General features: G+C 42.9%; 36 protein-coding genes across 36 annotated transcripts; 21 read left to right on the plus strand and 15 right to left on the minus strand.

The window, feature by feature from the left end:
* Nucleotides 1-1,932: 1,932 nt before the first annotated feature.
* EAF02_002969 (uncharacterized protein) lies at nucleotides 1,933-4,117 on the minus strand (the record flags this gene model as incomplete). The annotated part of the gene is made up of 2 exons (XM_038899017.1): nucleotides 1,933-3,446; nucleotides 4,078-4,117. 2 exons carry the CDS (start codon nucleotides 4,115-4,117, stop codon nucleotides 1,933-1,935), a joined length of 1,554 nt encoding a protein of 517 aa, XP_038761305.1.
* Nucleotides 4,118-7,028: 2,911 nt separating this feature from the next.
* Nucleotides 7,029-8,046, plus strand: EAF02_002970 (uncharacterized protein; the record flags this gene model as incomplete). The annotated part of the gene is made up of 4 exons (XM_038899018.1): nucleotides 7,029-7,179; nucleotides 7,255-7,374; nucleotides 7,429-7,710; nucleotides 7,760-8,046. The coding sequence occupies 4 exons, from the start codon at nucleotides 7,029-7,031 to the stop codon at nucleotides 8,044-8,046; spliced, it is 840 nt and encodes a 279-aa protein (XP_038761306.1).
* A 2,425-nt stretch (nucleotides 8,047-10,471) lies between these two features.
* EAF02_002971 (uncharacterized protein) lies at nucleotides 10,472-10,810 on the minus strand (the record flags this gene model as incomplete). The annotated part of the gene is made up of 1 exon (XM_038899019.1): nucleotides 10,472-10,810. One exon carries the CDS (start codon nucleotides 10,808-10,810, stop codon nucleotides 10,472-10,474), a length of 339 nt encoding a protein of 112 aa, XP_038761307.1.
* A 2,237-nt stretch (nucleotides 10,811-13,047) lies between these two features.
* On the minus strand, nucleotides 13,048-13,923 carry EAF02_002972 (uncharacterized protein; the record flags this gene model as incomplete). The annotated part of the gene is made up of 1 exon (XM_038899020.1): nucleotides 13,048-13,923. One exon carries the CDS (start codon nucleotides 13,921-13,923, stop codon nucleotides 13,048-13,050), a length of 876 nt encoding a protein of 291 aa, XP_038761308.1.
* Nucleotides 13,924-15,396: 1,473 nt separating this feature from the next.
* Nucleotides 15,397-17,318, plus strand: EAF02_002973 (uncharacterized protein; the record flags this gene model as incomplete). Its single annotated transcript, XM_038899021.1, has 1 exon — nucleotides 15,397-17,318. The coding sequence occupies one exon, from the start codon at nucleotides 15,397-15,399 to the stop codon at nucleotides 17,167-17,169; it is 1,773 nt and encodes a 590-aa protein (XP_038761309.1). The 3' UTR covers nucleotides 17,170-17,318.
* Nucleotides 17,319-17,701: 383 nt separating this feature from the next.
* EAF02_002974 (uncharacterized protein) lies at nucleotides 17,702-21,402 on the minus strand (the record flags this gene model as incomplete). The annotated part of the gene is made up of 2 exons (XM_038899022.1): nucleotides 17,702-18,107; nucleotides 18,161-21,402. 2 exons carry the CDS (start codon nucleotides 21,400-21,402, stop codon nucleotides 17,702-17,704), a joined length of 3,648 nt encoding a protein of 1,215 aa, XP_038761310.1.
* A 625-nt stretch (nucleotides 21,403-22,027) lies between these two features.
* On the plus strand, nucleotides 22,028-24,257 carry EAF02_002975 (uncharacterized protein). The gene is made up of 3 exons (XM_038899023.1): nucleotides 22,028-22,661; nucleotides 22,716-23,221; nucleotides 23,300-24,257. The coding sequence occupies exons 2-3, from the start codon at nucleotides 23,147-23,149 to the stop codon at nucleotides 23,918-23,920; spliced, it is 696 nt and encodes a 231-aa protein (XP_038761311.1). The 5' UTR covers nucleotides 22,028-22,661; nucleotides 22,716-23,146; the 3' UTR covers nucleotides 23,921-24,257.
* Nucleotides 24,258-26,524: 2,267 nt separating this feature from the next.
* Nucleotides 26,525-28,204, minus strand: EAF02_002976 (uncharacterized protein; the record flags this gene model as incomplete). Its single annotated transcript, XM_038899024.1, has 1 exon — nucleotides 26,525-28,204. One exon carries the CDS (start codon nucleotides 28,202-28,204, stop codon nucleotides 26,525-26,527), a length of 1,680 nt encoding a protein of 559 aa, XP_038761312.1.
* A 2,384-nt stretch (nucleotides 28,205-30,588) lies between these two features.
* On the plus strand, nucleotides 30,589-31,444 carry EAF02_002977 (uncharacterized protein; the record flags this gene model as incomplete). Its single annotated transcript, XM_038899025.1, has 2 exons — nucleotides 30,589-30,716; nucleotides 30,790-31,444. The coding sequence occupies 2 exons, from the start codon at nucleotides 30,589-30,591 to the stop codon at nucleotides 31,442-31,444; spliced, it is 783 nt and encodes a 260-aa protein (XP_038761313.1).
* A 4,372-nt stretch (nucleotides 31,445-35,816) lies between these two features.
* On the plus strand, nucleotides 35,817-36,575 carry EAF02_002978 (uncharacterized protein; the record flags this gene model as incomplete). The annotated part of the gene is made up of 1 exon (XM_038899026.1): nucleotides 35,817-36,575. One exon carries the CDS (start codon nucleotides 35,817-35,819, stop codon nucleotides 36,573-36,575), a length of 759 nt encoding a protein of 252 aa, XP_038761314.1.
* A 13-nt stretch (nucleotides 36,576-36,588) lies between these two features.
* Nucleotides 36,589-39,161, plus strand: EAF02_002979 (uncharacterized protein; the record flags this gene model as incomplete). Its single annotated transcript, XM_038899027.1, has 3 exons — nucleotides 36,589-36,930; nucleotides 36,979-38,685; nucleotides 38,742-39,161. 3 exons carry the CDS (start codon nucleotides 36,589-36,591, stop codon nucleotides 39,159-39,161), a joined length of 2,469 nt encoding a protein of 822 aa, XP_038761315.1.
* Nucleotides 39,162-40,632: 1,471 nt separating this feature from the next.
* EAF02_002980 (uncharacterized protein) lies at nucleotides 40,633-42,630 on the plus strand (the record flags this gene model as incomplete). Its single annotated transcript, XM_038899028.1, has 4 exons — nucleotides 40,633-40,697; nucleotides 40,823-41,127; nucleotides 41,185-42,425; nucleotides 42,478-42,630. The coding sequence occupies 4 exons, from the start codon at nucleotides 40,633-40,635 to the stop codon at nucleotides 42,628-42,630; spliced, it is 1,764 nt and encodes a 587-aa protein (XP_038761316.1).
* A 1,377-nt stretch (nucleotides 42,631-44,007) lies between these two features.
* EAF02_002981 (uncharacterized protein) lies at nucleotides 44,008-45,450 on the minus strand (the record flags this gene model as incomplete). The annotated part of the gene is made up of 2 exons (XM_038899029.1): nucleotides 44,008-45,178; nucleotides 45,230-45,450. 2 exons carry the CDS (start codon nucleotides 45,448-45,450, stop codon nucleotides 44,008-44,010), a joined length of 1,392 nt encoding a protein of 463 aa, XP_038761317.1.
* A 3,452-nt stretch (nucleotides 45,451-48,902) lies between these two features.
* EAF02_002982 (uncharacterized protein) lies at nucleotides 48,903-50,045 on the plus strand (the record flags this gene model as incomplete). The annotated part of the gene is made up of 6 exons (XM_038899030.1): nucleotides 48,903-48,940; nucleotides 49,013-49,038; nucleotides 49,364-49,509; nucleotides 49,559-49,696; nucleotides 49,760-49,790; nucleotides 49,882-50,045. The coding sequence occupies 6 exons, from the start codon at nucleotides 48,903-48,905 to the stop codon at nucleotides 50,043-50,045; spliced, it is 543 nt and encodes a 180-aa protein (XP_038761318.1).
* A 1,839-nt stretch (nucleotides 50,046-51,884) lies between these two features.
* On the minus strand, nucleotides 51,885-53,282 carry EAF02_002983 (uncharacterized protein; the record flags this gene model as incomplete). Its single annotated transcript, XM_038899031.1, has 1 exon — nucleotides 51,885-53,282. The coding sequence occupies one exon, from the start codon at nucleotides 53,280-53,282 to the stop codon at nucleotides 51,885-51,887; it is 1,398 nt and encodes a 465-aa protein (XP_038761319.1).
* Nucleotides 53,283-56,065: 2,783 nt separating this feature from the next.
* Nucleotides 56,066-57,221, plus strand: EAF02_002984 (uncharacterized protein; the record flags this gene model as incomplete). Its single annotated transcript, XM_038899032.1, has 2 exons — nucleotides 56,066-56,581; nucleotides 56,706-57,221. The coding sequence occupies 2 exons, from the start codon at nucleotides 56,066-56,068 to the stop codon at nucleotides 57,219-57,221; spliced, it is 1,032 nt and encodes a 343-aa protein (XP_038761320.1).
* A 2,323-nt stretch (nucleotides 57,222-59,544) lies between these two features.
* On the plus strand, nucleotides 59,545-61,188 carry EAF02_002985 (uncharacterized protein; the record flags this gene model as incomplete). Its single annotated transcript, XM_038899033.1, has 2 exons — nucleotides 59,545-60,010; nucleotides 60,086-61,188. The coding sequence occupies 2 exons, from the start codon at nucleotides 59,545-59,547 to the stop codon at nucleotides 61,186-61,188; spliced, it is 1,569 nt and encodes a 522-aa protein (XP_038761321.1).
* Nucleotides 61,189-61,575: 387 nt separating this feature from the next.
* EAF02_002986 (uncharacterized protein) lies at nucleotides 61,576-62,697 on the minus strand (the record flags this gene model as incomplete). The annotated part of the gene is made up of 1 exon (XM_038899034.1): nucleotides 61,576-62,697. The coding sequence occupies one exon, from the start codon at nucleotides 62,695-62,697 to the stop codon at nucleotides 61,576-61,578; it is 1,122 nt and encodes a 373-aa protein (XP_038761322.1).
* Nucleotides 62,698-63,239: 542 nt separating this feature from the next.
* On the plus strand, nucleotides 63,240-68,160 carry EAF02_002987 (uncharacterized protein; the record flags this gene model as incomplete). Its single annotated transcript, XM_038899035.1, has 3 exons — nucleotides 63,240-63,569; nucleotides 63,616-64,054; nucleotides 64,109-68,160. 3 exons carry the CDS (start codon nucleotides 63,240-63,242, stop codon nucleotides 68,158-68,160), a joined length of 4,821 nt encoding a protein of 1,606 aa, XP_038761323.1.
* A 906-nt stretch (nucleotides 68,161-69,066) lies between these two features.
* On the plus strand, nucleotides 69,067-69,748 carry EAF02_002988 (uncharacterized protein; the record flags this gene model as incomplete). The annotated part of the gene is made up of 3 exons (XM_038899036.1): nucleotides 69,067-69,180; nucleotides 69,236-69,364; nucleotides 69,416-69,748. 3 exons carry the CDS (start codon nucleotides 69,067-69,069, stop codon nucleotides 69,746-69,748), a joined length of 576 nt encoding a protein of 191 aa, XP_038761324.1.
* A 208-nt stretch (nucleotides 69,749-69,956) lies between these two features.
* On the minus strand, nucleotides 69,957-70,717 carry EAF02_002989 (uncharacterized protein; the record flags this gene model as incomplete). Its single annotated transcript, XM_038899037.1, has 2 exons — nucleotides 69,957-70,558; nucleotides 70,630-70,717. 2 exons carry the CDS (start codon nucleotides 70,715-70,717, stop codon nucleotides 69,957-69,959), a joined length of 690 nt encoding a protein of 229 aa, XP_038761325.1.
* Nucleotides 70,718-71,056: 339 nt separating this feature from the next.
* EAF02_002990 (uncharacterized protein) lies at nucleotides 71,057-74,307 on the plus strand (the record flags this gene model as incomplete). The annotated part of the gene is made up of 6 exons (XM_038899038.1): nucleotides 71,057-71,147; nucleotides 71,304-71,449; nucleotides 71,503-71,529; nucleotides 71,581-71,616; nucleotides 71,672-74,080; nucleotides 74,131-74,307. 6 exons carry the CDS (start codon nucleotides 71,057-71,059, stop codon nucleotides 74,305-74,307), a joined length of 2,886 nt encoding a protein of 961 aa, XP_038761326.1.
* Nucleotides 74,308-74,944: 637 nt separating this feature from the next.
* On the plus strand, nucleotides 74,945-76,494 carry EAF02_002991 (uncharacterized protein; the record flags this gene model as incomplete). The annotated part of the gene is made up of 2 exons (XM_038899039.1): nucleotides 74,945-76,049; nucleotides 76,163-76,494. 2 exons carry the CDS (start codon nucleotides 74,945-74,947, stop codon nucleotides 76,492-76,494), a joined length of 1,437 nt encoding a protein of 478 aa, XP_038761327.1.
* Nucleotides 76,379-78,251, minus strand: EAF02_002992 (uncharacterized protein). Its single transcript, XM_038899040.1, has 2 exons — nucleotides 77,029-78,251; nucleotides 76,379-76,967 (listed from the first exon to the last, which is right to left on the minus strand). Exon 1 carries the CDS (start codon nucleotides 77,584-77,586, stop codon nucleotides 77,029-77,031), a length of 558 nt encoding a protein of 185 aa, XP_038761328.1. The 5' UTR covers nucleotides 77,587-78,251; the 3' UTR covers nucleotides 76,379-76,967.
* A 1,285-nt stretch (nucleotides 78,252-79,536) lies between these two features.
* Nucleotides 79,537-82,976, plus strand: EAF02_002993 (uncharacterized protein). Its single transcript, XM_038899041.1, has 5 exons — nucleotides 79,537-80,699; nucleotides 80,763-80,976; nucleotides 81,026-81,453; nucleotides 81,590-81,796; nucleotides 81,852-82,976. Exons 1-5 carry the CDS (start codon nucleotides 79,680-79,682, stop codon nucleotides 82,503-82,505), a joined length of 2,523 nt encoding a protein of 840 aa, XP_038761329.1. The 5' UTR covers nucleotides 79,537-79,679; the 3' UTR covers nucleotides 82,506-82,976.
* Nucleotides 82,977-86,810: 3,834 nt separating this feature from the next.
* Nucleotides 86,811-87,828, plus strand: EAF02_002994 (uncharacterized protein). Its single transcript, XM_038899042.1, has 2 exons — nucleotides 86,811-87,325; nucleotides 87,383-87,828. Exons 1-2 carry the CDS (start codon nucleotides 86,863-86,865, stop codon nucleotides 87,469-87,471), a joined length of 552 nt encoding a protein of 183 aa, XP_038761330.1. The 5' UTR covers nucleotides 86,811-86,862; the 3' UTR covers nucleotides 87,472-87,828.
* Nucleotides 87,829-89,915: 2,087 nt separating this feature from the next.
* EAF02_002995 (uncharacterized protein) lies at nucleotides 89,916-92,032 on the plus strand (the record flags this gene model as incomplete). Its single annotated transcript, XM_038899043.1, has 2 exons — nucleotides 89,916-91,959; nucleotides 92,016-92,032. 2 exons carry the CDS (start codon nucleotides 89,916-89,918, stop codon nucleotides 92,030-92,032), a joined length of 2,061 nt encoding a protein of 686 aa, XP_038761331.1.
* A 1,391-nt stretch (nucleotides 92,033-93,423) lies between these two features.
* EAF02_002996 (uncharacterized protein) lies at nucleotides 93,424-95,055 on the minus strand (the record flags this gene model as incomplete). Its single annotated transcript, XM_038899044.1, has 3 exons — nucleotides 93,424-94,421; nucleotides 94,475-94,930; nucleotides 95,001-95,055. 3 exons carry the CDS (start codon nucleotides 95,053-95,055, stop codon nucleotides 93,424-93,426), a joined length of 1,509 nt encoding a protein of 502 aa, XP_038761332.1.
* Nucleotides 95,056-95,560: 505 nt separating this feature from the next.
* EAF02_002997 (uncharacterized protein) lies at nucleotides 95,561-96,154 on the plus strand (the record flags this gene model as incomplete). Its single annotated transcript, XM_038899045.1, has 1 exon — nucleotides 95,561-96,154. The coding sequence occupies one exon, from the start codon at nucleotides 95,561-95,563 to the stop codon at nucleotides 96,152-96,154; it is 594 nt and encodes a 197-aa protein (XP_038761333.1).
* A 232-nt stretch (nucleotides 96,155-96,386) lies between these two features.
* On the minus strand, nucleotides 96,387-98,306 carry EAF02_002998 (uncharacterized protein; the record flags this gene model as incomplete). Its single annotated transcript, XM_038899046.1, has 6 exons — nucleotides 96,387-96,473; nucleotides 96,528-97,165; nucleotides 97,213-97,803; nucleotides 97,854-98,062; nucleotides 98,132-98,198; nucleotides 98,282-98,306. 6 exons carry the CDS (start codon nucleotides 98,304-98,306, stop codon nucleotides 96,387-96,389), a joined length of 1,617 nt encoding a protein of 538 aa, XP_038761334.1.
* A 3,776-nt stretch (nucleotides 98,307-102,082) lies between these two features.
* EAF02_002999 (uncharacterized protein) lies at nucleotides 102,083-102,978 on the plus strand (the record flags this gene model as incomplete). The annotated part of the gene is made up of 3 exons (XM_038899047.1): nucleotides 102,083-102,263; nucleotides 102,355-102,555; nucleotides 102,605-102,978. 3 exons carry the CDS (start codon nucleotides 102,083-102,085, stop codon nucleotides 102,976-102,978), a joined length of 756 nt encoding a protein of 251 aa, XP_038761335.1.
* Nucleotides 102,979-105,645: 2,667 nt separating this feature from the next.
* EAF02_003000 (uncharacterized protein) lies at nucleotides 105,646-107,093 on the minus strand (the record flags this gene model as incomplete). Its single annotated transcript, XM_038899048.1, has 3 exons — nucleotides 105,646-106,901; nucleotides 106,960-107,029; nucleotides 107,091-107,093. The coding sequence occupies 3 exons, from the start codon at nucleotides 107,091-107,093 to the stop codon at nucleotides 105,646-105,648; spliced, it is 1,329 nt and encodes a 442-aa protein (XP_038761336.1).
* A 262-nt stretch (nucleotides 107,094-107,355) lies between these two features.
* Nucleotides 107,356-108,774, plus strand: EAF02_003001 (uncharacterized protein; the record flags this gene model as incomplete). Its single annotated transcript, XM_038899049.1, has 3 exons — nucleotides 107,356-107,537; nucleotides 107,598-107,680; nucleotides 107,768-108,774. 3 exons carry the CDS (start codon nucleotides 107,356-107,358, stop codon nucleotides 108,772-108,774), a joined length of 1,272 nt encoding a protein of 423 aa, XP_038761337.1.
* A 919-nt stretch (nucleotides 108,775-109,693) lies between these two features.
* Nucleotides 109,694-113,355, minus strand: EAF02_003002 (uncharacterized protein; the record flags this gene model as incomplete). The annotated part of the gene is made up of 3 exons (XM_038899050.1): nucleotides 109,694-111,995; nucleotides 112,075-113,214; nucleotides 113,276-113,355. 3 exons carry the CDS (start codon nucleotides 113,353-113,355, stop codon nucleotides 109,694-109,696), a joined length of 3,522 nt encoding a protein of 1,173 aa, XP_038761338.1.
* Nucleotides 113,356-113,504: 149 nt separating this feature from the next.
* Nucleotides 113,505-113,867, minus strand: EAF02_003003 (uncharacterized protein; the record flags this gene model as incomplete). Its single annotated transcript, XM_038899051.1, has 1 exon — nucleotides 113,505-113,867. One exon carries the CDS (start codon nucleotides 113,865-113,867, stop codon nucleotides 113,505-113,507), a length of 363 nt encoding a protein of 120 aa, XP_038761339.1.
* Nucleotides 113,868-115,791: 1,924 nt separating this feature from the next.
* On the plus strand, nucleotides 115,792-116,721 carry EAF02_003004 (uncharacterized protein; the record flags this gene model as incomplete). Its single annotated transcript, XM_038899052.1, has 1 exon — nucleotides 115,792-116,721. One exon carries the CDS (start codon nucleotides 115,792-115,794, stop codon nucleotides 116,719-116,721), a length of 930 nt encoding a protein of 309 aa, XP_038761340.1.
* Between the last annotated feature and the right edge of the window lie 2,730 nt (nucleotides 116,722-119,451).

Raw genomic sequence — 119,451 nt, forward strand, 5'->3', positions numbered from 1 at the left:
ACCCTCTCGTACCTCAGGTTTTGTCACGACATTTACAATCACATCCTATCCATTTCATTCGAATATTATAATGTAGGCAGACATCGACAAGCTACGGAAACTTGATTTTTGATGTCATAATGTGCCATGCACCATGTACCGTATCAAGAGACTATCTGCGGCCCGTCCTGTTGATAAGCACTTCAATTGCTCCGCTATATTAACCGTAAGCAAGGCTCATTTGAAATGTTAATGGAAGATACATCTGATGTCGAATAGTCATAGGATATCATCGGCCAAGGCTTTACCAAAGGGATAAATGAAATCTCCCAAGACCGTGGGTACCTATTGATCAGAAAATCTGAATCGGTGATTAATTTCTAACCGTATATGCCGAGGTGTTCGCTTCGATTCGCTTCAATGGTTTCCCCGTATTGCTCCCTGTTGATTCTTCCTTCCAGGCTTCTCATGAACCTTTGGGTCACATTGCATTATATCAATATTTGATATTGCAATTTTCTGCTTACTTGGATTGCGTACGCCTATTGACGCGCTTTCACCACGAGATCAATTGTGAACCTCCGAGGCCTCGCAATTGATGCGTCAATTGGACATGCGCCTTCAGCTGTTTCCTTACCCCTCTTCATTAGTTTCACGCTTTCTACATGAGGATGCGTACAGTCCAAAACAGCATCTGCTTCACCGAAACTTCAGATCTACTAGCAAGCGCAGTCATGAGCTTACCCTATAAATGTTGTGATACACAGATACAGCTTTATATTTATATGCGTCACAAGTGTGAATGGCACAACGCCATGGTAGCAGCAAGGAATAAAATCATCGTGATGAGATAAATAATCTCTCAGTCACACAATTGATGGATTACCTAAAGCTGAACACATCGACTTACCAATCAATCGCTGATATCGCATGGTTTCTGCGTAGTATCGAAACTCTACTTTCAGCCGCGCTCGAGTCTTTTCTGTTTATTCCCTTCAGTGACGTAGATATCCTTCTTTCACCAGGACCGCTTTTGGAAGACTATGAAACCATGAAAGCTCATACGTTGTTCTCATCTCATCTTTTCACTTTCACCGAAAAATGTAATTATGTGCAAACACAGCAAACACAAACCGCTTAATTATAATTCGAAACAAACTCGCTTCTCTAACAACAAACATAGTCCAGATGGCTTAGTGGTAGCGCACTAGGTTCTTCACATCCCCTCAAACGGGACCTCTGCTTAATGTCCGAAGACTCGTTTGCTTGATAACTCAGTTCGTCTGGTTTGGTTCCGGTCTCCGAACGCGCTACCTAGGAGAGATTGAATTTTTGCCATTTTATTCTCTATTTTTACCTGACGATATTTTTTGGACGTGATAATGCCAGTGAGAGAGGAAGAAAACGTCATGACAAAGAGATTAATCCGCCCAAAGTTCAACTGATTGGGTTTCTGGGCACATGGTGAATAGTCTCACTGGTAATGATCTCATTTTTTTTTTCAAGCAAATCGATATTTTTGCAATTTAAGCTAAGGATTGAAACTTCCATCAAAGTGAAAATTATTATGCGCCTCAATTCCACTAGTCTCTATCTTCTACCCCAACAACAATAGCTAAATATTCTCGAACTTCTTTCCTGACAGTTCCTAGGATAGTCAAATAGTAGAGTTGTTTCAACGACAAATGTTTTGATGATAGTAACGCATAATTCATGATAGAGCTTTGTGGTTAAGAAGTGTGTCGTTCAATACCTCAAATTTAGGCTCAGAGTTAAAATTGGTCCTTTTGTGAATTTCTAAGAGCAATGAATATAAATTTAAAACTCAATGTTGCAAATCACACGGTTTCAGGGTCATCAAGGTTAGAGCCCCAAAAATTTTGCAGTGCAATCAGCTCCAACAAGAGGCCCTGCGAATGAACTCTACTATGCTTTTGAATCACACTCAAGATATCAAACAATTGCTCCCCCGCCTCTCAACCACGCCCTAACCCATGCTCTGACCCCCTTATCCCCAACCCCTTTCATATCCACCCCTCTTCCTTTCAGGTCACCTCTCCTCACATCTTCCCAAATCCCACACGTTTCATCGTACCTCTTTCCACTCCACAGTTCCCACATACAAATCCCCAACGCATACAGATCATCTTCTTTGGTCGCTTTTCTATCCCTTCCTTTAATCCACTCATTTGCCCTGTTTGGAGAGACTATCCTGCCGTTGAGAACTGGTGTCCATTGTTCTTCTTTTCCATGATCGATTGAAGCTTGAGAAGAAGAAATCGAAATGAATAGAGAATCGTGGAAATTACTAAGTTTAACACTGACTTGATCGTTCGAATTTCCAGAAGCACAGAGCAGAAAATTTGAAAGATGAATATCGCCATGTACAATGCCTTTTTCATGTAACTCCGACACAACCTGACGCATTGATTCGGAAATCTTCTTCCGCTGGGTGGGCAAATACAAACGGGGAGTTAGAGGAATTTCTTGGGCAATTATGAGGCCGAGTGTGCCATTTTGGTAACAGTTGGTGTTTTCGGGAATGGAAACAGTGCCTTGAATAGTCACACCACATGAGCCAGCGGCAAGATGCATTTGTAGTTCATGAGGCGTAACACCTGATTTGTATAGGAGAGAGTGAGAATGGAAAAAGTGAAAGTTGTTCGTTAGAGTGGACGCAAAGGGAGTCGGGTTTATGAAGGGAGTAATGGTTTCGAGGGGATGGTTCGGAGGTGTCCAGTGCGATTCGGCTTGAGATGTTGCGTCCGAGACACTGGAATATTGAGATTGAGGTGGGTATTCTGTGGTCGTGAGTTTTGGCGAAGACTTATATGAAGTTGAATGTGAAGGGAGTTTGGGCTTGTACTCTATAAATGAGGAGGCTTCGTAATCGTAACTTTGAGGTTGCCATTGCGTGCTGATAATGTCACTTCGTGATGCTATGTTCGGAGCTCCTCGTTGATGTGGCGAAGAATCTGTGCTGTTCAGTATTTGAGATTGCCAAGATGCTGTGTTGTTATGTTGTTCCGCATTCTCCGCAGTCCTTTGATAAGCTGATGCATTGTAGCGATTATTCCACTCTCTTGACATCGATATCGGGTACATAGCGCTCAAGTTATTCCCAGTAGATATCGGGGTTCCGTTGCTTTGTACTGTGTTTATCCACGCTAAAAAGCCATAGTTTCCGTCCTTAGCGACTGTTGTTGAGGTAGGCGGCGGTGGAAACGATGTTAAGAGACTTGGAAGTCCCATGTTTGGATTAAGATCTCTCGAAAATGGTGGATGAGAATTGTAAGACGATGGAGCAGAGAGTTCTTGATATTCTTCACTCCTAGCCATCCCTTGCGGGGCCCAACCAGGCGGCGAAGAGCCTACAAATGAGTTGGAGGAATTCGCTAATTCTGAACAACCCAAATCTCCCCACATTTGAAGGTCTTCGTCCGAAATGAGGAGGTCTTCAAAATCGACTGTGTCATTATTGTGGTAATAAGGCTTGCTGTTGCTTGGCAAAGAAAAGGGGGTGATCCATATTTTGCTGTATTCACTCGCGTCAAGAAAGACTAGGGATCTGCTATAGGGAATCGGGCTTATGCTTTATGGTCTAGCTGGGCTTTAATGCATATATGAAGTCTTAGGGTTGGAGTTGCGACCAGAAATTTGACCTGAAAAGAAGAGTTTTTCTCTCTCTTTCTTTCCCTATTTCTCTTTTAGGTAGTAGTGGCGAGGTTCTTGTAGGCGTCTCGGAATCAAGATTACCATTACGCAAAGACCTATGATGGTCGTCGTGCGATATTTAGTTGTCATGCGAAAAAAGATCAGCGGAATGGTAGGAGTGAGATGATGACCAGAAAAAAGTGCTTATAGAAACTTTAATCGTGAATTACAATAGATTTTCTAGAATTGTGAGTGAGATTTCAGTTCAGACTTCGCCAGCTCGAGACCGATCAATGCACAATATGGCTCCACATAACATGGGAAGTCCGCAATTGTATTCACCTACGCCCTAATAATCCGAATTTCTTCTTTAGCTTCGAATTATCGCCCTAAAAACCTCATGGTATCGATTTGTACCCATCGCACGGCAAGATTTGAGCATACCTTGGGCATCAATCTTGACTCTGACAGGCATGCTCTTCATTGTGTTTGTTCTCCGTGGATGATGACCGAATTGGTATACGTAAAGAAACTTGGGCATGAATGTCAATGGAGCAAATCATAAATCATGAGAGGGCTAGTTTAAGAGTACATACAAATAGGATATCCGGGATCATGTTCCTGAAATACCGGGCCTCAGGAGGTCGTGAAAGTGAAAAGTTTTCAATGCTCGCGAAACAGCCACTTGGCTAGAATACTACAATTCTCACTATCACCACTTGATTGGGATTAGAGCTTTACAGTAAGGCAATTCACAAGATTTAATGAAGAATCATGCAGTTTAACTATTCGTAAAGAACTAGAACTGTCCATTTTATCTCCGATCTATATATCAAAATTGACCGTACTCCAAGCTCGTATCCTTTTCCCTCGCCAAAAAAAACTCCCATGTAAAGACCTGACCCATTTTATTTCAGAACGCCCCTCCTAGCCTGGCAATATGAAGGTATTCTACCCCTATTTTAATTCGTCCCATCTTCGCCTCTGTTCAACATGCTCCAGATCTGTCTTTACAACATTCTACTAAAGCTCGTAACTAGTTCAGCAACACAAACCCAAGAATAAAGAAAACAATCCAAGCCCCATTTCGTCTCAACCTACTAGCTGCCTGCTCAGAAGACCACAGAGGCGATTGACTCGTCTCAGTATACATGGCTCCCGAACTTGGAGGAGTGGATTTTTGGAGACAAAAGAGGACCTCGTGTAGGATGTCATCGAAATATGGGAGCGAGAGATCTTGCGTGCGACAGTAACATGCTGTGAAGTGGAAGATCTATTCGTGCATGGCTCCAAGAAGCTTATACCAAAGTAGGGATAAGTATTTGAGAAAGAAACTGACAAAGGAAATGAGATAAAACGAGTGCAATTCATGTGCTTAAACGATCGTAGCTTTGTGGTATTATTCGATGACCTGCAAGCATCGTTGCAGAAATTTTGTAAGTAAGTAAAGTTTAATGAGCGTGTGGAAAGTGTAGTGTGTGTATGAAGTTAGAAATGGTTTCAATGAAACACTATCCTATCACAAGCTGTTAGTGGATCTCATTTTGTGAACCAATACTGGACTACATATATTTTAGAACATACCAATGTCTTGATACCTTTGCTCGGCTTGTTTGAGATTCTCTAGAGCAATAGCATTGTAGACTGTTGTTCTGCCTTACGCTGGTGCAGCTGTGGCTTAATTTTTGAAATCCAAGATTGTATTGATCGTTGGGAATGGATGATAAACTTGAATAGCTTAAGGTATTGAGATACTTTGAACGAATAAAAGATCAATCGTAGCCCACCTTCGCCGAAACAGGCAGGATCTATTCTCGCATGATTCTCGATTGTCACATGTTCATCGTCGTAGATATGAGCTCACACTAGAATACACATTTCTTAGACGTTGGTTTAAGAAAGATGTGACGTTCGAGCTTGATGATGTGAGGAAAAGTTGGCAGATTCCAGCTTTCAAATATACGTAGCAGTAGATAGAGAAGATCTCTGAAGAACCATAGTCGGCCGCGAGAATGGCAATCGGCCTGGCTACGCATAATGAAACTTTCATGCCTTTCGTGTAAAATTCTAGGCCCCCTTCATTCTGAAAGCTCATCTGACTTTCTGCTCAGTCTGCGAAGTTTCAACAACCTTGATCCTTGAGAATGGTCAGAAATAAGGTGCAAAATTGGTCGTTATGGTCCAAATCCTTTCATATCGACATTCTTATTGTTTGAAACACCAACGATCAATTATTTATTAGAGATGTAAAGAAGCTTGCCTGCGATAACCCCATCGCCGACCCAATAACTCAAAACAAGACCGACACTTCAGCCCTATAATGAACTTTCAAGCATTGAGAGTGCACTTGGCCTCTTTGGGTTAGACCACAGTCGAACGCCACTATTGTTGGCAGCCACACTTGTACAGCGCGGGTAGGTAGGTCGGGTCGGATACCTAGGTAACCAACAACCTTGGAAATGTAAACGAGCAAACGTAACCGACACCGGGTTGTCTAAGCAAATGCGAACGCAGTCTCCTGCGAAGAGACAAACATATCAATTTTAATAAGGATTTGAATTGCGTCTCAAATCGGAGCTTTTTCCGTAAACAGGATTCGTCGCAGAAGGTTGAAAAGATCCAACCAGCTTTCAAAATGGATCTTCGAGATTCTGTCCATATCTTGGACCAGAAAACCAGAGATATGCATGGAGCACAGAGTCATTCCTCTCTGTAGACCCTCCGACAAAATGAGGACCTAAAGTAGAGAGGAGAAGTTGTTTGGATGCTTACAAGAGCCTCAATTCGACCTTGAGCATGACCCAAAAATCAAAATTGCTCGGGCGCGTGCGATAATGACTTTGCGCACTGTTAGCAGCTACTCGAGTACTGAGCACAAGATTGATTACGTTATCTATTAATGTCGGTCTGATGAACGACCAAAAACATCACGACCGTTGACTTGAGCGCTTGCCGTTTGTAGGCCGCGGTTATTATGTACTGTCCTGTACAAACATTCTTTTCACTAAAGAACTGGCCTAGTAGGTTACTTGGGTGGTTCGTAGTGTCTCTTTGAATTCATAAAAGTTTCTTGGGTGTACCTAGATCCAGTGATCTATCGGTCAATATGGTCAACAATTGAAGGCACAGCAATTGCACAGCATGGACATTCAAGTCCAACCAGAGATGGAGCAATGGATACTATGGTTTACCAACAGTCGTATATAGTGAGCAAGGTCTTCTAGTCCTCAAGCCATAAGCCAGGTTATCTATCTGCTCAAGTTGAAATCTAGCAGTGCAGAATTTCTTATCTGACAGATTTTCCTTTCGTCATTCATTTTTGTGTTTTTTAAAGAGTCACTCATTTGCACCGTCGCCACTACTTAGTGGAATTATCCTAATTTCACACCTTCAAAATGTCCGGCCGTGGAGCATGGAGACCCATGAGTATGTTTTTCAGAAGTCCTTGTAAAACTAAGATTGACCCTATTTCTCGCAGATCCAAAGAACATTACTGTTCGAGCTGCAGTATGGATTATTGGAGCCATCCCATTTTTACATTCTCGGGTAAGCCCACAGACTTTCCTTGCTTCTTGTCCGATATATCAATTCGTAGACCTGAGCTAATGTGTTGATGTTTAGCCATGTCGATTGCCGGATCTGCGACAACAACTCCAGGAATGCAGAATGTCTTCATCGGGCAAATCGCCAAGGTAGGCACTGATGGATCCAAAATCGGTGGATTAAGATTTGGTTACATGGGTTCGTGAAGATATCTTTCCTGGTTCTGCGAATATTCGTTAACAAGCTATTTAGGTATTTGTGCTTATGTGGGGGTGGAAGGAAGCAACGGAGATACGTTCAAGAACACAAACGGTTTCCAATGCATAGGCAAGCAGTATAGTCAGTCACCCGACGAAATTGCCGCAACACTTCATGTCGATTCAAATATCATACAGTTAGGACAGAAGTTACAGAACGACATATCTATTTTCATGCCTATGGTCGCACTATCTCTATTTCTCCTAGGATTCCTTGTTGACACTGGTGCATGGCTCCTTGCAGGTCTGGGAAAACCTGCTGGTAAAATCGGCCATGGTAGCCATGCCATTTCTGTGGGCATCTGTTGCTACCAGTCTTGGTGCAGCATATACGCTTACTGTCTCCGTTAATGCAATCAATACGGTACTTGGAGATACAGCTGTAGGATGTTCTGCAAACGTACAGATTGAACAAGGGAAAACGCTCGAGGGACTTCAGTGGGCTGCATTTGCCTTTGCTCTTCTCTTTTCATTCGGTATCTATATGGTCACCAGAGACACCATGTATGGATTTAATATTGCTCCTCGTGCCAGATCTCGTGGAAGAAGAATGAACGATGCGTACCCCGATGAGTATTCCGAAGAGGAGCGATCCTTAAGTTACGAGAGATAATCATAGCTGGCAAGTTGATGCTATCAACAATTATGTAGATCAAAATCTGGATATTACTGGTTGTAATATGAAACCACATATTGAAAGGGGGCACAGAAGCGTGATGTGGCGTTTACGAGATGTATAAATATTTCTGTTTGGGTGGGTGTTTTTACTTTATGTTTTTCTATTTCTGCTAGTCAGCTAGAACAATATAATTTAATTTGGTTTATGCTCTTGATTTTTAAAAAGAATTATTCTCCGACTTCGAATGATTCATAGTTCCATACTCTCCGATCATTTTTTCATATACGATTCGAGTTGTACGTTCATAGTTGGAATAACCGTATTTCATATTCAAATTCAATAAACCACTTATGTCTCACCGTGAGTTCAATTGACAGTTTGACGCCTTTGTAGTACTAAAAGAGGGCCACTGGTTGATGATGAGAGCTCGCTAGCGTGGTTTTTTTCTCACACTTGATTTGAATTCAAGGTTGACTTGCTCCTCGCAAATCTCAATATCAAATTTCATAGACATCAAATGTCTTGAGAATATTAGATTCCAGTGAATTTCTTGCATTTAACCTCCTTTTTGATTCGAGAACTCTCTACTAGGTACATACAGAATACTTATCAGCGAAAGGACTCTTGAAATAAGTATACAGAGCGGGCAAATCTGATCTGGTGTCTGATTCTCGCTCCTAAGGCTTGGATTACCGAGTGGGAAGTAATGGCCAACGGTTTGACTGCTCGTACTTGTTTCAACAAGTCTGAAAATCTCCTTCCGTTATGATTCTCAAATGCAATTTCTCACTGGAAAGAGCGAATTTCGTGAAAGTTAAACAATGCAAATGGCTATTCGATCTCGCCCTCTTCGTTTCTTCTGTTTTTCTTCCCTTTCGTCTTCATTCTGGATACAGCGAATTAATAATAATTAAATTTTACAGCCTTTTTTTAATAATAAAAAATCTTTATGTCGACTCCTATCGATATCCCTCTTACATTCTCCTGCCTGCGGGCTGCGTGGCATGCTATATGGCATGATGGAAAAACAATCTTGTTGGTGACGGGGTTCCTGAAGGATTTATCCTCGCCATCGCAACGAATATACACTTCAATCAGTGTAATTTCGGCCTCGTCATCAATCACCATCATCATGCGGATGGCCCAGCAGATCTTCCAACGGAGGAGAAGTGATAATAGCGTTTTGGCATGGCAGTGAGTAATGGCACGCATAGTTATCGGCCACTCTCTGACCTTCTTTCATAGGTGGCCCCGTCGTGGCACTAGCCTGTAAGACCAGCCAATCGACAAGTCCTCGTCGTTGAGTAGCACGGTACTCCGACGCAAATGGGCACTTGATTTCTAATGCCTCCGGTTCTCGGCGGTTGCATTCAACAAGAAATGGGCACTTGATTTCTATGGTCCTGTGTTCCTCTATTTGTCACAGTAATCGAATAGTTCTGTCGACGAGTGCTTGGGCAAGAAATGTATATATGAGTCCTACAGTTTTCAGCAGTTTTCTTTCTTGGTCCTCGTCTATAGTGGACCTTGTTTACAACAGCACTTCTTAGCACTTCTCAGCGGTTCTGCAAACTGCAAAGAATACTTCAATAAGGAGAGGACATTTGGGTTCTATTGTTCTGGGTTTCAGCAATTGTCTGGTGCTTGATTACGACAATCTTCCTCAAAGGCGCTGAAGGCTATAATAGTTTTGAAAGTGATGGAGAGTACTGCGACAGAAAATGGGCACTTGATCAGTATGACTCTAGCTTGCTCGTGCTTTGTATGATACAAGTGCGGAGCTTATTTGCTTTCGAGGGCCCTGCTGGATAGAGCATTTTAGTAAGGTGTTACTTGGAGATTGCTTGGGCTTCCATCGTTGAAGAATGAAGAGCGAATCGCCATAGACCGGTACCATGAACAACCTGTGGAAATAGAATCTCACGGCTCTACTTCTGATTGCTGTGGCTCACTTCGTCTGGGTTACCATTTTGAAATCATCATAAGTCTCATTAGGCTGATGCATGATAAATATTGGCAAAATCTCTTGACCTCGTGTTTCTCATAAGCCACACAGAGTTCGATAGTCTCTTTCTGGTATGGGAACAATCCACAACGACGAACCAAGCTGCGATACGAGCAAGCTGGAATTCGATCATCACATTAATATGGCCGGAAGAGAGAAAGTAACTGACTGATTGGAGATGCTGGCCTGGTGTGCCCCTTGCAAAATTTCGTTGGCAGCAACTGAAATGAATTCTTTCAAGCCTATGTTACAGGGAACGATTCCTGGAAAGTACACAACTACGAAAAATTTAATCTCTCACTTTTTGACACTCTCGTCACAATTGGTAGGAATCTAGGAGTGGAAACCATTTTAAATTGAAGATATTACTACGTGGCCTCCAAAACTTGATCTCAAATGACCTGGTACGAGAGCTTAAACACCTCGCATCCCCTTGATGGCGACCTTGCTATCAAAGCTGAAGAAAATTGTGGACTCGATGTTCTTCTTCGATCCAACAAGTACTTTTAATTCTGGAAGACTCTCGCCATACTTTTTCAATCGGCGGGAAGCTTCATTGATAACTCGGTGGAGGTCCGCTGGCTCCACGGTGCATGTCATTTGCCTTTCTTTTATCAATTTTTCAAATTGCTCGATGATGGACCATTTTCGTTGAATTTGGTAGAAGCTGCTGACGACGACAAATGTGACAGTCAAAAGTAGAATCTTATTGTTGAGGCAGCTGGGACAAACTTTGAAGATCGAGAAGGCCATGGTGATAGTTCGGAACGTGGGTTGATGGAGGTCTGAGTTCTTGAGGATGTTGATTGAGGGGGCGATGAGAGTCCGAATCTCGAAAATGTTGGTTGAGACAGTGATGAATGGATAACAAGTACGAATTTCTGAGTTATTTATATCTGTGGGGGATTTAACTTTCGAACTAAGGAAGACTTGTGCGAAGTTAGTTAAAAATTGGAGTTGTGACGAGTATCACATGACATAGTGATTAGTTCAAGGCTAGCTTGAACTAAGCGATTGTTATTAGGTACCTATATAAGAGATAAAGAGATCCCTTAAGGATCTCTTTCCTCTTTAGCTATCTTATTCTAGTTGTTTGACCTCTATCGATATGCTCTAGTATGTGATCGTAACAAGAGTTAGTGCTACCAGAAAACCTTTCATACTATAAGTGACATATTGTCTTACTATTATAAACTAGATAGAAGTTAGAATAGATAAGTAGATTTAGGCTTAAAATGAATAAAACAGAAAATTTGCTCTCATTCTCATACCTTATCATGTAACTCTTTTGGCTGTAAGTCGGGGCTGTTTCATTATTCTTGCAAGAAACGAATGATTCCCATATACCAATGTCCAGAAGAACAACGCCCAGGCTATAGATATCATGCTGCATAATATAGCTTTTTTCGGGACTCGGGCCTTGGCGAAGCGGATAATGGTAGAGGTTTATGTCCCATGCAGAGTTTCTTGATCGCCGTGTTGAACCATCTACCATGCGAAAGTTTTGAAAATCTACCAGCAAAATTGAGCCAAGAGCCGAGTTGTTGTCTTGGAATTCAAGGATAGTATCAGAGCGGATGTTATTGTGTACGGATTCAAGAGTGTGAATATAGCTGATAGACTTGACTAACTGGTTTACGATTCTGAATCGGTCCGTAAGAGTATGGCTAATCTGTGATGAGAGATAATCGCGAAGACTTTTGGGCTCATTATTGAGCTCTTGAGGGACTCGGAAGATAAACTCAAAAGAAGATGGCTTCCTATTGCCGAGTTTTATGACCCGAATTACACCTTGACACTGAAGTATGCCTAGGCCTGATAGATCTGTACAAGAAAGCTTTCTCGCCAGCTCTCTAACATCTTGCATTTGTAAATTGACATCGCCATCGGGATCGCATGGGACTGAGTCTATCAAAACCCATTTTCCAGATTCACTTCTTTGGGCAACCTTGGCAGATGCAAATAGTATATCGCGTACTGTTGAATAATTCAGACCAGCCTTTGACGTGATCAGGGGCTAAAGAGGAGGGTACAAACACAGAATCATTTTATAACTTGGCTCTTCTCTCTTCATAGTTTACAATATCAATTGAAACTATTCGGTTCCTAGAACTTTTTCGATACCTTCACTCCGTGACATTACATCTCATTGTTTATTTCCCTACTACGGAGAATACAACTTAATATTTCTGAAGATGGTTTCTTGCTCTCCCTGATGTAAGCTATAGCGAATACTTGACCAAAGAAGGGTACATATAGCCAAAAGAGGTATATGGTAATGTATGAGAATGAGAGTAAATTTTCTGTTCTATTTATTCTAAATCTAAATCTATTTATTCTGATTTCTATTTAGTTTATACAATAGTGAGATATATAATGCTACCTATAATGTGGAAGATTTTCTGGTAGTACTAACTTTAAATATTAGTTCACTTCGCATAAGTCTGCCTTAGTATTATGCAAAGCACAAGTAAGCTAGAGTCATACCGAAAATCTGTCCCTCAATTACTGTTTGTGACACTCTATAGATTTTGAGGGATCCCAAGACAAGATTCGGATTCTTCGAACGTGCAACAGGTATTCAGATAATGAAAGTGTGTCTGACTCTCATCGTTTCAGCTCCTAATATGTCAAGAGGCTGTATGTCCAGGAGAAGTCCATGCGTTGAGGTACATTCATGATGTGCATAACATTCCTGTCGTAGAGTTATATTGACGTATGAATATTTGCAATGAGAGTAAAGCCTTTTGAAAGCTAACGACTGTGATTCTTGGCTAGCACAAGGTTCACGCACTATTGGACTACTCCTCACTTGACAAATGTTTGCATCAACTATAGTGAGTCTGAATCAAACATCACGCATCTCCAAGTTTGCTATTCAAGTATATTCGAAAACCATGCATTAATTTATTCTAAAGCACTACCAAATTGTATGTTTGTGACAGAAGCCTGGGCTATCCCAAGATTCGGTGCACTGAGCGCCACAGTTTTTATTTCTTAGAGCTCTCAGACTTAGCATTCTCGGAATAGAATTCTCTGTGAATATCCATTATAGCTCGAATTTCCCAAGGCGTAATGTCTGAGTCTACAAAGACCAAACTGCCAGCCTTTCCCTTGTACTTTACATATCTCTTCATACTGCATCTGCATTCTGCGCACGGCAGACCGCCAAGACTCGGATGATCCTTGCAAGTACTGCATTCTCTTTCGTTATTGTGAGCATTGGCAAGACCAAAACGAACGACGACGTTCACTCCTTGGTTTTCAGTATGCAGTGGCTCGTGTGTTCCATGCTTACAGCATGATTGAACAATACCGTTGGATTCAGCGCGAGCAATGATGCTTCCTAGAAGGGCTTTGTGCAACATTGCCGCTACCGGGTATACATAATGACGTCCGTCCGCGAAACCACCCACGTGAACACGCTGCATTTCTATGGCGAGTCTTTCGATTGCATCGGTATCCTCGTTATTGAGTCTTCGGTGCATGAGTTCCTGGATGTGAAAGAATGGATGATCTCCGGAAATTGCGTGGAGATCTCTCGCCATAGAGCAGCTAGTGAAAAATGAAGCCTGTCGCCTGAGGTAGTCGTTTCTCAGTATAGCCTCTCCATTTTGAGCCCTCTTATCTAACTCCTCGACCAAATATTTTGCACGTGTACCGGGAATCTTGTACGGAGCGCGTTTAGTGGTGGCTCGTCCCCCTTCGAGACACTCCTCACAGAATAGACGTTTGAGTTCAATGGCCTTCACCTCGATAGGGTATTTTTCGATGGTTCCGAGTTCGCAGCGACGATGTACGAAGAGAGTGTGTCTCTCTTTGCGTTCATTTGTGCAACCGTAAATGAGTTGATAGGTGAAGCACATTGTGGTTATTTTCGAGTATGATGTTTTTCTTAAAAGTCTGAATTCGATGGCCGGGAGGGACTTTCCTTGAGGAAGCAATAGGTATCTAAACAATTTTATGGAATTGAACACAACTTTGCAAGGAAATAAGCCAAGGGGGAGTCATCAATCGAGCAGATAGGCGGAAGAAAGGAGTCATGCTGCACGTGGAATCGAGTGTCACACCTGCTTAGAGTCAGAACACGTGAAGATGTAGTGTTGAAATGTGATATGAACCATGGATCATAAGTGTTACACTTCTCTTGCAGTGATAATTCATTAATCTGCCAATTTATCTTGAACAACGACTGATGAGTATTTTTTTCGACATGAACAATCATTGCATACCAACGTATTTTTTTTACCGGTGAACAATAACTCATCAAAGATTTGATGGTATCTCGAAGCAATCTGAACAATAGTGACTTATCAATGTTGGCCCATCAATATCCGAAGCTCTTTCGAAAATTATACCATCGAAATCCTCGCAAAATTCGTGTTACGAACTGTCAATGATCAAGTCAACCAGAGCGATTTTCAAGGGCCAAATATCTTTTGAGACATCAAGAACCAGCATTTATTTTGTAGCTTGTATATACCTATTTTGACCGCCCTCTTTTGGTGCTACAAAGGCGCTCAACTATCACTTGCACTTACCATGAGATACAAGTGGTTTATTGAATTTGGATACCTATGAATTACATACCCAAATCCGGCCATTTATTTAACAGACAGCAACCACCAAAAACTGTAAACATTAAGAATAATTGCCCCAGAATATCTATATACCATACTCGATGATGAATAGTCAATATAAATTGGTCCTAAATGACAAAGCCATCACAGTATTTTCAGACCTTATGAAACACTTAGGAGCAGTCAAAAGCGTTGGCCATTATTTCCCACTCGGTAGTCCAAACCTTACCGAAGCATTGAATTCGCCTAAGAGAGAAATGGAAGAAATGGAGGTGGTGCAAGTGCTTATTTATACATAAGTTCGATTTGCAAACGTTTACAAGATGATTGAGTCGTGGGCCATGGCAGCTTGCTGGCCTCAAGAGTGAAACGATTATGGTTCTTCGAAGCTACCACTGGGAGCAATATGTTATTCTAGACGCATGGGAGCATACAGCTACTTGAACCACTAGACAAAAGGAATGCTGAATGACCTCCACGGTGTCGAGACTTCAATGCGGACAAATCAATAGAGATGTGATATAAATCTCATTTTAATCATCATACACCAGAGCTAGGCAAACAAATCAATTTAACGCAATCGATCGATGTCGTAACACTGTTGAGAATCAACCAACATGCATATGTATGATGATCCATCGATGATGAGGCTGAATAGCAGCCTTGTTTTAATTGGTCAAGGCTCGATCTCGACAACCATGTTTCGTCAATGGGAATAGATAGCATCAACCAACTCCATGACACCATATCATCAACAATATGAGTTCCGAGGCTTCGCGGCCATTAATTCTACCTCAAAATCGGAAACTACGGCACTTACAAGGCATATACGTCCGAAATCTGACTCTTTCTCGTCCGCGGGGGAAAACAATCGACGATGCAGGTCTAAATAAATCACCACAGAAGCTCGAGGCTTTGCGCCGCGAGTCGCAATTGCATCATGCGCAGTCATCGGGGGATTTGCGACCTTCTGCGAGAACCAGAAGATCGAGTTCCAATTGGGTAGGTGCAAGTCCGTCTATAAGACAGAAGAAATTGGAGGATGTAAGGGATAGTCGAATGGCAGATAGCTTCTTCACACTGCATTGCGAGGGACAGGATGATCCGATATATATCAGCGAGGTTGTAGAAAAGGCAATGAATCCTACGTTTCGATCTTTCGATTTATCTTCATTCGGTCCTGCGACGACGCGTCTCGATACTGTTATTGTAAAGATATGGGTTAAACGACAGGATTTCGTTCCACTGATTGAAGAGGAAGTCAATCTTCAGTCGTTGCAATTCTTAGGACGGTTGGAGAATCACCCTTTCCCGCCCAATTCTATTATTTTCCAGCTCGTAGATGGCATATATACCATTGATCTTACTTCCAAGCCACCTCGACCAAGGCCTAGCATTGCGCTTCCTACATCCTCCTATAATGCATTGATGCGCCTCTCAAATCTCGATGAATCCATTCAAGATGCTTTAGCTACCCGCGAACAACTAACTTCTCAAATAAACAACATACTCACTAACAACACTTCTCCGTCAACATATATACCCGTTGCCAAAGAGTCCCTCGCCCTCGCAAAACGCTATGTTACCACATCCCGCAAACTCCTCCACCAATCCCAAACTCGTCAGCACGATCTAAAAACATCTATATCCTCACGGCGCGCCGCCATTTTCTCCGGCTATGCCGTGCAATCTGCCGCCGAGACCGACGTTCAAAATGCCCAGGAACATCTCAACAACTCCCGTACTCTCCTCACAAGCACCAAGTCGCTTATTCGCGACCATCGCCGTCGCCTCTGTGAAGAACTCATCGAAATTTACCCCATCGAACCCACCTCCCACCCTCTTCTTTTCACGATCTGCGGTCTCCCTCTCCCAAACACCACTGATGACGACAATATCTCTTCTGCCGACGAGGATGTCGTAGCCGCCGCTCTAGGCTATGTCGCGCAATTGGTCAATCATCTCCAGTACTATCTAGGAGTTCCACTCCCCTACCCCATCACACCACATGCTTCTCGATCTCTCATCCACGACCCTATATCCCTCGTACAAGACCGGCAAAGAATTTTCCCCCTCTACCCCCAATCTGTCATTCGCTTTCGCTTCGACTGGGGCGTATTTCTCCTGAACAAAAACATCGAAGCACTAGCCGAATCTCAGGGTCTCCGTGTCCTAGACATCAGACAAACAGTTCCGAATCTAAAATACTTATTATACGTCTGTAGCGCAGGCTCCGAAGAATTACCAGAAAGGAAGAGAGGCGGGGTGAAAGGATTACTAATTGGAGGTACTGGAACCATCAGAGGAAGTAGAAGGGGTAGCGAAGATAGCGCGGTGACGACGGGGGTCGGTGATGTGGTGAGAAAGGCATTGGAACATGGAAATGTGGGAATAGGACTTGGATCGGGCATGGAAAATGGTGCTGGGAACGGAAATGCACAGGCGGCGCATAATGGTCAGATTCAAAAGGAGCCATTGGTCATGACAGGACATAGTTTGAGGACGAGTGGGTTGAGAGAAAATGTTCATTAGATGAAGCGAGCTAATGGCTGGGTTGGAAGGGCTTGGGTGCCCTTGAGTATATATCTAATAATGTGTTTGCTGAATATACAAGACTAGCGAAAAAGAGGAAGAGCGAGAGCAACCACGGAATTAAATTAATTAATGCTTCGACCATACGTATACATGCATATCATCTCAACCTTGTCATGGAAAAGTGATAAAAAGTGATGGGAAGGTCAAAAGTATTGTCACAAATCTCGATTCCGATCAGAAGTAGATTATAAAAACCAATGCCACAGCGCTGAAAAATCGCAAATCAAGCTGGTGACAATCAAGTCTCATTTGAATCTAAAATATCTAACAACTCTTCTATATCTGAGTCCATTCAACAAAGTTCAAATGTGAGAAACAAGAAGTGTTCCATAAGCGAAAAAGAAAAACACGTATCATAAGCCTCCGCTAGATAACATTGAAAGAACAGTCCCGTTGCTATGAACATTCCCTAACGCCATTCTTTTCATGCAATCGCACTTCTCTATACCTATACATTAAATACTATCTCCTATTTCTTCGCTCCTGCATTTCTAAGGACAGAAGCCGGAGACATGGCAGCCAGACCAGCTCTCTCTCGCATAGCTGTCATTGCTGCAGTCACTGGTGTTTGTGAACCACTTGCTGGGCCTGGGGTATTGGATCTTGTGGCTGGGGCACTTCTGTTATGTGCCATATGACTCTGTACGAGATGACCAGCTGCCAAAGCACTACACAAAGAAAGTTCACCAGCCAAGACAGCTGCGGCGATCACACGTGCAAGTTTGCGAGCATTGTCACCAGGGTTCGTTGGGTGAGACCCTCTAACGCCAAGAAGATCTAACATGGCACTTTGAGGTTCAAGAATAGTACCACCGCCCAAAGTACCAACTTCGATAGAAGGCATGGAAACACTGATTTGCAAGTTACCGCGAAGACTGTAGAATATGGTTAGTGAACATGTCCCTGAACTTTAATATAAGCAACTTACTTCTTCATGAGTGTGATACAACTACTGCTCTCGACTACTTGTGCGGGGTCTTGACCAGTAGCCAAAAAGATTGCAGCGACGATATTAGCAGCGTGAGCATTGAAACCACCCATGGCACCAGCCATTGCACTTCCAACGAGATTCTTGGCAATGTTCAGTTCGACCAAAGCATCTACATCAGTCTTGAGAACCTTGCGAACGACATCACCGGGGATAATTGCTTCAGCAACAACACTTTTACCACGTCCATCAATCCAGTTAACAGCAGCAGCCTTCTTGTCGGTACAAAAGTTACCCGAGACTGAAATGATTTCCATATCGTCAAAGCCACATTCAGTAGACATAACTTTCAGAGCGTGCTCAACACCCTTTGAAATCATGTTCATTCCCATTGCATCTCCGGTGGTGGTTTTGAAACGAGGGTACAGATTGGTGCCTGCCAAGGCTGTCTTGATAGATTGAAGTCTTGCGAATCTACTGGTAGAGTTGAATGCTTCGGTCATAGTTTGCTGACCAGCTTCGGAATCAAGCCAAACCTTAGCGGCTCCTGCACGTTCAAGAGTTTCGAAAGCAATACATGGGCCACGAGTCATACCATCACCAGTCAGGACGGTAACAGCACCACCACCGGAGTTGATGGCCTTGCAGCCACGACTGGTACTTGCGACAAGAACACCTTCAGTGGTAGCCATGGGCAAGAAAAAACTTTGTCCGTCGATGACAATTGGACCAGCGACACCAAGAGGCAATGGAAGATAACCGATGACGTTTTCGCAGCAGGCGCCCAGAACACGATCGTAGTTGTAGTGCTTGTAGGGCAACAATGAAGTTTCGAGAAGATGTGTGGTTTCTGAGGTTGCAGGGGTTCGTGAGATGATGGCACGTCTGATTTTTACGGCACGAGTGGTATCTTTGAGAGTTTTTTCTAACGAGTAGCCAGGAATCTTGCCCTGCATGGATAACTCTATGAGCTCTGCATCATTCAACTCTGGTGTACGTTTCGCTTCAAGCATTTTTTCAAGCTCTTGCTGACTTCGGCGCAATTGAGATTCAGTGGTACTCTTGTCAGGCATACTTAATCCCTCATCCTCATCGTCAGTAGAAGCCGGCGTCATAGCTGGCGTCATAGTTGGCGTTCTCACGGGGGTCATTGGTACATTATCGGAAGTATTAGGATCGATGTTTGCCAACCTCAATACAGAAGCAGAGTTGTTGAATCTCTCAGCCTGGTCGAGCTCCTTGGCATCAACAGTATGGTGTGGGGGCATTTGAAGTGGTTCCTTGCCAATACTCCATTTAGCGGCATTGAAAAGATATCCATTGAGCACAACGCTCAAGGTGAGAGCGACGACAATCCATTTAGAAAGAACGGGGTCCTCAAAACTCTTCAAAAGATTGTCCACAACTCGACCACCCATTCCATATTCGGCAAATTCAGCATCAAAGTCATCCGCAGCATGTTTACGATGCTTAGGTGCCGGTTCAGCGTAATGAATTGAAGGATACTCGAGCTCATATTTGATTGGCGTAAGTACGGTCACAATTGTTGACTTATCATGGGCTTTTGCCATCTCGGCCATCATATCCAAACCGCTTGATGCAACTTTGAAGGGATCCATTGGCGGCGGTGTCAAGACACTTGAGAAACTAGACCCTGAAAGCATGTTTGCACCTGGAAATTGAATACTGCTGTTACCACCTCGGAATGGGATAGTGCAGAGGTTGAGAACATTGATGATGATAAACCCAGAAACCATCAACCCCTTGAACTTTGGGATGCTGCTACCCTTGACCTCACGGCCAAAGATGTTTGCCTCGCTGGTCTTGGAACCGTCAGCCTGGGGCCAGTCGTCACTTTTGGCAACGTTCTCAGCTACTCGTGGGCTAACTCCGTCGTCCTCCAATGCCTGGCGTAGAGCAACATGACGTTTGATTCGGTTAATTTCAAGCTTAATACTCAAAATTGCAGTATAGAAAGTGAACAAGAGAACACAGTCGAAGAATAGAATCCAGGCAGCCAAGAAACAGAACTGCTGAAGACCTCCCTGGACGCCCGAAGCAGCTCCCGCAATCAATATGCAAATTTCAATGGCATAATCCCTGACAATCTCGAATCCCTTCTCACTCATGGCAACTTGGACTGCATATTGAATGGAAGTAGGAGATACCCCGAGCTTCTTCTCTGCCACTTCAGCATTAGGTCTTTGGGTATTGAGTGACGCTGACAAAACCGCCTTTGTCAAGACAATAGCCTTCTCAAATCCAATGGTCACAACGAGGAAAGGAAGACCTTCCGACAACAACACCATGTTCATGGGAACACCCAATTTTGTAGTGACGATCAACCCAAAGAGGAAAGCAAAAACTGATGAGAAGAGCGTGGTAGCAAAAAGCCAAAAGTTTGAGCCCATACGCCTCATGGAGACAAACAAAGAGACAAAGGTAAGATGCATCGAAATGTAACCGAGTACCATGATGATGATGTCAAGTGTCTCGGCATTCTTGAGAAGGTCAACAAATTCAGTCCAAGCGTTTGATGCCCATTTTCTCAATCCTCCTTTGGTCTCATCTCCTTTTGCAGCTTTCATGATCCACATCTTCTTCTCCTTGATAAGCTCTGCCTCCTGTGCTTGACGAGCGTTAGGATCGGTGGGAATTGTAGCAGCGGAATTGGGCAACTCTTGAGATTTGGCGAGGAATTCAGGGGCTTGATTGTAGGGAACAGCAAAAGCTAAAGTACTGTCCTGTGACAAGGAAGCCCAAGGGATTGAAGTTGTTGGAAGAGGAGTAACTGAAAGATTTTGTGGTAATGGCACCGAATCCGCTAATGGGGCTGCCTGCAAAGAATTGGCGGCAGCAGAGTCTGGGAAGACGAAAGTCAAAAGTGCAAAGTGATCAACGTTAGATGGCACAATTTCCACATCCGAGGTCTGCCATTTCCAGGCGGTCTCGGAACCAATCTGCAATTGACGGTTACCGGCAACAAGAGAGCTCCATGTTGCTTTATCGGCACCACTGGCTTTCACCGAATCAAAGAGACTGCTGTCCAAAAGTCCCATGTACGTTGTACTCGCCAAAACCGCAACTATAACGATAGTATGGATTGGATGTAGACATGCTCGTCGGGAGAGAAGCTGGAGAAGTGGGGTGACCTTTCTATTGAGCCATGACGGGGAGGCATTGGTTTCGGTGGTAGACGAGGTTCCCCTGAACCGCGAGGGTAGGAACGTATTTCCGATCATCGTGAAAGAAGTACAAGCAGGCTGAGTTGTATTCTAAATCAAAGCCATCGACAAGGGAAATATGTAGTTCCGTAGAGGCTGGATGCGAAGAAACCGTTAGTAAATGAGCCAAAAGCGCGTGTCAAGCAAAGGAGCAAAGCTGGGGATACCCGTTCTTATGTGCTAAGCTGACGGGAAAGAAAGCTCGCACAATCGAGAGTTCTGAGGTAAATGTAAATGCATGGCTTGTGAGAGAATGCAACCTACCGGTGTGCTTTTGAAGTTATCTGTCTCTACCACTCCAAGAATGGCGACGAGAGACCTTTTGAAAGGAGAAAAATGAGTGATGTGCTGGTGTTGAGACCAAGCAAAAAAAGAAGAGATATAACCAAAGGTAAGAGTGGCACAATATCTCCTGGAGGTGGGATATCTTGATTTATGTGACGAAGAGAAAGAGATCAAAGGACGCAATGGAAATTGATTGTCATGTAATGTTCAAGTAATCGTTATCACATAAGAATCCACCGCGAGAGTTTAAGCTTTAAGAAGAAGGGACTCCATAATGGACAGGCAGCATGAGATATTTGTTGACTTTTTGCTTGTCAATCAGGGATCAAATTAATCATTAGTTAGGCGGTGACACTATCCGCGAGTTAGTCCGGAAAGGGAGTAGAGTTTGTGTCCAGCATGGGTGGTGATAAAGGAAATTAGAAAAGTCGATCTTTGGAGAAATCTTTTTTCAATTCAATTCCATTCAATTCAATTCCATTCAATTCAACTCCAACCAACTTTGAGGGTTTTTCCGCCCGGGGAAAAGATTCAATTTCTTTCTATCAGATCCTTCATATTGTTCTCCTATCCCATCTTCACATTGTTCTTTTGTTTGGCCATTCACTCTCACGTCTTCTTATATCTATACATCTTTTCCATCCCACACCCACCAATCAATCGACAAGTACCAAAGTATGCCGAGTATGTTGAGAGTGATGGCTGGATCCAGATATAAAACCGCAAGGGCTCGTCACGCTGGACAGCTGTTCCGACTGTTGTCCTCGCTGTCCGAGACGTCTCCTGCAGGAACATGTCTCTTTTCATTGACCAATTCATCGAGCAAACATCAAAAGTTCCCATCCAATCATATCATAATACGAGCTTATTGTCCTGTCCCGACAAATCAGCATCAGTTATCCGTATCGGAAATAAGCTTTTTTTTCTTTACTCTGTCTACGTATACCGCATATACTTCGTACATATATGCACATACCTATATATCACAAAGTGTATTTTCATTCCCTTCCAGCTTCTTTCTTTTCATTGATCAATTCATCAAGCAGATATCAGAAGTTCTTGTTCAATCATATAATAATATTGGCTCATGTCCCATCTCGACAAACCAGCACCAGTTATCCGTCTCGGAACGGAAATAAGCTTTCTCTTTCTCCTGTCTACGTATGCCGCATATCCATACATGCATACATATGCCGCAAAGATGCCGCAAAGTATATTTCCATTCCCTTTCCTTTCTTTTCTCTTCCTTCCATCAAGAACTTCTATCAAGAACTAAATCACATGATCACACTATTTATGGGTATGTATCGGCATCCGTTGGTGGGGTTGATGTCAAACTTCAATCTTTTATCATGGTCGGAGTCCACACGGATACAATCTCAAAACAGACCACAGGTTGGTTCATACTTTGTCGGATAAGAATAAACTTTGGGAATTTAATTTGATCCATCGTATCAATCCAACTTATAACACTATCATGTCAACTCCTGATACGTCCATTTTCAGGCCTGCTCTAATTGTTGTAGATCTTCAAGAGGATTTTTTACCTCCAGTAAGTTACAATTCCTATCCACTCCACTCTTCTTTCATCCATCCATCCATCCATCAATTCATACTAACAAATCTCCAGAATGGTTCTTTAGCTGTGGCCAATGGTAGAGATACAATTCCTATCATCAACAGCCTCCTCAGTCTTCCATTTCACCTTAAGATCGCCACCAAAGATTGGCATCCTTCAAATCATACATCTTTTGCTTCAAACCATGCAGGTAAACAACCATTTGCAGATTTTACCACGATCATCAACCCTTCCAACCCTTCCGAGACTTATCAAACACGTCTCTGGCCACCTCATTGCATTCAGGATACGCTCGGCTCCGAGTTCCCATTTGAATTGGACACAACCAAGTTTACCCAAACTATTCTCAAGGGACAAAATACTTATGTAGAAATGTATTCAGCATTTTACGATCCTTTGAAGAGTCCTCGGTGCAGTGACAGTGGATTGGCAGCCCATTTAAAAAATGAGGGCATAACCCATGTCTACGTAGTAGGTCTAGCTGCCGATTATTGTGTCAAGTGCACTGCCGAGGATTCCGCGGAGGAAGGTTTCAACACTTTCATTCTGGAAGAGGGAACTCGGGCTGTTGACCCTAAATCATGGGAGACTATGAAGCTTGGTTTGAAAGGGGTCAAAGTTGTGAGTGTGACTGGAGAGGCAGTCAATCAAGTAAGAAGCTTAGGCAATTGAGTGAAGGTCTAGCACGGATGTCAAATTACAATTCGGTCTTTTTTCAATGACTGTTGGTTGTGCCGAAGATGTGCTGAAAGCAAAATCATGCAAGTATCTCAGGTGGTGACACCGAGTACAATGTCCGTACTTCAATAACCTTCTTTATGAAGGGGAAGTCGTTGTATTGCAAACATACCATTTCAATTTATTAAAATCATAGAAATATCAACCAGATATCACAACTTTATCTCCAACTTTTCAAATTGCAATCTTGAATCATGTAGTATCATAATCTCCATGTCTCTTTCCACTCCACACAATTTCCCTGATGATGGAGTGAGTAGATAAATACTCAGGTTGTTGGCATAATATCATATTAATCAAGATGGATAATATAACAGTCATATAAATCTATCATAGGTACATTTAGCTCATCCAGTTTATCACAACGTTAAAAATCTCAGGCCCCGATATAAGATTTCCATCATCATCTGCTTACGCCAATTCGTAAATGCATAGGTACCTATGTATATACTATAAATATACCGCGTATATAGATATCTTCAAGCGAAAAGAAAAGAAAAGGAAATGCCTCTCTTTCTTGTCTACTTGCTATGTGGTGGCTAGACTGAGAAACCCGGCAAAAATCAAATGTTCTCTTAATACTTAATATCGAGATCAATGTCAATGTCAATATCAATATTAAGATCAATGTTAAGATCAAGATCAAGATCAATGAGTAGTTAGCTAGATCGTCAAACCCCAGGATGTATAGCAGAATCATAAAGTTTATCAGATGTATATTGTACATTATATTAATATTAATATTAACATTACAGATTACAGCTATGTATTTAATTAATAAATACTAGATATACTATATCAGATATCAAGTGAGTATTAGGATTAGGTACTGATATATATTCATAAAGTTCTTCTACCTGGTACTCATTACCTATGTATACCTATCAATTTGATGTACTGTTTTGAGATGTCTTAGGTGTTTGTATATATATTTGTATGTGTATGTGAATAGAGACTCTCTCTCTCTCTCGTTCTCGTTCTCGTTCTCGTGCTCGTTCTCGTCCTTCTCTCTATTAACATCCATCTCCATAAATCGCCCTCCTCTCAATAAAGGTAAATAGGTAAATACGGCTAGGCTAATAGCTGATAGCTGAACCACTCATCTAGAATTTAGATTCCATGCATATTCATTCATCCATCTCTCCACCCTTTCCCCTCCAAAATTCAATAAGCAACCTTACGCCCAAATACACAGCTGACGAACCACACAAAGTCCAAGGAAATCAAGAAAGCAATAAATTCAGCACATAGGTATTCTTGCATTCATGCATTCACCTACATAGTATTCAACAAGCAACAAACAGCAAACAGCAAACAGCAAACAGCAAACAGCAAAAGCAAAAGCAAAAGCAAAAGCAAAAGCAAAAGCAAAAGCAAAAGCAAAAGCAAAAGCAAAAGCAAAAGCAAAAGCAAAAACATCAATTAATCATACCACTACATACCTACATACACATAAACATAAACATAAATATCTATATCTATATCTACACATGCACATACAACCCACCCCATATATGTAGACAACCACATAATACAAACGACACACATCCCATCCCCCAATACGCCATCCCCAAGTCCAAGATCAGTGGGTAAACTACCGAGTATATCATCGCTTGATCTGATCTTCCCATAACCCAATAGTCCAATCCAATCCATGAAAAACAACCCAATGTGTCTTCTTCTACTCGTAAAAACCTACCTAGTAGTATCTACCTACACCTACTCATCTACTCACTCATCAAGAAATTGTTCCTCACGAAATACCTACATAGTAACCATACAAATACGAGCTATCCAGTATCCAGCAACCAGTACCCAAACACATCCGCATTCACATTAACAACTATGCATCAGAAACGAGAGGAGAGGGAAAAAATACTATATAGATAGATAGGTATTCAAATATTAAAGTAATAAATAATTAATTCCCTCTTCCCTCTTTCCTCTTCTCACCCCCCTAAACCCAAACTGAAAAATATATATACAACAATATTAGGATACACTAAAACGTACGAACATGTGGACTCATTCACATACTCGATACAATACAATACAATACACACAGGCCAAAAAAAAGATACGTAAAGCATGAACACATAAAAACGTTATAGCATAATTCTTCCTATCAAAAAATGCATCATTAGACCCCATCCATCCATCCATCCATTCATTCATCCATCCATCATCAATATCATGCTAATCCACCAGCCCCTAGAATTCCCTTCCTTCCCTTCCTTTCCCATTTCATCCTACTCCTACCATAGCATCACAGAGACAGAGATAAGATATATCAGAAAGTTCCTTTTCCTTTGCACTCCCTTTCCTAGAAAATCTAGATGATCCCTCCCTATCTCCCATTCGATTCGATTCGATTCGATTCAATTCAATTCAATTCAATCCCTATAATAACGTATCATATATGACACACACATCCATCCAATCACCTGGTATCACTATCAAATCCGAAGAATCCCACCCAAAATTCATATTCCATCTCGTCTACTAATTCATAATATTCGTGAGCAATGTATGTTTGGGTTATCGAGCCGGAGTTTCGTGCGTCTCGTTTGTGCTATCATTAGAAGAATCGAGGGGGGTTTCGGCGTCTTGAACGGCGACTGATGGTGAGAGCTTTACTTCCGAATCTATACGACTGGATTTAATAGGTGCTGTATTACTACTCGACTGCTCTTCAAGCTGCCCATTTTTAGCTTCTCGACTACTAGGTCTTTCTATGAGACCCTCGTGGGAGCTAGGTATAGTAGGCGTATTGGCTTGACTGCCACCTCGTTGCCCATGATAATGTATAACTTGAGGTGGAGCTTGACCAGCCTGTGTTCCCAGAAGATGTTGAGGGTATAGGTGTAAATCTTTAGAGGATGTCGAAAAGGTAGATACTACAGGTTGTTGATATCCATTGCTTCCATTACTTGAACTTGGGTTGTGTCCAAATGCTTGATTGTGTTCCGCTTGAGTAGGTGTACCTGAGTCACCTCTCACGGGACTAGCCAGCTCAACCTGTCCTGTTAAACTATTTAAGCCTCCTTGAATATCTCTCAGTAGCCTAACATATTCTTCAGGAACCAAACCGCTTTCCTGTGTCTTGGGATCTTCTGCGACAAGCCAGCCTTGGCCATGTCGATATGAGACCCAGATTACTTGCCCCTCCACCAAAGGTAATTCATTTTCATTCTCTCGTTCAAAGTCAAATAATGCAACGGCTTTACCATGCATCTCTTCGTCCGGCGAGGCGATTGTAAACTGATAATCACGAGAATATCTCGATTCGTCATGTCTAGTCATGCCGGGCGATGATGCAGTACTCGAAGCATCAGACTCCGAGCGGTAATCTTGGCCACTCTCGTCTGTATATGAGCGACTGGGCAAAAGGCCGGCGAAGTGAGAATCTCGTTGACCTGGAACATTATACGGCGCTAGCATTGAGCGTCTTGCCAACTCCGAGGGGTATGTAACATATTCTCCACCAGGTCCATCTGCCTCCTCTCCTTGATTGACATAATATCTTTCGTTATTATCACCACTGCCGCCGGCAAAATATCCTCCGTCATCCTCAAAGTTCTCTTGACTTAGCATGCTTGTTCTGCGCTCTCCATCCCTGGGCGTTCTCCCTCTCCCACGCGAATGTCCTCCATATTCTCCCACTGATGATTTGTGCTTCCTGTGGCGTGAACTAACGACAACCGGACTTTGTAGGTCCTCATCTTCACTCCACGGAGGCCCATCACCAAAGTGTATAGGCGCCAATTGTTCCCCTTTCATAAATCCATCACCACCCCATGGACCAGGTCCCCAAGATCCGCGATTATCCCATGAAGTTGGAGGATCTGACAATCGTTTATGCGATTCGCTAGCTGGTGTCGAGAGGCCCGATGGCGGTTGAGACGGCTCTAGAGGCGGCCCATAGTGCATAGGATGCAAAGAAGGGTATGCGAAATCGCGAACTGTCGTGTATGAAAGACTAGAATGAAAGACTGGAAAGATGTGTGAAGGGGGTCGCGAACGTGACGGCGCAGAATAATTCGAGTATTGTGATAACCTATTCTTTGAGGCATGAGATGTAGGACGTTGCAAATTTGGTCGTTTTGCGGTTGGTGAAGTGTTTAAAGGTGGGAGGGAAGGATGGTTAGGATTCGATGAGGGAGAACTAACTGGTGGTGGGGACGTAGCTGGAGACGTTGGAGAAATTACGGCTGCCATATTGAAGCAAATATGTTTGCGATCAGCTTGAAGGCTGCGCTTTGAGGACAAAATTGTATGCTTTGATTCAGACAAATGGGCCCAATATGAACAATCACTTGCCCAGCAAGCTTGCCGTTATATTTCGCAGTAAGAAGGCTGGCAGAAAGACCGTCACTTGTCGTTCAAGATTCGAGATTCAAGGGAGGATCTAATGGTCCTAGCGCTTAAAGCAAGCCCGAGGTTGACTTCAATTATGTCGAGTATGAGACGGAGAAGAATATCGTCGACGATGTATATTAGGAATGTTAGATAGTCGTTTAAACGAGTTGGTGCTAGCGCGGCAGGCGCGCAGTTGCAAGAAGATAAATACTGAGGGGACGAATGTCAAATTCTCGATAGCGCTTGTCAATAATTGAGGTGGGTTGTGAACTTGTGTGAGCGTATAGGTTGATTGGAGTTCGAATTCAATGTTAAAAAAGATCAGAGGAAGCTCGTGCGTCTTGTCAGACCTTTTCCCTCAACTTTCAAGGTATCCAATTACAAACCAACAGGGCTCCAACGAAACAATGAAGCAAAGAGAAAAGAAAAGAGTCTCTGGAATTGCAGATGCAGGAGATGGCTGACTTTGAAGATTCACAAATCAACAGAGTAAGTAGTCTTTGCGCCGAAGGGATGCTTTGCTTTGAATTAACGCTCTAGAGTTCAAAATGACTAAGGCGAAGTTCCTTTGAAGCTGCGTGAGTTGTCTACGAAGCGCCGAGGGTTCAAGGCTCGAGGTCCTTTTTCAAAATTCTCTTGGGTGGATTTCGACAAGGGACCCCGCACACTTCGAGTATTTGACATGGAAATTAGGCAATGAATGTATGCAAATAGCAGTCTGGGATGTATGGATGGATTGTCAGATGGAGGAAACCGGTAGGACTGTCAACACAGGGAGGGAGGGAGGCCGATATGCGAATCAAAAGAGTTATACGATGTACGGACAGATTTACCCCAGAGTATAAAAGTAAAAGGACGGAAAAATGGGAAAAAGAAAGGAAAGGAAGAGAAGACGCTTGAAGTTTGCACTAGAGTGATAATGGTAAGTCATACAAAGTCGTTTCTACCTCTCTCCAGCTTGAACGGAGTACAATACCTAGAAGAAGCTGGCGAGGTTGATCGATCATAATAGAGCGAAGTAGGTAAGGGCAAAGCAAATATTATAGAAGTTTCAAGACATGTGTGTGTTCACTCATTAATCTTCACGCTTCTTTCATCAGACGCAAACCTCGCTCTTTTCTCGTCTTTCCATTTCGTTGTTGAGGTGAGTGGCTTACAAGTCACTTGGTATGAAAATACATGCGCTCTCTTCGGTTTCGGGTTGGAAAGTCCGCTTCTCGTTGATGCGATTGATCAATTTGAGTTGAGTGGGCTTTTCCGTTGATGACTTTACAGAACAATTTCCATTTCCATTTCCATTTCCATTTCCATCTCTGTTTCTATTTCGGTAACACGCCATTACCATTCCCACCAACACCAAAGGGTAGGTAATGATCGGTTTTTTCCCTCCCAAGTTCCGTTTCAACGTTTCAGACTTGCAGCAGAGCCAATCATGTGCCCAGAATAAAACTCCAAATTGATGTAAACATGCACCTAGGTGCCACCGGCTGCAAGTAGTTGATCAGCATGTGCTTTCCAGTTGGTTCATCTCTTTGGATGCTACGATACCTACCTAGAGACCTAGTATATACCTTGTATGTGCTACTCTCCGTAAGAGCTAAGCAGGATGGCAAGCTATTCAACAGAATTCAATATCATTGGCTGATCTATCTCTCTTTTAACCGAAAATTTTTCTTAGCTTCATTATTAATAAGCTTTCAAGCTCTTCAATATTTTACGCCGTCTCGTACATGTACAACATTACAATCAATCATACAACACCACCATCGTCAACATCACTCTTGATTTGGCTTGAATCAATGTCTCTTGCGATTCTCACTCTACTTGAAACTCTACAGTAGAATCTGAAATGTTTGGTATGTACAATATCTTGAAAGGAACCAATATCTTCTTTGGTCTTCTCTTTTTCTTCCTTCCTTCCTTCCTGCCTCGTCCCGCTGTAGCAACCTGATGATTCCTATTATTGGAGCTGTCTTATTAAAAACTGATGACACAATTTTATTTACGCAACTTAACAATATCTGAATGCTCTGCAAAATAATTCTGTTTATGAACGCACACATTGTAGTGTATTGACACGTAGCTGACTTTGAACATAGCTTCTGCAGTAATATCCACAACTTGAATTCGGTACCATTGAAAGTTTGAACCCCGTGTCGAGACGGAAGGTGGCCGAACTTCTTCTGTCCCCGCAAATATCTAGATTGTAATAACTTTACAACAACTACAATTCCCGAACAATCATGTCTCAAGCTCCAGTATCGTCTGCCAATGGCGGTAGCACACCTCAGTTCGCGTCAAACGGTGAACGAGTAGATTCGGGAGGCTTCAAACTAAAATTCTGCACTGTTTGTGCCAGCAACAATAATAGGTACGCTCAATATATCTCATGTCAATATATCTCATGTGTCTTCTAGTTTGCATCTAACATGATTCTCTAACAGATCCATGGAATCACACCTACGTCTCGCTGCTGCTCACTACCCTGTAATATCATTTGGAACAGGTTCTTTAGTTAGATTACCAGGGCCCTCCATAACACAACCTAATGTCTACCAATTCAACAAGACTTCATATGATAGCATGTATAAAGAACTCGAATCTAAAGATCCGCGTCTCTATCGCGCGAATGGTATCTTGAATATGCTTGGCCGGAATAGATCAGTAAAATGGGGCCCAGAGAGATGGCAAGATTGGCAAGTCGGTGTTCCAAGACTACAACATAATACAGATCAAGGTGCCGAAGGAGTAGAAGGAGGTGTCGTTGACGTTGTTATTACGTGTGAAGAAAGATGCTGGGATGCTGTCGTGGATGACCTCCTCAATCGTGGCTCCCCATTAAATCGTCCCGTGCATGTAATCAATGTTGATATCAAAGATAATCATGAAGAGGCTCTAGTTGGCGGCCGGGGAATTCTTGACCTTGCCGATTCTCTCAATAAAGCTGCTGCCGAGGAAAGGGAACTCAATCCTACCGGCTTTGACAGCGGTAGTGCCCATAGCAGGGCCGGGTTTGATGAAAGAGTGCCGGAAATTATCGGAGAGTGGCAGGAAAGATGGCCAAATCTACCAGCAGTGTGGACATTAGCATGGTTTTGAACACATGCATTACGATTTTCTTATAGTGGCGTTGAGATTACGAGGGTATACCCATTTCTTATGGCGTTCAGGGCGGGGATTTGATATGAATGAGCGTCTTCTTAGAAAGAAAGATGGAGGAATAAAATACTTGATATCACTCGCAATCGCATAATGCATTGTTCAGATTCGTACCTAGCATGACCTACTCACACACTAATGACCGGTGACCCAGAACCCGTTGAAATTAATAAGTAGAATATGGCTGTGCTTGAACGGTTCTTAAAGGGAAATAAAGAGACAGGCCAAGGAAATTGATATGCTGGGATTAGATTGATGAGTATGGGGGCCGATGATTGAAAACGTCAAAAGGGCTAACGAAGTTCTCAAAGTTCTACTCCGGCCATGGATAGTCTAGAACTTGTGAAAGAAGGGATAAATCTAGAAGCAGAAAAGGACTCTATTCTATAAGATTGGAACTCGGATTAATTGAAGTCGAATCACCGGGTTGATTAGGTATGCAAGTACTATGTAGCAACATTTTCGTAGAGATCCTTCTTGACATGAGTCGAAACGCCTTCTCCTCTATCTCTTCCTCTTCACGGGGGAATACTAGGTTTGTACTTGTGACTGAGTATGACAGGTTTGAGGTTTGATGTTTTAAGGGAGGGAACACTGGGATTAATGCAATGTGTGATGTTGTATATACTTTAGGTTTGTACCATGTAGATGGAATTCATAGTGATATACTCGTAAACGAATACTTGAATACTTTCAATTCATTATTATTCCAATTATAGACGATATCTACCAAAAGCTGTACATCATCCACATCTGCACAAATTAAGTACATCCGAACAAGGTACCGCGTGGATTGACCAAGTAGAAGCCGCGTATGGCGGGTTCCCCTTGCTCTTGATCGCTGGAGCTGGCGAAGGAAATGAGGAATGATGAAAATGGAAGAACGGATTTTCCTTTGAAGATGCGAAAGATCTTTGGACTTTGGTTGATTTTCTGATTTTCTGATTTTCCTGGTCTAGGGATTTGGAGGTAAGAATATATGGAGTTTACGAGTTTACCTACGTAGGTACTGGGTAGGTATGCATCATCGCATTTGATGGATTGCGATTACTTTCCTAGGTATTCTTACGAGGTGATAAATATCTATCTATCTCGTATCCTCGTATAATCGCATAATCGTATACTCGAGTACATCTAACGTGGTTTATCACCGAGTGGGCCATATCACCGAGTGGGCCACTTTCACCTCAATTCGCACTCTTCATATTCAACACGCGTTTTATCAACCATTTATTATGGAATCTACGAATAAAGAAGCACGTTTACTTTTAGCCATCGAAGCTCTTCAAAAAGATAAAAAATTAAGCATTCGAAAGGTTGCTAAGCTATATAATATACCTCGCACAACGATCAGCCATAGAATGAACGGTTTAACTCCACGTATAGAGATTCGAGCGAATTGCCATAAAATTACAGAATTGGAAGAGGATGTGATTATTGAATATATACTTGATATGGATTCAAGAGGATTTCCACCCAATATCAAGAATATAGAAGATATGGCGAATTATATTCTTGAATCGAGGGGTTCGAAACGCGTTGGAAAGCTCTGGGCATATCGATTCGTACAATGTCGAATTGAATTAAAGACGCGTTTTAGTCGTGTTTATGATTTCCAAAGAGCTCTCTGCGAAGATCCTAAGCTCATTGAAGATTGGTTTCGAGTGGTTGCGAATATGCGAGCGAAATACGGCATTTTGGATGGCGATTTCTACAATTTCGACGAAACAGGCTTTATGATGGGGATTATATCTGCAGCAATGGTTGTTACTAGTGCCGAAAGATGTGGCAGAAGTAAATCAATACAGCCAGGCAATCGAGAATGGGCTACAGCAATAATATGTGGAAATGGAGAGGGTGAAACTATTCCCCCATTTCTAGTGGTTCAGGGACAAGTTCATCTCTCCAATTGGTATACCGAAACCGATCTTCCTGCGGATTGGGCTATTAAACCTACATCTAATGGATGGACAAACAATGAGACAGGTTTAGAATGGTTGAAACACTTCGATAAGCATACTAAGAATCGAAGAAAGGGCAGATATCGAATGTTGATACTAGACGGGCATGAAAGCCATGGAGCAAGAGCTTTTCAGGCATATTGCAAAGAGAATGATATTATATGCTTGAATCTACCACCGCATTCAAGTCATTTAACTCAACCACTTGATGTAGGCTGTTTTAGGAATCTGAAACGTTCATATGGTGGTCAAATTGATAAGTTTATCAAGGCACATATCAATCATATTTCGAAGGTTGAATTCTTTATAGCTTTTAAAGCTGCATACGAAGAATCAATCACCTCTCAGAATATGAAATCAGGGTTCAGAGGAGCAGGTTTAATACCCTTTGATCCTGATGCTGTGCTTTCGAAATTGGATATTCGAATTCGTACACCTACCCCCCCCTCTTTCGATCTAGATCAATGGATCTCTCAAACCCCTCACAATCCAACTGAAGCTCTTTCTCAATCAACTTTAGTGAAATCTCGAATAACTCGACATCAATCAAGCTCTCCTACACCTATATTCGAGACTGTATTAGCTTTAGCTAAAGGTACAGAGAGATTAGCTCATGAGAACACACTTTTGAGTGCAGAGATTCGTACACTTCGAAAGGCAAATGAGGCATTAAGCAAGCGTCGACGCGCGAAAAAAACCCAATTGCGTCAAGGAGGAGTACTCACTGGACAAGAGGCTCTTGATATATTATCTCAGCAAGAGGTTGATATTCAGATTCAACGCGACGAGCGTCAAAAAGAAAGGAATTCTAATAGGGAAGCACTTTCTATTCGGTATTGTAGTAAATGCGGAAAGACAGGTCATAATACAAGAACCTGTCAAAATAATGTAATAGATCCTAGATTATTAGATTCTTAATAGTTTTAATCAATTGATTCAATCGTTGTTGAATAATATAGGTTTGAAGGTGTGAATTGAGGTGAAAGTGGCCCACTCGGTGATATGGCCCACTCGGTGATAAACCACGTTATATCTAGCTGCTGAGTATTCTGAGTCAGTATGGTCTGAACAATCGAGGTGAGCTGAGCTGAAGTGCAGAGCGGGAAGTTGGGGATATTCCTTTTGCCTAGAAGTTCTGTTTCGCCTTGAATTGTCTTGTATCACCGTTTCCATGACATAATTCGTACATCTACGCCGCTGTTCATGCATCGCAGAGAATCCTTGTAGAAGATGGGAAATACTGTTTTGGCATATATAATGAAATATGGAATTCTACCAACATAGGTATTGGATGTCACATGTCTATATAAGTTACAAATCATTTTTCTATGCCATACTACTTCAAGCTTTCCACATGTTGAACAAATCTGATCAATATCCCCAAACTCAATTTCCCCTAATTTCAAGCCGTTTCCTTATCGATCGACTACACGGGTATAGAATCTTTGTCGGCCTTCTTTTCCATCTCAATACCCGCCCACGACCCAATCTAATAAATCCCCTGGAAGCTGGGCGACGGGCGTTCCTGGAAAACAAAACCAACCACATTCAATTCCGCAAAAGGTAGCTACCACTAGCCTAAACGCGAAAGTGAACCTGGTGAACCCAAGATTCAGGAGAGAAAAGTATCTTTTGAGACTTTGCGACCTATTTTGATTGACTGGCGGGACAACTGGAGAAAAAGAAGAATCCCCAGGATACATTCGAAATTACTCGGAATTTAGCTATCACCTGCATCAAATCAAGACAAGCAGCCATCCATCCTGACATCCTGCCAGCCAGCCAGCCAGCTATCCATCCACCACTTTACTTTCTGCATTGGAATTGGAACGGTACTTACTTTCTTACGCACAAACAAAATTCTCTGTTCTTTTTTCAACAAATTAACCTATGAATTGCGATTTCTAGAATAAAGTGTAGAAACGTCATATCACAGTTTATTTGTTCTCCTCGACCGACCAACCAACCTACCTGCTCAAGGTAAAATTCATTGTCGCTGTACAACAATTCAGTTACACAGTCATTACCACTTCAAGACGAATTCATTCCTCAAAATACGACCATTCTAATTGCCCCGATTTTCCAATCCTTCAGCTTCGCTATCTCGCTTTGACCGAACGACCTTGTCAATTCACTTCGTTTCAAGGAGACTATTGAGTTGTTCCAGCCTGAAATTGTCTGCATCGCATGTGTTGATCACATAACACGATATATCATTCTCTCGCACCTTAACCGTCAGCTATTAAGCTTTCGAGGTGTCTCGCTCCTGTTTTTCAATAATCGAAGGGTTGCGCTGATCTATTCTCCGAGTCCAAAGGGTTGCTCATTCCATTCATAACCACGACTTTACGATGAACAATCGCAATGGACCTTTGTCACCAGTTTCAATAGGAAGCAACAACGAATGGTCAGGAATTGAAAAATATCAAGACGATAACGATTCGCCCTACCAGATGAATCGCGGACAGCTTGCTTCACCGCCGATATCGAGCGGATCAAACGGTACAATGAATGGGGGAGATTTCCCGCCTAGAGGTCCTTCTGGTGGCAGCCCTGGCAATCCATCTCCTCCAAGCTCCATCGGCCGTTCAAGTATTGGCACAGGTTTATACGCAGGAAGCGAAAGTGGGCAGGACAAGAAAGATGAACAATTCGAGGCTTTACTATCAGAGCACTACGTTTCATTGAAACGATATCTGGCAGCGTCATTGAGAGATGAGAAGGGGAATCCTAGACCCAACAGAGCGCGAGATAAGTTGCTACGATTGTCTCCTGTTCAATTCCAGGAACTCAGTACCGATGTCTTTGATGAACTTCTACGAAGGCAGCAGGCAGGGAGAAGGACTCCCAATGGACAGAGAAACGATCAAGGACCTCCGCCGTACTTGTTGCCGAAAAACACGTTCCACCCGAAACGAAATCAGGCCCGCCAGAAGTTGTCTACGCTGCCACCGCCCAGGTTTAGAGATTTAGCTACAGATGTATTTTATGAATTGGAGCGAAGGTTTCCGCAATTCACTGCTGGTGATAGAAGTCGCATGGGTAGTCCTGTATCTACAAGAGGACCCCAAGCAGGAATGGAATGGCACACCTTGGGATATGCCACCTAGAGGTCCAAGCCGTATGCGCCGACCTTCAGACGCCAGCTCTATAGGTCCGTATTCAATCAGAAGCGAAAGGAGAAGTGAGAGAAGCGAATCCCGCAATGGCTCAAGGATGGCGCCGCCAAATGGTCCAAATGGTAGTTTGGGTATCCCACCTTCGCCTGGTATACCACCTAATGATTACGGTCGACCGACACCAAAAACCTTTCAAAGTAACACGATTGTTCCGAACAAAAGTACTATGGTGAAGACGATGAGGAGCGGACCTGAAGATAATGATGATGATGATGATGGGGATGCTTTCGGATTGGAGGGAGCTGCAAGAGACCGAGAGAGTAAGAAAAGCATTGGGGGCTCAGAGGTAAGATCAATGCCTATTTCTCTCTCTAATTATTTTCTAACTTCACAGATCGATCAGAAACTCATTGATGATTACCAATCCCAAATTGCAGAGCTTCAAGAACGACTTGATTCCATGGAAGATGACTTGAAACGAAAGGATGATGAACTTAATATTGTTATGGACCAGCAAAGGGGGAGGGATGCATCGGTAGACGCGGATAGAAAGGAATGGGAAGACCTTAGAATAGATCTCGAAAACAAGCTGGCAAATGCGCAAAATCTTAACGACACTCTACAATCAGAGATTGACCGAGCACGGGACTCACAAGCCAATTCGGAAAGAGAGCTGAAGACTCAGATTGAAGAGCTTCAAATTGCTCTTGTAGACGCTGGTAAAGGCATGGGATCCGGTGATGCAGATCTGGAACGGGAAAACGAAGAGCTCAGAGCTGAGCTCAGAGAGCAACAAGAAATCACCGAGGACGTTCGAAGTGAAGCCCAGGAGTTCCTTCGCGAAATGAGGATGTTGTCCGAACGAAGTACTGCATCTTATGAACGCGAGGAGCAACTTGAGACCATGGTCAACAAGTTAGAGGATGAAGTTAAAGAATGGAGAAATCGATATGCGAAAACAAAGACGCAGCTACGCACCCTAAGAGCATCTTCAATTGGCCTCTCGATACAAGATGCAGCCAAGTATGCCAAAGACACTGGATTTACTGCAGAGAATGGTCTCATCAAGGATGTTCATATTACTAAGTTTCAACTTTCGATTGATGAGCTTTTACAGATTGCACGCTCCAGCGACCCTGAAAAGGTCATTGAATACATGAAGAATGTAGTCATCAACGTGCGACAAATCTCTCAAGATATCGACCAAGCACCACAAAGTAGTGCAGAATTAGCCCAGAAGCAGGTCAAGCTTAAGTCTAGACTCTCGGCGACGGCGAATAATCTGATCACTGCATCCAAGAATTTTGCTGGGGCCAAGGGACTCTCGCCTGTTTCTTTGCTTGATGCAGCCGCTTCCCATCTTACCACGGCGGTAGTTGAGCTTGCCCGGACGGTAAAGATCAGACCTACGCCTGTAGGAGAGCTAGAAGATAATGGTGACGGTACTTTAGTCTCAAACGACGTAGTAGCACCTGCGCCTGTATCAACTCAACCTTCTACCATAGGAGGACTTTTCTCATCTAAGCCTGCAACAGCAACTGAACCTAAGCCCGCAACAACTAAGCCTTCCACCGGAGGCCTCTTTGGATTCTTTGCATCACGTGAAGTCAAGCAAGAGAATGCTCCACCACAGCAAGAAGCCCCTCAACCACCAACAGAGAATGTTCAACCCCTAAAGAATAATAGCAAACAAAGCATGGATTCACCACGTCACAGTCTAGACAATTTTGACAGGCAAAGCGAGGACATACCGAGGGAAAGCTTTGATGACTATGTTCCTGGCCCATTCCTTGGTCTAGGAAATAATCGCGCTAGCACCAATTCGTCTATGTACAGTCCAATCAATTCTCCTCGCGAGTCAATCATAATTCCCACGAGTTCTGTAAAGGATACTTTAAACGCACCTGAACCTAGTCCTAGAGAACCCCCTTTAAGCCCAATGACTAATGGCGCCGAGCCTGTTAATGGAAGCGCGAAGCCACTTCCACTGGCACTACAAGCGCCCCGAGGTCCCCCAAGTGGTCCTCCAAGCCCCCTGCCAGCTTCAATGGGGGCAGGGTTTGGCCTCAGATCGCAAGATAGTGATATTGAAGATCTCAAGGTATGGAACTAAATGATCTCTCAGGGACTTACTTATGCTAATGATACTCTTCGCAGATATATCTTGAAGACCAAACGGCGCTCTTAGTCCAGAACATTCAGTCTCTCGTCTCTTCCATTCGTTCAGAAGGCGGTATAAATGCTATTTCAACCCAGATTGATGCAATTGCCAGTGTTGTTGGTGAAGTTGTTGCTTCTACTGAGGAAGCCATGGTTAACAATCCAGCGCTCCGCTCACAATGTCAACCAGTCTTGACAAAACTTTCTGGGTGCAGAGAGAGAATCATGGCTGCAGGCGAGGAGGGCAGAGAAATTGCAATTGAGGGAAGAGAAGATGACGAAGGTGATGCAGAATGGCGAGCTTGGAATCAAAGCCTACCACCTATCGCGTTCGAAATTGCTCGAGAAACCAAAGAATTGGTCTTGAGAGTTGATGTCCTTGATGGAGAAGGTGGCGGAGATGACGACTTTTCATAATAATTCGTCCAATGATTAATGGGTTCCCCAGCACCTTTTCATTCAAGGACCATCCACATATCGTCGTTTAGTTGGGTTTTATTGCTGTTTGCTTCATTTTGGCATAGCTATGGATGGTTCATTTTGCTTGACGCTCTATTCCCAATCTCTGTTGTTTTGCATTGGAATTTTGCCCCTTTTGCATTCAACATTTTTGTGTTTTTCTACTTTTTTCTTGTTATACGACAAAGCACCATCAGACGAGCGCACCAATTGACGATTTGAATTGATTGAATGGGCACATATTTCTGGAGGTGGTGGCGCACCTCTCACACACGCATGCATTATTGATGGATACCTTTTTATGTTATTTTTGGGGAGGGGTTTCTTTATTTTGGCCTGCCTAAATGCTAGCTGGCATTTCTGCTTTTGACTCAGGGTTTGAATCGCATACAGCATAATACGTATCTACTGAATCATTAATGAGAAGATAATTGCTAGTTTTATTTTGGGGATGGAATGAGAATGAGTTGGGATGGACATTTATCAGTCCAGTCTTAGGGGTCACTGGATCAAGGAGAGGAGGCCATTCATACTTGTGTATATATTTGTGGGATATGAAATGGGGAGATGGGATGGGAGATACAAAGTTCTCATAGACTAGGTACTTGCTCATTTTCGAGAAGTGCCAGTTGGCAAAATGGAATGGAACATTGGGAAGGCATGCGATTAGGGGGGTGGTGATAAAGGAAAGGAGACGGCAATGATAATAAGATTAAAAATGAACGTTGATACCTGCATGTTCGTACTGTGTTAGTTGTGTGATGATTGTTTCTAGAGAAACAGTGGTAAAAGTATATTCTAAAAAAGATCTGAATTCCGGGTGTCAAACATTGGAGGATAATAAGTTAAAGTTCTTAACTTTGGTCAAGACAGACAGGCAGACAGAAGTCTATGTATGTGTGATTGATTTGCATCTATCTAATTTTAACCTTGCATCAAATACCACGCTTGAATTCTAAGTTAGGCTAGGGGTCTGGAGATTGCAATAGTCCCTGTTTTAGAGCTGTAAAATGTAAAGTGTAAAATGTAAAAGTGTAAAAGTAGACATTGAAGTGAAAAGTTAACTTTGTATACTAGGTAGTTTATAGAAATAGTAAAAGGGACTCAGAAAGATCATTTAGACATTAGACATCTAGACCCCTAGGAGTAGTCAAAGAGGTTGGATAGATAGCCTTGATAGCCTCATAGCCTTGCTCGAGCCTTGTTTCCCCCACCATCCCAAAGTAATTACTCATGTGATTTGAACAAGAAGCTCGGACCATTCGAGGCGGGCATCGAAAGCTCTGGAAACAAGTGGAGGGAAAATAAAGAGATGCCTGTCCAACCTCCAACCCAACTTTCTAATTTGAGCATTCGAGTTTTAGTATTACCCTCGACCTCTAATTGTCATATTTTCTGATTTTCTACTTTCATAACTCTCTCACACATCATGGCGGACGCATTAAAAGCTGCTGGCAATAAAGCCATTGCAGAGAAGAATTTCGACGAGGCTGTGTAAGTTTTCCCTTTGTTCGTCTTTCTAAAACTGTATAACTCCTAAGAGCTATCTATGGTATCGTTGCACTGGGTTTTTGTTGAGGAGGAATATGCGTGAAGAGAAGTTACTGATTGCCTCACAGCGAAAAATTCACCGAAGCCATTGCTATCGAACCAGAAAACCACATCCTATACTCTAATAGATCGGCTGCATATGCTTCGAAACGAGACTTTGAAAACTCCTTGAAGGATGCTGAAAAGTGTACGAGTATTAAGCCTGACTGGGCCAAGGGATGGGGCAGAGTTGGTACTGCTAAGCAAAGTTTGGGAGATCTTTTGGGGGCGCATGATGCTTACGAAGAGGCTTTGAAGCTTGATGCAAATTATGCCGTTGCTACCAAGGGTTTGGCACAAGTCAAGAAATCTATTGATGCAGAGGCTAAAGCAGGTGAGTTTTGGAAAGTCTAGAGTTACATGGGACGGTTTGCTAACAAAGGATTTGTAGATGGCGTAAAGGGTGATCCAACAGAAGGACTAGGAAATATGTTCAGTGATCCTCAACTCATCACTAAATTAGCAGCAAACCCCAAGACCGCCAAATTCCTTTCAGACCCAACCTTCATGTCAAAGCTTCAACAAATCAAGTCCAACCCAGGCAATACTCAAGATCTCTTCTCAGATCCACGTATGATTCAAGTCTTGGGTGTCCTGATGGGTGTCGACATGTCTTTCGCCGATTCGGGTGCTTTCGGTGGCGCTCCAGGTGCTGAGGGTGCTTCTGCGCCTAAGGAGGCTGAGGAGGATATCGCAATGCCAGATGTACGTCCAAGCTCGCAAGAACCACAAGCCAAGAAGGCCAAGACCGAGCCAGAACCGGAGCCAGAGGATGAGGAGGCTGCCGAAAAGAAGAAGGCAAAGGCCGAGGCCGATGAGGAAAAGAGACTTGGTACCGAACAGTACAAGAAGAAGAACTTTGATGAGGCCATTGCACATTACAGCAAAGCTTGGGAAATCTACAAGGATATCACGTATCTTAATAACCTTGGTGCTGCATATTTCGAGAAGGGAGAGTATGAAGAGGCCATTAAGGCATGTGAGAAGGCTGTTGAAGAGGGACGAGAAATTTACGCCGATTTCAAGATGATCGCTAAATCATACGCCCGTATCGGAACTTCCTATGAGAAGATGGGAGATCTGCCAAAAGCCATTGAGAACTACAATAAGTCGCTCACCGAGCACCGTACCCCTGACGTCGTCAACAAGCTCCGTGCCGCAGAGAAGAACAAGATTGATAGTGCTAGAAAAGCTTATATCGACCCAGCAAAGGCTGAAGAGGCTCGTGAACTCGGAAACCAAAAGTTCAAGGAGTCAGATTGGCCTGGAGCAGTCGAGGCTTATAGTGAGATGATTAAGCGTGCTCCAGAGGATCCAAGAGGTTACAGTAACCGTGCAGCTTCTTTCATCAAGCTTCTTGAATTCCCTTCTGCGTTGGAAGATTGCGACAAGGCAATCTCCAAGGATCCTAAGTTTGTCAGAGCATACATCCGAAAAGCACAAGCATACTTTGGCATGAGAGATTACTCCAAATCGCTTGATGCTTGTAACGAAGCTAGCGAGGCTGATGTTTCAAAGGCCAATGCTAGAGAAATTGAGCAGCAACAGCAGAAGGCTGTTACTGCCATGTACAGTGCCAGAGAGAATGAGACTGAGGAACAGACAAAGGAGAGACTTTCAAGAGACCCTGAGGTAGGTTAAAAAGTAGTTGCTTTCGAGACTGTGATACTAACAACCATTACAGATCCAAAGAATCATGGGTGATCCAGTCATGCAAAGCATTCTCCAACAAGCTCAAAATGACCCCGCCGCTCTTCAAGAACACATGAAGAATCCACAAATCAGATCTAAGATCCAACAACTCATCGCTGCCGGTGTCATTCGTGTAGGAAGATGATTGGATTGAAGATCTGCTGATTTGATGGGATGGAAGGTAACTTGGAGAAGATGAGTTCTAGGTCTAATAATTAATCGTTCCCGAGGCTCGTCTCTGGAAATGATGATTTGATATGATGTGATATGATACAACACGATCCATGAGATGAAGATGAAGTACGGGGGAGGAGGAAAATACCATGAGAATGCATGCAAAGGGGGATGTATGTTAAAAGATATCGGGCGCGCGTGTCAGTTTCATTTTTATGGAATGCATAGCAGGGTACTTAGGTAGTCAAGCACTTAACTTAATATTCACAATTTACTCAATTTGGATGTCTCTTTTTGTGTATTTGGGAGCACCTCTGTTTACTTGTTTGACTTTTCGATTAATTTCTAATCTGAACCACGCTTCCGTTTCCTGCAATTCAGAGCGTCATACTACATACAATTCAAAGCGGCATTTATTGTAGGTATATTGTAGATATGTTCAAGAACAACGATGTATAAGTGTGAGTATTTCTCTCTTTGATATCAGCTATTGTATGTAATGGATCACCCGCACTACTATGTCCGCCAGCCCTGTATTTGCAACCGTCGACTCCGATCCCAACATGCCCTCAAGCCATGCCTCCCACCCAACCATCCATACATATACATCCCATGCGATCGGATAAAAGTGAAATAATATCTTGGTCTATGTGTCCCGCCTGCCCCCCCCCCCCCCCCCCCCCCCCCCCCTCATTCATTCGTTTATTCATCAGTCACCTCCTTTAACACCCCGGAATCGACCTTTTCAAATTTCCTTTGAAAACCGTTCCCGCCCATCCCGTCCTTCCCATCCATCCGCCATCCCATTCACATGGCCCCGAACCATGTATACCTGCCAGAAACCGGAATCAGGAGCCGAGGCCAATCGAAAATATGTCGATAAAGAAAAATAAAAGTAAAATAAGATAAGATAAACATTCGCTAAAGGAGCACAACATCATAAGAGATTTGTGACGGACTAGAAAATTCTGAAGACTAGCTCAAATACTGACATGTATCGAGTGTCTTGATATCTGAGTGTATGTACAATGCCTGGAATATGACGGATCGAAATTAGGTATTGAGACGACCGAAAAGGGGTGGGTTGAGATCGTTTGCTGGATTGGGGCATGGGCACTTTCGTATTGGTAGATTGATGGGGAATGTCAGTAAATGGGAGGCGACTTGGGAACATTTGTTGAGACATGGTTGCAAAGGATTAGGTATAGCTTGGTAGGTATGTACTCGTGATGAGACGATCACAGATATTCTCACTGTGACGATGCCAATAATATCACCGGATTGTTCTCGACAATTCCCCACACACTCAATAGACGACTCAACTTTCCCAGTTGAAGCTCAGTTATCCTCAAGCAAAACGATGACCTGCTTCTAGCTGAGAAGGTGTTGGCTCGGCATTGGCTGATTGTGCCGAAGCATTTTCTGTGGCTCTATTACTACCAGGCATGCGGATTCCGGTGAAAGCCGCCGGTATTCTTGGCCTCCATCTGCTTGCTGCTGGAGCAGTGGTGACTTCGGGTGCTCCTCCATCGGCTGCTACACTCGTCGGTCCAGCTTGAGCTTGGCGTGCCCGCCTCGTTTGTCGTTCATCACGATTTCGGGTATCCACATTTGACCTAGCGGATGCTCCGAATATTCCTGGCATACCTCGAATTCCAGTCCAAGCTGACTGTGGCTGTTGGGGCATATTTGCCCTCGAGGCGTGTGCTCTACGTGAATGTCGCTCAGGCTCAGGCTCACCTTCAGGTCGGGGTTTTGGTGTAAAGTAGTCCGCCTTGCAAAGTGGGCAGCAAGCACGACGACTGGTCAACCATGGATCCAAGCATGAGGCATGGAAAGCATGACCACAAGTCAAACCACGAACGTCATCATCCTCTTCTAGAGAATCAATGCAGATAGCACATGAATCTCCTGGGTTGTTGAGGAGCTCGGGAGGTACGGCGGTATGAATATGATCATCCTCGTCGTCATCCTCAACGTCTTCGACCGTTGCAATATTCTTATTATCGATTGTGCTGGCTCTCGTTGGAACTTCTTCCAAATGATGTAGTTCTTCCTTACGCTCCTCGGTCATTGCAGGTGTCTTCTCCGCAATTACCGCATCCATACTCTTTCTGTCGCCATACCCACCTCTCATAGTATGTGCTGGCGATGATGGTGCTGCTTCATCTCTGTTCGAAGTGGCCGTGGCTGGCCTGGTGTTGATAGAATGCTTTGTTCCAACAGGCGAAGATGGCTCGACTCCCTCCACTTCTGCCACGCTTGCAGCTCGGCTTGGCGGCGCTGTAACACCCCCACTAGTTGGTAGTCCTTCGCTAGCTCGATTTGCTACCCAGGTTTTGTATTTCGTCAAAGGAAATCGTTCGTTCACTTCGTCCATGGTCATGAGCTTCTTTTCCCGGCGCCTTCGGTGTGGTCGGGTTGGCATGTTATCGAGATTGATTGGGTTCTCACCCATTTCTCGCGCAGCCCGATTCCTAGCATTGTATCGAAAACAGTATTTGACACCAACAATGATCCTTCGCAAAGGTTAGTGATAAGCAGACATTCGAACCCCTTAAGGTACTTACCATAAATTTGTAAATACGACACCAAATCCCAGCGCAACGAAGAACAACAGTGGCGAACTAGTTGGGCTACTGTTGTTATTGGACGATGCTGGTGTAGATGGAGTAGCAGATGCTGAGGTTGATGAGATCGGGGACGAAGTTGCTACTGTTGACGAAGGTGCGATTGTAGTCTGCCTCGCGACGATCTTGACGACCTCTACCATTCCATTAACTAGCGCCATGTTTTAGTTGAGCGATGTGTTGTTGTAATTGTGCAGCGCCGTTCAACCCTCTAACGTTCCCAGAGTTAGGTCGTATGGGTGGGTCAATACAATACAGGATGAGATTATTGGTTGCCACAAGTGGTCGTGAATGAATCAAAGAAATCCTTTTACCGAGATCATTTGAAACTATTGATTAATGAACAATTCATATGAACCAATCTTTCTTTTCCCGTTCCCAATGATCGAAAATGTGGGAAAGAGTAAATATTAAAAGTTGACGTGAGAGGCGAGAGAAAGTAAAGTAAAGTGAAGCGATTCACACGAGTCCTTTCCTTGGTGCGACAATATGCATTAATGAGGGATGGGGGAGATGGGGAGGGGGGGTGGATGAATAGATGTATGGATGGATGAAATCGAGAGGCTGTCTTTGTGGATAAAGTAACCAAAACTGGGTATCGAGGGCGAAGGCTGGAGAAAAAAGATGGGGTCAGCAAGTTTAATGGATAATAAATGGGATCTTGTAACCAAAGAATGACGAGGAATTGAAAAAAGGGCAACGATTTTTTGATATCAGTTGAAAACATACCTTTGAAATGATCTGACTTTGACTTGGGAGAGGGTTGAGAGTTGGAAGTTGGAGTTGGAGTTGAGTTGAGTTGAGTTGAGTTGAGTTGAGTTGAGTTGAGTTGAGTTGAGTTGAGTTGAGTTGAGTTGAGTTGAGTTGAGTTGAGTTGAGTTGAGTTGAGTTGAGTTGAGTTGAGTTGAATTGAGTTGAGTGGGAATTGAGTGGGAATTGAACGAAGTTGGAGTTGGCTTAATAATATAACAAGAGACCAAAGTCTTTTTGATTTTGATTTAAAAAATGGCTCAAGAGGAAGTCAAAGCAAGGCGTTAATGATTTGGAAATCGAGCGGAAAATTGATCCAAATCGATGGTCGGGGACTCCAATCGAGTCAGGATGTAAGGCAAGAGGAATGAGAATGTGATGAAATCAATGGTAGATCAACAATGATCAAAGAGTACTCGAGTGCTTGAGTCTTTGTTTAGATATTTTGACTGGATGTGAATTGGATTGAATGGATTGAGTGGATTGAGTGGATTTGAATGAATTTGAACGGAAACAGATATTGATGTTGATATTAATACCGTTACCATGACCATTATCATCACCGTTACCAATATAAAATCAAAGTGGGAGTAAGATATGAGAGTGATAGGCAGGTGAGTGAATTAAATGATAACCCACGATGTTCATAGTACTTCATACATATTAGATACATGAGATCCATATCATACATATTTACATTTACACACTCACATACCCAGCTAGTTAAAATGTACTTCCCGAATGCGTTCAGACAGGTTTTGGAATTTCTTTTTGCGGAGTACTTGAGTACCTAGGCAAGTGGTGGATCCCAAGAATGACTAGGTGTATATGTAAGTGTGTACTCAAATATCGTATATCATAAATACTCGTGATAGTATTGGATAATGAAGAGATCTCATAGATGATAGATCTAGAAGTGAAGTGTAAAGAATATTATCATTTAGACGAATATACAAAGAAGTGTATAGCACGCAAATAGAGAGGAGAGGAATCAAAATACCTAGATACTCTTGTAAATAAAACTTCTCAATACTAAAAATACAAGAACAGAGAAAAGATACATCCGATATTAACAATTATCTACAAAGCTTCATACGGTAATGCCCAGGTGGTTATGGTTATTATGATGGCGATAATATAAATACACACACAACTTTCCTTCAATTCTACGCCTCCCTTTTCTCTCTCCCATCCCACCAAGCAAGTATTTGAAATACTTTTCACCATCTCACTCCCACACAACAAATAAAAAGAACAGTCGGGTCCTACCTAACCTACACCTTACAAGTTTGGTAACGGTCGACGGCAAACGGCCATCCGTACGAAATGATTGGACTTCATGAAAAGCATCCATGGTGTTGCAACTTGCAATGGGCAAGACAAATCCCGAATGGTAAGCCACATGGAATCTAGATATGGATCGGATACACAATCCGGAATTCTCCTAGTCACTCTAGATGCATCCATCCACACGAATGGGTTTTGGAATTTCGATTCGGGTGTGTGCATGTAAGATTACTCCCTACCTCCTACCTACTACCTACTACATCGTGGATATCTAGCTATGTTCTCACTTCAAACAATTTTCATAAAGGATGGAGAGACCGGAAGCGATCATGAATCTTCCAAAAACGTGTAAATCTGAGACAATTGTGCCTCCTTTAAAGACTCCTCCAAACAAAATGGTGAGAGATGGGATTACAGTGCATTCAGTACATGCATACAACGTCCGTCTCAGTACCATCTGAACTGATATCATTGGATAATATCAACCCGGGGATTTCGGAGCGCGTTGAGTTTGATACTAAACCATCCCTCCTTGATTCATCATGCAAGAAGAGAGAAACCTGGAAGATCGCAGTGTGGTGACATCCCATGATACCTATCAGTACATCACCAGTTTGAAGATGTGCATGCACTCACTCGTATTGATCTTGCCGATATCACATCTCTTTCATTGTGAGGTAGACTGTTTATCTGATTATCAATGAATCTCTTCCCCGTCACCAAGTTCAAAGAGCGGTTCTCTTCTCGTTTTCGTGTATCTGGCTAGTGTATCGTATGGCCACTTTCATACATGCAGCCAACGATTGATCGATTGGCATATGGATGTACATGTCAGATATCCTACCTCGTGAAAGTCAACGGCCAAGCAATGTCACGTAGATATGGGAACAATCAACTTTTGGCCGAGAGTCTTGAGGATTAGATCACGGGTAGGTAATGATTCTTGATGATTCGTGACAGTATCCTCTACCTTACCTCCTCTCTTCTCCTCGCCTCTCCTCTCTCTCCAGGTAAAAGACTCAAATCCGTGCCGTATCTTCCAGCAGTGGATTTATTCATCCATTCATCATGATCTGTGATGAAAAATCAAGCTTTTCTGATTTTCCCCTCGCAAAACCCTTGTAACTTGTACAATTAGTTCTGCACATATATGACGCTAAACTTTACAAAGCGACGATCAATCTTGTCTGCCGAGAGACCTTTTTTCTAAGGAATGACCCGTGTTTTTCAAATACCACACAAAGATTAACACCTGACAAAGTTACAACAAACCATCTAAAGTGACCTTACATCATCCAAATCATTCTCGTCATTTTTGATTCGACAAGGAATTCTTTATCTCCTCACTAATCATACGGCTTCTATTTGCCCACAACACTTCTAGATCGATTGTTAAACCCTGTCAAAGATTCCAATTCGCGATTCCCACCTCCAATACACCGTATTGAATAGGTACGCTTTGGACCTTTGGATACAAATTCGGGAACGATACCTACGCTTGCAGTAGGACAATCGGGGTTAACCAGAAAGATTTCCTCTTTCGGACATATCTCAACACCCACCCCTTCTTTAAAATATGCCACCAACTCAGTTACCCGCGTCGGGGAACCCTCTGTTCGTATACCTAGCTGATTGCAACCTTAACGTCTGGAGAAGAGCACGATGTACTGACAAATATGTGAATAGAGTCTTCTTTGATATTACAATTGGAGGTTAGTCATCTTACGGCATGATCCATCCAGAAACTATACTATTTTTCATGCATATCTTTAAACCCGGAAACGGCGGAGTCTAAATGTTTAGCATTCCGAAGTACCGGGTCCTTCCACATCAAATCGTGTGATCGCTGATCTCTTTGTCTTCGGCTTCTTTTGCCCACGTGCTTCACTCCCCTTTATTTTTGAAGGAGTGTTCCGGTATTTCCAGCTAGTAGCTTGAGGAACCGGTTTTTTGTTTGTCTGTTCATCACGTGTTATCTTCGAACATCTCCAATCCTGAAGATACCTAGGTAGTACATGAATCTCTAACATCAACCAGGTGAGCCACTCGGACGTATTCAATTTGAGCTCTTCGCCGATGTCGTTCCCAAGACGGCCGAGAATTTCCGTCAATTCTGTACCGGGGAAACCAAAAATCATCTTGGTAGACCGCAAGGATACAAAGGCAGTAAATTCCATCGAATCGTATGGCCCCTTCCCTCTTGCGCTGATTCACTTCTAACATGTCGTATAGATCAAGGATTTCATGTGTCAGGGGGGTGATTTCTTGAATGGCGATGGTACGGGCTCTACTTGTATTTATGGACTGAGTAAATTCGATGATGAGAATTTTACCCATAAGCATACGGAACCGGGACTTTTGTCCATGGCGGTATGTTTTTGTCCAATCTTCCTCGTAGTCCGGTGGCTGGATATGAAACTAATTTGGGTGTAGAATGCTGGTCCAAATACCAATGGTTCTCAATGTAAGTCATCTCATCTTTTTACATCCGATTTGCATATTCCTCCCCTTTACTTTGTCACCACACCCAAATCAAACCACTAACATACCTCTAGTCTTCATAACCACAGTCCCAACCCCCTTCCTCGATAATAAACATGTTGTCTTTGGCAAAGTAGTCGATGGAATGGACGTCGTCCGTAAAATGGAAAATACTCGCACGAATCCAAAGGATGCTCCACAATTACCCGTCGTCATTTCTCTATGCGGAGAAATGTAAATGTGGAAACGGAGATGTGGATTTCAGATTAATTGCGAACGCGATGGGAAAATGAGTGTGTGTGAAAGAAAGATAGGCTTCTTCTATGATAGAGCGAGCTGAGATAGTTTTCCAGGAAGGTCAATAGATGTCAAACCTGCACCTATTATATCATGCCAGCACTGAGATATAATACAATATAGAGATATCGAAGAATGAGATGGAAAATTTCATCTTCTTTCTTCATCACTTTACATTTTCTCATCTGTCATACAAAATAAATTCTTCGTCCTGGCGATTATATTTTTCCTCGAAGCTTATAGTTATCGATGTATATACATATATACACATATACACGTATACATACATACATTCTCCCACTCTCCGCTTTCTCCTCTAAAACTTGAATCCATAATACCTCTCAATTGATTCAATCCATCGATTCATTATCTATTCATCACTCCCCCGTATACTCATAACTCTTTACGATGTAAGATCTTACATAAATCATTAATCAGACTCCTCTCCCCCCTCTCCCCTCTCCCCTCTTCTAATACAATACAATACAATACAACATCTATCTCCTCAACCACAAACACACATCATATACACAACATACCTATATAAAACACCATCTACCTCGATTATACATCTATAAGTACTTCCACTTATATCCATCCTCATTTTAATCCTCTTTTTTTTTTATCTCCCGTTTACAAGCACGATTAGAATTCTAGAATTCTAGATTTCGATTATATCTTATATCTTATATCTTACTAGCTATTCTTTCTAAGGAGATGTACCTAGGTATATATCGATATATATTATTAATATAATATAATAGTTTCTTATAGATACTGAATTTTTAGAGTTAGGAATATGAATATGGATATATTCTAGCTATATTGTATCTTCTATATAGTATGTAATAATTCGGAAATGTAGATGTTTATAGTAGAGTAAGTATATATATATATATTGAGATGATCATTCTACTATATAGAATTTATCTATTAATCGTCTATGTTTTGTTTTCTATTCTATTCTTTTCTTCTCTTCAACGATATTTTATAAATGAATCGCTACTTATTATATACATTACATACAACACACATACATACAACACACGTTCAAAAAACAATTATTCAAAAAATTGAAATTCATGATTTATAAGAGATTCTCCATTCATCTATAATCAATCGTATCCAGCTACCTCGTACGATATGATATTTAACCTCCCAAAGACCTCAACACCTAGACACCCTCCCATCTCCACATGTAAGGAAAAAACGAAAAACAAAAACGAGTGTGGTAAAAAGCCATGCAAGTAAGTCCAATGGGGTATCATCCATGTCCATATACTTTTCATATCCGTTCCATGCACCAAACCAAATCGAATGCTTTGTTCAAGTGCTCCAAATCCATATCCATATCCACCACCGAAAGAAAAAAGTCGTCGTTATCATCATCATCATCGTCATCGTCATAAAAAGCAAAGAGTAAAAGAAAAAGTAAAACGTAGATTTAACAAAAGAAAATGAAATGTGGTGTATTGTAAGAATAGCCAGCCGGCCAGCCTCAGAATCATAAAGAATTCTAAAAGAAAAGAAGAAGAGAAGAGAAAAGAAGAGAAAAAGCGCCTGCAAACTCCGTGGTAATGTAAGAAAAACAAAAACGAACTCCAGGGTATCCTATCTATCTATCTATCTATCAATTTTGGCTGTGCTATGCTGTGCATGTAATTGAGTTGCCTCAAAGGGAAAAGGGGGGTATCTATCTAATCTATCTATCTATCTATCTATCTATCCACTCATCTATTCCTCCACTCCGTCCGTTGACTCTTTCCATCCTTGTTTGAACTCAATTCACGTTGCGACCTCGGATCTGGAGGGAGCGCTTCATGAAAGGTTGAATTGCAGGGTAAGGAGCGTAGGAGCCGCTTGCGGAAGCAACACCTGAAGGAGCTGAGGCACTTGCCGATGTGAATCCAGAAGGAGAAGCAGAAGCTACACTTGAAGAGACTGAAGTGCTTGCTGATGCGAATCCAGAAGTAGGAACTGAGGGAGCTCCAACGCCTGCTTGCGCATCAGTGGCGAGACCTGTTGGATTTGCTACGCCGGAGGTCTGAGTGACGTAAATGGTAACGGTGGTGAAGCCTTGATGTGCGGAGACTGAAGTAGCGGTTGCTACTTGTTCGGTGGTAGATGATTGTTGCTGAGTGGTGGATGACTGTTGCTCAGAGATGGAGGCTGCAGTGGTTGGTTGAACGTGAGCTGTTGTTCCAGCTGCAGCGAAGACGGTTGGCTTAGCAAAGAGATCGGTAGTTGCGCGCATAGACCATGGTTTTTGAGCGGCGGTGGGATCGACGACAAAGGGATTGACCATCTGACTCCATTGTGCAGCGTTGCTGAGCTCTTGAGGTGCAATATAAGAGACTTCATCCTTGTTGACAGTACCAGTGATAGCGATGTCGGCACAAGAAGTGTAGATTTCGCTGACAGTTGTCTTACCGGTCTTCTTATCCATGGTAGGCCAATCCCAAACCCAGTAAATGCTGTAGTCCTTGTTTGCTTGTGCTTCTACTGGGATCTGGAAATCAGTCTGGCACCAGAGGTTTGGGCCCATTTGAGTTGTCTGTGAAAATTTATAAGCTTCTGCTCTTGCCATAGCAATAGTAACTTTGTTGGTCGGTTCGTCAACGAAGAGGTTGCCATTGGTATTGCCTGCAAGGAAGCATGCCATGTCATCAAAGTACTGAGTGGCAAGAAGCTTTCCTCGCTTGTCTCCGCCAGTACCATCTTTGTTCCATACTTTGTGAATGGCGTTGAATTTGTCGGTTGCTTTGCTGTCAGCTGTGCCGTAAACGTACACAATACCGCTGCCAAAGCCCTTGCCTTGTTCTGGAGTGTCTGCTTGTGTGGGCTCAGTAACATGTCCATTCTCTTGGTACCTGACAGCAACGAAGTCTCCTGGAGCAGCGCTCAAAATTTGTTGAGACGAGTCTAGAGGCTTTGCTCCTGGTACTTGTTTTGGGTTACAGATCGTGATAGAATCGGGAACAGCGTTCAAGAGTTTCCAGAGATTGTCGTCGGGGTTGTATGCTCCAACGCGGGGAGTGTAAGCACGGGGGTAGCCTTTTGGAGTTGTGAACGTTCCATTGCGTGCAATGACTCTAAGTTCATCTGCCCATGTGTGAGCTGCCGTTAGTTGGAAAAGTAATAAGAGAGCCGCAATGCTGATTGAAATTGTAGACTTCATGTTGAAGTTTTTCGAGTTTCGAGCTGTGTGTGTTTGGATGATTGGATCGGGAGGATTTTTTCTTGCCTGCAAGGATGTGTATTTGATTTAAACTTAGAGGTTCGAGTTCTGCTTCTTCTGATCGAGTTCTTTGTGAATGTTTATTCGGTTCGGAGAGTTGTGAGATTGAAAGAAGTAATGGTTCGATTTATGAAGAAGAAGACATTGAAAGGTGATTGTGTAGAACTTTATAGATGATTCCCGGCCAGCGTGAACATTGTTTAATATGACTGAACAATAGATATACTCGAGTAATAACAATGATTATGATTAAACAAAGACAATTGTATGAATCGAAGGTTCTTTATTGTGACAGAGAACAATGGGGTGACTCCTCAAGCGAACTCGAGTGAATGCACTCGAGGAAAGGAAACGAACAAGAGAACAATGCAAAGCGAGATGGACGTCAAGAAGGAAAGTTGAAAGGTGAAGGTCCTTGGCAAATGCTTTCTCTTTGTACTTCCAGCGACAAAGAAAAATTCAAGGGAATGTATCACAACAGACCGGCTGGTATAATGGAAAGGAATGAACAATGACTGGGGAATACTGGATTAAAACTGTTTCTTGTAAACAAAGAAACGAGTAATGAATGAAAGAAAGAGAAACATCCAAAGCAAACAATTGGTTGGCAAGAAAGCTTGACCATTTTGACAGTACCTAACTAGTAGCAGATACCCTTCCAAGCCCTTTCCAAGTGTCTCCCAAGTGTCTCCCAAGTGTCTCCCAAGTGTCTCCCAAGTGGAGTATCGAGGTAAACTTTGTAAGAAGAGAACGGCTTAGGTCCTATCGTCGGTCCCAAGTACGAATATTCTGATATTGGAAACATTTTCTGATGATTAGTTTGAATAACTTGAGAGCCAGGACGTGTTTTTGCGGGGTTTGTGCAAGGGGCAACTCGGGAGCGAGCATTGCAAGAAACGAAATGTCGCGAAAATGCTTGGTTGATGGTCAAAGTGTTCTTTGGGACCTAGTCGTAAATTAACCATACCCAATTAAAATAGTCCCATCATGTCAAGATGGGAATCTTGACGTTTGCTTTAATCACCAATCAACCGAGATATCTTAATTCACCTGTGGCACATTTTTGGTCTGGGTGTCGGAGGTTGAGCCATTTAAGTCGATTCAAGTGGCTTGAAAAGTGGCATAATCGGGAATACCTAGGTAGCCAGGAAGAATAGAGAGTTCATCGGCTCGTTGTTCGAACGGTATATATTGTGTTCGATTTGCAGGATTATATGAAATAAACGCCGACCTCTTGTTACACCAAATTATCATCATTCTAGACTCCAGTCCAAGGTACCTAGTAGATGGTACTTTGATACTACTAAGGTCATAATGAATCCTCTGATGTTTTCGGAATTTATGCCGTTTGAACTTTGCCGGTCATCTCGTCTGAGGTTTGAGAGAGATGTGATGAGGTGTGTATAGGTTGAGATGGAATTACAAATGTTTAATAAACAAACATCTGAAGTTTGAACCAGTTCGACCTAGATTCTTCTATGGGCGTGTACTTTATACCGTGTTTCAAATATCTTGATGTAGGGTGATTCTGTGGTGGGATGGAAAGGCAATCTGTAACGAAGAATGATCGAGTATCGCGGCCCTTGTTTCAAATCCGAGAGAGAAACAAAATGTGACACGCTCCCGTGATAGATTCGATCTAGATGTTCAGCAAAGAAGTTTGTCTGGAGATTACTGCCAATGATTGAGCAGTTGTTCCTTTGTACAATCACCATTTTTGAGTCATGTGTCGGAGAAGATCCGCCTTTTGCTGTATAATTTCAGGTGAGGGGGGGATATTTGAATGTTCTGAAATATCTACGCAGGTAGGGTAGATACTAGTACCGTCTATTAACATCTGCTAATAAGTGTTGCATTTATAGTGAAATTTTTCTCAATAAACAATACCTCATATATCGATGATATCTGGGAACAACAGAATTTTTTATATATACCTAGTTGCACTTACACAGGTATTGGTTAGACTCCACTCCCTCGATGCTCCCACGTGACTCCCTAGTACATTTAACACTCCGAAAGATAATGCATTTCGCACCAAGATCGGATTATCCTTCAATCAGCCTTTATAATGCACAGACAGGTAGATCAGCACGCTCCACTCTTTTGATATATCTGCTTACGAAAGAACATCTGATTGACTGGCTGTATCATAAACAGACAATGAGTGACTTTTTATCGGTTGCCCATAATATACCTGTTATTATATCATTTATGATATTCGTACCTAGCTGGCAATCATTCGAAACATGTTTGGCGGGTACATGAAACTGATTACTACACCTAGCTAGGTATATGCATTTCACGACACATCTTTTGATAAGGAATCCATCATCAAATCGGTTGACTTGACACTTCTATCTCATATCCTTTGGCCTCCGCTAATATGTAGTAGTGAGAGTGGATAGTTGGGTAGGAACAGGTAGCCTTATCAAATAACAAATGGAATGAATAGATGATGTCACAGAAACAACTCACAGGATGGGCCATCTTAAGGTCAGCGAGTAGATCATCATCTGATAACCTTACTTCACATCTCAATGCTTTTCCTTGGAAACAAATAGCCTTGAAGAGCTGGTCCACCACCACAATAACAACAAGAATAACAGCAACCTTTGATGTGTTATGAGAGCCATTCCTAATCTGAACACATCGGCTTCTCCTTCCTCCACGGGAATTATAGAAAACAACCTCCTGTTGTTTTCGTCGCTGGAGATCATACAGTGATGGCTGACTTGAGCTTAAATTCGACAAGCTTTGTGAGCAGAAGGTTAAATTCTTCTACCTTTGTCATATCAGAGGATGATTCGTATGGAGAACAACCATATATCTACATTAAATTGGGTTTCAACTACGTGATCATAACGGATACGGGATGCAATTCGCCTCGAGACAGGACAATCAAACCTACATCACTACGCCAATTTATCGAAGAATACCCTATTGCATCCTTTAACAACCAGAGTTTGAATCCGAATGGCGAGAAACCATACATCATAATCTGCACGCATTGCCATTATGATCACATTCTTGGCCTTCCAGAGTTTCTGTCGTCAAATCCTACCATAGTAGCCTCGGAGAATGACAAATCTTTCATTCTCGAAGATTTACCGACGAGCTCTCTTTGTAAATGTATGAACGTATCGACACCGAATTACAAAGTCTCACACTGGGCGCGTCAGCTGGAGTACTTTTCGATGCACAACACCCACTTCCGCATCCAATTCATACAAATCCCAGGCGTAAGCTCAATCACCATTTCATATCATCCTCCACTATTTTCAGATTTACTTGAATGTTTCATCTACCGCTTCCTTCTCTTCCGAAAGTCTCCCTTGATGTGCAATCACTAATTCTCGGTGTTAGCATACACCCGACTCACTTGCCTGGTATGATATTGAAGAACATTATTTGTTTGTTGGTGATACTCTCTACACGAGACACAGATATCCTGTCATATCCGAACTTCCAGATGAGGCAGATCAAAACCCTAGTCTACCTTCTACTCAAGGCGCGATAATCTTTCCGGAAGAGGGAGGCAATTGGATTCAATACATGACATCACTTAACCTACTCTCATCTTTCGCAAAGCATCGAAATTCTGAACTCAAAAGGCTACATGAATCGAGCGAGACAGCGGCACCAAGAGTACGACTTGCTTGTGGCCACTTGACGTATGCAGTAGATGCGGAGGAGATGATTCTCGAGGTACAAGCTTTGTTCTGGAGGATTATTTCGGGAAAAATGGCAGTGAAAAGGACTGACGTGAAGAGAGGGGTCATACACGACTATTGGTTGGAGAATGATGAGTCTAAATACGGAGTTATGGCACCTCGTCATCTCGCCGAGGAGGCGAGACTACACTTTCAACCTAAGCAATGAGCAGAAAAGCATCTGAATTATTGATTTTCAGCCTCAATGTCTTGGTATTGCTGTGATTTTTATCTCAGCTATTACAAGGGCACTTCTCTAGCTGCAGAATTCGCTACATCAATTCGCGATCCATGCAAGCCATCAAAGCCTTGGACAGGGGAACCTTGAAATATCATTCTTGACCGCTACAATGCATGCAATTCAAGGAACAATTGACGTCCAAAATGAGCTGCATTTGACATTGACATGTCCGCACCACAGAAACACGTGCTTTATCGCCCTTGGTACTTCTAATACGCAAATCATGAAACGCAACCGAGATAAACGTTGATTGAAACGTTGTATTGCCTTTTTATATCAAGTTTACCTTCCCGTTAGTCTTATGGTACTAGGAGCATTGCATGCATTTGAGCGTTTCCAAAAATCTCCTTCAATTTCATCCCAAACCCCCAAAATCGGCTATCTGCCCAATTCCACAAGATTTGAGCATGATAGACAATAAATACATCAGATGAGACATGCATTCCCATGCTACGAACCCGCATGCCCAAGATCGGAAAGGCGCAGTACCCCTCCACCAAAGTGAAAGGCTTGGAAGGCACGTGAGATACTCGTGCAATGGTCTGGTGGATGTGCTGTCACGGAAAGTTGCAGATTCCAAGGGTACGAAAACCGCTCGGATAGGTGCAGAGGTACTGAGGTTGTGAGAGACGGGATGGTTGTAGAGATGAAGATCGGAGAATTGTATCTCTCATAGCGATGCTGTGAAATTATATTTGGTGCTTCGTGCGCCAAATGAGAGAATGTCTGAATGTCTAGGTAAGGTGAGGGGGGAAAAGGAGCATAAAATTAGCTGGAACATACAGGTTCCGACCAATCAGTTGTACCTGGGCGCCACTTCTCTAGCTGTCAGAAGAAAGAAGAAAGTTCATATCCGACCGTTGCACAAGAAAAACAAACGCCGAACTTCTAACTCATTTGGTCCATCCGGACAGTTCCGATCGGTTATGCTTTCCGCTCGCACACTAGAAGGTGTCAATTAATCTATCATTTGAAGCCATTGGTTAGAACATGTGAATAGGGTTTATTTAGGGAAAGATAAGCATTTAAGTGAGTATCTGATCTGGTCACAAGCATTGATGAAGCTTTCGGTACTTCCTCCATATGGCTCATACCATTAATCTTTTCGTATCGTCTTCTGCGGACATTGCTTCTCATTATTCCTCATTCCCTTTGAACATCAGCTCATTTCCTTCACACCTCTACACATTCACAGTCATCATGGTGAGACAAACCGAAGCCTAGCTTGCTCCCCTCGGTGGCTTTCACAAAGCTTATTGACTTATCAATAAACGTTGCACAAACCAACAAATCATATCCTAACTACATCGGCCCAGAAACCCATTTCAATATTCTCCCCTAGAATAATGACACCGACAAAGCTGTCGTATAACCCGATATGCACACCAAAATGCAGAATCCATGAAGGGGTTTCTACTATTGCTCTCACCGTGATACTGCATATACTTTGCAGTAATCAGTACTTTCATCGTTTTGAGTTGCTGTTGTATGCGTAAGTGACTTGGGATCGCGTCCCTGGAGTACCTTGTATAAAGGTTTTACCAATTGTTTGTATTAAAAGACCTGGTAGTTGGATTGTTGTTTTCTTCTACGTATACTATTCTGGAAATAAGTTCGCTACGTTTTCATTCCGCTACTTAAGGATTCTCTTTTCCGCAAAATCATTTCGGCATCGCCTACTTTCCCGCAGGAGGTCAATTTGTTTGCTACAGAAGATCTGTCATCCTACAAAATCCAGCAATCACTCATACTGAATTCCTACCTGAGAATTCCTGGCAGAAAATCAGCGGCATCAAGTATCCGTTGGTCGGTCTCGGTGGCACCTTCATAATCCACACTCTCCTCTCCATTCGATTATAAAGAGCTGGTAAACTTGACATTCTGTGAATCATACAATCCTTTTTTAAGATCCCAGATGATGATCGATGAAAGGAGAGAGATATTGTGATTTGTTCATCCACTGGCTCTTGGACATTTGAATCGAATAAATGACAAGGGAGTTGACTGGAAGTTGAATGGTAATTCACTTACACTGAATCACCTATACGGAAATTAAGCCCCATACAGACCCAACATCTAAGATCAGCCTCTATTAGCATAGCCCAGGCTATGAGATTGATACCTTGAGGTTTTGGGGCTGTCAAAGTCTTTCCACATCTCCAGACAGAGATAAAAGGAGCAAGACTTCTTTCAACCTCCTCCTCATATCCCACAACCAAACAAAATAACCAATAACAACACCCTCTCAAACATGTCCTTCACAAGAGAAAGGGTCTACGACCCCGAAATCGGCCAAACCCACACCACCACCTCCTCAGACCAAGACTACCCGCTCAACTCCAAAGAAATCGCCATCCACAGCTCATCCCTCCAAGAAGGGAGTACCTGGTACGCCAAAGCTCATCGCTACACCAGTCGTTTCGGCGTCGAATCCCGCGGCATCGAACGCGTTCCCAGCGATGAACGCAGTACTGCAGGTATGAGCCAGATCGGCACATTATGGCTATCGGCCAACTTGGTTGTGTCCTCTTTTGCGCTTGGAGCATTGAGCTACCCGGTTTTTCATCTGGGATTTGTGGATACGGTGTTGATTATTCTGTTTGTGAATTTGCTGGGGGTAGTACCCGTTGCGTTTTTCTCAATGTTTGGACCGAGATTTGGGCTGAGACAGATGGTTTTGAGTAGGTTTTATTTTGGATGGTATGGGGTTAAGATTAGTGAGTTTGCCTCCCTTTTCTCTAAATGTATTGTGTCATCGAGTTTCGGTCGAAAAATCATACTAATTTCTCTAGTTGCAATCTTCAACTGTCTTGCGTGTATTGGCTGGTCCGCCGTGAACGTCATAGTTGGGGCGCAACTCTTCAACGCCGTGAACCCTCGCATGCCAGGCTGGGCGGGAATAATCGTCATCGCAGCAGCTACCTTCATCGTAACCCTTTTTGGCTACAAAATCGTACACACTTATGAACGCTACTCCTGGATCCCCTGTCTCATAATCTTCCTCATTGTGCTTGGAGAATTTGCCCATAGTGGTAACTTCATCAACACTCCCATGAGCGTTGGCAAATCCGAAACAGGAGCCTGTCTCTCCTTCGCGGCGAGTATCTTTGGGTTTGCCACGGGTTGGACAAGCTATGCCGCAGATTACACCGTATATCAACCTGTCGACCGCAGTCGGAAATCTATCTTCCTCTGGACATTCGCCGGGTTGATATTTCCCCTCTTATTCACTGAAATGTTAGGCGCAGCCGTCGCTACAGCTATGGCTGGCAACGGAGGAGACAACGTCTTCATGAGCAACTATACCAATTCAGGAATCGGAGGACTCCTCTCTTCAGTCCTCATTCCCCCACTTGGCAGGTTCGGACAATTCTGCATCGTCATCCTCGCTCTCTCCATCATCGCAAACAACTGTCCAAACATCTATTCCGTGTCTCTCTCCCTGCAAGTGCTTTCCTCAGCCACTGCACGCGTACCGCGTTTCGTGTGGACCTTCATCGGAACGCTCATCTATTGCGCGATTGCCATTCCGGGGTACGGAAATTTCGAAGCGGTGCTGGAGAATTTCATGCTCGTGATCGCTTACTGGCTAGCGATATATGAGGGAATCGCACTCTCGGAACATTTTTTCTTCAAAAGAGGATTTGAAGGATATCGACCCGAGAATTACATGGATGCGAATCGGCTGCCGCCGGGTATAGCTGCCATGGTGGCTTTTCTTTTCGGGGTAATGGGCGCAGTGTTGGGTATGGCGCAGGTGTGGTTCACGGGGCCGATTGGGAAACTGTGTGGTGCGGAGTATGGAGGGGATGTAGGGTTTGAGCTGGCTTTTGCGTTTTCGGCATTCTCGTATTGTGGGTTGAGGTGGTTGGAGATTAGGAGGTTTGGTAAATAGGTGGCGCGGTGGGTCTGGATTGGATGTATATTATATGACCTGGCTTGACATGACATGATGCGATTTGGGATATGGTGGCGGGTGCTTTGTTTATGGAAACTATCATGGCGACGGGTTCATTCTATAAAATTATCAGGACAAAGGTTGGCGGGTGGCGAGATTTATGAAAGTATGTATTCAAACGTAGAAAAGGAAAGCAAAGCAAGCAATAGAAAACGAGTATTTAATGTTAATGCGACTGACCTCTATTGATCTAAACAGCCGAACTTGGGTATCTATCTTTGTGTGCGTAGAAATTATGTGAGCAGCCTCTATCATGCACTGTATTCTCGTGGATCCTATATCATCGCTCCGGTTTCATGGCCTTCCTGGCTCAACCACGCTGCATCACAGATAGCTACCCTTCTGAAATCGACTGCCAAAGTCCGCGGCTTTATTCAGCAATTCCTTCTTCTTTGCATGTCCTAATCGACCCCCCAATGCCATATCCTTTTCTCTATCAAAACCCCTCTTACTGGGGTCATCCTCTTCCTCCTTCTTTCCCTTTCCTCCTACTACGCTCCCTTCTGCATGCGCTTCATATAGAGATTTCCCTCTATTCTTAGCATTATATTCCCTAACCCTCCTATCAGTCTCTTCTGCCGCCCTACTCTCAGCTATTGTACGCGCAGATCCATTACTAGTAGAAGCAGCAGATTCTTGACGGCCCAAAACCGCATCCTCAAGTCGTTGACGCTTTTCTTCAGGAGTTTCAGTCCAGATGGCAGATACGCCCGTCTTCTCGGCCGGTGCTTTGGAACCCTTGCCTCCTGCAAACTTGCGCGCTTTCAGTTTGGTAGGATCGATCTTGGTGGTCCAGTCGGAGGATGTGGGAGGGGCAAGCATCCAGTCTGGACGTTGGGGTTTCGCAGGCTCATTTGATTTAGCGGCCGCCGCCTGGGCTTCACGGGCCTGCTGAGATGCGAGAGCAATGGCGGCGGCGCTTCCTGCTGTGGGAGGGAGGGAAGGGCCATAGTCTGAGTCGCTGTCTGAATCTGAATTTGCTGGGTATGAAGGTCGTTCCGAGAGGGAAGCGGGTGGAGGAGCGGGCCCTAAAATGCGTTTTGGTGGCGGGGATGGCTTTCGTTGAGTGGGAATCGAAGGACCATACGAGTCGTCATCGTCTGAGCTTGCGATTTCGAGCTCATCTGGATTTTTGGAAGGTAGGGAAGGACCTGTGATGCGTGGAGAGGTAGATTTCGGTGGTGCAGAGGGTCCTATAACTCTTCGTGGTGGAGATTGAGGCTTCTTGGCGTTGGAGGGCTGAATTGGTGGGCCATAGTCATCGTCGTCGCTGCTTTCTATATTGACTTCATCTGGATTTGTTGAAGGTGGTAGAGAGGGACCAAGAACTCGTGGTGGAGCTGCTGCTTGTATTTTGCGCGGTGGTGAATTAGGTACTTCGGAATCATCAATCGAGCGCTTTCGTTTTTGAAGATGGGGAGGTAGTTCGGGGCCTACAGAAGGCATGATGGTATTCAGTAAATTATGTTTTTGAGTTATGAAATGTCGAGTATGATCACAGGTGTATGTTGTGGAAAGAGGATGTGAAGATGGTTAACTTCAATATTTATGTAACCACGATCCAATTGGATAGTTATTTCCAAGCCGTGCCACACAATCTGAGAAGGTTGCGTGCCTGAGCGACTATCTTCACGAATCAATCAGCACTTAATTCATCACTTGCAGTTGGGTTGACTTGTTCTGTAAATGCTTGACTTTGTAATAGAGATTAAACGTCGCGAGTGCAGTAAAATAATTGTCGCCGGTTCTAAGCGACTTGTCCTATCACAAGCTTGAAGCTATCACAGAGGTAGTCTCAAACACCACCTTAGAGCTCACCAACCCATTCAACACAATTACGATAACATTTCGCAAAGGATCAAATCACGACGCTTTTGAATGTTTTTTATTATTAAATGTTAGTCTGAGAAACCAGGTCTGCGAGAGTCCACGGACTGCGGCGCAAACAACTTAAGCTGTGGAATGATGCGCCAGAGCAGGTAGTCTCGATGACCCCTCCTTCGGAAAACAGTCCTGGTGCGGAGGAAGATACAGTTGATGAACACGATGTTCTCGGAAATGAATTCGCGGATGCATCACAGGAAGTCGACGCAGAAGATGTAGAGCATTTGACTGGAGGTCGGATTTCTGAGCTGCTACAAGAAGAGAGAGATGAGGGCACCTTGACGCCGCAGAAGTTGGGGAATGGTACAAAGTACAAGCAGCCTCAAGATTTTGAGAATGCATCCGAGGATGGATCTGTGGGAGCACCTCCTCGGAGGATCAGTAGTCCCATAGACTCAGTCTTATCTATTCCAGATGATTCTCCCTCTGTCCAGGTAGGATAAGTCATGAAGGCAATAGAAGATTGCTAATATTTGGTAGGGCTCCATGTTGTCCTCTCCTGCTGGAAGTGGTATATTACCATCAGTCGCATCAAGGCCGGGCCTCGATAGTCCTACTCCATCGTTTCGACCATTCGACCGCCGGTTCTCCTCGCGTCTTTCAATATCATCCCTAAATGTTCCTCGCTCCAGCTCGCCTGGTTTCATGAGACCACATTCGCGGCAGGTTTCAATTAATAGCCAGATGCTACAAGATGCAGGAGATACAGATACACCGTCTCCACCTTGGGAGGTTGTGCGGTGGACAAAATTGAAGAAACTTAGCGGGCAAGCATTTTCTGAAGTTGGCAAGCGTAATTTTGGTACAACAACATGTATAGCAGTTTCTGCATCTATAGTGCTAGGCACATCGAAAGGAATAATTTTAATTTTTGACTACCATCAAAATCTCAAATCTATAATTGGACCGGGTACAAAGGGTAAGCATCCAAGATTCAATATTTGTGTTCTAGCTCTATAACTGACCACCATAGCTGTTGAATCTGGCGCCGTAACATCTATTGCCATATCTGCTGATCACCTTGTGGTTGCTGGTGGTCATGCCAATGGTAGTATTTTCACGTGGGAAACCGCAAGACCAGCTCGCCCATTTCTCCATATTCCATCACTCGAACCCTTCCAATTAGCGAACCGCAGTGCCGATGGCCATGCTCCAAACATTGCGATTCGACATCTAGGATTCTTGGGCACTAGACATACGGCACTTGTGTCAGCAGATGATCGTGGAATGGCCTTTTCGCATCTTGCAACAAGAGGAATGGGTGCTGTTGGACGAACGGTCCGAACCACTAGGATACTCGGCCGATATCCAAATGATATTGGCACTTCCGGGAAGCCTCGAAAACCAAGCACTGTCTTGGCCTTCTCACCTCTCCCGCTTGGAAATGTAGAAAAAGGAACTGATACTCTAGGTTTGACTGCCATGTTGACTCCCTATCTACTCGTAATTGTATCCACAACTCCAATCGCTCAAACTCAACATAAAGCTGCTCGACCAAAAGAGGTCGCTGCCCACAGCGCTATGAGTGGTTGCCTCGCATGGTTTCCTGCAGTGAAACTGAAGGTTCCAGATCCTGATGATGGCAGCCAGAGTTCTAAAGTCAAGCTGGTATATTGTTGGTCCAATATTTTGACTGTGCTGGATGTGGAAGAGACACCAGCTGACAACAAAGATAAACCCCCAAGTCTATCCTTTAAACCTCGTAGTCGCTGGAGGGCGGAAGAAGCTATTGTTGCCGTTCAGTGGCTTAGTCGATCCGTTCTCACAGTATTGACGATTACACAACGCCTAATAATTTTGGAAGACGTAAGTATGCGAATGACTGAAGCATTCGATTTAGTACACAAACATATCTTTCACCAGGATTTATTTTCCGAACAACTGCATACCTTGGTGGAGCAATTGGATGAAGAAGACCCATCTATGCATGGCGTTGTTGCAGATGCATTTTATATGAGCTTCAAAGCTTACAAGAGTCGAATGTTTCTCCTTGGCTTCAATGATGTATCAATCGGAACACTATCGAATTGGGCAGACCGACTAATCGCATTGATGGAAGATGGTGATTATATTGGTGCCATTCAATTGGCGACATCTTATTATACTGGTGATGCAGATAAGTTGACCATTGGGCTACCGGAGGATACTACATTACGACATTCTATGGTACAAGACAAATTAGTCGAGATTATGACTGCTTCTCTCAAATTCGCTTTCGGTCAGCGACAAAGATACCCAGCTGCTACAGATGACCACCTCAAGCAATTGGCTGAAGCTTGCTTCGAAGCATCTCTTAGTATCAACGATATTGATTTCCTCTTCGATGAGGCTTTTGAATGGTACGAGGATGGAGGTTCGGAAGGTATTTTCCTTGAGGTTTTAGAACAGTACATATTGGAGCAACGTCTTACCTCAATACCACCTACTGTGGTTAAATCCATGGTTTCATACTTCGTTAGCAAAGGCTTCGAAAGCCGCTTGGAAGAGATGATATGCCAAATGGAGACGGCAACATTAGATATCGATGAGGTCACTACCCTCTGCAAACAGCACAATCTTTACGATGCCCTTATTTACGTCTGGAACCAAGCATTGCACGATTACATAACTCCTCTCATTGATCTTCTCACATTATTGGTTCCCCTGGTTCAAAATGGCGAATATTTCCACGATGGGAACGTGATGGAAGATCCCATATTTGGTGTTAATGCATTGAAAATGTTTCCATACATGTCATATACGTTTACAGGCCGAGTTTATCCTACCGGGGATCAACTTGAGGATCAAGAAGCTATGAATGCTAAAGCTGAACTTTACTGGTTTCTCTTCTCGGGAAAAACAATTTCTTGGCCAAAAGGAAATACTAAACCATTCTTAACAAAGCCGAACGAAGATATCGAGCCTTCTTTTCCTTACTTAAGAATGGTTCTCAAATTTGACGCACCGAGCTTCCTCAGTGCTTTGAACGAGGCATTCGAGGACTCTTTTCTTAATGATACGCCAGATCGTGCTGTCAATGGTGGCTCAAATCGTGATATGTCGGAGGAGCATGTATTTGGCCTTTCCGTTAACAGACAATATATCGTCACGATACTCCTAGAGGTCATGAATGCCAACGAATTTGCATCAGAAGATACTATTTATTTGGACATGTTCATCGCTCGGAACTTACCGAAGTTTCCTCAGTATTTATTGCTTTCTGGGACATCTCTGCACAAAGTCTTGACAGGCTTGTGTAATTATCCTGGTGAGGATCTTGCAGATGATGCTCAACTCAGTGCAGAATACCTACTTTCAGTATACCATCCGACTGATCTAGTCTCATTAATGCCTTTATTTCAAAAGGCAGGTTTTTACCGAGTTCTGAAAAGCATATACAAATCAGACAAACAATATAGCCAACTCGTTCAGGCATACTTTGATGATCCCGAGGATCGAGAAAAAATATTTGATTGTATCGCTGACTGCCTGAGACCTCGTTCTGGATTAACCAAGCGACAAGTTCGAGAGGTACATGAAGTTATTCAGAAGCATGCAAGTGATCTGGTCGGGCTCGATGCTAAAAAGGCTGCCTTGACAATCCAGAACTATGCTCCTACTCTCCACGAAAATATGTTGGCCTCCCTTCCCGAACTTTCCGAGGTACAGTATATCTATTTGCACAGCATTATGGAAACAGCAACTGGACAAGAAGAGAGCCCCAAACGCTCACCCCCTGGTGAATTCACCGAGCAATATGTTCAGCTTATGTGTAAATATGACGCTCAACATGTGGTGGATTACGTTGAATTGGTGCAATCATCTGATCTCAGACTCGAGAAAGTCTTGCCTTTCATGGAAGAGAGTGGCGTTGTCGATGCTGCTGTGGTTTTGATGGCTCGCGAAGGTCAAATTAGAGCTGGTATGGATCGACTGATAGAACATCTAAGGATATTAGAGGCTACTCTAACGGGTATTCTTTTCGCATCTGCGGACGCAAAGGAATCCATGAATACAAGCGAAGCCGTGGAAAATGCTCTCACTGCGCTTCAAAAATATATCAACGTGGGAATTTGGTTATGTCAAAGCCAAATGTCGACGCAGTCAACCCATGTAAACGGAACTCCTAGTAAAGGAAAGTCTTCCGGAAAATCTGAACTTCTTCCCGAAGAGGTGCTGTGGTTAGATCTTATAGATATTGCGGTACAAATTACCCGCACACTGTCTCCAGGCCTGGAGGACGCAAAAGCATCAACGTCAGATGAAATGGATCGTGAGAAATTCACCACTCAACTCCGTACTCTTGTCCAGCGAACTTTTACAGCTCTTCTAACCTCGACATCAACGCCAACATCCTTCGGCGAAAACTTATCTTTCTTGCGTATTTTACGAGCATTCTTAACGAAGGCATCAATTTCGTCTCCAAACCTTAGTGATCTGCGCGCCGTACTTGCTTCAGTATTCTCAGCATATGCTTACGAGGAGAGTATTCTGAGCTTAGCGAATAGATTACTCGACAAAGATCTCTTCGTTAATGTGCAGTCTGTTTCCAATCTTCGTCAAAGAGGATGGAGACCACGAGGCTCCACTTGTGAGGGCTGTGGTCGAAGAGCATGGGGGCCTGGTGTTTCGGGTGATGTATTTTCTCAGTGGGAAGAAAGAAAAGAGCTGGAAGAACAGGAGCGACAGAAAAGACGATCGTTTTTGAGTGGAGGTGCTCCTGAACGAGGAAAGGGGGTAGCTCCAGCTAGGAGTGATACTTTACCAAAGTTTGACGATGATGGTAGTGGACACAGGAATGGCAAAGGTAAAGGAAAGAGCATGGATGAAGAATCGGCAGCAGGGCCTCTAGATGAATTGAATGGTCAACGGGGTGGCAATGATGATAATGATGACAAGGGCCAGCAGGAGTTAGGACCACTAGTGGTGTTTGCTTGTAGACATATTTATCATCGGGCTTGCTTGGAGGCAATACAAATCGATGATAATGCGACAAGGCATGGGATTCATGATGGAAGGGAATTCAGGTGTCCTATAGACGGGTAGTAATAGGAATATAGTAATGGTATTTGTCGTGGAATATTTTAGTTGATTCGCATATCCTTCCCAGATCTTAGTTTTGCCTGAGGTCCACAATTTCATCGCAACAAAGTTTTCCCATACCAACGCCGTATCATGAATCCGTAGAGTAAAATTTTTCATGAAGCAAACCGTTATTGATGCGAAGCTCTTTGACTGCACTCAACTTAAAAATATTCAAGCATTTTGCTTCGTGTTCTCCACAGCGGTACGGAAACATCCAAATTTTCCGGACCAGCCACACTCTTACATTTCCAGCCACGCTGCGACTAGCACATCGGTACCTGGAGCTAATTTAGATGACTAATCTGGAAGAAACGAATCATGTCCTTGATATTGATAGAGAGGATGATCACTGAGGTATTTTTGTATGGAAATTAGCAGGTGAGACCATAAACCGGAGGATCTTGGCCGTATTCCAAGCCACCAAATATATGTGATGTTGTTAGTATAAGGTTCTCGTTCGGACATCTTCGTGCTTGCGACGTATCCTACTTTTCTTGTCTCACATTTCCTACTTACTCTGAAGTCGTGATTTAAAAGCAACTCACGAGTCGCAATCAACATTCATAAAATAAAAACCCTAGATCTCAAACGAAGTCTTGGTGTTGAATACGCTTCTGTAACACCGCATGAAACTCGAAAGCCGGGTATTGAGATTACCGTGTAAAAGAGACCCAAGCACCGCCTCGTTGGATTTGAGTACTTCTGGAGTACTTCTCTGGAGTAGAAAGTCCTAAGTCTTGGTTTTGGTACTTTGTTTAAATCAATTCCTACAATCAAACGATAGCGAACGGACGGGAGATATTATTAAACGATACCTTTTCATATATTGTGATTTCGAGGACGACATAATTGGGTGTTGATCGAAAAATGGACGGCGACTTGTCAATAATTATGGAGCGGGCGGCCAACGAGACTACAATCGAATGTGATAGATATGGTCGTTGTTTTGAAGGTGATGATGTTCCTTTTTGGCTCACCAAGGTTTGTTTGCTGGTTGAAATAGAAAGTTGGGCTATATACTAATGATGGTCAACAGACAGGACAAATAATCAGATGGTCAGTCTTCTGGGGGCTGTTCCTCATTTTCATGCTATGGATTATTGTCGGATATTGGCATGCGAAGAGAAGAATAGCAAAGGGCTTGAAACCGCTGGCATATCATAGGGTAAGAGGCCTTAAACAGATTGTACGAAAGGACAATGCTAACAATGATTAGTGGATGTTAAACAGACGACAACGAGCACAATATGACCCAGCCTACCAGACCCCCAACGTATACTACAATCAATTTCCAGCGGCAGGGGGACAATATGGCATGCACCCTATGCCACCGCCAATGTATGATCCGAATGCGCCATTGCCACCCACATATCAACCACCTGCTGGAGCGACTAAAGTCGATCCGTCGCAATGGAGATCAGAACCAACAAGACGTCCAGCCGATGATGGTGGAGAGTCTGCTCCCGATTACGAGGCACCTCCTGGACCTCCTCCAACAAATCTCCAAACAAACAATACTGGCGCGAGCAATAATCCATTTCGAGGTTAATCGTAAAGGGATGTTTGATAAATGTTAGTGTTTGGGTATGGTTAATACGGCTGGTGAAGAGATTGAAATTGAAGAGGGATCAGCTTTCATGAGATATCATTATGAATAAATGTACTATCCGGAATAGAACAATAGAAGATGCTGAAATTCAAAAATATATTATTACCCATTACATAGTCTTACACACCACTAAGTGAAGTATTGGACACTATCCAAGGTCCATAGCATCAGGATCATCTTCTATAGCTTCCACACTCATATCTTCTACGTCAGTATCCCCTCCAATCATACTATTTGTATAGGCACGATCTTGTACAACTTCACCCACCGTTCCATCTGCCCCTCTCTCCTCCAGCCTTGCCTTCTCGTCCCACTTCGCTCTAGCCTTCTCCCTCGCCTCCAGAAATGCCTTCCGCACCAAATCTTGTTCCTCGGGCACACTATGGTTCCTCGGAACAGCTGTATCGTATAAGATGAGCTGATTATTCATACCGGCCAACTGCCCATCTTTATTGGCGAGGATGTGAGGTGGAATACGTGTTTCTCGCAAATGTTTGGATATGTCGGGGAGAAATATTAGCCGTCCATCATCGGAGGCGTCACTGTCTGATAGCTCATCGTCAAGATCATAGATGTAGACTTTGTGTTTGGAATCGTCTAGTTGCATTACATCATCTGCATCTTGCTGTCGTGCTCTTTTCGGTTTTATAGGTTTATGATCGCTGGTAGTAAATGTAGAGCTGGTGGTCGGTAGATCTGAGCTTAAGGTGGGTTGTTCAACTGGAACGTAGAGTTTCTGGCCATTGCGCTCTAGAATATTGTTAGCCTGTGAACCTCATGCATTTGAATAGAGATAGAATAAATTATTGTAGGATATTTACCAAGATTAAGCAAGCTCATCCGTTTGGAGAGTCGTTCATTGTCTTGTGTTTCTGCCTTCCTCTTCCTAATACCTGTCGCTTGATCCATCTTAACGACCCATCCCTCCCCTAATCACAAATCTTCCTTTCTGTCACTTAATGTGTGCACGATAAAAGAAATCTCAATCTGTATGACCAGAAGAATAATTGTCAATTGAAAATCTTTCTTCTCTAGGGCAATTTATATTCTTATAGAATTGAGCGAATGAATGCGTTGCGTGGAAGATTGAATCTGAACGTCGCAAGAGTTCCAGGTCCACTGAGTCACTGCTCGAGAATATTCTACGAACCAGAGACGACGCGACTTTCTTTGTTCAACTCGCGCACCACCTTGATAAGTTCTCACAACACAACCTTGTATCGCAAATTTTCTGAGACGTCGAGAATTATGGCGAGCTCGCAAGATACCACTAAATGGACGGCCCCGGTGGTCAGGAAACAATTCTTAAGCTTCTTTGAGAAGAATGCTCATTCTGTTGGTAAGTGGCGGGGTAATTCTTTCTGGTGAAGGGGGGTTCTCTGGGGAATTTCAACCACGATTTTCCTCTGAACGGGACTACACTTCTTCTGCAGCCATGCGCCTGTCTGCGATTGTCTGAAACGTCTATTCAAGCCATTATTCTAACAAAATGCAGTACCATCGTCTTCTGTGGTCCCTCACAATGATCCCACTCTCCTCTTTACGAATGCTGGTATGAACCAGTTCAAGCCGATTTTCCTCGGCACAGTGGGCAAGACCGATGATATGGCACAATTAAAGAGAGCGGTGGATACACAGAAGGTAGATGATTGTGTTGCTGCTGTTATCGTAGGGTTGCGCTAACGCAGTTGTAGTGTATTCGAGCTGGAGGAAAACATAACGTAGGGCTATCTGACTCCGGGCTGGAAAGTATATTATCTGATGGTTTATAGGATCTTGATGATGTCGGAAAAGATAGTTATCATCATGTAAGTTGACACTTTGATATGCTACATTTGAGCAGCTTTAACATGTGAGTCATAGACCTTCTTCGAGATGTTGGGAAATTGGTCGTTTGGCGACTACTTCAAGACAGATGCTATTGGAATGGCGTGGGAGTTACTCACAAAGGTCTACGGGCTAGATCCAGATCGCTTATACGTCACATATTTCGAAGGAGATTCGGAGAATAATGTACCAGCGGACACAGAGGCCAAGAACTTATGGTTGAAGGCTGGAGTCAAGGAGGATCATATCTTGACAGGAAACATGAAAGATAATTTTTGGGAAATGGGAGAGACAGGACCATGTGGACCTTGTAGTGAAATCCATTACGACAGAATAGGGGGAGGACGCAATGCTGCTCACCTTGTTAATCAAGATGACCCTAACGTATTGGAGATCTGGAACATCGTATTTATTCAATTCGATCGCCAGAAGGATAGATCTCTGAAGACGCTACCAGCTAAGCATATTGATACTGGTATGGGTTACGAACGTTTAGTTTCGGTATTGCAAGATAAATCATCGAATTACGACACAGATGTGTTCTCGCCATTATTTGCCAAGATTCAAGAGGTCACAAACGCCAGACCTTATACCGACAAATACGGAAAGGATGATACTGATGGGATCGATACTGCTTATCGTGTTGTTGCTGACCATGTTCGCTTACTTACTTTCGCTATTTCTGATGGGGGTGTTCCCAACAACGAGGGACGTGGTTATGTTGTACGCCGGGTCTTGAGAAGAGGATCTCGTTATGCTCGAAAATACTTCAATGCTGAAATTGGCAGCTTTTTCTCCAAGATCCTGCCAGCTCTTGTTGAACAAATGGGCGAGCAATTCCCCGAAATTGTGAAAAAGCAACAAGATGTGAAGGAAATCTTAGATGAAGAGGAAGAGGCTTTCGCTAGAACACTAGATCGTGGTGAGAAGATGTTCGAGAAATATGCCGCTCAAGCCATCAAGACGAACACCAAGAAGCTTTCTGGTGCAGATGTATGGAGATTATATGACACCTTTGGTTTCCCAGAAGATTTGACCAAGATCATGGCGGAAGAGCGTGGTCTTGAAACAGATGAAGGAGAAATCGAGATTGCGAAAGAGAAGGCGAGGGAGGCCAGTAAATCTGTTAAGGAAGCTGCCCACACTTTCGCCAAATTGGATGTTCATCAAATTGCCGAGCTGGATAACATGGGTATTCCTCGACCCAATGATGATGCTAAGTTCTCGAAGGGCGATTCAACTGGCAAGATCCAACTCATTTACGATGGCAAGAGCTTCCTTAAGAGCACTGCGGATTTACCTAATGATAAACCATTTGGTATTCTATTAGATAAGACAAACTTCTACGCTGAACAGGGTGGGCAAGTTTTCGATACCGGGAAAATCATAATTGATGGTGTTGCGGAATTCAAAGTCCTTGATACTCAAGCATATGGTGGATACATTGTTCACAATGGTTACATGGACTATGGAGACTTCAAGGCTGGTGATGAAGTTATTTGCGAATACGACGAATTAAGGAGACAACCTATCCGCAATAACCATACCGGTACCCACATTCTCAATCATGCATTGAGGGAGCACTTGGGTGAAGATATCAACCAAAAGGGGTCACTTGTCGACCAAGAGAAATTGCGATTTGATTTCTCGCATAAAGCTCAAGTTACACTACCTGAACTCAAGAAGATTGAAGACTCTGCAAACTCTTATATAAAGCAAAATTGCAAGATCTACTCGAAAGACGTTGATCTTGATATCGCAAAGGGCATTGAAGGTGTACGTGCTGTCTTCGGCGAAACATACCCAAACCCCGTTCGAGTGGTCTCTGTTGGTGTCGAAGTTGACGTTCTGCTCGCCGAGCCCAAGAATCCAGAGTGGCGAAAGGTCAGTGTTGAATTCTGCGGTGGAACTCACGTCGACCAAACCGGCATTATCAAGGACCTTGTTATTGTCGAGGAAAGCGGTATTGCTAAAGGAATCCGAAGAATCATCGCTTATACTGGTGATGCCGCACATGAGGTGCAAAGAATTGCCTTGGAATTTGGCAAGCGTATCGCAGCTTTGGATGCTATGCCTCACGGCGTCGAGAAGGAACAAGAGGTCAAGGCAACACAAAATGACTTGAACCATCTCACTATCTCGGTACTTGCTAAAGAGGACCTAAAGAAGAAATTCACCAAGGTTCAGAAAGATGTCCTTGATGAACAAAAGAAGAAGCAAAAGGCCGAATCCAAAACTGCTTTGGATACTGTTACTGCCTATTTTGCTGATTCGAAGAACAAAGACAGCACCGCGTATATCGCACAATTGCCAATTTCTGCAAATTCCAAGGCTATTGCTGATGTCATGAACCATTTCAAGTCTAAGGCAAAGGATAAGACAGTTTATCTTTTTGGAGGTAGTGCTAGTGAAGGTGCTGTTGTGCATGGTGTATATGTTGGTACAGTAAGTGCAAAACGTCTTTTTTACCTCCAAAAGTCACTAACACTGCATAGGATGCTGCTTCCAAGGGTGTGAGTGCGGAGCAATGGGCCGCAGCAGTCTCAGCGGTTGTAGGAGGTCGATCCGGTGGAAAGGAGCCAACTCGTACTGGTCAAGGTACCAACCCTGATAAGATCGAGGATGCGGTTGCTGTCGCCGAGAAATGGTTTGCCGAGAAATTGAAGCTTTGAGAATTATACCCTGGCCCGAGAGGATTATCTTAGAGCAGAAGCTACTTTTTCAACGTTTAGACGTCAGCTTGACTTGCAGTGGCTTGTCTCAAGTAATTGCTGTATTTTGAGCACAAATCTCGATTAATTGATCAATTGCAAGGTGTGGGTAAGTCACTGAGTTCGATTTCAATCCACCAGTTGTTCGTGACACTCCTTAGGCTATGTGATTTCTGTGATTTTTGTGATTTTTGTGATTTCTGTTTCAATATGAGCAGCTGTAATTTGATTTCATGTGATTTGTCATTCAGCTTCGTTTCGTTCTAAGTCATAAGAGCATTTGGCTTGCTTCTTTTCAATACCCATGTCAAGTATCGAGAATTTTCGGGTATTGATCTAGGACATAGCAAGCGTGGTTATATAAAATCCTCAACCTCAAACCCAAAAAGAGAAAGGGCAACTGTCAAGTAGGCGTCCAAATATGCCTTCCAATTTCGTATTTAGAGGAATTGCTCTAAACCAGCTTCCGCCAATTCTATACAGCTAGTCTAGTCAATATAAACACTTCTGTTTTTTCGAGACATCCTCACCCTCATTAATCCATATACATTTGACGACTTGTTTGCTTATCACTTTGTAGTATTTGCAACTCGCAATTATGCACGGTCAAAATAGTAACTCTTACGACGAATATGGCAATACTCAAACCAACTACACAGGCTTTCCACCAAGCTATATACCGCCAAATAATCCACCTTCTCACACTAGTCACTCAGATTCCCCATCACAACAACCATCACAGCCCCAGTTGCTAGAACCCTTTCAGCAACAGCAACCTCTTGAGGAATGGCAGGAAAGTCTTAGTCAGCACAATTCTTTTGAACGTCGACAGCTCCATCAGCCGCAAACATTTATCCAACAACAAGCCCCGTCTCAATACCTAATGCCACAACCATCGTCAAAGCCCCTTCCATATTCATTGCCTCCGATCCAGTCGTCTCAAGTCCAATCGATGCCCCAATCGCAGCCATTTTCTCAATTGCAAGACCCCATTGGTCTCGATGTCATGAATTTCTTCGAGACTCAATCTCAATCCTCAGTACAAAGTCATCCACAGATGCCCATGGATTTCTCCTCGGACTCAATGCAAAACTTTGAGATGTTGGCCATGTATGAAGTCGAAAATCGTCGACAATATATTATGCCAAACTTATTTGGAGCCCAGGCTTCGCTCCAGAATGATGCGTCGGGTCAAGACACATATCGGTTGTCTAGATCACACTTAGGCAGTACCGACACTATAGAAATTGGCAGCATAAGAGGTTTGGTATCTGCTTTCCGAGATCGTCTTCTTTCACGCAGCTACTTCGTTTTTCGTTGGAGCAGAGACCTGGAACGTACTCTCTCAACTCTTATTTCGGAAGCTCTCGATGACGTACATACTGCCATCGGCCAAATGTGGCCCACGTTTTCTGAGTCTAACATCAAACAGGCACATTCGCTGTTGATTAAATTACAAAACCAAGATCCTTCGCTGGCCAAGAGACCGTTTGAGGATCTTCTCAAGAATAGACTCACCCGGCTTCTTCCATATCTGGGCTGCGACTTGCATCTAGTTTGTAGTATTTGCGAAGACCTGATGTTCATATACAACAAAAGAGTATCCGGAATCGCAGATAGTATTGGTATCCAACCTTTATTAAACCACATCTACTCTACCGGAAAGAAAGTGATACTTATGTCTAGAGGCAGAGGCACCAACAGTGATAGGGTTTCCAAAAGCTATTTCTATTTCCAGGTAGAAACAGAGGAGATGAATCAAGGCCACGCCCCTCTAAAAATTCCGATATATATATATATATATATGGTATCTCAGAAGATTGGGGTTCAGGAGATCAAGGGAAAGTTTACAAGAATTTTGGACAAGCTTCTAAGGGCAATGACGATCAAATGTTGAGAACAGTGATGGAAGACTTGTTGTACAAGGCAAATGATATGGTTCTTATAAGAAACAATGGATATGGTACTGAACCTACAACACTGGATGGTATCTTGCTAGTAGATATCCAGACACGTAAGAAAAAACCGTCAGTCTCGTGTTCCACACTTCAGACGCAATACAGAGTCGATTCACATACGACCCTGACAGATATTTTGACACGCGAATTAGTAGAAGACGTCCTTTGGAAATATCATCTTGGAATTTGATTGTATAGTCTTAAGCTTGACAGTCTTAAAGTTGATACATCCATAGGAAGACCTGAAATTAATCGTTAAATAAATCGCTCCCTAATTTGTGTCAACTACCAAAGTGGAGATGAATTCCTCATCAGTGTGTATTTGTTGTGATTGCCATAAAGCGCCACAAACACCCAACAGATATAATTTCAAGGGACAGTCACAAGTAACATCCAAGTGTCTAGATTTTGAGGTTGTGTAGAATGAGTTCTCAAACTGAATTTGTCCGATATATCAGATGAGGTCTGGTTCACCAACAGTCAAGGGACGGCAGAGTACGTAAGTAAGTCTTCGGGCGAAAAGTAAATTTTTGGCCTAACCGGTAAGATTCCTCCCCAACCTTATTTTCGAAGATTCAAACTCGGTGTCGAGTTCAAGTGCGAAGATCCAAACGTGTATTGGATGTCAAGAAACGCCGGAAACATGTATGAAAACCAAATAAACTATTGGTTGTTAGATCCTTTCCAAGACTGTCCTCTTAATATCCCTCTAACCACACATACATTAAAGATCCATTCTCCTTTTCCTTTCCCTGGAACAACTCGTCTTATCCCTTGAGCTGCTCGAATTCGTCCTCGTCCTACATCTTCCCCTCTCCACATCCTCGTCTCCTGAGATGCACTGCTCACAACGACTGTCGCTATAACTTCCAAACCCAGGACCGGATTCCTCACCACCGTGTCTTTTTTGCATTCCTCCACTTCCACAGTGGCATTTTCTATTGTTGCCAATAATGTCCGATCTTTCCGAGCCGGTTGAGCCAGCACGATCCCGAGATTCGGGACGCCAATCTGATGGTGCGGATGTGGGTGTGAAGTTTCGTGATGGATGTAGTGATGACGACGAGGATGTTTCATTTCCGTTCATGATGAGTTGGTTTAGAGAAAAGGGATTGAAATTTGGACTTGAGGATTCAGAGTTTGAGAGAGACATTGCGGTGGGTGAGTTGAAAGGGGTGTCTGGGACGTTGTCTGGAGAGTGAGATACGTCTAGACGGGTATAATCGCGGTGTTGTTTATTGGTAGGATCGAGATACGGGTTGTGCTTTGGAGGGAAATTCATGATTTTTATGATCTTGGAGAGAGTGCTTTTGGAGATTTTAGGTAATGGAGGAAAAGAAGTATTCAAAAAATTGTTTCGAGTTTCGAGGAGCAGTAGTTGGTATTAGATATATTATTTGGGTTCTTGTTTTGTTCTTATTAGAACCGTTTGACTATGTGCATGAGATGGGATGGAAACTATGAGCGAGTGGTGCGACAACATCGCGCAAAAACGGGGATCTAGACATGGCATTGATCTTCTTGTTTATTGCTGATCGAATTCGGTGTTTCGATGTGATTGGAATTTCGAAAATCAGGGCATCATTCGCAGGGATATCATTGTCTGGGGTGAGCATAATGTATAGGGCTATGCAAGCTCGGTTTTGATTCTTGTCTCCACGCTGTATCCACAATTAACACGCGTAAATGGACCATGTGGGGAGATTGAGAAGACTTATAGAGATCGCATGGAAGATTGGGGGGAAGTGAATGAGTTGGAATGTATGGACTGCTGAATTCTAGAAGGGCTAGAATTGGGCATTGGCATTGAAAGTTACTCCTTTGAATTAGGTATGATGGTACAGAATACGAGGTTGAGAAAAATAACTTTCCTCTTCCCTCTTTCCTCTTGGCCGAGTAAGTCAGTCTATCGACCGGCTTTCTCGGAAAAGACATAAGAATTGAGGTTTCATGTATGTATTTCATAAAATGAAGATACTTTTTCAAGTAAAACAAAAGTAATTGAGATCAAAGTTCATCTTACTATATGCAGACAACACGTGCTATTAAAAGAGTACGGCTGAGATGCCCCTTTTCCCTCTCGGTACTTGTAATTTCAGCCAAAATAGACAAGATCCCGCTATCTTCAATAAATATGACTAGCACGAGTTTAGAGTGAGCAACTCGTAACGCCCTTGTGTCATTCTTTTCCTCTCTTTTCTTAGTCGCGTTCCATTTGCTCAAGCTCTCGCGCATATTAAGAAAAAAGTCGGCTGACCAGCCCCACGCCCATGCACCCCAGGAATTGACTGTCTTTCATTGAAGAAATGAAAGGAAATGCAAAAATGTGATGAACAGAGGGGGATTCGAACCCCCGCGGGCTAAGCCCATGAGAATGCTAGTTGATTGAATCAATTAAGCTGTTGAGCTTGAGTCACACGCCATAACCACTCGGCCATCTGTCCTACTTGCTTGTGGATGTGGGGTGTTTTTAAATATTTGAAGTATTCGTGACTGGACGATTCAGACAAACATCTCCTGGTGCTCTCCAAGCCATAGAACTTCAAATGATATGAGCCGTAAACAGTGTGTGGAATCGCGCTCAAAATCCCTCCTCTTTCACGACTGCCAAGCACTTATAAACTACAGAGGATAGAAGCAGAAGAATTTATGTATGACATGTACATTATTTTCGAGCGACCGTCCAACCACAGCTCGCCAGCCTGTGAACTCTCGGCCATCTTCAATTAAAATTCGAGACTTCTCAGTATGAATTGTCATCTTTTCTAGACCGATTTTCTTGAAGAGAAGGACGTGTAGATTATCATTGAATACATATTAGAAATCATGTATTGTAAAGTTTAAGTTAAGGGGGTTTGACACTTGTCCCCAATTGTTAAAGTCAAAGTTACCCGTGGATAAGCCTTCGACAAGCCTTCGACATTGTTCCATCAGACTAAACGTCTCCGAACTACTTTAGAAAAGATAGTATAGAGTAGATGTGATATCTAGGGACCTAATCCTTTGACTTAGCAATAAAAAGATCAATCTGATATTCACTTGTTAAACTTACCCAGTATGTTCCTTATTAATGTTGGTTCACGGAAAGGGATTGAAGTCGAAGAGATAACTAGATTTAATAAAATAATATTCATAATCACCAATGATTCTTGCAAAATAAACGGTCAAGCCTGACAGCATCAAAGCGAACACCCCTAAATAATGACATCTTCAGGGTCGGCCGCACAGTCTTCGTACATCAACATATATTCGATTGGTAATATTTTCACATAATTCTATCCACACTTTCAATCTCTTCGGACCAAGCACTTTCTAAATTTCTGCAGCTTGGATCTACTAGATGAAAGTGCTTTAGTGATCGCCTACAAAAGCGTCATGTTCGGAGACTATCAAAACCAGCAGGCAATAGCTATCCCACCAAATTCAGCGTACCCCTCAGCGTTATCGATTCCCCCTACTGTCCCACCTAGCAACCCCGATGATGTTCGGCGGCCATCAACATCGGCTCCTACTGCAGTTCCTACTGGACTCAATGCGCGGTCATGTGTTACATGTCGCAGGCGAAAGGTCAAATGCGACAAAAAGGTGCCTTGCTCGAATTGTACCAAGGCGCAATCACCATGCGTATTTCCAGCACCGGGTAGAGCGCCTAGGCGCCCCAGGGCCGGAGGAAAGCCTATTAGTGATCGGGAAGCGGAGCTTCTAAAAAGACTGAGAAGGTTGGAAGGAGTGGTGGAAGAACTCAGCGGACAAGTGGATGCGGAAAATTCGAAGGCTTCCCCATCAAGCAGCCATTCCTCCCCGCACAACAATGCTGAATCGAGCAGCGAGTCTCCTGGTGGAACTGCGAAAACTACAACGAACGGGTTGAATGGAAGGGACGAAGAAAAGGGCACAAAACGACAATGGGCCACGAGATCTTTCAATATGGGACTTGTAGCTCCGAAATCTGCATTTACTATGGAAGAAGGAATAGGACGCCTGGTATTAGATTCCGGAAAGAGTCAATACGTATCAAATCCGTTCTGGGCAGAATTATCGCAAGAGATAGCAGAGCTTCGGGCCATGTTCGATGAGGATGAGGAGGATACCGATGGAGATTCTCCGATCCCAGCTCCATCTTCCGCCACCCAACCAGATCATCAGAGTTTTGTGATGGGTTATAGCTCTGCCGACGTCAATATGAAGGCTTTACATCCTTTACCTTCTCAAATACCTTTCTACTGGTCAACATTTCTGGAGAATGTGATGCCATTGGTCAAGCTTCTCCATGTGCCTACGACAGGGAAAATCATCAAAGAAGTTCAACACAATCTAGACAATATAAGCAAGAGCACAGAAGCCTTGATGTTCTCTATATATTTTGCAACTATCACTTCTATGTCAGATGAAGAGGTTTGTATTCTAATTCGCTCCTACATGCTTTATTTCTGCGAAGCTATGACTGACGTTTTTAAGGTTGCTACCAACTTTGGAGTCGAGAAAGATGTCTTACTAAGAAAGTACCGATTTGGTACCGAGCAAGCTCTTGCCAGGGCAGGCTTCCTCAATACAAACGAAATTATGACTGTTCAAGCATTCGTGTTATTCTTGACTTGCGTTCGTAGACATGACGATACTCGATTTGTATGGTCTTTAACTGGACTTGTTATGAGAATTGGCCAATCGCTTGGTGAGTTTTTGTGTAAGTGATTCTCATGCTAAATATCTAACAAGCTCAGGATTGCATCGTGACGGGGAGAAGTTTGGGTTATCCCCATATAATACGGAAATGAGGAGACGGCTTTGGTGGCAAATCTGTGTCCTGGACGTGAGGGCGTCCGAGGACCATGGATCTGACCCTTCGATATTTGAACATATATTTGATACCAAATTCCCACTTTCGATAAACGATGAAGATCTAGATCCAGACGCAAAGGAACCACCACAACCCCGAGAAGGAGTTTCGGATATGACATTCGTTCTTGTAAGGTTTGAGATATGTGCTTTATCAAAACGCCTTCAATACACTCCACCAGGTCGTGGTCCTTGTCCCATAGGAAATCTAACAAAACTTACACTCGAAGAGAAGGAAGAATTGATCAAAGAGACTGCGGCTCGAATGGAAGAAAAATATCTCAAATACTGTGAGAATGCAGGCCCTCTCTATGTAAGCAAAATCTTTTATCCGTGCTTTGTCTTGATTATTCAAATCTACAAAGAAAATGCGATGCATACCTCGCATACCTCGCGTATACCCGCATATTCTCATTGCATTGCTTATTTACTAATCTTTGAAACGATAGTGGGTAGCGGGTACAGTGGCACGTCTCATATTTGCAAAGATGTCGTTGATAATTTACCATCCATTGATCCAACCTGGTAGGCCTCAATGTTTATCTCCACACACGAAGGACCGTCTTCTGAAGTCATCTATCGAAATTATCGAGTATTCAAGAATCTTGGAGACAGAAGCTTCTACCAAAAAATGGGGCTGGCTATTCCGCACTTATGTACGTATATGTTGGACTTCGTGGTACTTAACACTACTGACCGCCATAACTACAGGTACAATGGCACGCCATTGCTTTTCTTCTTGGCGAACTCTCTGTTCGCAATAATTCTCCACTCGTGGAGCGAGCTTGGCAAGCTATTGACAGTGCGTTTGATGATTGGAGTTCTGCTGTTGGTAGCAGCAAACGCGGTATGTTTTGGCAACCCATGCGAAAACTTATGGCAAGAGCTCGGAGAAAGCGAGAAGAAAATTTGAGCTCGATGGAAGAAGGAAACGATGAAGATCATTGGGAAGGAGCCCCTCACGATTGTCCTGTCGCCATACGCAGAGCTCAAACGTCAATGCATGATGCGACCAACGTACTGATATTGGAAGCGAAACAAACTTCACATTATAGGGAGCAACAACAAGACCTCAATAACGATTTTGGCATGGATGTTTCTCCACAGGTAGTAGGAATGGGTATGCTAGCGCCCGAGCAGATACAACTTCAACTTCAAATGCAGCAACAGCAACAACAATTACAAGGTCAGACTCAAATATCTTGGTTGATGGATGACAATGCCTTGCTAGATCTTGACATGAATGCCATTGATGGCGATCCTGGCTGGGTTAGCTGGGATGGTTTGGCGAGGGATTTCCAAAGTCAAATAGGCCAACAAGGACCAGATGCAAATACCTTGGGCGGTGTGGGGAATTGGTGGTAAACACTTTTTGATTGCATTATTCGTCACAAGTTATGATCTTTTGATTGAGATTTGAATAATGAACGATTACATGAGAGCGATGATTTACATATAGTTTGGGCTCGGAGGCAATGGCGTTTTATGCATCTACTTGCATTGGATAATTAATTCATATTCACGCATACATAGGAGTGAATCAATTAGGCAACATAGGCTTTGGATATACAGTATTGATGGAGAGTCACTCTCTGATCTTTAAAGAGGTTAAATGTCAAACTCATAAGTATGGGATGTCTACCAAGGTCGTCTTCATGTAATCTCACATCCGCATATTAGGATGATGTCTTTAGATAACTACTTTTAGAGGACGGATTTTTTGTGATATAGGCTGGAGACGAGGGGATAATATTCACTGCATTGGATGAATCTCCTCTCTATGTAAATAGTTTCCAGTAAATTTGAATCAAAATCATGAAAAGTCAGTCTTGCTTCTAAATGTTTGTAATAGGTTATTATTGGTCATTATTCCCTCATTCGCTAAACTAGAATCTTTCCTATCTTTCCATCTTGACCTTGCTGTCGTCAACTTTTTTTACGCATGAAATTAGTCTTGAATCTAGGTTTTAATACACTAGCAAGTATTTGGATTGACTGAACACTTCTCAAATTTCAATATTTCTACTAAATTCATTCTTTAATCGTTTAATATCAGAATCACATTTTGATTATTCTATCTCTAAACAAGAATTATAACAATTCTTAAAATAAATGATTTGATATATTAAGATATTCACAGGTTTATTTTTGCACTATCCCATCAGTTCACACACCCATTGGTGATCTTTTAGGAATGAAAACTTTATATTTTATTATGATTGTGAGAAAGACCTCTCTGATTCATCCTGCTGAGACCGTTCTAAGGGAGCGTGGAGAGCGGTAAAAGTGCCCATTCTGATAGGTAAATATGAAAGACCCGCCTATATGATTGTAGTTCGTTTAGAAGTCGGACGTGGGCAAGCGTTTCTGTTTGTTAGTATGCATGATCCCTCGAGACAACATTCGTTGTGCTTTCCTGAGTGTTCCTAACTTTCTTTTTCTTGTTCACTAACAGCATACATATTCTGCTTGCCCGTCCTGAGAGTTGGTTGTGTTCTTGAAAGCGGTGGATCTCTGTTAAAAATGTGGTCGAATACTCACTCTTGAGGGGGAGTTATGTGACTAGACGACCTCGAATTTAGTCGCCCATCAGCATGGAAAAACTTTTCAATTCGTACTCTGCTTGCGGTCTGACCTATGGAACTGGGTTTCTAGATGTTTCTGTGCTCTGAACCTCTACATCAGTTCAGCTTGTCATACCACAAAATTATATCTAGGTTCACCGGACAAGGAAAAGAACGGTATGAGTGAGTTGGGTTCGTTGAGGGTAGGTCTTTTTTAGATACTGATTTAGAGTGAACGAAGCAGTATCTCTGATACAGATACCAGATTGGGAGTTTTATGAAACACCTAACGAGGAGAACGAAGATTGTATTTTTACTGTCGTTTGACTTCATCGGTAATGATTCAAAGAGGGAAAAATGGTTAAAGCATAATTGGGATGGAGTGGCTATTTTACTACCACTAGATAGAGATATTATTCATAGATCCGAATGTTAAAATGAGTACATAAGGCGTAGTCATTCTCCTTCTTCGAGTTCACTAATTTGAGGGCCAACATCGATAGACGAGAAAGTATCCATCTCTAGCAGCTCTTTCCCTCAAAGATGTAGAGATATTTCTAATCCGAGTCAACGAAAGGATCTGCCCTTGATTATCTAGAATTCTAGGAAAACATTACAGTAAAACATCGATATTATCAAATTACACCTTTGAATAACCAACTTGCATAGTCAAATTAGAGGTATCTTCAACTATACTGAGGGATATGCAGTATTCTAGGAAATCAATCTTGGGTGTGAGCGCCAAAGGATTCGCTCCTTCCAGTATCAATATAACAGCAATTAACCAAATACTGGAGCAAGTAGAGCCATAAAATCGGAAGATATTTGCTTAGTGAACCTCCTGAAAGACTATTGAGATAATCAATAAATGAAACAAGATAATAATCATCTTCTGATTTATATCGATTGAACAAGGCATTTAAGACTTCAAAGATATCAGATTCTCGAACGTTAGAGTTTCCACTAGGAGGGAACAGAGGGATGAGAAGCGAAAAGAGGCTCACAGTTTCGTTGCTCAAGTCTATGATCCTTCAGTTTTCGTTTTGAACGGTTCAGATACGTAAGGATGGATTTTGATTTCAATCATCGAGTTGGGAGAATGCCAGGTACAAGAAAACCAATGTAGTATTGCCCCTTTACAATACGATTTCACTTGTGCGTCTCTTTTTCCTATTAGGATAAAATATCTATAGTATTTTATAAAACTACATCGTAACACTGAATTCACCTTACACCTCTCGCCAAGTAGCTAATGCTCACGTGATACTCGCCTAAATCTCTGCTTTTTCGATTGATCAAACATGAAGTACATGACCTAGCACAGAATGTGTTCCTCCATTAAATACAGCAGATAATCCGGCATGGTGTAGTGGCTAGCATTTCCGCCTCTCATTGAAAGCTCTCGAGCTTCAAAAAGGTCGCGGGAGACCGGGGTTCAATTCCCCGTACCGGAATGAACAGTTTTTTGAATTTCTAATTCGCTTTGACGTACATTTTGTTCACATAGTGCTTGCTGATCAGGGACCAAACTTCGCTGAAACGACGATTCACTGTAACACACTCAATGATTGCTCCGCCGACCATGACTTGCCCGGAATAGAATCAGTAGATCCCGTCCGTTAGGCCGGGATCAATCCATTAAAGTTTTTGTTTTTGCTAATCCACCAGGAACCAGTTTATCACGCGGGACAGAAAACTCAGCAGTCACTACTCGTAGGTCCGAAGTCAGTATCAGCTTTGACTGCCCGAGTCAAATAGGAGACAATGAAGTCGTTCTTTTGATAATCTCATCTCAGCAGTTCCTCATGCAATATCATCAAATCTTGCTGTGGCAAAAACATTGATCCATACGAAGAAAAACTTTAAAATGCGCGATCGATTATGAGGTCAAGATTCGATGTTCATGATCAATGTAAAAGGGAATCGATTTTTGATATCCAGAAGCCAGGGATATCCAATGTACCACAAAGTCTCAGGCGAAGGTTTGACTGGACGGATAGATGCATCCTACATAGCATTGTGAAACGACACATCGATTCCCTGGTAACAACAATGATTCGAGATTGTTTTGCGTGGGCCGGAGTTCTTCGGGTAGTGACCGTACTCTCTTTTCTATTTTCTGAGAAAGAAAACTTGGTGTGCTGCATTGCATGCCTGTTAGCGGATCTACGAACACCTGCCGTGTGGCGTGATATGTAGGCTGAGCATTGCATGTATCCGTGCTGTACCGTGTATATGCAAAAGGATGAGTGTTCTCGGCATCGGGGAGTTGGAGTCCACGAAACGGATTGAAATCTGATGGACATACATGGCGCCGGAGTTCTCGTCGCTGTCATCAGTCGTTGTGATTCAAAATTCTCATAGGCACAAATCACACTTGTAATCCGCAAAATCGTGGTTAACTGTATGTCGTGCGGTATCATTAGTCAGTTACATGGAAAATTTCTATAAAATTGAGGTCATCGACATGGCCGTTCATATATTCATGACCACTTTTTATAACCTTTTGTGGATATTGAAAACCCAAAAAGCTTGTTCGAGAGAATGTTATGAGAAAAATCACACCTTTGAGTGATGGCTGGCTGGTTTCCCCCCACTTAAATATCTCATTTGCCGAAAAGTATGCATACAACCGTCTTGCATCCTTAGCTCCTGTCGTCTTCAAAGCTCAAACACACCATCCAAAGTCGAAATCTTAAACACTTTCAGATGAAAACGGAGATAATACTACACAATAGTTGTCTTCTTGGTCACTCCCAGAATACTACTTGCTGTTATGGCCAACTTGATAGAGTAGACCATTGAGCTGACTGACTTCTTTCAGTGTGATAATGTTACATGCTAACCGCTGACAACCCCAAGCAGCCTTCCCGCGACAGCCCTCCCTTAATTTTAGATGGCCTGCAATAACCTGAGTCATTTCATATGCTTATCCGCATCTGCTGTCATACGCATCTGGCTGGTGCGCCTGGTGATCATTGGGTAGCAGAAAAATTAAGCTCTAAATCATACTCCGGCATTTGCTATGCTCTGCTATTCATGCAATGAAATGAGAGAATGATCGAGGCAGTGGTCATCAATATGCTATAAAAGCTCGGGACATTCGGGAGTGGATACTCAATCAAAAATTCTTAGGCATATAAAGGTAAGTGCCAGCCATGCTGAACCGTCTTGCTTTGCTTTTTGTGCTTGACACAATACTTTTTTTCCATTTCCAACATTGGAGTATGCTTTTGGCTTTCCCGAAAACCAATACAGTATCTCGGAACATAATCCCAACGCTCTTCAATATCCGCACTATCACCATCACGTGGCTTCGATATCGTCCAATCATGTCTTCAACACAATCTTCACGAGAAGGAAGCTTCGAAAGAGAACTCCGTAGCACACCTTCGGCTCCTGGAAGAGACAGTCAAAGCTCTTCACCACTCGCCCGAAATTCCAGTGGACTTCCGGATATTTTGAGGTTACGGGTTTTGGCCAGTCCAAAAGAGTCCGATGCAGAATGCTGGGAAAGGATGTTGGCATTGCAGAAGGAGTATCACTGTTATCAATCTGCAAGATTGGAAGCAGCTGTAGAGGCTTTGGAAAACGGTTGGCTTCTTGAGGAAGTTCCTAGACGTTAGTACAATCTTCAACTATGATGAATCTCCAATATACATGCTCACACAAGCACAGCATCTCGACTTTGCTTAGATCTTATTAACGATGGTTTGAAGGCTCAAATTCAAACATTTGATACCCTCCAAAGAGACTTGGTACAATAAGAGTAGGCTTTGGTTGCATCGCAGGATCTATATCTGTTGAACAACGACCAGATCATAGTGTAATAGGTGGAGAGAAACCCTGGAGAACGGGTTCCATTCATTGGCGAAAGCCAGCGAATATTGGTATTTTAGCATTGGCGTTATGGAATGGGCAAACTTGGGCACACGATAATATTGGATGGAAATCGATACCCACGGTCTGTAATTTTGCGTTCTTGAAGGCTCATTTATAATTCTGGAGGATAATGACTCCAGAATGGCAGGGCGTTAGATGGGGCCATATTTTGATACATAATATAGAATTATCAACCATAGATGGGAAATATATGAGAATCGCCCAAAATTGATGAATCGAGCAATGACTCTCATGCACTTGAATTGGATATAGTAGGTGCATGTATTATTAACATGAAATGGAAAGACCTGGTGTGTCATATCACGTGCCATATGTGTTAGGCAAGAGGGAGTGAAACCCGGTGGTGATTTTCCAAACGAGCAGCAAAAGTGTATTCAACTTTCCTACGCATTGGATTAGAGCAACTTTCTGCATCAGATATTCTTCTCACCGATCACACAATGATCCTCTGTGAATGGATTGAAAATGATGCAGGAATAGAATATCCAAACTCGAATGACATTCAATGCTTTTCCTTCTCCGATCACTCATGCACACCAATATCGTAATGGGGCGTTACAGAATATCATTCGGTTCTTACGGGAAATTAATCTCAGGTCCTCGCTATGGTTCAGCTTCTCTGAATTACAACTTGTCTACGGCTGATCACATATCTTACATCAACCTCCCGTGGTACATATCCGACCGTTCTTTCACTGCCGTATGACTGCAACCCGGTCTGATTCCGAGTGGAGACTATGTTTTCGGGTCAACTACCTTTATCTTTTCATACCTGACTGACAATATCCCAGTATCGACATGATGAGCCGCCGCGCAAAGTTGGTCTCAATTGATTATCATGATGATGCCGGTTTCTTCTCGACCGATTATTCCATACCTATCAGGAAGCCCAATCAACGTATCCTTCGTGGGGTGGCACATAAATACCCGGATATAGAGCCTCGGTTCGGTACGTGGAACGGTACCACAAATGGATACTTTGGCCTATCTTGATCAGTCTTTGTGCCAACAGAGAATGGATTGTAGGGAGGAACTTGACACTCCGCTCTGGAATCAAAACTGCCTATCCTTCTATCTATTGCAGCAACGAATTTGAAGAAAAGGATCTACAACTCAGCCTTGCAAGATGACTCGTTGCTGCGAGCCCCTGCGAAATTCATGATCGACCACCCACATGTTCTGTGACCCCCACGTATCCAAGTACATTTACTCTGTAGGTACTGTCAAATCTTATCGTGACCTCGGGACCATTTACAAAAATTTGAAGCAGAAGTCTTCCAGAGTTGTTTGAATGAATCAAACACGAGACACCTACCCGAAAGCACACCAAACCAAAGATCCTTCCAGACTCTCGAAGGATCTTTCAATAGTTTGAATAGGAAATGGTACACGAAGGCTCATTTTGCGAAATAAAACGGAGGATTGTTTGGATACTGCCAATCATATACTCCGCATGCAATGAGACATCCCCCAGCAGCATGGCATTGATATTGTCCTGTAGATAACCGCAGAAACGCCTCGTGGCGAAATTGATCTCAACAACGAGTTCTTCTCATCAGTGAGCTTTTTGAGTCTTGTATTTCTTCAACCCCGTCAGGGAGATAGTACAGCTCATTTTCAAGTCATACACAAACATGATCTGTCATATCAACGCAGATATCTGGAAATCGTTCTTGCCGTTTAGATGATTCATGCTTCGCAACGCTCTTCTATTGTATCGTCATATACAACATTGTTTCCGTCTAGACAAGCTACAAATCCCGGGTCTACTTACGACTTGAGTAACCCAAAAAAATTCAACCACAGCGATACTGCACAATGCAGATACATACCAAGACTTTAGATCACCTTGGTAATACTATACACAAATAAGGCTTGTCTCACTCAATATTTGCTGTCAAATAAACTTTGATAAGGAGCCTCGTCACCACGCTATGCCTTAGCACCCGGACAAGATTGCAAGGATAGCGATAAACCTATTGCTTACTCGTTTCGATAGATTCAATTTATTGCACTATCAAGCAGTTCATGCGATTGAGGATTGCATCCAATGCACTGAAACCCACTAAATCTTCTCCAGGACTTTCTATCTCACCCACGCGATCAATCAAAAGTGGAATATATGCCTTTTAGCTGGGGTTCTCTCAGGTTTTCGCCCCTCACCATCTGATCCTCGTTCCCGTTTTCGCACTGTTGCCAATAGATTACATCCAGCTTGTTATCACTAGCTTGTTATCTGCCAATTGCAACAACTCTACCTTTGTACTCGATCTTTAACAACTTGTTAAAATTTCTGAAAACTCTAGCCATGGAGTATAGAAGAAGTTCCATGGTTATGAATCGAAAGCAACAAGCTAGTACAAACCCTCAGATATATGCTAGCTTTGCCGGTGCTGGTGTCCCCCGGACTTCGAATGGAATCTTAGACGATATGCCTACAATGTGGTGGGATGAGGAAAGAATCCAAACCACTGTTACACGGCAATTTGTGTCATCAAAATTACGTCCAGACGAGCAAGAGCGTCTAGACGAGCCATTAGGCTTTGGCGACGGCTTGACCGATGACACGTATATGGAATGGATTGAAGAGAAAGCCAAAAAGATATTTTTGATCTTAGTGGAATTGGGCGTGCCAGATCAAATATTTGGAGTCATCGACGATTCTTGGGGCGATGATGATTTGCCAATACCCATGGACCAAGTTGGGAGGCTACAATTGACCTACGATAGGAACGAAAAATTGGAGAAGAAGTTTTTCCAGCGCCAATTCAACTACCTGCTTAGATATATTGCTAAAGGCGAACATATTTACTACGATGATGTAGAAGTGGTACCGCTGGAGCCAGTAGAGAAGAGACCCGCTAGATCAGTAACTAGTCTTCTGCCGAACAGTGTTGACCAAGTCCATTTACCTGGTAGGCCAGACACTGTCTTTCTACGCCGACGAGTACTCTTAGGCACTTCGCCAGACCGAATGCTACATGAGGAATTTCTCTCGGGCATTCAGGCAATGAAAGGTGTTGAACATACACATTTTACTTCCTTGTGGGCTTCTTATATACACCAGGATAAAGGCTACCTACTCTTGACTCCGGCCAACGTCAACTCGCTGAAATCTTTTCTCACAATAATACCTCAATCTTTCAAGATTTTAGCAAAGCAGGATCGCCGTATCCTCATTCTAAACTGGCTTCACTGTCTAGCCGGTGCTCTGTCTTTTCTCCATAAAACTGGACTTTCGCATCGTAACATAAAGCCCTCAAATGTGATGCTCGACCTTGACAATCATATATTTCTAGGTGATTCTGGTGTTTTCCCTACACAGCTCTCAACTGGGGAGAAAGGAGGATTTGATAAAGAGACCTACGATTACTCTGCCCCAGAACAGCACCATTATACAGCAACTTCTACATCCAGCCTCCCCAATACCCGGATAGTGTCGTCGCGACCACCGGCTTCTAGTCGTTCAGCTCGTGTTCCGAGTGAGTCTATGTCTCAAACCGCTTCAACGTCCTTGGGAAATGATTCTTCGTCAATCCATACCACTTCAACCAGCTCACAATCAGAAGGCTCAGGTCCGACGCAAACCAGGATACAGAGCAGAGTTGGCAGACATGACCCCCAAAAAGCAGATATTTTTGCTTTAGGGGCCATTTTCATTGAAATTATAACATTTCTTATGAAGCGAGCCACAAGGAATTTTGCCTCTCATCGATCATCTAAGAACAAAACTCCGGGTCGCGGTGGAGGAATGCCAGATTCCAGCTTCCATAAAAACTTGACACAAGTCGACAGCTGGATGAATACGCTTCTCAAAGACGCCACGAAAAAAGAGGACAAAATCTTTAGAGGTGTTTCTCAATTGATTGCGATCTCTCAAAGAATGCTCTCGCCCGAGCCAGATGAAAGACCATCAGCAACGGAAGTCCAAGAGAGGATATACGCCATTTTGACTGAGAACTGTGGCCTGAGAGATAATTCTGGAGAAAGCAATACAGAAAAAGGAGAAATACACTGCGAAACTCGAATTACAGAAGACCAGTGGAACTTTGGTTTCGATCAATTGCGCCTAGCAAGCCAGAGAGCCGCGGCAGAAGCGTGCGCTTCGGTGGCGGGTGATACAATGGCAAATCTACCGGTTGGAAATGGAGGCGTAATATATGGCGTAGAAAGAGTAGCAACGGTAGTGAATAATGGAATTCCCTTGTCGTCAATGGGAGGACGAGAAGGAGATCGCGTTAGTATCAATACGAAAACTAGTAGTGGAAAAAGTAGCGAGGGAAAAGGTAAAGGTGCTGGAGAGGGAAAAGCAAGACCTAAAGCTAAGGCTTGGCAAGCTCCCGTTTATGCCGGTATGTCTACGGATCAATACTAATCTAGCGTGCTTGCACTAACAATTGTCGTGCAGAGCTTAGTTTCGGCTAACAAACCCCTTTTATTGCTGAATCGCCAGCGATTCTCGATTGTGAATTGTGACTGTTGGAGGACTCTGAACGAAAAGAATGATGCAACGAATAAATTTTATAATGAGACTTAATAGTGGGAAGGGATGTGTTGGAGGTAGGTTTAATACAAACGGAGTGGGAATACTTAATACATGTGAATACTGCTGGCAATGGATAGGCTGGTGCAATAAACTTTAGTTGTGGGAGCTTTCTTCGGTTCTTTGGAATGTTCTGACAAAATTAATGGACGAGAAGGGAATGAAATGCGATATGAGATGATATGAGATGATACGATGAAATGCGACACGACAGAATTATCCAGCTGGAGACTGTTATTTCACACAGTGTCTTTTTTGTAGTATATACCAGCCAGCTTCTACGAAGCTATTCAAATCGTATAACACCATTTGGATGGAGACAATTGTACTATAATATACTCTGAGAAGGATCGGAAAGACGTTTTGAGATTTCAATCGAGTGCGAATCGATTCGGCGAGAAACACTAGTGACTCTACCTTTCTACCTTTTCTTCTCTCCAACTCTCCAACCTGAAGCCTTTCAAACGTTTTCAAAATTGAAATTACCGAATCCTTTGTGATTTCCATTAAAAGCAAACCAATTTTATCAATCTTGTTCAAGTAAGTGAAACAATCGCGTTAAGGTAAGTGATAATGTCTTTACTCTTCTATTTGATATTCCCCCTTGTTATCTCCCCCTTTACATCATATATTCAACATCAACAAGCGAATACTACTAGTAGTACATCTTCAGATTCAAATGTTGTAAATACACCTTTCGCAAAACACGAAAGAGTTAGAGAATGTACAAGCAGAGTTAAGAAGGAAATAAATCATAAAGGAGATTTAACTCAAACCAACGATGTTTTGATGCTCAAATGCTCTTTTAGTATACATTTACGTCTGAGGAAAAGTGCGTGCTATCAAAAACTTGGATGTTATGATTTTTGGGCCGTGTTTTGTGACTTTTTGGACCATAATCACTCTAGACAACTTATTGAACTGTATTATAACGTTGATTAGTTCTATAGATGAGGGAAGACGGCAGGGAAAATGACACTTGGGTGGGGCGCGCAGATAATCTGGTCAATACATGGACACGGAGATGAGAACGAGGTCTAAATGTGTGGTAGTGATATTGGAGCTCAAATTTAACCCTTTCCTCGTCCTCATCTTATTCAGTCCAAGATATGTGTGAATTGTAACCGTCTCATCTTATTCATTCGTTCATTCGATATGTAGGATTACTGCGAAATTTTACGCTCATTATGTATGCCATTTCGTCCGATATCCAAAACCCCAAAGTTATGATTTTCTTTCCCATACCTGTAAAAAAATTCACAATTTAGACTTATTAATAGACGCTCCCCCTGATACTTTTGTCCAATATTTCAGCTTGTTGAATCTCAAGTAATTTGGGACTCGGCTCACCACCCTCATCACTCTGTCCTCCAGCATCGTCATCCCCATCATCACTTTGATCTCCTAAAGCATCAGCCTTGACTCCCTTTCCCATCCCGTCCGATTTTTCTCTCGTGAGTTTCCGCGATAATACCGAGATCCCCAACCCGTTATTCCCGTTTCGCCCCTTCGCCAACCTTTTCCTAACATCTTCTTCTGCGCTAAATTCGGCATCGCTATTAGCACCACTAGCGCTTCCGCCTCCATCTCTTCCCGCATGGCGTATGCCAAGTAGATCATTGGGACTTCGAATGCGACTACCTAGTCGGTCTTCTATGCTAATGAAGCTGGGTGTTCCATCGGGACTGCTAACAGTTTCTTCGAGACTCTTTTGGACATCTAATTCAGGCGGCCCGGATTTTCCCCTTGGATCATCCTCGTCTTCGTCGGAGGAAGATTGCCAGCGACGGGCTGCGGGTCGACGGGCTGCGATTGTCTCTATATGCGTGGATGAAGCGGATGCCGAGGCGATTGGGCGACCGTTCAGTTGCATGGCATGCATGGAGTTTTCCTTCTTGTAGTAATGCTTCCCGTGGTCGCAGCCATTTGGGCAGCCACCCCATCTCTTATGTGTTGGTATTGGGCTAGAAGAACCTGCAGGAAAGCGACCGGCCCCTAGTAGTCTACTCTCCTTTTCTTTGTCCTTTCCAGAGGTTTGCCCACTTTCGGGCGTTGAGGAAGGTGTTTTGGTTGCGGCGGCAATCGCTAGACGCTCTTGCCTTAGTTGAGACCATGTGCGTAGTTGATTTTCTAGTATATACTTCCCGGAATCATTCGATTTGCGCATAATAAGGAACTCGCAATGATTGACGTTTCGAAGGTCTTCAAAGTACTCAACGGAGAAATGATACCATTTCATCAGAAAGACGCGAGACATAAGTCCGTGAGTCACTATCACCCATCATGTTAGGGATATTAAGTTGTACGTGAATACTAAAACATACCCAGAACGCAAACGCTTGCGAAATCATCATCCCCAAATTGTCTCCATAGACTCTCATTAAATCCACTCACCCTATCATATGCATCCGCCGCACTCTCTCCATTAGGGATCCTATAAAAAAAGTGCCCATAATCCGCTCTTTCTTGCCACATTCTCTCCATTTCCGCACTGCAAGGCTGAAAGTTACCAAAGTCCTGCTCACGAAGGCGGGGCTCTTCATATACTTTTATAGAGTGCCTTGGAAACGGAGAAGGGCTCGGTGAGTCGGAGGTTAGGGTAGACAAAATGCCCTCTGTAGTCTCGCGGGTCCTTCGATAGGGAGAAGTGAAGAAGTGGAGGGTATCATCTGGACGTAAGAGATTTCGCAATTGCAAACCAGCTTCATGAGCTTGTGTCCAGCCTTCGGGGGTGAGCTTTACTCGGTGATCGGGTATAGTTTGATGAATATCACGGTTCTCTGAATAGGTTAGCTAGAGATCGATAACAAGGCTGGCAGCCTCGTGAACGAGAGGATGGTGGGAACATACTGTTTCCCTCTGATTGAGCATGTCTAATCAAGATGATCATACGAGGTTTTCCCATATTGGCAAATTGAATACCATAACCTTCCGTTCCAGAAATTTATGCTTTAGCAGTAAGGAATATTTGAGGAACAGCGGAACGAAAGATAACGAAGTGCGATCTTGTATTTGTAAGACCAATAGAAAGGAGGCTTAAATCAGATTCTGTAACAACCTTGGAATGCCGAGGAAGGAATACCGTATGAGCTGTTTCAAGTTGCCACCCCTCTCCTAACGATCGTTCGTTATCGTCTTATCGTAAGGTAAATTTGATGTGACGAAACATAAAGATGGCATTTCAAAATTTGGCGGGCCTAGCCAGATCAGGCTGCAGATTAGTCAGGGGCTGGCGACAAGGCTGCAGAACCCCCAAATAAAACAAAACCTTATTAATCAAACCTCAAAATAGCTACCGAATAGAGCTGTTTTTCGCAATTCAATACAATATCAGCGCCGATATTACAATAAACCCATCCAGAGCGAAACGTCTTGGCTAACAACAGATAATCATCAGAGCATTTTCAACAATGTCTGAAAACATCCCCGAATCTATTCCCACCTCCGCCGACCCTCGTTCCAAGCGTCCTCTGAAACGTCGTGCGATATCTCCTCGCTCAGAAACTGCCTCTCATATCGACAAGTTGATGTCCGTCGGCTTACCCGAAGATGGAAAATCCACAGAGAAAAATGCTCTAGGCACGAGAATAACAGGAGCTGTTCCTGAAATTGTGCAGAATGTGCAAGGAAGTTCCGCAGGAGCTGGATCGGGGGAGTTTCACGTTTACAAAGCGAGTCGTAGAAGGGAATATGAGAGATTGAAAGGGATGGATGAGGAGGTTAAAAAGGAAGAGGAGGCGGAGCAATGGGAGAGGGAGAAAAAGGAGAGGGAAGAGAAAGATGCCGAAAAGACGAGGAAGGCTAGGGAGAAGAGGGAAAAGAAGAGACAGAAGAAAGGTGGTAAGGGCGACCAATCTAGCATTGTTGCCGGTGCGCAAGCTGGAAAATTCATGCCTAGGATTGATGCGAATGTTAAAGGAGATGATGACAATGAAGTATCTGGGACAAATACTGTTGGAGAGGTACAGGAACAAGTAGGCGTCATCATCCACGATGATGATTGATGAATAATTCGAGTCAGGAAAAGCTCAAATTCACCAGTGACTTTAGATTCCTGCACAGTCACAAGTTTTATAGGGATTTGAAAGAGTGGCCAAAAATGCTATATTGGCTTGATATCTATTCATTGTCATAAACAGGAACATGCAATCATTAACCGTGAGCTCCATGCTATGGCTAAAAGGGTATGATCAAACATATTATCATCACTTTTTTTATACACTGACATTGGAAGGTTTACTCCTCCCCACCGCCAGGTGCACCAGGTGCTCTTGCGGCTTTGGCGCTGCAAATATCATCGACTCTCAGGAGGAGGCAGGCAGACTGTAAATTAGATTAGTTAAAGGCTCGTAAGCTACTAAGCATATATCCACATACCTCAACTGCAGTCTTGATACTTTGTAATTTGACTGCCTCTGGCTCCCAAACACCGTACTCATTCATGTCAACCAAAGTACCCTTGTCACCGTCAATACCCCATGAACTTCCGCCCTCAGCATGCTTTGCTCTCAACGCTGTGAGGACTCTGACTGGACTCTGACCGGCATTTTGAATCAAGGTTCTTGGGATGACTTCCATGGCTTCAGCTACAGCCTTGTATGGCCATTGCTGCACACCCTCAATACTCTTTGCGAGTTGACCTAGTCTGACTGCAACAGCCATTTCAGTAGCACCTCCTCCAGGTGATAATCTGGGGTGAAACATGACATTTCGTGCAACGGCCATAGCATCAGCCAAGTTTCTGTCAATCTCATTTAAGATATCTTTGGATGGACCTCTCAGTAAGATAGTGCATGCCTTTGGCGATTCGCATTTAGTCAAAAACGTGAAGTATTCATCACCAATCTTCTCAATCTCGAAAAGGCCACATTGGGTTCCAACATCAGATTCCTGGAGATCGTCTACTCTATTGACAACAGTGGCGCCAGTTGCACGAGCTATTCTGTTGTTATCTGTTTTTCGGACTCGACGGAGTGCAGTAACGTTTCCTTTCATCAGGTAATGTTGTGCAAGATCTAGAACGGTTTAGCAAAACAAACTATAATGAGAGCAGTCAACATACCAGAGACACCCTTCTCAGTGATGACCAAATCTGGCTTAAGAGCAAGAATAGAATCGCACATAAGCTTGACCTGCTCCTCCTCAATCTGCAAAATCTTGTTCCAATCGTCCTCTTTGCTGATCTCAATGTTCGTCTGTGATTCTCCCTTCTTGTATTCCAATGTACAATCTAATAGGATAATTCTGGGGTTCTCGATTCTCCGTCTCATCTTTGGGTGGGTAATATCTTTGTTGAGCATAACACCGTCCAAAACTCTGCTGTCCTCGATCTCTCCACCTGGAATCTTTTCAACTCTTGCATAACGCTTGATGTCAACCTCTTTCTTGCCACCTCCGATCTCGTGAGTTACCGTTCGTACGGCCTTGAGTGCTAAGCTGCACATGAGTTCAGACCATCTAGAAACGAATTTTGTGCCGATTGAGGATGAGATGAGTTGATACATGGCTTTATCATCGTTGATATCGACTGGGAGGGAAATTTCTTCAATGATCTCGAGAGCGTCTTTCAGTGCGGCCTTGAAAGCGGAAATAATAACGACAGGGTGGATGTTTCTTTCTAATTGTGGAAGAGATTGTGCCAACATTTCACCAGCTAGAAATTGTCAGTCCCGTTTCTTACAAGTTCCTGAAACCTTTTCATACCAAGAATAATAACACTAGTAGTTCCATCTCCAACTTCCTCATCTTGTGTTCTGCTCAACTCAATCATGCTCTTCGCTGCAGGATGCGACACTTCAATTTCTCTGAGAATGGCATGTCCGTCATTTGTCAAAACAATACCGCCCATAGGATCCAACAACATCTTTAGCATAGCCTTTGGGCCCAAACATGATCGAATAATATCTGCGACGCTATTTATATGTCAGTTCCGGTTTGTTGAAATGGCGGGGTGCTCGGTATGTGCGGTGAAGAGCTCCTACGTTTTGGCTGCGGTGATGTTCGACATCTGAGCTTTTCGACCAGTTTGTCTATCACCACTCTGGGTGTCTAGAAGCTATAGTCAGCGTTCTGGTCGTTTCTTAAGGATGAGGGGTAGTGGGCAGAAGAGCTCCAAAGCCTTCGAAACTTACTCATTACTACTACAGGCGCCTGCATATTGGAAATTTTCTTGTATATCTGCTGTAAAGGGTACAAGGGTGGAGGGCCAGAATAAAATTAACACAACGTTTTCCTGTCTGGTGGAATGTTGTAGTGGCGTTTGAATAAGTTACCACTACTCTGCGCGCTGATATCGCGTCTCGACAAATTTATTGAGCACAGACCAATTTTAGATTTTCAAATATTGTCGTCGCCTGAAAGCATGCAACTAACCAACTAACCACTTCTCCAACAGCGCTCACATCACTCACGTAACTTGACTGATCTTCACAAGTGCAGTTTGCCAAAGTATTGGCATTCCATTGTTTATCACCTGACTCGCTACCAGTACACAATCTAAACAATGGCTAGTGCTATTTATTTGAACATCAACACAACGGGATAGCTCTTCCGATCCTTTCGACACTCATGCATATTCTACTTAAGTGTAGGTAAAGTCATATAGCTAAAACTGGGATACTCGTATGTGTACTAAGAACACTTCAGCGTTCTGCCTTCAACAGTATGACAGGCCAGTATTCCACATGCCACTGGATCTCTCCTTGAAAGATTGCTTCAAAAGATCATATCATCACTTCTCTTGCCTAGCTCAAATACCCTATCTGTAACCCGACAACTTCTCTCCTAGATGCTATCAATGCTCTTTGCATTCTTTCGGCGAATTGCCAACGAGCTACAGTGCCTAATCTCGAGTTTTGACCACACGGGTGAGGATACATAATCCTCAATTTTCAAAGATTGACAGAAAGTCAATTGGCTCGTTTCCATATGCTACATACATCACGGATGTGAATACCCTGTGGATATCCTACCAATACTGCATCTAAATTTTTCCTGGAGTGTAATTTTCAAACATTCGATCTCATTTTCAAATAATACATACTCAAAGTGACTATCTTTATCGGAAAATGGGCTGGTCTTAGGCAGGGGTGTTTGATAATCTGAATTCATAGATTGAATAGGTTGGTTGTATCTAAAAGCCACAAACTGTGCAGACTGTGCAGACTATGCAGACGTCAATCCAATGATCCAGATTCATCAATCAATTCAAATTATCTGGAGATTTAAAGCTTTCAATTGACAGGTTTCGGTCCGAACTATTGCACAACACGTTTCTGGACAGAATATGATAGTGCTTGACGCTATCCAAGAACGATATAAAAGCTCATCTTTAAGAAACCTTGCTTTTTTTAGATACTATCTCATCTAGTACCAGGCAGATAGAGGAATGTGATGTTGTTGCTGTATCGAAGCCAGCCTCGTTCTTCGCAAGTGGAGAATGCAATCAGCCGTATGCGAATCTATACTAGCCACTTCACCTCTTTGGGTCAGTTAGTCAGTTGGTCTTTGTGTTATTACATGCAATAGTACTTCCTGTAATCTTATTCCAACACCTGATCAAATGGGCGAACTTCCTGTGGTCCCTCTTTGTTGGGTATATCAAACAGCAGGACGGGAGAACTTTCTACGCAACAAAATTTTATCTCCAAATTCAGCCGAAACGCTTCAACGCGATGAGACAACTCGCGTTGCAGTTCCCTTCCCAGTCATACCGAAAATTCAAATTTTTTCTACAGCTACCTAAAGAGTTATAAGTCATGATTAGAAAGTACGCCTTAATTGACTGTGAGCCACGAACTGTCATCACCAGACCTGTAAATATGTGCGAAGTGTTTTCCTGGCTTTCTCACCAGAATCTAATACGATACAAAGCCAAAGCATGCTACGATCTTGCGCGGCCTTCTACAGGCCTGTCATCTTTCTAGAAAAGAAGCTCTTAAGAATTACATTCCGGCATTTCGGTCGCCTATTGTTGGTCCTATTTATCTATGTTGACCCTAGTTAGGATTCTCTTACAACAAAGGACATGGAAGGATGGAAAAGCTTTATGTATCACGGTAAAACGGCAGAGGAGAGCTTGGCTAGTAATGGGCACTCCAAGATGGGAGCAGAAACAGCCAACTTCAGATGGAAGGGTCTTACGATTCCTATAATTTGGAAAGGAAATGCTTGAGCGGTTTAGATTGGTGGAGAGAGAAGCATGATCACATCGTTCGCAAAGAAAAGGTGTATCTCACCATAATTCATCAGCCGAACAAAAGCCTTGCATACTATAGTCCTAACATATCTGTATCAGGTAAGTGCTGCTTCGATGCATTTAAACTGATTGATATTCGTGACAGGACTTGTTTCACTTTTATATACGTAAGTTAGCTAGACCATGGAACTGTTGTCACTATTTCACGTTGTTGCGAACGAACTGATCAAGAAAGGTGTTTGAATGTTTCTGTTTCCCTCAACTGCCCTTGAACAAGAAGCCGTATCAAGCACTTACGCACAATTTCCAGATATGCACATCATGCCTTCTGTCTCGACCCATTTGATCTTCACATAGCATATTTGGATACAGATAACTCATAAAGATGCAAGTGCAGGTCGTTCACCAAGATAGCATTCATCCTTATCGTCTCCAAATTCCATGATAATAAATCGTTCTCAAAAATTCGCGTAAGAATATGCTAGTAACAGGTGAAAAATATACCGACAGACGGCCATTCCCAGATATATGTCTTGATTGAGCTTCCAGTAATATATCGGCATCTTGAGCATCGAAATCATTATGATGTTAGAACTACTATTCTGAAAATCGTCTTTGGCCTCCTAGTTCTCATCTTCGTTTGTTGACGGTATACGGAGATTTTTAGTGTGATGACTGTCATATTAGTACGAGAATCTCAAAAAATCCTCCTGTATACCTAATTTAATGTTTCTAATATATTTCAATGAAAATTGTATACTTCGAGAACTACAAGTTCTCCGAATATTCCGATTTTATATATCTTTCAAATCTTTATAGATGGTTGTATTTGATGAAAATATTATTGAAAATGAACCAAGATCTGGATTCCCGAGGCAAAGATTTGAAATGAACAGGATTAGATTTATGTAATGTTAAGCTTGCAACCCCGCAAGAGACACAAAAGGCTCCCAGACAGAGGAGACATCACTAGTAAGATTGAAAGATTAATGGAATCGTGAGAAGATGTATGTGCCTCTTGATTACTGATGCTAGCTAGTGATGCAGGATAAATCATTCCCTGATCTACCTTTCTGTAGTCAATGGAATGTGGAATTGGCTTTGACGGCTTAGGTCATTAAGCAATAAAAACCAATTATTAATGTATTTAACAAAGAGAGCTGGAATGTATTAGCTTAAGTTTCTCATCCTCTCTATTATAGAAACGGATTTAGGATTAAAGAGAGCTGGAATATACCAATCTCATTATTTTGTATTATCCAGCACAAAGCAGTTTTGTACTTTTAAATTCATTTCTTTGTTTTCATTTCTCTATACGAGTGTGTTATACTTCCTACTTCCCCCGCAACACAACCTGTCGAAACATCTCAAAGTCCAATCAGCTACTTTATAGGTCGCAATTTATGTTGAACTGTGCCACTAGCTATAAGAAAAATGTCTTTATATAAACCTTTCGAGGGAACGACAAAAGAAGAGCTCAAGCTCCACCGTCCGAAAAGTCCAGACTTCTTGATTTGTCACGTCTGTGGATTGAACTCCAGTTTACAGGAACATAATGCGTATGTCAGTCATGTAAAGGTCTCCATGAATTCTCTAGGGGTATGTGGTCTCTGGGTGAAAAGTACTTCTTGAAGGAACTCCCAAACACCCACAGGGAGATCCCACGAACCAAATTCGGACTATGCAGTAACCAAACTCTTGAGCGAGAATTCAAACGTTTCCTGTAGCAAAAGATATGCGTGGTTGGGAAGATAGCACCAGCTACTGGCGATTGATGGAGAGAGTCCCTGGCACAATACTCTGGGACGCTCAGCATGATCTCACTTTAGAGCAGCATCGCACAATCGGCACGGAAATAGCAGAGTATCTGGCGGAAGCACGCAAATTTACGTCGACAAAACCGGAAGCTCCAGATGGTAAGCCGATCAGAGATCAAGATTTTGGAGGCTTCATATTACGCTATAGATCTGATGACTACCGATCGAGAATAATGGTGGGCACGTACAGAACCCCGTATTCGTGACCGCTCCAGCATCCCGCGGGAAATGATAACGAAGTTCAAGGAGAGTTATCCCATCAAAGAAGGAGCAAAATATGTACTCTCTCATGGTGATCTCAACCCACGTAACATTCTGGTAAAAGATGGAAATGTTACTGCTATCATAGATTGGGAGCATGGAGGTTATCGTCCAGAATGGTGGGAATGGAGTGAGTGGCGTAGTGGGGACACGTGAGTCCGCTTTGAATTTTATCCGAGACCATCCAGACGAACTTACATGGTCATGGGTTGTTACAGAGCAGATGATACGGCTCGGTATCGATGTGGATGTTCCTGACGATGTGTTAGCCTGCAGGCGCATGTATAATAAATATGTTAGGGAGCCCTCAAGTAAGGAGGTACCTAAGTACGAGCATGAAGAATACGATAGGTATCTGTATTGGCATTGCACCAATTACAGACGTTATCTTAATGATAGGGATTTGCCAGCGGATTACCTTGCTGAAAGACGCAAAAAGGAGGTAAAGGAGGAAGCCAAAAGAGCAGCTATCATGCTGACCTTCGACAAGCTAAGCCCAGACGAGCAGGATATTTTCTTGACCGGAAAGATACAAAGGGGGGTCGGACGGTGAACGTCAAAGGCCTGGAAACTTGGATGATTTCGAACAGCTAGGACTCGACTAATGATAGCCTATAGTTATTTATTATGTATAGCGGGTGAATTATTCTTTATCGTTGCTGCTTTCTATTAACAAGCTTGTAATTAAAGTTGCGCAGTTTTTTCTCCTTTAAAGTCATCAAATTGTATACACGAAAATTGTAATTTTCTAGCTGTTGGTAGCTTCCAAAAAAAAAAAAAAAGGTTTTGATCCTTACAACAAATTACTAACACTGCGAAATGCCAAACAAAAATCTACTATAAATCCAATCTGCCATTATGTTATCCATTTAACAAGCCAGCACGTCTCTAAAATGAAATCCCTTTATTACATGATTAATCTCCCATGGCGTGCCCCCCAAAATGATTAACTTATCCTATGAAATTTCCACTTCAACTTCTCAATTTACCATTGCAATATCCATCTAACAAATTAAAGCGCCTCTACTGGATTTCCTTCACTGAACCATACATTTCCCACCGCATCTTGCCCTTAAGAATCCAAACTTCGTACCATCAAACTTGCCGCCTCGACAAATTTATTTAGGGGGAAGACGGCAGTCTCAGTAGCCTTGTAACGTCCCCCCAAAATATCATCAGGATTTTTCTGTGCGAAAGAAATCTTGACACTGCGATGTTCACAACTAGGAATCATGCGACAAGCCTTCTTTCCACAGTTCTCCGCGACTGCGATTAATGCTCTAAAGCAAACAATCGAATCTGAATAACCACATCTTTCATCTCTCCATCAGGAACACGTGCAACTTCTTGTCCTTTAGAAGTTCCAATATAATGCTCAATTGGTGCAATTGTTGTTGTGCTTCCCTCCTTATTTGTGACGATGTAATATTCGACGTAATCTTTAGTGGAGAGCAATGCCTTGCAAGTTTCGGTTTCGCAGCAAGCACGTTTGACATATTGTTCCGCTCACGATAAAGCCAATCAACTGTGACTACTTACAACACTCAAATTTTTGAAAATGAATCACACACATCATCTGAACCCGTCTCTACTTCAAACGATAGGATTCAACGTTATTGCCATAAAGAACAAAGGTTCGAAGATACTGAACGAACCCCAAGTCTCGCGGCCTATATCAGACTAGGGTAGAGATGCAAAATTGGAATGCTCGAGCCGGAGAGTGCGCAAAACTTCGTGCCATGAGCTCCTCATCTCAGCAAGATATCCAGGTCAAGAGCTCAAATACGAAGCCTTCTCAAACATAAAAGTTCTATCACGAAACATTAAGTCGGACACCAGACATAAAGACTAGCCGTCAGCAAACGAAACATGAGACAGTACGAGATACATATAAATGGATGAAACTTCAAACAAGGAAATCTTCTGTAGAGGTACCATCACGTTGAAATTCCTTTGTTGTTGAGGCGTTGAGTAGAACTGTGGCGTTATGACACAGTCAATACCAAGGAACTTTCCTTTCTGTCGGATGAATCATTTGTTTACCAATGTACATTTGGAGGAATGGAACGTCTTATACCGATATCAGACACTGAGACCATTGAGCACAGGCAAAGCCACCACACCTAGAACAGAAGAGAATTACAAAATAAGCTAAAAGTTGATGACTCTTCATTTCCAAGCCTTCAAGTCTCCAATTCGCTGTATTGGAGAATCGATGTCGGAAATTGTATGCTGGTAGTTATCAACACCTGTGGGGATGACAGTGTATGATTTAGCTGGAACCATTTCGGCCGTCAGTGCTGGAGGATCATGAGCACTGAAGGCTCGCAGTGTCAAATGAAGAGAATGGTTTAAAAAGGATTTGGAAGGAACCAGAGTGTCATCAAAATCTTTACCTCCTGGACGAGCATCTGATTCAAGCGTCGAACATGATTTCGGCGAAGTAGCACCTTCGCCATCCTGATAGTTGTTAGTAGCGTTACTAATCATGCTACCTGCACCAACAACATAAGAGCTTTTTCGATATCGATTTCACTGCTTTCCTGACAATCGCTGTCTCCCCTTTTACTTACGAGAAGATTCGTATTCAGTATAAAAGAACCGCAGCTGGGCGTCAGACGTTGCGTTTATAATCGCCCTAAGTGTGTTCAATTTTCTGGCTGAATGTCAAAATTTAATTTATTGATATGCGGATGTGATGGTATATAACTTGTGAATTGCAAGATGTATGATACTGAAGAGTTTTTCCAGGGTAGAGTTCCGGGCGGATTAAGATACCATCCTAGACAGCTTTAGTCAATGTGATACCACCCAAAAAGTAACAGGACTACAATACTGATTTGAAGTTCATAATACGTGTTGAAGAGCTCGATATCATCTTTTCACAAGCTTGTGTTAACACCAATGGGATTCAAATAAGATAGTGTCATCTTACTTAATTCAACTGTTGATTTTAGCATATGGTAACATCAGAAAAGACGTTATGAGCACTTGCTCTGTTAGCATTTTGTTCATTCAGAGAGCATAAGTGACAGAGGTGCAGGGCACCTGAATCAGCGATAAAAATTCATCATCACATTTCCATTTTCTACCTTCAAGTCAATCAATGTAATGTGTGGTATTCCAAAACCAGCCATAATCTCTAAACGCCTCGCGAATGCCACCAGTTACCTTGACTCCGCACCCAAAGATAGTGTGTCCTAGACAATCATACATAATATTACTTTTCGTTTGCCAAAACCATTTTCTCTCTTTCTGCTCGTCTCTTCGAAAATTGCTTCTTAGTATGTTTGCGTTCATTCTCTTGCCTGCGTTTAATGGCCTTGAGTTCCTCGGATTTTATCTCTCCAGCTTTCTTAATGACCTTAGGAACATGTCTGTGACGTTTGATGCGCCTAATCTCGGGCATATGAGCATATCGCTCCGACAATGCCTCGTTATATTCCAGAGCAGTCCGCTGTTTCGCCGATTTAATGCCTTCTCGCTTGGAAGCATTGGCTCTCCATAACCGAATGTTGCCATCATCCGAACCAGAAAGAATGAACTTAGAATCTGGTGTCCACCTTGCCGAAAAGACCCTCTGCATACGCTTGGTGTGGTAAATATCTCTCGAGTGCCCCTTGGTCCGGCTCCACAGCCTGACTGTCCTGTCGTATGATGCTGTAACGAGCTCTTCACCAGTTGGGCTGAATTCTACATCCATGCAAGCAGCAACATGACCCTTTAACACATTCAATGCTCTCTCCATCTTTCTCATATCGAAAATATAGACATTGTGATCTTCATTGGCTACCGCGAAATTGAATGCTTCCATAGGATTCCATGATATAGCATTCGAGGCAAAATTGAGTAGCGTTTTGTGAATGGGAAGTCCAGTCCGAAGATCATATAATACGACCGACCTATCAGTAGCGGTGGAAGCAAGTATAGAGGTTTCAACCTGATTAAATGCTACGTTAGTAATAGTATCAGTCGAATTTGGCCATTTCAAAACATCGGGTGGCGCATTTTGTTTTTCAAGATCGTATATCGAGATGACTCCAGATGCCGCTGCGAATGCGTTATTCGAACGGTGATGTGATAAACTTGTAAATGCATTGGTTCCCAACCATGTTGCCACGGGCGCAGATCCAGTAGTTGTATTGTAGGGGTCGAAAAGTTTGATCGATCGATCACTTGCGCAAGTTAGAAGTTTCTGGTCCCTCGTCCAACTCATGCCTTTGATAATATTCTCATGCGCACTAGTCTGCCATACCTCATCCCGAGAGGTCAAATCCCATACCTTCACAACACCATCGCCACTACCACTTGCAAAACGCTCGAGAGCATTGGGATCCTTTGCCATTGTGTAAACTCCATCGACATGTCCTTTTCCTAATTGCGCGATGAAAGGGGCGGCGAACATCCTTTCCATTTTTGTGGCATTGAGGGCGCGGGTGTATTCTCGGGCTCTCTCGAATGGATGTAATGCTGGATCTACAGAAAGTATCAATATCTGCCTCCCAGTGTCCTCCATAGAGTCAATTATACATACCAAGGTTGCGGGGCTGTTTGGCTTCAGACCCTGGGGCCTGAATGGACGCCCGACTGAGTGCTTTAATCTTCTGTAGAGTAGCTGAATTAGCAAAGTGTACAGATTAATGGTTGATTAGAATCTTAACTTGCCATATTAAAATCAGTGTGTTGTTGTCATTGTTGAAAATTTGAAAGTTATACCTGGTTGAAGTTATCGCAAAGAAATATTGAGGTGATGATAAAAATCCAGCTAAATAAATTTTTGCAGGGGTGTTGCTTTTTAGCGCAGTATCCACAAGCTCCAGGTTCCTAGTGGCATCGTAATGGCGAGTTTACCTACAAATGCGATTCCCTTCAAAACATCAAACACAACTTCACAACTCTACCCAAATTTAATTCTCTACAATTATCAAATATGGCACCAGCAGAATCATTAAGGATACAAGAAGCCCAAAAGCTGGCAAAGACAGATCCAAGAAAAGCAGAGGCAGAATACAAGGACATCATCTCCAAACCACCTTCAGTAACATCAGAAGCTTCTGTCCGAGAATATGAAACTGCGTTGGTGAGCTTGGGAGAATTGTATCGAGATGAAAAGTGAGCAGCATATAACCTAGAGCTTACTTAAATTTGGGCTAGTCACTGATTTCTGTATAGAAAAGCAAATGAGTTGGTAGATCTGATCACAACAAGCCGGACAGTATTATCATCATTCGCAAAAGCTAAAACAGCAAAGCTAGGTAAGAAGATTGGGGATTTCTATGCCTGCCAAATAGTGTTCTATATCATGGTATTGTTAGGATTCTGCTAATAAGCTTTTACTCCAGTGCGACAACTTCTGGATCTATTCAATGCCATTCCCAACACAACAGATACCCAAATTACCGTCACAAAATCATGCATCGAATGGGCCACATCCGAACGTCGTGGCTTCCTAAGACAGAACCTCGAAACCCGTCTTGTCAGCCTTTACATGATCAAGCAAGACTACTACGATGCTCTTACCCTCATCAACAGCCTCCTCCGCGAGCTCAAGCGTCTCGATGATAAGCTTGTCCTCGTCGAAGTTCAACTTCTGGAATCCCGCGTTTACCATGCTTTAGGAAACACAGCCAAAGGACGCGCCGCACTTACCGCTGCCAGAACAAGCGCTGCATCCGTGTATACCCCCCCTCTTCTCCAAGCCGGCCTCGATATGCAATCTGGAAAACTCCACGCCGAGGACAAAGACTTCAATACCGCATTCTCCTACTTTATCGAAGCGTTAGATGGATACCACACACAAGATGAGCCGGAGAAAGCCACTGCAGCACTTCAATATATGCTTCTTTGCAAAATTATGCTCAACCTTGCCGACGATGTCAACCAACTCATGACCTCCAAACAAGCCATCAAATATGCAGGCAAGAATCTCGAAGCCATGAAAGCCGTCGCTCGTGCCCACTCCAACCGTTCTCTAGAAGAATACGAAAAGGCACTTGGCGATTACCGTCATGAACTCGGCTCTGATGCCTTCATCCGCAACCATCTCCGTCGTCTCTACGATGCCATGTTGGAGCAGAATCTAATCAAAGTAATCGAGCCCTTTTCACGCGTCGAAATTGCCCATATTGCCAAGATGGTCGGTCTTGATACACAACAAGTGGAGAGAAAGCTATCACAGATGATTCTCGACAAGGTGATTATTGGAGTATTGGATCAAGGAGCTGGATGTCTGATTATTTACGATGAGACGGAGAGAGATGTAGGATATGATGCTGCATTGGCAACGATCGAGAAATTGAGCAGTGTGGTCGATGTGCTTTATACCAACCAAGCGAGTATGCTTGAGTAGGCTGGCGGCTGGAAGGCTAGATGAGGAGATAACGCATGCTTGTATCATAGAGGCGTAAAGATAAATGATATGATATGATATGAAATGGCTTTTAATTCTCGGTTCCAACATTCGAACGCATTTCCATTCGTGAATAATAAAGCGAACACAAATACAAGTGATGCCACCAAAACATGCACAACAAATTCTCTCTCGGTGTCCAATTTCTTCAATTCTCTTTCATCCTATTATAATATGGCTTCTTGCAATAATACACGTGATACTCCTGAGCGAAAACTCCGTACCCAAAACAGCCAAAAGAAGTGCCAGCAAACTCATTTTGCTTTTTACAGTCCACACGTTTCGCTCCCAAAATCATACATGCACGCTATGCTTATGCTACCCAGGTATCCCTCCATCCAAACATTCCTTGACTCCAAAGTGCTCCAAATGATGAGCGCGCTCGCTCGCTTCAGACAGCTCCAAATACAAGGTATACAAGAACCATAATGTGTTCCAGAAACCTAAAAAACCCACACGTACATATTTACAGAATAGAACAAAAAGAAAGTCGAGGTGGGTGATATGATTTATCCAATTATGCACCCGTCTCCCAGAATCCCATGTCCATTGACCAAAGCTCAACCATAGCTTTGATCAAACCACACTTTCCCATTCATCTGCAATGACAGTATCGACAATCATTAAGAACTAACCCCCTTCCGCCTCCTCTCCTCTCCTATTAGTAGCGCAAAAACCCTCTTTGCTACAACTGCCTCGTCCCATCCTGGAACTTCCCCCCTAAACTCATCCACCGCTTCTAAATGCCACTGTTCCAATCTCATCTTCTCATTCCCGATTTCTTTTCCCTCTTTATTACCATTTTTATAGACCCTGACCCCTCCCTCGCCAATCCCTACTCCTTTATCTTTGAGATTTACTATCTTTCCAATAGTCCACTAATAACTCTTGTGGAATTTCTTCTTCCGTATTTAGAGTTGGAAGATCCAGTTGAATTGACCTCGGAATCCGAGGCATCGTGGTTCTGATTCTCCGGCTTCCAGGTTTGTAGAATGGAGTCGAGAAGAAGCCAGTGATCGCGTGTCCAGTGTGTAGGAGAAAGTTGGGGGTTTGTAGGAGAACTGGGTTGTGGAGAGGAGGAAGCGAAGACGACGTTCTTGCTAGGGGAAGGTTGAGACGGCGGGGCAGTAGAGCGTAGAGGCGAGCGAAGTATAGATTTTGTAGGGGAAGGAGGAATGGGAGCTTCGAGACGATGTTGGGTCCATTTTGGCTTAGGATTTTGAAGCTGTTGATTTTCTGTTGTTTTGACGGGCGCGGATGTGTTAGGTACTGAAAGTTCGGAAGACGAACTCTGGGCAGGGTCAGGTTGGATCGCAGGAACTTTAAGCTTGTTGCTCCTGCTTGGCGATGTGTTTGTCAGAGCACCAACTAAGGACGATGATGATGTTTCTGGGGTTGGTAGATTGGTCCTTGTGGATCCAAAATTTCCAAAAATGCCCCTTATTGATTGAGAGATGGGTGCAGTTCGCGCATCACCATTCTCACGAACTCGAGGTTGGAATCCTACTTTTTGGGGAATGGGAGCAAATGAGCTCGTTTCTTCCTCGGTATCACCAGATAAACTGTCCTGAGGAGGGTCGAAGTGTGACGCCCGAGGAGATGGTAACTCTTTCGATGATCGTCCTTCAGCGCTCGGCCCTTCTCTATTAGAAAGAGTTGGTAGACCGCCAAATGGCGATGACCGTAGAAGTGCAGATATATCAGGCTTCGTATTACCTAGGCTACGAATCTTTGGCTGAAAATTCTGCTTCTGTGGTATCTGCCACCCAGACAAGTCAAGGGTTGAGTCACTTTCAGGTTGAGGATTTTTTGGAGAGCTTTTCGATACATCAGCCTGCTTCGAAACGCTTTTTGGCGAGGGCTCTTCGACCATGGGGGCTTCTGCGTCATGGTCAGGTAATGGGCTAGCAAGCTCATCGCTATACACTAAACGCTTGCTATTTGTTCTCCACGGGCTAGGAATTTTACTTCGTTTAGGTCGTTCCGCGTGGTCGGATTTGTCAGAGTGAAGCTGATTTTCCTGATTGGAAGCATCTAGGGTCTCCAGTAAGAGTCCAAAGCTTTCATCGTCTTCAAATTCTTCTTCTTCATGGTTATCGACACTATTGTCGGCATTATCATCGTCTTCAAGATTGATACGCATCTTTCCGGGTAAATTTTCCTGTTCTTCATCTGCAACCAGATCGTTATCATCGTCTTCATTTCTATCGTCATCATCATCGGAACTTAGAAACATAACTTCATCGGTACTGGCTGTAGAGATTTGTTTACTTATCGCAGCTCGTTCTGCTGCCCATTTCTCTTGTAGGCTACTCAAAGTTCTTTTAGTCTCCACGGGCTTTTTCTCCAATGACGATGACGACGGCACTGGTTTTTCAACAGCTCCGTTGCGGTCAGTCTCTTCAAGCTGCGAATTCATAGAATTGATGGTTCTTGACGACTCGTGTTGAGGAATGACCGCCGCATTTATAGAAACAGACATGCGACGGCTACTAGGTAGTTCAAGATTGACATTTTGTGATTTATCCATAGATGGACGTCTTTGCGCTGCTCCATTTCCAACAAATGGGTCCTCGTCGAGAACAGGCCTACTCCAGCTTCTTCTTCGCGAATGTTTCGAACCCAAGTCTCCATTATGATCTAGTTTTGGCAGCGACGTTTGAGGCTGCTCAGCGGGCATAGAACGACTAATATTGGTATCTGGATATGCGCTTGAGCTAGATCTTCTCCCTGTTGCTGGACTCTTAAATGGGCTAGCTAGACTCTCGGATCTACTTCTGGGCAATGATGATGGTATAACAATATCTTGCAAAATACGGCCAGCTTTTTCAGCTGGTGATGACGCATTTGTGTTTGAAGATTCTGGCCTCTCGGATGGTTGCCTTGGTGGCTGGATAGGTGGTGGCAATGTGGGGGATGAGAACACAATAGCTGGAGTCTGTGTCAGCTTAAGGTTTGTTTGCCGTTGCTGTTGAACATGTGCTGTATATGTAAATCTGCGTGGTGCAATTGCAGGCGGCGAGGAATGGATTTGCGAGTTGATGAAGGATTCTTCAGCGAGGTTTTCAGTATCTTGACTTCCTGTTAATTTGCCCCTATTATTTTTTATCGAAGTTGACTGCTTAGATTCTTTCGTTGGTGGCGAGGGGCGATTTGGATGGCTTTGGCGATGTTGCAAGATGTAATGATTTCGCGCGATCTTGTGACAGCTTGGAATTTGTCTTAGGATCGGGTACCAACTTCTTTGTTGAACTCGGCCGAAGCGGTGCTTTGCGCATTAAACGTGGGGTGGCAGCGTCAAGTGGAGCTGCATGCTTGGTAGACGATGAATCCTCGATTAATCCTCCAGCTGTTTTAGGAGGCTTGATACGAGTATCCGACAGGCTGCTATCGGCATAACCGGCTACATTTTCTCCAACTACCGCGGAACTTCCTGGATATGACATCTCAACGCCCCTTTTTCGCGCTGGGGCTGGGGTTGCGGCCTCGAGAATCTCGGGTGGTATGCTTGAAAATGAATCATCAACTCGAGCTTCCTGGACGCGGAAAATTTGAGGATTCTTAAGTTTCTTGCCTGGTGTTGCAGCCTCAAGGATCTCTGGTGCTACACTCGAAAATGAGTTGTGCTGTACGGTATTTTGGACTGAAAGAATATTTTTATTCTGAGGACGTGCGGCCAAGTTTTGCCCCTCATCTGGGAGTACTCCGTTCAACGGTTTCCTCAACGACGGTACAGAATCAAGCGATATCAGACTAAATCCTTCACTCTCCATGATAGTGTCAAACTCGGGTCTATGATCCATATCATCGTCCATCTCATCTTCAAAATCCTCTTCTTGCATATCTTCAGTAGCATTGTCCACTTTTCCGTCGGAAAATTGTCCTATCTCACGCGTTTCATCAAAATCTTCATCCGTCTCATCATCAAAACCATCGCCCCCAAAATCGCCATTGTCGTCATCATCTTCAATGGGACCGTTTGATTCCAGAGATGGAGCACCATTTCTCAAACTTTCACTCAAAAAACTCGTTTCCTCTTGTGCCCTATTTGACGAACTTGGCATTTGAGATGTCTCCAAAACGCTTGACCAACCTGTTGTTGGGGGCGTTTCTTCTCCAGGGTGAAATCTTGCAATGACAACATCCTCTTCAGCATCTTCACTACTTGGGAAAGTCGATGTGGATTGATAGGCGGGGTACTGGGAAATTGGACTTTCCGAATTGGCATCAATGGTTGCCAAAAGATCAATCTCTTCCGGCATCAATCCCTCATGAATGTCAGCCTCTACCACCTTAGGCTCGGCATTGGGAGTCTGTGCTTGCTCTACCACATCACTTCCGTCTGATAGTCGTATTTCTTCTCGCAGCCGAGACCTTGGCCTACCACGACCTCTCTTAACCACACTCGATGGGACCAAATCCGAACTAGCTTTTCTCTTACGCGGTGTCGCCTTTTGATAACTTTTGCTGACTTTGATCGTGATCTAGAATTTCCCGCCGAGACTTCTTCGTCGTTGACATCTTGGCTTTGGTTGTCTACCTCCCCTCCAACACTTTTTCGTCCACGCTTTCCGACTCGATTCAAAGTGCCTTGTTTTTGGACCGGAGTATTTGATTTCCTTGGACGACCTCTGGGCCTCTTCGGTGTTACCTCATATCGAATGCTATTATCATTTTCGGAGTCCGAAAGCCCTCGTAATGGCACTGTTGTCGTCGTCGTTCGCTCTATTCGACGGGGGTACCGGCGCAGGTGTAGGTGAACTGAAATTATGAGGTCTGAGGTTCGCATGATCGTCCTCGCTGTCCGAATCTTCTGCTTCTACTGTAACTCTGATTTTTTGTGGTGATAATGTATTTCCCACATCCAATTCAAAGATTTGTTTTTTTGGAGAACTGGCTGGTAATGGCAGTGACAAACGCGATGAGGGAGTCTTTCGTCGTTTCGTACTCGGTGGTGCCTGGTATGTCAAGGAGTCGGCGAGGGGATCTGGGGAAGATAGCAAGGCTTCATCCATGCCGTATTGGACCATCATAACAATTAATGCGCAAGAGCGCGATAAATAAATGAAAATCCTCTGCTTCTATGTTCTAATGGAGATAGATATATGAAGATCATTCACTGTCAAACTAATCCAATAATTTCATGTTATGCGGGGGCGTGTATAATTCGTTGTGAATATTGTCGCAAAATGATGTCTCTATAATCTTTTGAATATTTGAGTTGCGACGATGCGGTTTGTTTACATTGAAGTAAACTTAATTTACAGGCAATTTAGTAACACAATCTTATTGGTTGATGAGTGGGTTCGCTTAGTAATCACTCATCCTTGAAACACAACGTTGGAATCATCGTTGGACCAAAACTTTTATGATGCTGCACTACCATCTAATTTCTGTTATTTAGGGAAGCATATACTCTAGTGACTGTACTAGAACTTGACTAAATACACCAAGAATTGTTCGTCTTCTTGAGTTTCAGTGAACTCAGGCAAACATACATCAAGAGTTTCAGAGCTTATTAGCGACGAAGGGCTTTTGTTATCATCTAGATAGGTAGGCTGGATTAACACCGTGTTTCTACTTTCACTACCCCTCATAATGCCTTGGCAATGCCCGTGTTCTTGTCTACTATGCGTAGATACCTCGTTATCAAAGGTAGCAAAGGTAGCGGTAGCTTAATGGCATGGTGATTGATGTATGAACTATAGATTCATCGCGAATGTATCTCTAGACCTACACATCAATGATTCATTCAGTAATTACCTTGCATTAATCATGGTGAGACTCATCGAACTGATTTCCAATGTGTCAAGGCACCACCCTTGCACATAGTGTCTTGAGGCTCTCTGTTGCTGTTGTGCTATCTCTACGTAAGCGAAAAGACAGGCGGAAATTGAGTACCTTTTTAAAGGACTTTTTTGTTAGATTATAAATTCATTTCAAATTAAATATCGAAATTTCAAAAAACCAAACGAAAATTTGAGTTTTCTTTGTATTGATAGTGAATAGTTTTATTATTTAATATTACATCGAAAAGAGATCTTAGTTGTTGAAGGTCTTTCGAATGATAGTCAATTCCCGTCTGTTTTTTTGCTTACGTAGAGGCTTTATAGGAATAGAAAAGTCGACTATTCAAGCGACTGCAGTATAATAAACGAACTACTAACTTTGTAAAGTCAAAGCGTAAAAGTGTATCTACCTCCAGCTATCTAAGATTACCTAGGTACCCTCGAGCTTCCCAAGTGCCCACCTAGCAGGCAACCAGGTAATAACTGAATCTGGGGTAAATCATGAAGATGGCTCGAGGATGGCTAGCTTACTAATTGTAAACTGAATAATTCAAACTTTGATTGGTCTAAATTCTATTTGTCAATAAAAACCTAAATATTACGCGTATACTCCTAGTGCTCCAACTTAGCACGCTTACCTAATAATTGATTACTCAGTTCCAGCAAGCCGATTTGTTGCATCACTCACCTCCGGCTAGTCACTCACCAACTTCAAAGGAGATATCGCGGTATTCCGAAACCACTTTGCCACATGGCGTGCTACTGCTTGAATAGTCATCTAGCCCTCGGCTTTTGGGAAGGGAGTCGTACACTTTTCGACGGTGATAAGATATGGTCGAGTAATCTCACCCCTCGATTTCTAAGATCTCAATGACGTGCTAGCACGGCACTGTTTTCGTTGCTTACAATATCAGAATTTGTTGTTACACACTCTTTGTACTTACGATATACGTCTGCATATATATACATCTATATCCATTGCTATTAATTCATTTTCTTTACTTATATTAATACAGCACAGCAATTCAAACACATCTCCATATACATACATTCGCATCCATTTGTTAGACTATACTTGCTAAACAATCAAAATACACTTGACTACGTCACTCCTACGACATTTGAGAATCATCCCAGAACTCAAAGCACGCATAGACAATTCAACATCATGACAACCGCCGCACCTATCCACAACACACCTGCCCACAACCTTTCTCCATCGTCACGGATTGAAGCCGCCGGTCAAATCAAAAGCAAAGAGAGTAGTTTTGTCCCTCGCGGCGATACAATCGTCACCCTCAATTATTTCAGACCACCCGAAGACGGCTCTGTACCTTTCAATTACGTCGAAGAACCACCTCAAGGACAACCTCAACGCAACTTTGGCGATTTTGATATCCAAGTCCCCATCAGCGATATCCGCGGTAAAGAATCACTATACAACCTCAACAAAGATGCATTCGAAGTAATCCTCGGAGTTCCAGAGTCTGCAGAAAGGGAATTCAGAGACGATGAATCAATCAAAAGAAACTACTATCCCGAAGTCGAGAAATTAGTCTTGGATAACGTCCCCGGCTCGAACAAGGTGTTTATTTTTGACCACACTGTTCGTCGCTCAAATCCCAATGCTCATCGGGGTCCCGTCGCAAGAGTCCACATCGATCAAACCTTGAAATCAGCCAAGCAACGTGTCCATCGTCATTTGCCCGAAGAAGCAGAGAAACTTCTTCAAGGTCGATTCAGAATTATAAATGTATGGCGGCCAATCAATGGAGTTGTTCAAGGGAACCCACTAGCGTTCGCTAGCTCGGCAACTACTCTCGACCAAGATGTCATCCCGGTCGAACATCGATATCCAGATACAACTGGTGAAACAGCGGGTATCCGATACAACGAGGGACAAAAATGGCATTACCTGTCTGGAATGCAGAACGATGAGCGATTGTTCCTGGAGTGCTTCGACAGTGAATCGTTGAAGCCTGGTACTGAGGTTCAGGGTGGCAGAGTACCCCATACTGCATTTGAAGATCCTCGAACACCCGAGGGTGCAAAAGGAAGAGAGAGTATCGAAGTTAGATGCTTGGTTTTTGGTCCTTGAGGTTCAAATCGAATGGTAGTGCACAGGCGATAGAGCGTATTGATTCGGAGTTGTGATTTAGCATTAGGGTTAGCATACATGATCGAAATTACAAACTATTCAAACATCGTTTCGTCTTTACATCATTTCTTCTTTCGTAGAGTGAAGAATTCGTGAATACATAGGGATACGCACATACAAACACAACAATTTCTCATCCCTTTCTCTCTCTTCAGAAGATACCTACCCGGCATTGATCAAGTTAGTTAGCGACGTAGAAACACCATCCAAAGCATGCATGTGTGAACAACCCATCATATCCACCCATCTACCCCGAGTCAGTATATACCACATCAGCAATTCTCCTCGCCTCTAGAGAAATCAGAAATCAGAAATCATAATAAAACAAAAGTATACATATAACCAACATTAGAAAATCGTTACTAACAATAGCGCAGTACAGTTGTCACGGGGTGATACTAAGCCCTTTCTGTTCTGTCCTGTCCTGTTATATATATGAGAGTAAGATAGAACTTCCAGTTCTACCTCCTAATCTTTTGGGCGTTTAGTTCAGCGGTAAAGCTTCTGAATACTCCCAGAGGTGATCCTGTGACAACAATAGAATTTAATCATATCAAACTAAGATATATCGGAATCTTGAATATTCATATATCGAAACAATTTCCTCATTTGATTACTTTTTACCTGATAACATTAGAATTTTAAGCAAAATCAAAATATCAGATACTTTTTTTTTTCCTTTTATCGTACAGGACAATAGCATATCACAATGGAGGGGAATGATTGAACAATAATAGTATAAATATGAAAATATATATATCGCTAGGATTATAACAAGAATTAATCTCTTTTTGTAGAAAAGAGATAGGATTATATACTGGATAATCTTTAGATTTCGATTATAAAAGCAATAATCAATCCTACAATCAATCCGGTTATTATTATTCCGCTCCAGAGTATTCTATATATTGCATTTTTAATTATTATATAATCTAATCTATATGATATACAATATCGTTTTCGTCACACCTTTTTTTTCTTTTACAAATCCGAGATATTTTTTAATAAGAGATATAAATAATTAAATAATCTTTTTTTAATCAAATAAATAAGATTAACTATTATCATATAATTATATAAATAAATAAAATTATCTAGATATTCACTACCGAAGCTGAAAAAATTTAGTGTAAATTTTATTAAAACGCTTAAATTATAATTATTTATCAAAAGTTTCTTTATATCGAGTTTAATTCATTAATTTTTTTAGTTGAGTTTAGTATAGTTAAGATCTATTATAATATTCGTATTTATTATATATCTATCTATAATATTTTATAATAATTAACTATTATTGTTATATTATACTTATTATATATCTATCTATAACGTGGTTTATCAGTGGGTCGGCCATATCAGTGGATCGGCCACTTTTACCTCGAATTATTATCCTAAAGCTATATTATTCAACAACGATTAAATCAATTGATTGAAACTATAAAGAATCTAATAATCTAGGATCTATTATATTATTTTGATAAGTTCTTGTATTATACCCAGTCTTTCTGTATTTACTATAGCATCGACTAGAAGATGCTTCCCTATTAGAATTCTCCCCTTTTTGACACTCGTTGTGTTAAATCTAAATATCAACCTTTTGCTGAAATAATATATCTTCAGCCTTTTGTCTAGTAAGTACTTCTCCATTATGTAATTGAATCTTTTTAGCATGTCGATATTTACTTAATGTTTTATTTGCTTTTTGAAGTATATGATTCTCTGTACTTAAAAGTGTATTTTTATAAGCTAATCTCTTTATACCTTTAGCTAAAGTCAATACAATCTCAAATATAGGTGTAGGAAAGCTTGATTGATGGTAAGCTATTTGAGATTTCACTAAAATTGATTGTGAAAGAGCTTTAGTTGGATTGTGAGGTGTTTGAGAGATCCAAATGTTTGAATTAATGGATGAAGGGGTAGGTGTATGAATCCGAATATCCAATTTCGAGAATATAGCTTGAGGATCGAATGGTATTAAATCTGCTCTTCGAAAACCAGCTTTTATATTCTAAGTTGTAATTGATTATTGATATGTAGTTTTAAAAGCTATAAGGAATTCAATCTTAGTGATATGATTGATATGTCACGGGGTGACACTAAGCCCTTTCTGTCCTGTCCTGTCCTGCTATATATGTGAGAGTAAGGTAGAACTTCCAGTTCTACCTCCTAGTCTTTTGGGCGTTTAGCTCAGCGGTAAAGCTTCTGAATACTCCCAGAGGTGATCCCGTGACGTTAGGTAGAACTACCCTTGGTTATAAGTGGAGCTGTGTGGGGGGCCCACTTATAGCTTACAGGCCATTGGTCTGGGGGCTAGCATATATAGATCCTGTCTGCCTGTCTGAATGCTTGAGGCATTAGAATCCAGAATCCTGAATCCTGAAACCTCCTAGTAGGTGATGGTATGGAGACCATACCTTAAGGAGGGGGGTGGTGTCACGGGGTGACACTAAGCCCTTTCTGTCCTGTCCTGTCCTGCTATATATGTGAGAGTAAGGTAGAACTTCCAGTTCTACCTCCTAGTCTTTTGGGCGTTTAGCTCAGCGGTAAAGCTTCTGAATACTCCCAGAGGTGATCCCGTGACATGATATAAGTTTTAATAAATTTATTAATTTGATAATTATATGCCTATTTCAATATACCAAAACAGTCAATATCAAATAGTTGAATTAA

Source organism: Botrytis sinoallii (genome assembly GCF_014898435.1).
Source record: "Botrytis sinoallii strain Bc 23 chromosome Unknown BSIN_004, whole genome shotgun sequence".
Taxonomy (NCBI): domain Eukaryota; kingdom Fungi; phylum Ascomycota; class Leotiomycetes; order Helotiales; family Sclerotiniaceae; genus Botrytis; species Botrytis sinoallii.

Bases quoted from the DNA above. Each gene is read 5' to 3' on its own strand.
- EAF02_002994 (XM_038899042.1), top strand. From the start codon at position 86,863: ATGCTGAACCGTCTTGCTTTGCTTTTTGTGCTTGACACAATACTTTTT. The intron at 87,326-87,382 runs GTTAGTACAATC...ACACAAGCACAG, and splicing joins TCTTGAGGAAGTTCCTAGAC to CATCTCGACTTTGCTTAGAT.
- EAF02_002993 (XM_038899041.1), top strand. From the start codon at position 79,680: ATGTTCGGAGACTATCAAAACCAGCAGGCAATAGCTATCCCACCAAAT. The intron at 80,977-81,025 runs GTGAGTTTTTGT...TAACAAGCTCAG, and splicing joins GAGAATTGGCCAATCGCTTG to GATTGCATCGTGACGGGGAG. The intron at 81,797-81,851 runs GTACGTATATGT...CCATAACTACAG, and splicing joins GCTGGCTATTCCGCACTTAT to GTACAATGGCACGCCATTGC.
- EAF02_002975 (XM_038899023.1), top strand. From the start codon at position 23,147: ATGTCAACTCCTGATACGTCCATTTTCAGGCCTGCTCTAATTGTTGTA. The intron at 23,222-23,299 runs GTAAGTTACAAT...ACAAATCTCCAG, and splicing joins AAGAGGATTTTTTACCTCCA to AATGGTTCTTTAGCTGTGGC.
- EAF02_002992 (XM_038899040.1), bottom strand. From the start codon at position 77,586: ATGAATTTCCCTCCAAAGCACAACCCGTATCTCGATCCTACCAATAAA.